Source organism: Onychomys torridus, chromosome 7 (assembly GCF_903995425.1).
Source record: "Onychomys torridus chromosome 7, mOncTor1.1, whole genome shotgun sequence".
Taxonomy (NCBI): domain Eukaryota; kingdom Metazoa; phylum Chordata; class Mammalia; order Rodentia; family Cricetidae; genus Onychomys; species Onychomys torridus.
The window spans coordinates 54,806,568-54,949,885 of record NC_050449.1 but is presented as its reverse complement, the minus strand read 5'-3'; the positions used below and the strand labels follow the sequence as shown (position 1 = coordinate 54,949,885).

At 50.2% G+C, this 143,318-nt stretch overlaps 1 protein-coding gene across 12 annotated transcripts; it reads right to left on the bottom strand.

The window, feature by feature from the left end:
- Positions 1-27,691: 27,691 nt before the first annotated feature.
- On the bottom strand, positions 27,692-73,774 carry Tle3 (TLE family member 3, transcriptional corepressor). 12 transcript variants are annotated; one of them, XM_036192380.1, is made up of 20 exons: positions 72,692-73,774; positions 72,100-72,200; positions 71,585-71,648; positions 70,560-70,604; positions 52,248-52,310; positions 50,700-50,774; positions 43,575-43,779; positions 42,210-42,226; positions 38,238-38,357; positions 37,315-37,365; positions 36,719-36,871; positions 36,223-36,364; positions 35,490-35,689; positions 33,624-33,700; positions 32,433-32,682; positions 31,843-32,090; positions 30,855-31,002; positions 30,088-30,238; positions 29,296-29,372; positions 27,692-28,374 (listed from the first exon to the last, which is right to left on the bottom strand). In XM_036192380.1, the coding sequence occupies exons 1-20, from the start codon at positions 72,713-72,715 to the stop codon at positions 28,267-28,269; spliced, it is 2,319 nt and encodes a 772-aa protein (XP_036048273.1). In that variant the 5' UTR covers positions 72,716-73,774; the 3' UTR covers positions 27,692-28,266. The 12 variants fall into 12 exon arrangements, with proteins under 12 accessions (XP_036048273.1, XP_036048276.1, XP_036048275.1 ...); XM_036192383.1 differs by having other exon boundaries at positions 35,505-35,689; XM_036192382.1 differs by having other exon boundaries at positions 36,232-36,364.
- Between the last annotated feature and the right edge of the window lie 69,544 nt (positions 73,775-143,318).

Genomic DNA, 143,318 nt, shown 5'->3' with positions numbered 1-143,318 from the left:
GGTGTGAACCACCATCCTAATGTGGACAGGTGTGAACCACCATCCTAATGTGGATAGGTGTGAACTACCATCCTAATGTCTACAGGTATGAACCACCATCCTAATGTGGATAGGTGTGAACTGCCATCCTAATGTCTATAGGTGTATATAACAACCTAATGTCTATAGGTGTATATAACCATCCTAATGTCTATAGGTGTATATAACCATCCTAATGTCTATAGGTGTATATAACATCCTAATGTCTATAGGTGTATATAACCATCCTAATGTCTATAGGTGTATATAACCATCCTAATGTCTATAGGTGTATATAATATCCTAATATCTATAGGTGTATATAACCATCCTAATGTCTATAGGTGTATATAACCATCCTAATGTCTATAGGTGTGAACCACCATCCTAATGTCTATAGGTGTATATAACATCCTAATATCTATAGGTGTATATAACCATCGTAATGTCTACAGGTGTATATAACCATCTTAATGTCCATAGGTGTGAACCACTATTCTAATGTTTACAGGTGTGAACCACCATCCTAATGTCTATAGGTGTAAACCACCATCCTAATGTCTACAGGTGTATATAACCATACTAATGTCAATAGGTGTGTACAACCATCCTAATGTCTATAGGTGTGTGCCACCATCCTAATGTCTATAAATATATATAACCATCCTAATGTCTATAGGTGTGAACCACCATCCTAATGTCTACATGTGTGTGCCACCATCCTAATGTCTATAAGTATATATAACCATCCTAATGTCTACAGGTGTGTGCCACCATGCCTTGGTTTGAGATAGATCAATTTATATCTGTCTGTCTTTTTTTCTCTTTTCTTCTTCCTTCTTTTTCTTCCTTGAGATAAGTTAGTTTCAAACTCACTACATAGCCAAAGATGACCCTGAATTCCTGACCCTTCTGCCTCCATTTCCCAAACACCGAGATTATAGGCACATACTACCATTTCTGCCTCTGATCTTTCTTTCTCCTCCCTTCCCTCCCCTAACCCTTCCCTTCCCATCTCTTCCCTTTGTTGTCCTTCCTGTCCATCCCCTTTCCAGAGGAGAGACTCAAACCCAGGGTCTTGTAGATGCTAAGTGAATGCTCTACCCCTAAGATTCGTCCTCAGCCCCTTTCACGGGCTTCCTGCAAGGACCACCCTCCACTACAACCTTAAAGTGGCCCCTACTTATATGTGTGAGAAAACTGAGACTCAGAGGGCGTAAACAGCATGGCCAACGGTCTCCCAGCTTGAGAAGAGCTGAGGGTAGGTGGCCCTGCCTCACAGGACACTAGGACGACTGCTGAGGAGCCTCGGGATATTCTCAAATGAAATGACCGTCACAGTGCCTTCAGCCTACTTTCCAAATGACCCCTCAATCTGACTGGTATTCACTGGCCACATGGCCTCCACAGGGTACATATTACTCCTACAGAGGAGGGCACCACAAAATCACCAAGAGATCCTCTGCATCCCACAGCAAGCCTGAATCCGAGGTAGGACTCTGGGACTCCCCATCTGCATGCAGCTCTGCCCTGCGGTGGTGCTGGGACTCCACCCCTTTTCCAGATGTTTGTTGTGATGGTAGGTGTGATCATGTGATGGTGTGATGCTGTAGTGGTGAATGTCTGTGTTCTTGATGGGGCCAGGTCTTTGAGGCTGGCTTAAGAAGTGTTTGGTGTCACTGAGATCTTTTGTTTGTCTGGAAGCTTCCAGGTTGGAACCCTAACAAGTTGCAGTCTAGGTTCTGATGAGAGAGAGGAATATTCCAGAAGCTTTCTCTCTGGCCCTTCTCTTTCCTGGAACACAAAGAGTTGTGTTGAAGAGCCTGGGGTATGGGATTCATTCAGCTTCCGGCGCTCCCCTTCAGGCTCCTCTCTGGGTATTTTTAGGTGCATTTAATTTGGTGGAGCTGAGCACTTTTGATTTCACAATGATTAGTTAGAGCCTGGGAGCTTGCCTGCTTTTCTTCTTCCTCCCGCCTGTCTCCCCCAAGGGGACTGGGTGTTGTTTTGACTTTTATATGCTACAATAAAAACTTTCATTGTAGCAAAATGTTTGCTCGTCAAAATTAGCTTGGTTAATTCCAAAGAATTGTTTCATCTTGGCTACACAGGCACCAGGGATCCTTTTTACAAGGCACATTGGCCACCAGCCAGCTGTCTCCCTGAGTCCTCTACAGCCCTCATCCTCCTGGAATTTACCTTTGATGGGGGAAAGACCTGTCTCCCAAGGCTTTCCAGACTGTTCCTGGTCAAGACCTCCAAGGTAGGGCAGGAGTGGCTCACAAAGTGTGTGTTTGGTTTTGCGGAGTTTTAAAAACAAAGGAATCAGAGCGATCCCGCACAGAGACACATGGAGACAGGGCGCACAAGGGCACACCAGATCCACACCCAGGGTTGCATTTACAGCACACTCAAGGCACCGCAAACCTTTATAGGGGAATAGCCACCTCAGTTTGCTGACAGCCTCTTGCATCCAGCAAGGAGGGAGCAGTAGGCGCCATCCTGATGATTATTCCAAAGCCCACACTCAAATACCCTCCCAGCATTACTGCCTAAGCAAGCCCACATTAGCTTTGTAAGTCTGCTGATGCTTAAAACAAAAAAAATCTAGTGTGCAGACCCCGGGGGTGCACGTCTTTGAGGGAAAGGCTGATGGACTAACCAGTGTGGATAACAGTAGGCTCTGAAGACTTGAATGTATTACTTCCCCAAAGGCAAAGATAAAAAGCCACTTTTGATAGTGAGTGCGCAGGAGAGTAGGTTGGTCTCTTCTGGGGACTCAACACTAGCTGAGAGGATGGGAGGCAGGCCTTGAATTCAGAAGATGAGTTCTCAAAGTAGATGAAGTGATGGTTCGGGTGTTTTGTTTTGTTTGGTTTTGTCACCTTGACACAAGCCAGGGTCATCTGGAAAGAGAGAACTTCCTCGGTGAAAATGGCCTGTAGACAAGCCTGTAGGGCATTTTCTTAATTAGTGATTGATACGAGAGGGCACACAGTGGTAACACCCTCGGGCAGGTGGTCCAGGGTTCTATAAGAAAGCCGGCTAAGGAAGCCATGAGGAGCAAGTTGGTAAGCAGCATTCCTCCATGGCCTCTGCTTCAGGTTCCTGCCTTGAGGCCTGCCTTGACATCAGTTATGGACTGTGGTCTGGACTTGTAATCTAAATAAACCCCTTCCTCCCCATTTGCTTTTGATCACAGCAATTGGAGACTAAGACAGTAAGGGAGGAGTTCCCTGCAGTGCCCTGTGAGGAGCCCACCTGTACCATTCAGTCCCCCGCCCTAGCTTCCTCGGGCTATCTTCCTCCAACTGCTCCATCGGTCCTCCTCAGCAGTGCCAGCTACCGTAGCGGGCAGCCAGGCCCTGGGTCAAGTTAAACAGCTCTACATGGCTCAGTTCAGTGCCTTGTCCATGCTCTGGGTGCAAATCCCACCCTCATGGGCTGCTGAGGAAGTCAGAAGGCTGCTAGGAAAACCCTAGCCAAGGGCCCAGGGAATGACTACCAGTAAAGGGCCCGCTGTGAGAGCAAGTGTGAGGCCCTTCTTCAGTTTGACGCCCAGCACCCAGGTGAGTGTGTTCTTTCTTCATCATTTACCAAGCGCCTACATCCTACACAGTCTGCCAAGTGCCTTGTATGCCACAGTTCATTCAGTTCTCCCAGAATGGCAGCTAGGGGCAATACCTTGGGGATTCTGTCCTGGATTTATTCTGGGCTCCCTGTCCCCTGAGAAGTCTGCACTCAAGCCCTTTGTCTCTGCTTGCCTTCCTCACCCTTGTCTACACTGCTTTGGGTGCTTTCCTGTCCCCTAAGCCTGCTGGTCAGATGTGAGCAATCCCTACGATACTCATTGGCCCAGAGCAGAGGGCACCATTTTTTAGGACCCTTGCCTAAGGTACGACTGTGGGCTGGGCCAGAATGCACTGCTCTTGGCTGTTATGGATTCATCCTCCCTAGAATGGAGAACGTGGCCTTCCTGGTCACCTCTCCTTCAAAGCTCAATGCTATTTTCCTCAGCCCCATTTCTCTTACCCACCAGTTTCTCCTAAATGGTCACATTCAGAAGGAACCAGGGAGCACTGTCCACTCCTTGCCAAGTATGGCTGCCATGGCACCAAATCCGTGGGTACAGAGCCAGGTCACATGGCAGCAGCTGTTGCAGCAGCCTCCTGGGTCTCATCCCATACAGCGAGGCCCAGGTCGGCCTGACCTAAAGTGAAGCAATGGACTTGGCCAAGCACTTGCTAGCCAAGGGCATCCTGGCAGGTAGACAGACGTTGTTGCCCAGCATGCTCTGGAGGCAGCAGGTAGGAACAGACAATGTGCAGGCCCTGGCCAGGCTCACATCTCACTCTGTGACCTTCCATCTCTGCCCTGGCTTTGCCCCTGTGATGTGGTGACATGGCAGGTCAATCTGGAGGCCACAAGGTTTAAACCCTTCCTGATGGGCCAATGGTGACAGGCTCCCAGAAGTCCCTTTGAGCTGCTCCAGCAGCCGTGGTTCTAAGAGGCAGGAGGAGTACTCATCTGGGACACAAGTGCCGGTCTCTTGAGCAGCCACGGGTCAGAGACCACTTACCACTTGTCATTTGAGACATCCTTCAAGAGAACCCGCTAGCTAACTCCACTCCAAATCCCTCCCGGGCCAGATTAAAGCACCTCTACTGAACACCGCAAGAGCCAAGGACCACTCACACAAGTGCCTCCTTTGAGAAGAACGTGTGTCTAGAGGGGATCCAAGGCTGAAGGTCAAGGCCTGGGCCAGCCTGTAGGACAAACCAACTTCCAGCAGAGACTGAGGTCTGGATCAGGGAAACTCAACGTGTGGTGGTCATACTCCAAGATAAGCCACAGTCCTGCATCCCTCCTTCAGGCAACACATAACTGTCCTCAAGATACACTTTTTTCTTTTCTTTTCTTTTTTTTCTATTCTTTTCTTTTCTTTCCTCCTCCTCCTCCTCCTCCTCCTCCTCCTCCTCCTCCTCCTCTTCCTCCTCCTCCTCCTCCTCCTCCTCCTCCTCCTCCTCCTCCTCCTCCTCCTCCTCTTCTTCTTCTTCTTCTTCTTCTTCTTCTTCTTCTTCTTCTTCTTCTTCTTCTTCCTCTTCTTCTTCTTTGAGGCAGGGTCTCATGTAGCCCAGGCTTGCAAACTCACTATGTAGTGCAGGATAATCTTGAAATTCTGATCCTCCCACCCCTACCCCCCCAATGCTGGTGTTACAGGCATATTCTACCACACTTAGTTCATGCAGTACTGGAGAGCAAACCCAGTTTGGGGCGTGTGTACTCCACCAACTGAGCTGTATCCTCGGCCCTTATAAGACTAACTTTCACCAAATTTCTTCTCAAACCTGTAACCCTGGGAGACAATTGAAGAGACTGGGGTCCAGAGAGACTCTGTCCCTGTGCCCCTCACCACACTGCCAACACATACAGGTGCTGGATTCAGAACTCTGCCACTTCAGGGTCTCCCAGACCAGGCAAAAAGCATGGCTAGAGCCCACCTCCTGGGCCACTGTGACCGTCAAGGAAACAAACCCAAGAAGCTCAATGGCTCTGGGCCATCGGTCACTTTCCACACCATAAGTGTTCAGGGCTTTCGAGGTTAGGGCAGAGCCTGTGTCCCTGGGAAAATGCTGATGTCTAGTCCTGTAGAAAGAGGCATCAAATGCAGGCCCCACCCTGCTGCACGTTCTGCTAGGAAGTCCTGGCAGGTGGCAGGGTGTGGTAAGCTCAAGGTAAGGTCAGATGAGGTACTGGGAAGAGAAGGGGGCCCTGACCTGACCTGAGGTCCCCTGTGGGAACAGCTGCCTCATCCCTCCTTCCTAAGTCCCTGGCCTGTGCTTAGAGTCCCCTTCGGATAGCATGGGACCAGTAGGCTTCATTTAGGGCAAGAAGCACAGATTGAACCTTTACCAAGCCAAGCTACCCCAGGTTTGGAGAAAACAATAGGAGCTCACCCCCACACCAGGAGAAAGGACAGGGGTGGGGAAGCATTTTGGCCACAGAAGGCTGTGGGGCAATGCTTAAAGATATCTTCAGAGCACTCACGCTAGGGTGGCCACTGTGTCATGCGTTTGTGAGGAGAGTGTCTTGGCTCCAGGACACTCTAGGGCTCCCTATGGTATGTCCTAAGAGGAGGAGCCCTACCTCTTAAGCTCATAGATCCTGCCAGTGGGGCTCAAGTAGGGAATCCAGCAGCAGACAGCAGAGTGGAGCTTGGAGCTGAACTGCAGCAAGGAGTGCTGTGAATGCGCATGTGCATGCGCATATGGACCAATGTATATATATATTCACAAGAGTGATGCACAGGGAGGCATCAGCTGTCAGCTGAAGCTCTGGGGGTCTGCCAAGAAACTGGAAATGTGGCTGTTTGGGGGACATGAGCTGTGTCTTCTAGGGACTAGCCCAGCACACAGGACCTGTGACACTGTACCTTCATGTACTTGTGGGACTCTGGGCAAGTTTTTAAATGTCTCCGTGGTTCAGGCTCCTCTTCTGGTCCTGGATTTGAGGAAGGCCTGGGAGAGCGTAAAGGGATGGGACATGTACCCCGTGTTGGCATCCCTTGTGCTCACAGAACATCCAGAACACAAAGGCTGATACCTGCCTAAGCTTCCCCAGATATCAGGAGAAGGAGCTTTTCATCTTAGAAATGGGAGGTCCATCAAAAGAGAAGGTTCAAGTCCCAGAAAATCCTAAAACCTGGGCCGTGTGCTCACAGAGAACACTTCACGATAGTAATCATTGTTTTCTGAGAAGCCAGCCTCCAAAGGGCACTTGACATGCCTTCCCAAGAGGTACTCCAGGGAACAAGCATCATGGCTTGCTGGGAGGGAGGCTCACGTCAGGCAGTCAGACTCACGAGCTCCACTCTGCTCGAATGATGAGGGCTGGAGGGGTCAGAGGCTGAGAGCTGGCTAGAACCTGGCTTTCAAAGCACAGGCTTCATGGAGCTGAGCATCTATTAGTTTGTGGGTGCAGAAGAAAAATGGAAGAAAGGGTGTAGTAGCCCAGAAGCACAGTGCCTCCTACCCTAGAGGACTCAGTGGCTGCATCTCTAAAAATAAGTATTATTTAAGTATTGTAAATAGTATTTGTTTGTAAACATCTCTATAAAAATGTTTATTTACACATTTTGGTATTAAAATTATTGTCGGGTTGGGGATTTAGCTCAGTGGTTGAGCGCTTGCCTAGCAAGTGCGAGGCCCTGGGTTCGATCCTCAGCTCCAAAAAATAAAATAAAAAATAAAAAATAAAATCCCAGAACCTGGGAAACTGAGATAGGCAGACTTCTATGAGTCTGAGGCCAATCTGGCCCACATACTGAGCTACAGGCCAACCAAGGCTACAAAGTGAGACCTTATCTTCAAAATAAAAAAAAAATTATTGTCACTTGCTAGAAAATAAAATCTATGCTACGATCTCTGTGTGTGCCTATAATCCCAGCACTTTTAGGGGCAGGGATGTGGATCAGGAGCTAAAGGTCATCTTCAACTACAAAGTGAATTCAAGGCCAGCAAGACTTGCAAGACACCATCTAAAAAAACAAGAGGAGGAGAGAGAAAGAGGAAAGGAGGAAAGAGACAGGTAAGAGCCACTATAGGGAATTGTAGAAGACATATCAGGTGACCTCTGACTTCCAAGCTCATCATTGGAGAGCAGAGCATCTGGGCTTGGAGCAAGCATGGGAAGGGGTCATGTGGATCTGGCATGTGCTCTAGTCTGCTGGCCTCCAGCTCACTGCTTCTCAAGTTAGGGTGTCAGGCTCTGGCCCACATGACCACGGCCTAGTAGAGGGGTTCATACCCTTTTTCTCCCCATTGTTCCCTGGGGGTTATTCCCACCAGTTGCAGACGACTCCTCCACCCCTGTCATCATCGAGTCTCTGGATGTATCAGGGTGGCACCAGCTGCTGGTTTAACTCATAGGAACCTGGGCAGCTTCAGAGTTGTCAAGACACCCTAAAATGATCCTCTCACCCTCCCCCACGGATGGAACAGAAAATTGTGTAGGGCCTCTACCTTAGCTTCTTTTGCCTGTGGCTTTGATTAAAAAACAAACAAACAAAACAACAACTCTAACAAGAGCAGCTTGCAACTTAAGAGGGAAAGGCATATTATTTCAGCTAACTGTTCCAGGGTGCAGTCCATCAAGGCAGAGAAGACTCAGTGGCAGGAGTATGAGGCAACTGCTCACATCGCATCCACAGTCAGGAAGCAGAGAGCAATGCATGCTGGTACTCAGCTCACTTTCCCGTTTTTTTTTATGGAGTCAGGAATCCTAGCCCATGGAATAGTGCCCCCCCACAGTGGGCAGGACTTTCCATCTCAATTAGACTAATCTCAGAATCCCTCTGATCATGCCCAGGAGCCCATCTCCCAGGTGATTCTAGATTCTGTCACGTTGTCAACTGAGACTAAGCATCACAGCTGTGCCCCAACTCAGCCAGAGGCAGCAGAGCACTGGGATGGTCATTACCCAGGGACCGCACAGGGGACATGGCTGGTCTCCTGGAAGAGGTGAATGGCTCAGGTGCTTACTCCTTGTGAATGCCGGAGTGCGTGTGTATGTGTGTGTGTGTCTGTGTGTGTGCACGTGCACCTGCATGAGCTATAGGGCTTATATGTGTGTGTGTGTGTGTGTGCGCGCGCACGCGCCAGAGCCTCCATCTTAACCTGGGGAATCCTCTTCTCTGTTGAGTGGAGGGGGCCGAGGAAGAAATGTTTAATGTCTCACAGCAAAGTCATCTGCCATTTGCGTGCTGGGCGCCCCAGCTCAAGCAGGCTCAGCAAGAGGTCGCAGCTGGGCAGCCAGCCTTCCAGCTGTGGGAACTAGGAGGGAGCCAGTGGTGCACACAGCCTCTGAGTCCTGGCTGCCAGCTCTGGAGAAGGCTCCTCCTCCAGCAGGGTGCCTGCAGGAGTTGCTGCAAGAGGTCTTATGAAGGGAAGACCCACTCAGACCTCGCTTCAGCAGTGTAGGGCAGCAGCAACTGTCATCCTTCTCACACGGGTTTTAAAAAGCATGAAAAGCCAGACTTTGATCCTAGCACTTGGGAGGCAGAGGCAGGCAGATCTCTGAGTTCGAGGCCAGCCTGGTCTACAGAGTGAGTTCCAGGACAGCCAGGTCTACACAAAGAAACCCTGTCTTGAAAAACAACAAAACAGAGAAAATTGAAGGCTGAGGCTCAGTTGAGAGTGCTTGCCTAGCACGCACAAAGGCTTGGGTTAGACCCCAGCATGGCATAAATCCAGTCTTGTGGTACATGCCTGTGATCTTGGCACCCAAGAGTTAGAGGAACAGAAGTTAGACTCATCGTGTGTTCAAGGCTAGCCTGGGCTAGAGAGTCTACCCCCTCCCCCCTTTTTTTAAGCTGTGAAGTCTGAAAGAATATTTACCAAAATGAAGAGAGCAGCAGGGTGACTGTCACCTCGGGGCTGAGATGCATTGACTTCTATGTCTATCAGAAACACAGGGGCCTCTGCCACTGTCCTTCTTTTTCTTCTGGCTTATCTATAGTTCCGAAATTCTCCACACTCTGAATTCGTTGTGATTTGAAAATGGTAATGCGGTGAAGCACAAGCAGGGCGCCCACTGAGGAGATGGCCGCCTCCATACTAGGGAAGGGAACCGAGCAGGTAACGCTGGGGACTCAAGCCTGAGGCCCGGGGGATGGGGAGGTGCTGTCCTCTCTCTGAGAAGTGCAGCCCCCTGCCTGGGCCTCCCGGCTCACTGGCTCGCTCCGGCTGTGCCTGGCTCAGACAATGTGAGCGCACAATCATTCATTATAACTCAATTACAGTGATTAAAGCTGGTGGCATGCAGAGGCAGGAGGGAGTGTTGCCAGCAAAATTTACACTCCGTGTCATCAGCAAGAGATAACAGCAGCTGACAGGCCCGCTGCCTCCCCTGCCATCTGCTCAGTGTGGCCGCCTGAGGGGCAAAAGCAGCCGCTGTGCTCATGGTGGCCCAGAGTGCTGAGATCGGCTGCCTGGGGCTGGCCTAGGACTTGAGCATGGTGCTTTGGGGTGTAGGGAAAATGGGGGTTCTAGGCCCCTCCACAAAGAGCTAGTTCTGGCATCCAAAGTGAAGAAGGGGGTTCTGAGGGGGGAGGGATTAATAGTGCTCAGCGGCTGGGTGGTGGTGGTGGTGGTAGCACATGTCTTTAATCCCAGCACTTGGAGGCAGAGCCAGGTGGATCTCTGTGAATTCGAGGCCAGCCTGGTCTATAGAGTAAGATTCAGGACAGGCACCAAAACTACACAGAGAAGCCCTGTCTTGAACCCCCTCAAAACAAAAACAAAAACGTGTTCAGAGGTTTTCATCCACTGTGGCACAGGCTGGCTTTCTGGGTCCTGGTTTCCTGTCCATATTCCAGATGAAGAAACTGAGGCACAGATACTCCAAAGACCAATCAACAGAACAGTCATCTAAGGGCAGAGTCATGACTCAGGGTGCCCCCCCCCACCTCTGGTTTTTCATGGATGGTAGACAGAGGGATGTGGGAAATTGGGACCACACTCAGCTTCAGGGAGGTGGAGCCAAGCTCAGGCCATACACCCTGGGATCCAGAATAAGTCCCCAATGATAGCAGAGGATGACATGAGGCAGGGGCTCTCAGCCCAGGCAGGGCTGTGGAGAGATAGGGACATGTGGAAGTTGCTCCAGATATGTGGAGGCTCCAGTTTTGGCTACCGGAAGGGACTGGGAGGGGAAATGGAGGCTACAGTCAGAGGTGAGGTCTATGCCACGATGCTGAGAGGTGGGAAGAATAGAACTGAACTAACTGCCTGTCTTTCTGTTTTGTTGTTGTTTGGTTTGGTTTGGTTTGGTTTGGCTTGGTTTGTTTTGGTTTTTTGAGACAGGTTTTTTTGTTTGTTTGTTTGTTTTCTGTGTAACAGCCCTGGCTGTCCCGCCCAGCAGAACTTATCTTAATACAGGGTGGCAGTGGCTAGGCTACCCAGAACTTGGGACTTGCAACTCTAAGTCTCCAGACAACAGGACTCCTGCACACTGGCCAGCAGATGCACTGGTCCCCATCTTGGAGAGACCAGTGGTAGTGACAGGGGGTAATCGCAGGAAAAGAGAGGAGCAGGTCCCTCTTCCCCTTGGTTGTTCCAGAACAATACTTCTTTGTATGTTTGCTCGACTTTATTTATTCACTTTTTTTTTTGAGACAGGGTCTCATGCAGCCCACGATGGCCTCTTGTGTAGTCCAGGTTGCCTGAGAACTTCTGATCCTCCTGCCTCCACCCCCAAGTGAAGAAGTATAGGCGGATGTCACCACACCCAGTTGTATGTGATGCTGGGATTCCAACCCAGGCCTTGTGGACGCTAAGCAAGCCCTCTGCCAATAGCGCTCCATCCCAGCCCCTGGTTGTTCCACATCACTCATTCAGTTCCTGATCCTCACAAAGCCTAAGCCACACTCACCATGCTTCTGTCTACCTGCCAGCTGCTCACTGCTGAGACACCTTGCCTCTTCCTGGCCCTGATGACTAACCCCAAACCCCACCCAGACAAGGATCCCCTTGGCTCCCCAAGGGCATGTCTGACTCCTCAAAGGTTCTTTGAACCCCTCTGTCTGTCCCTGGGAGGCAGGCTTTGCACTTGCTGCAGCTGTGCAAACCAAAGCTTATTCTCCTCTGTGTCCTTCCTCATCTACTGTCCTTCAGAGGCCAGCTCAGACCTCACTCCAGGAAGCCATCCTTACCCCAAAACTCAGAATGTGCCTTTCCAATGGGTCCCATGCCCTCATGCTAGTGTGCTGGGAACAATGATCAAGGAATATTACAGTCATCTGGGGCCAGGATCATTTGCTGTCTTCAACCCCCAACAACAGCTTGGAGGCAGAGGCTGGGTCCTCTTAGTTTTTTTCCTTTGTTACTATTTGGGACATTTTGAGCTCATGCTTGCTTTGTACTCATAGGTAGCCCAGGATGACCTTGAACTGCTGATCCTCCTGCCTCTGTCTCCTGAATGCTGGGGTTGTGGGCTTGTATTAACATGCCTGGTTTCTGACTGGGTCCTGTTAGCTTCTGAAGTCTAGGACTGAGGAGAAGTAGGTCTTAGAAAACGACATTGTGGCAAAGACACTGAAGCAGGGTGGGGAGAGCCGACAGGTGCTGCCCACAAGAAGGAGGACCAGTGTGAGGGGACAGGGGGTCCTGGGACTGCTGCCCTCCCCCATTGCACTCACACATCCACTCCTTTGCCCATCCAACTCCTTGATATCTTCCACCTCTGGCTTCCAGGCTGGTGGATGGAGCAGATGATGGCCCAGGCTGGGACTTGGAAGTGTGGCCTGCTGAGCTGCTGAGGAGTGGAGAGGGGAAGGCTATGTCCTTTTCCCCAGTACTTTGCTGATCTGGTCACCCAGAGACTGAGACCCTTGAGACCCAGACTGGAGAGCACAGCTAGCTACCCTGGAGGGCACAGTCCCTGGAATTCCCCCAACAAGAACTGAAAGAGGAAGCTAAGAAGGGTGGTGAAGGTGGGGGGGGCTGCGGTACAAAATCCAGGCACCTGGCTCTGTGTGCCCAGCTCAGCAACCCGTCTGCAAATGCACCAGGCACTGCAGACATCCAGATTTGACAGTTTCTGCTTCCAAGGAACTTCTAGTTCATTCCCTGTGTTTCCTGGGCCTCAGTTTCTCCACTTGTAACACAGAGGTCAAACCAGAGCAAGATTCCCACAACTGGTAACTTCACCAGCTCCTGATAGCCACCAGCCCACAGAGCAGGTACTAATAGTCACTTTCCTTTGGCTGTGGTAAAATACCCAGACAAAGGTAACTTAAGGAAGGAGGTAGGGAGGTAGTTCAAAGGTATCGTCCATCATGGTGGAGATGTCATAGAGTTTGGGACCACTGGTCACATGGCATTCACAGTCAGGAAGCAGAGAGAATTGAAGGCTGGTGCTCACCAGGCTCTCTCCTTTTTATCTGGTCTGGCATAGAATGGTATTACCCATAGTTCAGGTGGTCTTCCCACCTCTGTTAACCTAGTCTCAATAATACGTCACAGGCATGCTCAAAGGCCTGTCACCCAGGTGATTCCAGAACCTGCCAAGTTGGTGATTAACCACCAGGCAGGACAAGTGGGCCTGGAGCAAGCTGGGGTGTGACTGTTGAGGTCCCTGCCCCTCTATGACACTGGCTCACCTCTCTTTTCACACAGAAGGAGCTGGAAGGGCGGGAGACAGGGCACACTGGTCATTGCCAGCTCCTGAGAGAATGGGTTTTCATCTAGGATTGCCATACCAAGTTACTCTTTACACAGACCTTTGCTTTCCAAAGTAATTTAAAGATAAGCAAGCCATTGTCGGCTGGTGGGTTCTGGGCTAGAGAAAATATCATTAGGGAGCAGTTTACTGATCACCGTGACTCTTTGATGTTTGAGTCCAAGAGGCTCTGCCCATGGTAGAGGACACTAGGAGTTCTCTAAAGAGTAGCACCACAGCGGCTCTCTGAGACTTCTCCCAGTCTAGGAAGAAACTACTGAGCATTATGGTGAGTTAATCTACTCAGAGACTTAGTTTGTCTAAATCCGCTCTCCTCTCAACCAGCTCCTGCATATCCTACAACAACCAGTTCAAACACCCCCTTCTGCTCCTCCTGCGAACTGCCCAATTCCCCTGCTGAGGACCCCTACAGCGTGCTGTTCAAGCCACTGGTTGCTAATTTGAGGTGTTTGTTTTTCCTCTCAGCAGGTGCATTCTGGGAGGGCGTGGCCCTGCTGTGGTACCCCTAGTCCCCAGCGCAGGTCTGCTTTGCCTGTGTTATTGAATGAATGCATGACTGGGTGGGTAGGGAGGCTTGGCTTCATGGCCTGAGCTAATTTTCAGATTCTATTCTTTCTACTTCTCTATTTAAGGAAAGGAAACTATTCGTTGAAAGCATGGCCTTCCAGGCGTTCAGTGACTGCTGACCAGGCACCTGTGCTCCGCAGGCGCTCTGCTGGGAGCCAAGGACACAGTTGTGACCAAATCTGCATGTCTGCCCTCCAGAAAGTCACAGGTGAGTGCCAGAGACAAGGGGCAAGGGGATACAGCAAAGGAAGGATTTGACGTTCACCTTCGCTTTGATGTGACCCACTCAAAATTGAATCTGCTATGGAAAGGAGAATCGGATGCATCATGGAGTCCACATAAAATCCTGTAACTCTGTATGTCATATATCAGTAGTCCTGGGGACACACACACACATACACACACTCACTCACATATGCATACACATATGCAGACAAACACACATGAACACACAAACACACGTGCATACAGATATGCACACATTAACACACATGAAGACAAACACACATACACATACATGTACAAAATCCACCATCTCCTCTCCAGAAAGTCCTCCAAACAGTGCCCATCCCATTAGCATCCAGCTCCCCTGGCACACAGATTTGCAGATTACGGTGTCTAATTCTACTCTCACTGAAAGGACTCGGGTTTGTGATGGGGAAGGCTGCCTCCATTGGAAGCCACAGGAATGCTGTTAAGGCCGAGGGGGAAATCCTTACCAAGTCTCAGGTGTCAGGGGGCCTTCTCAATGAGGACAATCTGATAAGTGGTGAGGATAACATCTCTTGACTGAAACACACCAAATCTGTTTAAATCCATAGTATCATGATGATATTTTCAGAAAGAAATCTGCAGAGGTCAATTTTAAAAACCCCTCTCTCTCCCCCCCCCCTCTGTGTGTGTGTGTGTGTGTGTGTGTGTGTGTGTGTGTGTGTATGTATGTGTACATGACTGTAAGTCCACGTGTCACAGGTGCACACGTGGAGGTCAGCGTTGGCCCTCACACCTGGTGTGAGATAGGGTATCTTGTTCATTGCTTTGTACGGGAGGCTGGCCTGCCTCCCACCCCCACCTCACTGTAGGAGCCCTGGGGACTACAGACCAGCACTAATGTCCCTGCCCCCACCCCGGGCCCCACGGCTTTACACCAGTTCTGTGGATCTACCAACTCCCCAGACCGACTGGTCAGCTGCTGAGGATACTGATGTTATCACCAGCATCTCATACCCGTACTCACACTGTTTTTGTCACTAAGGTACCTACTATTTAAAACAAACAAACAAAAACAACAACAACAAAACTAACAACAAAACTAGAACACGCAAGCACATCAAGCATTTGTATTGTACTTCCTGTGCATACTGCTTCAAAGTAGCAAAATGGTGGAAGGGAGGGGCAGTTTGTCTTTTGCTCCAAGATTTAAAAGTCCGTTGCCTCTGTTATCTCCAGTGAAAGCACACTTGGTTCCTGGCCTCCCTAACTCCACTCTGTCCCACTCCAGCTCTCTTTTGCTCTTTACCTGTTTTTCTCTGCCGGAGTCACTCTCTGCAATTTTACCCTGGGTTCCAGGAATGACAAGATAGATCAATATCTCTGAAACAACAGCAAGTAAAGCAGGACAGATCGCCCCTGATAAGTTCACGCCTGATAAGATCACCCCCAAAGGTGACAATTATCCGTGATGGAAACTGAGGCTGCATCCCTCTTCTCATGGGAACCAGATTGCTGCCCTCACAGAATAACCGCAGTAACAACTCAGTCACATCACTGGCCTGGCTAGTTACCCATGCTTTCAACGATACACACCCTGCCCCTAGCTCCCCAACCCCTTCCATTATTTCCCTATACAATCCCAGCATCCCCTTCGGCCCCTTGAAGACAGATCTGGGTTTACTCCAGTACTGTTTGTTTTTCCGAGTGAGAACCCATCCATCAATGCTCCTCCCTCTTCTCTTTAGTGTACCAGAATGGCTTTTGACCTAAAATTACAGCGACCAACTTTGGTCAGCCAGTCAGAAGAAACAATGTCCTTTGAGCATTAGCCAAGCACAAAGGATCAGTCTCAGGTGAAGAGGGGAGACTGGCGGTCCCATACAATTGCTGGGGTTCCTTTTATTCTTGGGGCTTTTCCTGATCTCTCAATTTGGGGCTTCTTCCTACTGTTACTCAGTGAAGCAAAGAAATAAGTGTGTGGACCCACAGTACAATCTCTCAGTCCTTTGCAATAGTGCACTGGGCCTCGTGTGTGTGTGTGTGTGTGTGTGTGTGTGTGTGTGTGTGTGTGTGTCTGTGTCTATGTGTGTGTGTGAGTTGTTTTGTTTTGTTTTTCCTTTTGTTTGTCTAAACTCTAAGACTGTGGAACCAAGCCAGCTGTTTTTTGCAAGGAAATTTGAAATTATTCAAGAATAGCGGTACCAAAGAGTAGGCAGAGACACACGGTACCTTAAGAGGCACGGTGTTTGGGAAATCTCTGTTGGTCTTTGTGTAACAGGTAGTACTAAATCTGGACCATGAGGAAGGCCCTAGGAGAATGCTGTCAAGGAGAAGATGGTAGGTTATATGAAACACAGCCTGAGAAGCACTACCTGCCAAAAGACAGGTAGCCTTCATGTGGCTCATTGTGTTCTGTTTTGTTTTTTTCTTCCTTTTTTTCACAGTTTTACAGTAGGAATTATTTTGTCAGAAACCAGGAATGTGAGCGGAAATGTATGACCTATACCAACCTGAAATGGCACTGTAGACTGAAATCTTTCCACTATTACTTTTGTTTTGTTTTGTTTTTGAGACAGGGTTTCTCTGTGTAGTTTTGGTGCCTGCCCTGGATCTCACTCTGTAGACCAGGCTGGCCTTGAACTCACAGAGAGCCTCCTGGCTCTGCCTCCTGAATGCTGGGATTAATGGCATGCGCCACCACCGCCCAGCTCCACTATTACTTTTTGATTTCTAGGGTGAGAAGCTGGACCTCCTTAGTTATGACATTCCAGACCCAGGCTTCTCTGGCATAGGATTCCAGTTACACTAATTATTTAATGAATTTACATAAGGACCATCAGTAAAGGCCATCACACAAAAGGAGAAAGTCCCAAATAACTATGTGCTTCCTAAGACTCCACAAACTCTGCCTGCATCTACACAAGCTCTAGGATCTCTGGAATCCATGGCATATGCCTGACAGACCCTGGGAGATAGCTTTGGTTCCCAGTTTCAGTCCGGTGGTGGGAGGCATGGGGGTGTGGTGGTGGGAGGCGTGGGGGTGTGGTGGTGGGAGGCGTGGGGGTGTGGTGGTGGGAGGCGTGGGGGTGGGAATGGCTTGTGGCATGGCGGTGGGAAAGTTGGGCTGCTAGTCTTTCCATCTTTGCATAGGTCAGGAAGCAGAGCGCTCAGACAGGAACTGGAAGTGGGTGTCACCTATTACAGGATATCAAAACCTGTCCCTAGTGACCTAGAAATACCACAAGTCTCCAAGGTTCCACAAACTCCCAAAGCAGCAATGCCAACTGGTCAGCACGTGTTCAAACACACGAGCTCTTAGAGTGTGTCACATTCAAACATAGCAATGCTACTTAAAATTACTGTTCACTTGTTAAATGGCGGTATCCAGTTACATGTTACGATTAGATCTTACCTTTGGGATTTGGATAAAATTTTTTACTACTTCAGTGATGACATGTCTGTGGCTTCCCAGATAAAAGTTCAATGGAGGTGACTGTATCATGAGTGGATGAGCTGTGGTGGTTAGGTGCAGTTTCCTGAGATGGTAGTACTGAGGGTGGGTGGTGGCTACCTGGAGTCATTACACTGTCCCCTCAACTTTCTATGTTTGTTGTTCACAATGACAAGCTAAACAAACCTTACCCACATTGTTCCTGTGTGAGACAGCTGCTCCTCCCTGCTAACAAAATGGTTAGCATCATGAAACACCCAGGGATGACTCATGTAGCCTCCGTGTATAATGGTGGTAAGATGCAGGACTGGAGACTGTGTGGCCCAGTGAGCTCTGGAAGCTTTGTTCTTTGCCACTGAAGACATCATGCTACCCAAGGCCTTTTTAGTCATCAGAAACCATTGTAGAGCTGTTCAGATCTTCCTGGCTCTCTTTTTTATTTCTTAAATCTTTAACTCTAGAGTATTTTAAATATATATCTGAAAAACGTGACACTACCAAAGCCATGACATGACTTTCTAAACTATAAACATTTTAATGCTTTCTCAAGATATTCTCTCTCTCTCTCTCTCTCTCTCTCTCTCTCTCTCTCTCTCTCTCTCTCTCCCTCTCTCCCTCTCTCTCCCTCTCTCTTAGTGTTAGGGATCAAAGTCAGAGGCACATAAATAGAATACTAGGTAAGTACTCTACCACTGAGTACTTACCACAATAAAATGTGATAGATGAATCTGAGCTCTGCTAACTCTCATTTCTCTTCTTTCCCTCTCCTGGTGGTGTGGGGTTACTCAGGTCATTATATGTCTGTGTCTATGTCATCTGTAACTATCTATATTCTATTTTCTATCATCATCTATTTATCATCTGTATATTATCCATCCTATCTATCTATCTATCTATCTATCTATCTATCTATCTAATCTATCTCTCTCTATCTGTCAATCATCTATTTACCATCTATTTAGATGTCTATTTAATGTCTGTGCTCAAATAGTTTTTATGCGTCTCTGAGACTTACTCTTTACAAACAGCATTGTTGTTTTGAGACTTAGCCTAGTTGATACATAAACTTCTGGTTCATACCTGTAAATGCTTTTATCATATAAAAAAATGCATAGGTTTTAAAGATCCCTTTTCTCATCAAGGAACAGGTTGTTTTAGTTTTTGTTCAAATGAGGAGGCAACACTGGTCCTACCTACATTTCTTTGTAGACTTGTTGAAGAATTTCTCTAGGGTCCATTCCTAGGCACAGAGTGGCCAGGTCCTAGGGTCGTGATGCTTCTATTTGAGATTGTCAAGTTGCTCTGCAGCGTTGCTGAAATAGTTTACACTCTGACAAAGTATTTGACGAGATGACTCTTTCTCCATCCCCTAGCCGCTTCCTACTGTCAAACCTGCACACTCGCCAATGCAATGGGAGTGGATTGTCCCCTCTGTGATTTTTTTCAATTTGCATTTCCCTCAGAACGAGCAAGATGGAGACTTTCTGAGCCTTTACCAACCTCCCTGGCTCTCTCTCCAGTGGGTTCCTGCCAGTGTCTTCTACCTACCCCTTCAGCTTTTTGCATTCTGTGCTGATTCAGAAGAATCTGCATTTATTATACAGACTAGATGCCCTTGTCTTGCTGGCGGTTAGTATTGCATTCCTATCATTTTATTAGTTTCCTTATTTCTTGCTTGGTATTTCTTGTTGTAAAGTTTTAATTTTAACACCAAATTCATCTGTTTACCAGCTATTAATCCATCTATCTCTCACGATAGCTTTACTTCCTATTTTGTGTCAACAGTCCTTTTTCTCCTTAGGGTTGAGGGGTGAGTATAGGACCACACAGTCAAACATGGGGTCTTGGCTGCGAGCCAAGGAAAGTGATTGGACCCTTAGGGTGGCTTGGCCTTCATGAATGGCTCGATCTGTAGATGAGCTCAAAATCTGAGTAGACTATTGAGAGGCAGAGGAACTGTGGGAGGTGGGACCTAATGAGGAGGCAGTAGTCACTGGGATCCTGCCCTGGTTCCTCCTTCTTACTCTGCCTCTGCTTCCTGTCCATTATGAAGCGAGTAGCTTCTGCCACAGGCTCCTGCTGCCAAGATGTTTTCTTTCTCCACAAGCCAGAATCAACAGATCCAAGGACTTTGAGCATCAGCCAATGAAACTAAGCGAAGAGAATGGTAGAACACTTGCCTACCATGTGCAAAGCCCTAGGTTTGACCCCTACACCATGAGTGTGGGGAAAGGTGGTCCATTGTCCAGGAAATATTTGCCAAATAATGCTTTCCTCTGTTGAAGCTACCACCATCTGTGTTTTGGTCTCATTTCCCTCTACACAGGATTCATCTATGGATTCCATACAAACGTGTTTTGCTTGGCCTGTCTATACCGCACTGAAAGCACCCTTTCCTGTTACTTTATGATGTCTTACTATCTTATTATTATCTCCTTCCATGTTTCTCTTCAAAGTCATATTTGATATTTTGGCCCCTTGCTCTTCATACACATTTTAGTATCAGATTACACAGAAAACAGCCTGCTCAGACTTTGCTTAGTATTACATTTATAGACTGCTCGGAAAGGCAGCTTTTAAAATGAAATCGAATTTTCTCTTCACTCACTAGTTTAACTTGTGATCTATAGTGTTTTAAATCTTTGATAAAATGGTGTGGTTTTCCTCCATAAATATCTTATGTAGATTCATTCATGGATCGCTTTTATTGTTGCAAGTGCATTTTCCTTTATATTGGGTTTCCCATTGCTTTCTGCTTATGAGTAAGAGTGTTACTGATTAATGAGTATTGATCTTGGATCCCATCACTTAACTAAACTTTCTTATTTGTTTTAATTGTTGTGTATTCTCCCTATACACAGACAAGATGTCTGCAAATGATTACAACCCTGTTTCATTTCAATCACTGTGTCTGTGTTTGTCCCTTAATTTTGCTTTATTGCATTTGTTAATTTGGGGGGTAAATATCATCAAAGCACAGACACTGCAAAGCCATCACAAAACCCATTACTTTGTACAATTCATAAATGCTAATAAAAATTTTACATCATAAAAAGAATATTCTTGGGTTTTATTTCTTGCTAAAATAATACTTTTAAAACTTTATCAGAATTTAATACTTGGCTACAGGATACTGTAGCTTCCTATTTTTATACTTTAAGGAAAGTCATAGGAGCTGGAGAGATGGCTCAGCTGTTAAGAGCACTGTCTACTCTTCCAGAGGACCAGGGTTCAAACCCCATCACCCACATGATGGCTCACAACCATCCAGATCTCCAGTTCCAGAGGATCTGACATCCTTTTCTCCCCTTTATGAGCAATGCACGCAGCAGTACTCAGACATACCTGCAAACACCTGTACACATGAAATAAAAATAAAATCCTAAACACGTTTTTTAAAAGTCATGAATGAGTGTTGGCTTTTGTAAGAGCCTTTCTCTGCTAATTTCACTGGTAAGCCTGAGTCATCTGGTGCCCTTGAAAATAATGTGTGCTTTGCAGAGGTTGGCTGTGTGGTTCTGCCTCATAACCCTATCAATTATGTCGTTCAAACCTTTTCTATCCATATCCATGTTCATTCCTCTCCGTGTGGTCTGCCAGTTCCTCTTAGAGGCTTGTGAAAACCTCCATTTCTCATCATTGGATCAAGCTTTGCTTTATGTAGTTTGGGTGTGAGTCTGAGCCTGGGAACTCCTCATTCTGCCTTCTGAGTTATTTAAGAGTTCCTTTTCCTTCAGGTATGTTAGTAAAATTGATTTAGTCCAACACATTGGTTTTTTTTTTAAATGTATGTGCTATATATGTGTGTACATGGGTGAGCTCCTGTGTTTGACACGTGGAGAAGAGAGATTGGCATCTGGATATCATCCTTACCTGCTTTTCCACCTCACTCTTTGAGGCAGAGTCTCTTCTTGAACCTGGACCTCAACATTTCAACTACATTGGCTAGCCAGCAAGTCCCCCAGGATCAAATCCCCAGGGCTGCATTTAGACATTCATTCCCACTGTGCCCAACTTTTTACATGTGTGTTGGTGTTTTAGTTAGGGTTTCTCTTGCTGCGATGGAACACCATGACCAAAAAGCAAGTTGGGAAGGAAAGAATTTATTTAGCTTACACTTCTATATCATTGTTCACCATCAAAGGAAGTCAGGATGGGAACTCAAAACAGGGCAGGAACCTGGAAGCAGGAACTGATGCAGAGGCCATGGAGGGGTGTTTCTTACTGGCTTGCTCCTCATGGCAGCTCAGTCTGCTTTCTTATAGAATCCAGGACCAACCTAGGGATGGCATCACCCACAATGGCCTGAACCCTTCTCCTTCAATCACTAATTAAGAATTGCGTTTACAGGCCTGCCTCCAACTCGATCTTATGGAGGCATTTTCTTATTGAGGTTCCCTCCTCTCAAATGACTTTAGCTATGTCAAGTTGACATGAAGCTATCTAGAAGAGCTAGGGATTCAAACTCAGGCCCTCACACTTGCTGTGTAAGCAAGCCCTTTACCCTCTTAAGCTGTTCCTCAGACTCTAGTCCAGCTTATCTGTGTCCTTTCAGTTTGACATTTTATTGGAATTGGACATTTGAGTCCTGCTCTTTTCAAATCTAATAATAAATAGGTTTGAGACATAGGACCATATAGTCAAACACTGGCACAGGAAAACTTCTACTTGTGAATTCCAGGAGATGCTGTGTCTACGTTCCATAGGTCCTCCTCTTAGTACCATCACAGAAGGAATGCTCTGAGCCAGGAAGAGCATGTAGTGGAGGTCCTAACATTGGAAGAGTCTGAGCTGGCCAGAGGGACAGACTTTTGTCTCTAGGCTTTTTTCCCATCCTCATCACCCTAAGATTTCTAATCTCTTCCCTGTAGGGGATCAGTTCTGAGACTCTAAGCATGCCCTCATGAGTCAGCCAATCTACCATACATCCACATGTCCAAATTCTCAATCAATGTATCCATTTATGATCCAATCATCCATGTATCATTCATTCATCATATATACCTATCCATCCCTCCATTCACATTCATCCATATCTATCCATATGATCCATACACCCATCTATAACTATCCCTCCATTCACACATCCATCCACCCATCCATCCATCCTTTACTCACCCATACTACTTCCTTCCACCTGTCTGTCTGTCTGTCTGTCTATCTATCTGTCTATCACCTATCCATTCGCATATCCATCAGATGCCTGTCCAACCATCTAGCCATCTGCCTGTCTATCCATCTATTCAGCTAGCTTTCCGACCAATATCGATGTCATAAAAACTCTCCATCAGTGTGATGTGGACAAAAGGAACGTGTTCATAAATTTCCCTTATTAATGGGACTAGTGGGATACAGGCAAGGATTTTGTGGGACAGTTACAGACATGCAAAGGAAGCTCTGACCAAAATACATAATAAAGCACTGTAGAATATCAGCAGTGCCTTGATCACACACTCTCATCCACTTAACTAACACTTCGAAGTGCCGGGATGTGTGGCTAAGTTCTTGTGTAGATACAAGACAATGACTTTGCTCTTAGTTCACTGTCTGGCCGGCAGGTCAGGCATCAGGAATGATAGATTCATTAGTGCAAGTTAAGTAAGCAGGGGAATGATAGGCTGAAGTGATGGTGAGTGCAGTGGCCAGCTTAGAATGGTATGCTGCTCCAGGCAATGGCCAGGATGGCCTTGTCATCAGTGAGCATATCTCAGGGTCTTTTAATGTCGAGCACACTGGGAGTCCAGTGGTCTAGAGTCCCAGCATGGGCATTGACCCTTTTGCTCCTGAGCTGTATCCTTGCTCCTCCTTCTCCCTATTCACCTCCATCCCTGGGCTCAGTGGGACCTTCTTTGCCCAGAACTCCTCACCAGACTTCTCAGCCTATACTATTAGCCTGACTCTGGGCTGGGGAATACCAACAGAGAAAGGGCAGCAAGAACTGGAGCTTGAGAAAGCTGGGCTGGAGCGGGAAGGAGGAAGGTGGAGTAAGAACTAGACAAGGTTGGGTTGGGCATGGTGTTGGGATCATGCGTCTTCCCTAGATCTCAGAACATGTTGTTCCTTCTCTCTGTAACATCCCTCCCCACCTCCCTCTGGCATGCCATCTATATCCTTCAGGCATGCTTAACTCTTATTCCTCCTGGGGCCCCTTGGTGCTAAGACTCTTGCCCAGGTTAAAGCCTCTGCCATGCCACCACACAGCATAGTAACTGACTTTGTTACTATCTCAATGGCTGAGAGCTCTGTGAAGGTATCGTCTTATCGATCCTTGTATCTTAGCAACTAGAACCAAGGCCTGGCAACATCTAAGATTCTATCACATAAGCACCCATTGGATGGATGGATGGGATAGATGAACGCTAGACAGATGAGTGGGTAAAAGAGCAGATGAGAGAGTATGTTTAGAGACGGCTGGTTGATGGATGAGCAGGACAGGCAGGTGAGTTCTAGAATACTTCCATGACTGCTCATGGCCCAATCTGCTCTCCATGAGATATCTTTCACCAGTCACACTGGAGAAGGCCCAGGAAGCCTCACTCCCTGAATCAGAATCCTTCCAACAAACTGTTGAGTCCTGCCCAGTGGGCAGCTCCCTCCTCCCTTCCTGAGAGTGCCACAGATGATAGGTTGAGTTTAAATGCCGTGTGTGGGATCAAATGACTCAATGTAGATATCCCTCCAGACACCAAAGGTCATTTTGTTGTAATTTTTGTTTAGAGTTGGTGTGTGGGGTACAGTGGGGTGAGACAAGGTCTTACTCTGTAGTCCAGGCTGACCTGAACCTCATGTAGCCCAGGCTAACTTCATATTCATAGCAATCATCTTGCCTCAGCTTCTTAAGTACTGCGGTTCCAGGAGTGAGACATTATGCCAGCTGGTGTAATAGTTTTAAAATGCTTCCCAAGTATAGGGTATGTTCACTATGTAGACCAGGCTGGTCTTGAATTTACAGACATCCACTTGCCTCTTCCAAGTTCTGGGATTAAAGGCATGTGCCACCACACCTGGGCCTTTTTCTGGTTTTTGCTTTTTGAGTATAGAATATTTATTATTAGTACCAAAATAAGTGTCAGATAATTAGATGGAAGTTTAATGTTTGCCTGCTCTACTTTATGATTCAAATGTTATTTTCCAATCCCCCATTCTTAAAAAGTAAAAACTATATTCCCATCATTTTGGGAGTCAGTGGCCATTTCATAACACCCAACAGCCTTGTAAAGCACCCCTTTAAGTCCTAACATCCCGGTCCCTGAACCCCCTACTTTGAGCCCTTAAGTTAATCATCTATTTAGATGGAGGTATCTAGAAGGCAAAAATGGCAGAGGGGCTATTTTGCTGAGCAGCTGGGAGGAATGATCTAGTCAGGGGCCATCACAGATGACCTGGCTCTCCCCCCACTGAAAAGATCTTGCATTGAACAGAAGAAGAACTCCAGGCATCATTTTTTACTACTACCCAGGCTCTGGACTTGAAAAGCTAGTCCGAGCTGTTGGATGCTGAGGTTTGACCTGGGCAGCTAGACTTAGCTGCAGAGACCCACAGGCAACAAGACACAGGAAACGCAACGGCTGAATACCAAGAGCCTAGATTTTTCTTCTCCATCAGATCAAACTATTAGGGAGTGACTTCTTAAAAAGCCTAGGAAAATGGTACCAAGGCTCCTTGTCAGCCTCCATCCTCCTTAGGGGGTAGAGGTTGAAGGTGATACAGGATTGTTTACTTTGGGCACATCAGGAGGAACATTCGGTAACTCTTTCGGTAAAAGCCAATGTGTCAGGCAGAGGGTGGGGGAGGGGGAGAACCCAGGAAGCTGTTGAGCACTCAAGTGGGACAGGCTTGGTGAGCTTGTGTGAGGCTGGTGAGTGACAAAGACACTTTGCTGCCTGCAGGATTCTGGGCCAGGGACTGAATCTGGCTTCTCTCCCTGGAGCCTTGACCAGATCTTTCAGAAAAGGGAGTTAACAGTGGCCTTCTGTCCTTGCAAGATACATCTGTCACTTAGTGGGGCTTGTGTGTGCCCTCCCTGACCCCCAAGGCCCACAAGCCAACCAGCTTGAAGCTGCCACTGGCTCCTAGCTAGACCCTGGGTGGAAAAAGGGTGTGTAGAGGGCCTACTGGAGAGGACAGAGCTGTCATAGCCTACAGCCTCAGATTTAGCTCCTCCTTCCTGCAGCCAGCCCCCTATTGAGCAGAATGACCCACGAGGACAGCTGTTCTGTCTACACATAGACTGCTTCATTCTGACCCTTAATTGTTTAGAACTGTTCTCCTTGCACGAAGAGATAGCAGGCAATTGTTGGTGTGATTCACAGCGACTTTGACACAGTAACAAGCAGAGAACCATTAAAATCCTGGGTCCTGCAAGAGGCTTATTTCAGTAATGGGTGTATGAAGGCCAGAGAATTAATTTTCATATCCTCTGCCTTCCCAGCCTTCCTGGGATCACTCACCTGGCCTTGCCCTGTCTGCCTTGCTCAACATTTAAAAGCACATTTGTGATTCAGAGACTTAATGTCTCCTGTCACATCTACATTAATGAAGCTTGTAAAAAAAAAAAAAAAAAAAACCTGCAGATTTTCAGGATCCTGAAGGTCATGGCACGCTTATATTTCACTTGAAATTCCTTAATGATTTTGCCCCAATAGCTTCCTATAGACAGCCACACATGAGGTTGTTGCCATTCCACGGCCTGTCTGCTCCTTGTTCTCAGTCTACTTCTGTCTGGTGCTTAGACCAAGACAGTGATGTAGGCTCCTAATTATGGGAAGCCCAACAGTCCTGTACCATCTTTTTACGGGGTGGAAGAGACACATGGCTCTGAGGTGACATGGGTATAGGGCTGCGTAATAAGATGCTGGCCAGGCTCCAGAATGCAATCGCACCAACCACGGCCCCCGCTTTCCCAGGCATGACTGATACACTGGAAGGAAAAGGTAATTAAAACACAACAATCAAACCAACCTTTTTAAATAGTAACTTTTAAAAATATAAAAACAGCTCATTACAATGACTTTTCAATTTTCTTTTTTCTTCAGGAATAACTCTCTTCTACCCTCACCCTCCCTTCTGGCTAGAGCCTTAGCAAGTGGTGGCCAATAACCATCTGAAACCCAGAGACAGATGGACAGATTCCAGACAGGCATGACACACCTCTCAGGAAGGTGCAGGGTGCCATGACCTTTCCACATCCCAACATCCATCCTGTTGGGGGCAGCCGCTCAGCCAGAGCACTGGAGATGGGCAGGTTTCACAGACGCTCTCCTTTCTTCCTACACTGAGTCCCACATTATAAAATAATCCATAAAAATGCAATATAAAAACTCTCTTCCATATGCTACATCCATGGAGAGCCCACCAGCAGGGCTCACACGGTCTTTAGCTTTTCTTTAATAAAACAAAAGACCAAAAACGAAACAGAACAAACCTAATACCACAAACACTGGTACCCAAGGGGCGATACCTGCAGATGACAATCCATCTGCCCCAGCCTATGACAGCTACAAGATACCACAGTGTGCCAGGCTGTGGCCTCCAGCCCCCAGCCCCGCCCAGGAGTGGGAAGAGAAGCCCTCTCCTCAGACTCACAACCCTGGCGGGGTTACCGTTTCACCCCTCAGGGAGTAGAAAGGGCTGACAAGCAGGAAAGGGGAGAAGGCATCTTATGAAAGGATATCACTTCTAATTCTTTTTATTCAAATTAAAAAAAAAAAAAAGCACCCACACCAGTTGCTGTTTTTCTCTGGTTGCTCCCTGAGCTGAGTAGCTGGGTCCCCCCACCCCCCATAAGGAATCCTTTCTAGGCTGCGCTGGAGGAGTCAGAGAGGGAGTTCCCTTGAACTTCCACACCTCTTCACTATGATTGAGTGTGCACCAAAGAGAAAGATGGGGCTCAGTGGGACAGAAAGAGAGATGGATGTGAGGGCAAGGTGAGGGGCAGACAGAGTAGAGGAATCCACAGGAAATCCTCGCTGTTCCTGTGGATGCTAGCCCAGGCTGGCCCATCCCACCAGTACTGCCCGCCCATCAGTTTGTCTGTCCATCTGCCTATCACTCCATCCTGTACATGCCCTGACTGGTGCTACAACCCGTGTGGAGGTATACTTCATTCCCAGTGGGCCAGGCTGATTTGCCCATCCCCAGGAAGCTTCTCATTCCATGGCCCCACTTTCTCTTTCTGCCTACCTTCCCCCACAGAAACATCTGTTAAAAAAAATAAAATAAAATAAAATAAAAAAGAAAGAAAGAGAGAAAAGCCACCACCATGAGTGGATTACAAATACAGCAGGCAAAATACACGACGAGCATCGGTGGGAAGGGGCCTCCTCCCTCACTGGCCGGCCGGTCAGCAACCACAGTCTCTTATTTACATTGTTCATAAACCTCGTGCACTGCACCATCAGAATGAGCACCCCTCCCCGGAACAACAATACAGTCTACTCCAGTGTCCCCCACCCCAGAGTAGGGGAGGGGACAGGTCAGAAAGGGGAGGAGAGACGGAGTCCTAAGGGCGTCTGTGTGGGGGAAACGGAAGCAGAAGCCTCCAGATAAATCTATTTGAATTATCTGCCAGCACTGGTAAGGGGGAGGAGAGAAAGCCCGTCAAGTCTGTCAGACACATCAATCCACGAAGGGGCGTGCGTCCTCTCCGCCTTCTGGAGGGCAGCCCCACAATGCTGCTCCCCCATTCCTCTGCCATCCTCGGGGGGCCTGGCCAGCGTCTCTCCGTCAGGGCCGCGTGGGTGTCTCCCAGAGTTTGACAGGCCTGTTAGAGTCCTCGTTCAGTAGATGACCTCGTAAACCGTGGCCTTCTTGTCACCAGAGCCTGTTACAATATATTTGTCATCCGCTGAGATGTCACAGCTCAAGACAGATGAGGATTCTTTAGACTGGAGAAGACATGGAGAAACAGGAAGACATTTAGTGAGGGGAGAAAACAGACAGGAATTCACTCTGGGTGCTCCCTGGCACTCCAGGGCTCTGCACGAAATCATTTCCCACGCTCCAGCTCTGGCTAAGGAAAGGCCTACCTCCCCTAAGGCTGAGTGAGTCCTCTCCCGCCTGCCCGCCTCGCCACATGGGACAGCTCACGAGCTGGCTTTAGTAGGAAGGCTCAAGGCTGGCAGAGGGTTGAAGGATGATGACAGGACACTGCAGTCTCTGAGCGTCTCTGCTAAGTTTACTGAGGAGGAGCGTTTCAGAGCCACAGCAGCAGCGTCAAGAGATGGACACTCAGCGGGACCAGCTGGGAAGACTGGTACCAACCTAACTAGAAACCTCCCCAAGGGACATGCGTGGCACATGGGGGTGGGCATTTAAGCAGGAAGCTGGAAGTGGTTTGCTGTGATTGTGTGTATTTAAGAGCAAGAAAAACCTGAGAGTGAGTGATTCCGAGTTACACTGTGGAGGGCTGTGTGTGAAAATGCTTGCCCATGCTAATGCCTCTCCACGCCGATGGTTTGGGGTAGCCATCCTAACCTGAATGGGTTTCACTGAATGATATGGCTAACTCCATGGGCCCAGTGGCCCGGAGCCAGTCATGCTCACTTTATTTCATTCTCCAGGTACCATGTGACTGAGTCCCTTCACAGATGCTCTTACCCTCGGGGATTACAACAGAGGGTGTGTCTCACTCTGGTCCCCACATCCTCCTCCCTTCTGGGGTCCCCCATCTAGTAGGGGCTAGGCAGGGATGAGCCCGGTCTGCTCCTGGCTCCAGAGTCATCGTCTCCTGCCTCCTGTTGCCCTCCCCCACCACTGTGGCCACATCCTGACTCAGAAGGTGTGGAGGAGATCAGAAGCGGCTGTACCTGGAAGATGCTGGCTCCATAAGGCGTCCTCCAGGCATTGAGAAGGTTGTCTTTCCCAGTGCTCACAAACCACTTGCCTGCAAGCAAGCAGAGGCAAAGGGACCCTCAGACTGTGGCTTGCTACTGTGCACAGAGGACCCACCCCAGATGTGTCTGCCAATCAGGGAAATGCCCTCAGACATGCTGAACCCCGGCTTAGTGCTTGCTATTCCCTGTTCCTGAAAAGCAGTGACAGGCGAGAGACTCAGATACTTCAAGGCTGCCTTTCTCTGCTGTCCAGGGGGAGAGCCAGGAGGCGCCAGGACAAGAAAGATACAGTTCACTGTGTTGAGTGCTTCTCCTCGAAAGATCCCCACGCAGGTCAGCTGGTCCTTCCCAGTCTGACTGGAAGATGATGAAGAGCACCAGCAAAATCCCAACAGTACGGAGAACCAGCAGTCAGAGAGGACTCCCCTGCAGGTGAGCGCCTGGCTGTGGCTCCTAACATCCCCCAAAGCCATAGGCTCTTCCCAGCCAGTTCCTCTGGGCCTAAGAGTAGGCACCATGTGTCTACAGCTGCATAGAAACTGTAGCTATAACCTTCAGAGAAGGTCCAGGTCCTGAGAGTTCGGGGTACCAGGGTGACATCTGTGTCCAAGGGACAAGGATGGGGGACAGACAAGGATGGTATTTCTCCCTCCAGGGCATTGGAGGGGCACGGGCTCAGTTTACTCAAAAGATTGTGGATCCCACTCTCTCCCCAGCCTTTAGCAGACCAGGCGGCCCACGCCGGGCTGGGGTCCCAAGGCTTACCACAGTAGGCAAACTTGAGGGACAGCACACAGCTCTCATGCAGGTGCAGCTGATACTTGTCAGGCTTGGTATGGTGCAGGACCTCCACGTTGCTGCTCTCCATGCCCACGGCCAGCCACTCCCCAGTGGGGCAGTAGCCCAGGGAGAAGATCTGTGGGACAGACGACAGTTCAGTGTCCCTTCTGCCCACAGGGCGGGAACAGCTCCCTCGGAAAGGCTGGCCCCTCCTCACTCCACCCCCACCACTTACAAACCAAGCCCAATCACCCGCTGCCCGTTGCCTCCTCTGGGAGAAGGGGGTCACTTGTACCCCACCGAGGTAGCTGACTCTGAGTGTAGAGCAGGAGGGGGCTGTACTTGGCTGACTCTGCAAGCCGTGCCCATTCCTTAAGAAGTCAGCACCCACCACACTGCACATTAAGGTACTGAATGCTAAACTAATGAAGCCAGTCTAAAAGCAGGAAATATCAAGGATCATGGTCAAGGTTTTTAGGAGCCTTGAGTGAGGCGCTCACGCCAGAGGTGGGCAGTAGCTATGAGCCAACTGAGGAACACAGGGAACAAGCAGCTGTGGAAAAGCAGGGTGAGTCAAGTGTGTCTCTCTCTAAGGCCATGCCCACTCGACACTAGGACTCCTTCTCCCAAGAAACCTTCCCAGGCGGCTCACGCTGGTCCCTTGGCAATCACGACCCTGTGTGGTCCCTCTGTCCCCTGAGGGGTCCTGGGGCCTGAGAGAGGAGGGAGCGGAGCGCTTGGGCTACACACACCTGGGAGGTGAAATCATGTTGCTGCAGCTGACGTCCCTCACGCAGGTCCCAGGAGCGCACAGTGTTGTCCAGGCCCCCGGTCCATAGCTTAGTGCCGTCATGAGAGATGTCTATACAGCTGGCCCCATCTGTGTGGCCCTGGAACTGCCTATGAAGGCCAAGCAAGGAAGCAAGGTGAGCCCCAGGACGGCCCTGACTACTCATCATCCCAGGGAGTAGGCCAGCTCTGCAGCCAAGCTAGAGGGGAACTGGAGACCCAAAGGGCTGCATCGCAGGCCTTGAACCCTGAGACAGCATGAAGCAGCGCCAGAGACCAGGCCCCTCCCACTCTACTCAGGGGTGCTACCAATGACAGGTTTCCCAAGCAAAGGGGTTCCATATGTATCCAGGTGGGCCCCTCGGTGAGCCCACTTTGTCCCAGTGAAGGTAATGGAGAGGAAGATCCTAAACAATTCTGTACGATGTTTAGGGTAGCGGACCTTGCCTTTGGGACACACTCCTCAATCTAGTCTGCATAGTCTCTAACTAGCCTCTCCTCAGGCTACACTGTCTACAAGGCTACAGCCCCAAACATGCCCCAGGTGTCTCACACTGCGAAGTGACTGTGGGCGGACACTGCTGTCACCATCGCACAGGGTGGTATGCCTCGGGGACACTGCACCACCCCGAGGCTCACACAGAACCCAAGGGAGCTGCACGTGGTTTCTTGGAGGCAGACACAAAGCTCAGCAGCTCTGCCCCACCCAGGCCTCACTACTAAGCCATGCTGTTCTTTCTCCCACCCTCTGCTCTCTCCACACTCAAGCTGCTTTACCAGAACTACTGCCCCAAGTTCTGCCTCCCCTGCCCCATACCTTCCCCCAAGCTCTTCAAGGAGACCTCCACCAGCGGCCCCTTGCCTTTGCACCTGACTACCCCTCACACCTCAAAGAGCCAATCCATGGGCTGGGTGGGTAGAACACCCCCCCCCACCCCCCGCCAGGCTCACCTGACCAGGGTCTGGTTGTGTAGGTCCCACACTGCAATGTTCCCATCACTGCAGCAGGAGAAACACACTTTGGCATCAGGACTGATGGCCAGGGCATAGCAGGCTGGAGCTGAGGAAGTCAGCTCAGCCTTGATGCGGGGCGTGGGTGAGGCCAGGTCCCAGATGGTGAGCGTGCTGGCCTCGCCACCCACAATGAGCGTGCGCCCATCCGGGAGAAGCTTGCACGAACGGATGTAGTTATCCCTGTTCTGGAAGGAGAAGAACCGGGTTAAGTGCTACCCACTTGCTTTCTCGTGGACCAAGAAAGCCCCATTAGGTAACTTAGCATCCTTATGAGGCACCCAAGCTCCTAACAGACGACTCCATCCTCCAATCTACACCCATTCAATATCTCACGCCTTTCTCAAAAGTCTTGAGCCTAAGAGTCCTGCTGTCATCTCCACTTGCAGATGTCCCCAACTAGGGCTCAGAGTGTTAGCCAGCTTACCCAGAGCTGAGCCTGGCCGTAGACCTAGAGTCCTCCCCCACAGCTGATCTGCCCTGCTCTCCTCTGGCCCCTACATGCTACAGAAGATGCCCTGGATTCTCACCAGGCAGTCCAGCTGGGAGATGGGACTCTTGCTGCCGGGCTGGCTGATGTCCCATATCTTCACACAGCCCTTACCACCTGTGTAGACGTGTCGCGTGGGGTTGCTGATGGTCACCGCACATACCACCTCCCCGTGGCTGAGCGTGTTGATCTGCCGGGCATGCCTAGGAATTCCAGGGCCTGCCAGCGCATCATGGGGGAAGGGCACAGGCTGCATCTGCCCATCGGCACTCACATGGAAGGAGTATGCCCTGCAAGAAGGAGGTGGGTCATTCCTGCCATCCACCCCCCCCGGGGGGGGGGGGTCCCTCAGGCCCCTTCCAAGTCAATGTATAGACACACCATGATTTTCCACCCCAATTCCAAGCTCCTCTCTCCCAAATCCCTGAAATCCTGGAGCCCCTTGGTACTGGGATGGCTCCACCAGGTTAGGACCTACTTAATATTTCATTCCAATTATACATCCTTGCTCCAAATCAGCTTAGGAGCTCCATGGGTGTGTTATGGAATGCGTCCGCCCACGCGCGCGTGCGTGCGTGCGTGTGTTAGTAATACTAGGGATGGGGAACCTTTCTGTCCCTCTAACAGCAAATACTGAGCCACAGGGACCCAATTTGTTCTGCTCATGTTACTGTTAGAAGCTCCATAGGTGCTATGGAATGACCTTTCCTGTGTGTGTGTGTGTGTGTGTGTGTGTGTGTTGTGTGAGAGAGAGAGACTGGGGGGGGGGGGGGGGGAAGAGAAGGGAGGGAGCTTTTTGTTCCTCTAATGGCAAACAATGAGTCACAGGGATCCAGTTTGTTCTGCCCATGTTACTGTGGCTGCCGTCTCAATGGCCACAATGGCATGCGATTTATTAAAGTACAGGGCAAGTTTCTATGTGGTATGTATGGCTCAGCCTTCAATTTCCCAATAACCCATGGGGCAGAGAGCAGGGGAACTAGAGGCAGGGAAGGGGTCACCAGGGCCCAGAGATCCATGCACTCTGCTTATAGGTACTCTGACCTCCAAGAGCCAATATCCAGACCTCAGCATCTTGCAGTTGCCCTGGCAGAGGGAATTTTTGATTTCCTTGGGCCATGACCTTGTCTAGGGTGTTGCATCCAGCAAGACCCTGTGCTCAGGGGATGGAGGGAGGGGATTAGCCTTGTCTACCCCATGAAGCATGCAAAAAGACCAGCCTAGCACTTACGGTTTCCCTCCAGGAATGGAGGCAAGACCTGAGGTCAAGCCTGTGGCCCGCATCGGGGGGTGAGGGTCAAAACCAACCTGCAAAGAAAGAGCGGCTCTGAGTCCGTTTGCCACCACACATTCCCCACGTTCCCCGTGGCCACAGTCATCCGGGCCTGCTGCACCCTGTGACTTCGCCAGAACCAGGTGAAAGCATTGCTGAATGGGGACCACGTCAGAGAAGGCCGAGTGTCCTGCCGGGACAGTAACACAGGACGGCAATACAAACCCCATCTCCTAACCAGTATCCTCCCCGCTCTGCCCGACAGAGTGGGCCCTGCCCCATTCCTCTCCTTCCTGAGTGTGCTGGGAGCCTGTGGAGTAGGGCCACTCCTGGCCTTTATTTAAATGGTTGCTGCCTTTTAAGCCACAGCGGTCTGAATCAGCAACTGCAGCTCTGCTGCCGCCAGCAGGGTTAGGCCGCCAGGAAATCTGTTCCCTCAGGCTCCAACTCTCGCAAAACTACAAAGTGAACTTAACTAAACCTCTCTCCCTTGAAAGAACTCAAGTATCAAAGGTTAAGGTGGAATTCTGCTCTTCAGGGGCTGAATATCAAGTAGCTCACCTTCTCTCCTCGCTGGCGGCCTCCAAAAAGCCACCTCTGCCTCCTATAAACCCTTTCTCACCTGGCTCCTCCCTACCACTTCCTGTCAGCTAGTAGCTGACGCAGCCTCCTGACTGCAGGTGAATTTTATTTAATCAAACACATCTTTGCATCATTAAACAAACGTTTCTAGAGCATAAACAAAAGTAACACCCCTTGAAATAATATTCTACATTTCCCCCTTTTTGTCTAAACAAAAAATGAAAGGTTTTAGCTTTAACATAATAAGACTGTACACAATGCGAACAATTATTACCAAGTACAGATTACATTCACAATGTAATGGATTCCAGTTCATTTGTTTGGCAACTTAAAAGAAAATGCTCTATTATTTATCCTATCTTAATGAACCTGAAGTTTTATACCTAATTTACTCTCTATCATACCTAAGGAAAACTGTAATGTATCTAGCCTTCAACCCCATCAGGTACAGGAAGAGTAGAGGAAAACTGTCCTCTCTGCCAGCCTTAATCCTGTTTGCCCACAGTACTTGTCACACCAGCCCCACCTCCCAAACCCCTGCTACCTGGCCAGATGTCACTAAGCTCTTGTTGGGTCTCTGATCCCCTTTCAGGGTCTAAGCCCTGGCCTCACTAGAAAGGGCAGTTCCGGAGCTATCTTGAGTTATCTGAAACCAACAGGCAGGTGGGGTGAAGCCCTGGAGTGCCACCTAATACGGAAACTCCTTCTAAAACAGGTGCTCTCCCCAGAGAGGTGGTCAGGTGTCCACACCTGTGCTGGATAGTTTTCTGTCAACCTGACATAAGCTAGAGTCACCCGAAAGAAGAGAACCTCAACTGATAAATGCCGCCGTAAGATCCTGCTGTAAGGCCTTTTTAAATTAGTGATTGATGGGGAAGGGCCCAGCCCACTGTGGATGGTGCTATATCTGGGCTGGTGGTTCGGGGTTCTATAAGAAATCAGGCAGAGCAAGCCAGTAAGCAGCACCCTCTGTGGCCACTGTATCAGCTCCTGCCCTGCTTGAGTTCCTGCCCTCACTGCTTTTAATGATGAACTGTTATATGGAACTGTGGGCAAAATGAACCCTTTCCTCCCCAAGTTGCTTTATGTCATAGTGTTTCATTTTGCAGCAATAGAAACCCTAACTAAGGAAACCCCCAAGGGTCCCTTCAGCATGCAGGGACATGTACCACACCAACCCTGCCAGCTCCCACTCCCTACCCAGTGCCCTCCCCCACAAAAGGAGCCAAAAGGTCTACGTACAGCTCCAAAGCTCACCATTGGCGACCGGCCATAGGCAGCAGCTGCAGCGGCGGCGGCGGCGCTCATCTGGGGAGGGATGTTGTGGAGGCCGGCGTAGGCGCTCGGGCTTGTGAGGGAGCCATTCATCTCGTGGTGGCTCATCATGGCAAAGGGTGCTGCGTAGGAGCTGGTGATGGAGATGGGTGTGCGCAGGGCCGAGGCTGTGAGGAGGTGAACCGCGAGGCGGGCATCAGTGAGGAGTGGGCATGAGTGAGAGTGGGCTCCTCCTTCTGCTAGACATAGCTGGGCCACAGCCCTCCTGCATTCTGTAGCAGCCTATGATGAACCCACCTAACTGGATTCTTGACTTGAGAGCCCAAGGATGGGCTTACTTCTTCTCAGAGGGCAGTGCTTGAGACCCAGAGAAGAGGGCTTACTCAGGGCCTCACAAAACCGTTAACAGAAGTGGACACCGGTCTAGTCTAATAGCCTATCAGGTGCTCTTTCCACACTCCTGGCCTCGGAGCAGCCTCGAAGACTCTGATGGACCAGTGTCAAAGACCCTCATAAACCCTGCTAGAGCACTGTCTAAGGTCCAGGCTTATATTTCCTTAAGCCTGATGTTGCAAATCACCAGGCAGACCTTCGAAGCCCCAGCTTAAACACACTCCTATGCTCCTGATCATCTGTTTGGCTCCAGCCTGGCCAAAGACCACCCTCCCTTCCCCAACCAGATTGGGTCCATGGTGCCTACCCATTATACCTATCGGGTCCATGCCTGGAGGTTTGCCCGGCATTGACCGGAGCCCCGGGGTCGTGCTAGTGCCTGGAGTTGGGGCATCATTCCTTGGCGTTGGTGTGTTGGATTTGAGCCCAGGTGTGGAAGATTTGTCATTCTGAGAAGGGAAGACAGAGACCAAGAGACGCCGTGAGGATTCCTTTCTCCCAAGGGCTGGGCAAAATGCCTAGCCCGCCCTGGTCCCACATGAAGCCAAGCATGGCTTGAATAGAAGTCCCTACTTGGCAGGGATGGTGGTGAAGAGTCTAACTTACAGAGGCAGGGACCAAGGCTCTGATACATTCAGTAGTGAGAGGATCAGCCAGTGTGAGTTAATGACTTAGATGCCAGTCCCAATGGCCACACCCCAACTCCCACCCTCCAAGTGGCACGGCGTGAGCTCTAGCCTCTGCACACCTCCCATTTGCCCCCTTCCCCACCTCTGTAAAGTGCCAAGGTAGACCCCACATACATGACCAAGGTCTTTTGTCTTGGAGGACGGTGTGCTACTGGAAGAAGCCACTGAGGCCGGGCTGGTGGGGGCGTCTTTCTTCAGGCCACGAGTTTTGTCCAGCCCATTTTCAGGAGGGGAGTGTGCTGGGCTCACCCGAGGCGTCGCTGGGTCCTGAAAACATAAGTGTTACAGAGTTCTGAAGCTGTAAGCAGGTGTCCCTGTCCTGGCAACAGGAAGGCAGAGGACTTGGGTGGTAGGCAGGTAGCTCTGAACAACCTAGAGCCTGAGCCCTTCACCTCACAGGTGGGGTGAACAAGGGCCTGGAGACCGGAAGGAGTGACCTGCTACAGGTCACACACTAACTGGCAAGGTTGTAAGCGGCCACCTGGAAAACTATGGGAACTGAAGACCAATGCTACTTGGGGCCTTCCAGCACCCACATACGAAGCCATCACGCATCAAAGGCCCACCTTGACCTCCTGCTTCCCTGATGCTCCAAGAACAGAGGCTCCATTGCCCTGTTCAGACAGCAGGAAGAACAGACCTTACCCACAGAGAATTTATCCCAAAGCACCCCATCCAGGGGACTCCCTACAGCTGGGGCCTACCCTTACCTCGTTGGAGACGTCCACCACCAGGTCGTCACTCTTGTCACCGTCACTGTCCTGCAAGCCAAAGAGAAGCCAGGCGGCCAATCAGAGCCCATGCCAACTCCTGATCTGCTCAAGCAACCTTCACCCTAACCCCCCCCCCCCCCGCCCCACACACACACTGTCAAACCCCAGAGCCCATGCTGACTCCACTTCTGCACTCTCTGCCTTTCTGACCAGCACCCCAAGCAGGAACTGGCCTTCCTCCTGGGTCCTTCCTAGCTCAGCCTCTGGAGCTCTGGAATAAGCAGCCTCATTATCTCAGTCCGGAGCTTTCTAAGCCAGAACCTCCTTCCCAGCTGGTATTCTGGCTGCAGTCATTCGGAAGGCAAGTCTCACCTTTGCACTTCCGTCACTCCAGGGCAGGAGACTAGCTTCATTTCACAGTGCGGCTGAGCTTTGTATAACATGCTCAGAGCCACAGGGCAGCCAGGAGGGCCAAAGAGGGCTTGGTCCAAGCTCCTCTAGTCTCACATCTCACCCCTGTCCAGTCTGGCAATGGAGGACACATAGTCACACTCCCACTGGGACTTCAAAGGTCAGGGTCATGCTAGCTGGTTGTTACATTACAGTGGCTGAATGCCTGGGGTGTATCGGGAAGACTGTGAGGCTCAAACTCAGGCACACCAGGGAACTCTCTTTGAGCGTGGATGCAGCAGAAAACTGTCTACAAGAGCCTTCAGCTCTCCCCAGATCCCACGAAGGCTGGGACAATTCCCTGTCCATTTCTCTCCCAATGTCTCACCTGACCACAGGACATGTATGAGCCTCCCCCTGAGCCCCGTCCCACTGCTAGTCTCTAGACTCAGTATCCAACTACTAGAGTTGGGGGCCACAGCCCAGCACACAGCCCTCTCGGATGATGCCACTTGCCAGCCCCTACATACGTATCGGCTCAGGCTGTCCTTCTCCTCTGCTTTCCGCTTCTTGGCTTCCATGTTGTAGTCTGCAGATCCCCGGTGCTTCTCGCTGGCCCGGAGGCTTTCTGAGGGTGACACTGAATTGTTCTGGAAGAAGAGGATCTCGGGGTCAGAACTCCATGTTGAATGTAATATTGCACACAGCCTCTCTGACGCAACAAGAGCAGATGACAGAGGGCCAGTAGAAGGAAGTGGGCAGACACCCTGTGTCTGCAGATCCGGCTCACCCAGGATACTCCCAGGGCACCTTGGGTCCCTGGGGGCTTCCCCAAACTATCCTCATTTTTGGAAGCAAAGTGAAGCCTATCCAATAGCGAACCCTGCAGTGAGTGGGCTGTTTCCTGGTCTGACGCCAAGTCCCATGAGGGCAAGGGGCACCTGTCACTCAATTTACTCAAAGGAAAGATGAGTCTTAAGACCTGAGCCACAGACAGACAGTGGCAGGCATAGAACTTCCATTGTAAGTTCGGCAAGGTGCTGGGGCGGCCGACAAAGCACTACGTATAAAAGAGCAGCTCAGAGACCCTCTGCTCCTCCACAGCCAAGCCTCTGGCAAACTGAAGAGAAACCAGAGTCATGAAGACACACCGCCTTCGGGACTCTTTCCCTCGAGAAGATAGGACCCGCTCAGGGAGGGGACAAGTGTCCAAGTTAGACGACAGCAGGGGTCCTGTGTGTTGCAGACCAAGCTATAGTCTCCGGCAGAAGGGCAGCCCTAGGGACATCCAGGGGCTTCACGCTGGGCAGAGAAATGAGAGTTCTCAGCTCTTCCTCTGCTAGAGTAGGGGAGGAGAATCCCTAGGGACGAAAGGCCTGAGAAATGAGAAAATCTGAGGCAGATGCGCAGCAGGGAGGGCGGCAAATGGGGTGTCCTGGGGCTGTGTACATGGGTGGGGGGAGCCTCTGGCAAGGGCTGTTTGCAAACCTTGAAGGCCTGGTGCCCCTCCAGGACACATGCTAAGAACCCAGTGTATATACCTCCGCTGCCATCCCACCACGGGTTGAATGTGAAACGCCCCCACAGGCTGATGTGTTAGAACACTGGGTTCCAGCTGAGGGCACTGTTTGGGGAGGCCTTGGGACCTTCTGGATACATAGTCTGGCTGGCAGACACAAGGCCACAGAGGATTATAGGCAGGTTCTGATCCAGCTCAGACTCTTCCTAACTGTAGCCATGATGTAACCAGTCACCTCACGCTCCTGCTGCCCCAGGCACAAGCCGCTCCTGTAGCCATAATGGATTGTACCCTCTCAAACCGTGAACCAAATAAATAGTCCTTCCTCCATCCAGCCACTTTATCAAGTGATAAGAAAAGGAACCGATAGACCTCCCCATGCTCAGACTGACACGGATGTCAGGAGTGACGGAACGAAGAAGACGTCCCCTGTCCCCCCAGGGCGGTCTAGGGAAGAGAATGGTCACAAAAGTCTGCAGATGGAGGCAAGCTAAAGATGCATGGGAACACAGAGTAAGATCTGCTCACAGAGAAAGAAGGGCACTGAAGGCAAGTGGGGTGATCTTCACTTCTTTCCCCATTTTACCAGAGGCCAATGCTGGCCCAGGGACAGGTCTCACTGGGAGGGAACAGGGTGACCAGCAGGTGGATGGGTTTGGGGGAATGGTGCGGAAGGGAGCCAGCCACAGAACTTAATTTCCTTTCTTAAGCTGGTTTTCTGGGCAGCCCTTCCCTGCCAAGTTTCTGCCTGAAGCAAATTAAAATGGCAGAGTTATCAAGCCTTGAAGAAAAAAAAATGGAGGTTATAATGGAACTGCAGCTCAACCTTCCCCGCAGCCGGGCGAGTGGCGGCGATGCGCACACAGCCGCAATTCAATTAGTTGCTGCAAGCACAGGCAGAAAGGGGGAGGGGAAAAAAATCACCATCATTTCATTTCCTCCATGGTGGCGGCCACCCCGTGCTAAGCAGCAATGCTTCCAGCCCCTCAGGCTGGCTGCCCCTGCAAAGGCGGGTGATGGAGAGGAGGGAGGGGACAGGGTGGCTGCTCGTGTTTCTCCTTGCGACCTAGTGCGAGAACAGGGAACTCTTTCTTCTCATGCAGTCAGGCTGAAAACCCTCGCCGCTACCGGAGAGCCATGTCAGGCATTTAGCGGCATCGATCCAGCCCGCCTCTGGTTGGCAGGCAGCCAAAAAACTAAGTATTTTTTATTGCTTCAGCTAGGCAAGGAAATATGAATGAAGCTACCTCTAATTGGACTCCAGACTAACCCCTCTGGGACAGCTTCCAGCCTGTCCACCCAGCCCCCGCCCCTCTCTGACACAGCCTTGTCCTTCCTGCCGGCCTCGACTGTTGACAACCTGTTTTCCTAAGGCTGATTATTTCAATCTCCACCATCCAACACCATGGCGGTGAGGACACAGTCCCCATCCGCCCTACACACACTAGTACCCACTCTGAGCTGCCCAGCCCTAGGATGGCATGGGATTCATTCTAGTTCATTCTCCAGTCCCTGTGCTGAGTCCGCCCAGATCAGATGCCAGGGAGCATTATGGAGCAAAGGGCTGAGACCTTGGGGTCTCTCTGGGTTTGTAGCAGAAAGTTTTCAATAGGGAACAAGGCCAAAAGCGAAGAGGAGAGTGTTAGGTTTCAACCACCCACTTCCCGGAGAAGGCTGACCAAGTAGAGAGGCCTGTTATAAGAGGTCTTCCTATCAAAGCTGAGAGGCTATCTGAGCAAGGTAACTCCCATGGCATGCATAAGGTAACGGAGGCTCAGGTCAAGACACTACCCAACATCTCATAAGGCTGAGACTGGATTGGGGGTGGGGGGAGCAGACACCACACGGATGAATGCACACGTGATCCAGCCTTCTATGTAGGCAAACTGCCTCTCAAAAAAAAAAAAAAAAAAAAAAAAAAAGCCACTATTTAAGGATCAACACCAAAGCAATCAAAATGGATTTTCAGCTTTAATCATTCCTTTCTTCTGTGCCTAGCCATTCCTGAGCCCAAGGGGGAACCTGGATTTCTGAGCACGCAGGCAGGGCAAGAGACAGCTAACAAGAGGTTTAAAAACAATCTGGGTGGAGGCAGGGATGGGAAAGGAAGGCAGGTCAGGGTGAGGGAGCTTCCTGAGGAGGCTGCTGCCTGGATGGCTAGTTAACGGTCTGACATTCCAAGTCCTACTTAACATGAGGTAATAACCAAAGCCATCCTAGCAGATTAGATGGTCCCGGATATGAGCATGGCGATGAGGAATAAAATAGCTTTGCTAATCGCTGGAGGATTTTTTTTTTTTATTCAGACTCCACTGCGCTTATTCAGAGGGCTTATTCACTTGAAACAGAACCTCGGAGCCTCAGTGTGATCAGAAAGATTTACAGCAAATCTCTGAGCTGGCAGACACGCAGGCGGCCTGGCCTTAATGCCTGCTTGCTAGCACTTTCTTAAACTGAGTAAAAGTGCAGAGTAGAGAGAAACCTCAGGCATTTGAAGGAAGGAGGATTCAGGGTAATGCTGGGAAGCAAGCATCCAACCGACAGGGTAGATGAACCATGGCCTAAGAGACATGGGAACACACCAGGGTTTGGAGTCCTTGGCTCAGCCCAATGACTCCAAAAAGCCCCTTGGAAGATGCTGAGGACACCAGCTGACCACTTCTGTAAGGGGAGTTAGAGCTCACTCAGGTAAGCACCCACCACCTGGAGATCAGAGGCTTCCCTAACAGAGGGTCACTTTCAACGGAGGACAGCAACTCCTACCCCTAGCCCTGGATCTGTAATGGCGACACTGTCACCCGCACATCAGCCCTGAAGCCAGGTCTTCCAGCGTCCACTCACAGAGCAAAACGGAAACTCTGGGGTTAGCTGTGGGCAGCACAGGCTACTTGCCAGGCCTGTGGTTCTAGGAATGAGCCCCCAGGCAGGCCTACCCTCCTCCCATACCCACCCACACACCAAGATCCAGAGCACCCACACTTACCGCGCTGGACTCTCTCTCTGTGGGGCAGGAAGGTCAGGACAGGAGGAGGGTCAGGACCCCCAAGGAAAAGGAAAAAACAAACAAACAAACAAAATAAACCAGGTAAAAGGTCACTCTCAACTCAGCTAACTTGTGATTTGCTAAAGCCACCTCTCACTGGTCAGCCTGATGCTAGAACTATCACCCAAGGACCTAGCCTATGTCCCTGGGTGCCAGTTCTCAGTTTGGAAACTGGGCATCCCAATTCTAATTCCATCAGCGCCCCCGCCCCCCACGAGTTCCCAGGATGGCCTGCCAGGCCATTAGCCCTCTCCTCCCTGATGAGTCAGAGGAACCTGCTTTGTTGGTCACTGGACTTTCTGAAATTACAAGCAGAAGCCGGGAAGGTTACTGCTTAAAAAACAACAACAAATTCAATGGAATTTAGGAGTGACTTTTACTGGTTAGTTTTCTTAACACCATTCTCCATTTCTTTGCCCAAGTGCCCCCAAATGGTTAGGCCTCTGGTTACACCAGTCCAGCAAAGCAGCCGCTCCCATGGTCCTCTCCTCCTCTGCCCAAAGGGGACAAAACAGGTGGCCTCTGGTTCCTCGGATACAGCATGGACTAGGGCTAGGATCGAGACTCCTCCCCCAAAGTCCCTAGGAGTAGGGAAGACGTTGGCCATGTGACCCAGTAAATACCTAAAAGCCAAACAATAGTGCTGTTCCCTGGAGGAACCTCATCTTTCTACTCACCTCTCTGCCGGAGTATTGCTGAGACCTGCACTTTAAGGTGCTCCACTAACTAGCCTGAGACAGGGTCTCAAATACCCACGGCTGGACCTTGAACTCACTACACAGTAGAGAATTACTATAAACTTCTGCATTCTGCCTCCATCTCCCAGTGTTGGGTTTCCAGGCACGCACTTCCACCCTAGTTTATATATGGTGCCAAGCAATGAACCCAAGGCTCAGGCCCTGCTGGGCGAGTACCCTCCCTACTGAACCACACCCCTGGCAGTGCTTGAGCGCTGACTGTGGACCTCTTTTCAGGATTCTGAACTGCTAGGAACCTCACAAGACAGAGGAAGACAGCAACAAACTGCTGCTACCCTGGGGCCCCGACTCAAGCCCTTCTGGAAACAAAGGCCCCCATGCAATCGCCAAAGCATCCTGAAGGACATGCTAGGCTGGCCCTAAAGAACGGGCAGGGTGCTACTGGGAAGATGGGGGCTGTTCTGGATAAACTGAGACTGCTTTCCAGGGCGGGCATTGACTCGTCTTATCTAACTCCAGACTCGAGGGGACAGCGCCTGCCATGTCCATTCGCAGTGTCCTCCAGCCCCAGCCCACCCTGCCCACACCAGCCCACCCAGAGCCACACCTCTGTGATCCAGTTCATGGTGGTTCTTCTCATCCTTCACCGCCAAGTGGGCTTGGCTGCCCAGGGCACCAAGTGCCAGCAGCCCGGAGCTGCTTCCTGTCACTGGGGGAATCCCAGGAGGTTGGAGGCCTGACGGGTGGGGTGGCAGCTGGACCGGGGGACCATGCGTGGCATGGGAGAGGTGCTGTGCCTGGAGTTGTTGCTGCTGCAATGAAGTTGGTGGTAAGCCATGACAGGTCAGACAGGGCAGAGGATGGGTCACCTCTGCCCCTCCCTCTCGCTCCTCCGCTGATAAATGACAGGGAAACTCGCACCCCCCCCCCCCCCCCCTCAGCCCACATGCTCATCTTGCCAAACAAAATCTGTTAATGGACTGCGACGTAGAAGATTTATGTCTTCCATCGCCCTCCCCCCAGCTCCAATTTCAGGACAGTTTCCCATGCCTGTTTCCAAGCCCAAGATAAATAATGCATGCATTTAAAACCCACACGGTCACTAGGGCTTCCTTTCAATTGAGAGGAATCCATTTTTAAGCTCATAGCTCATGCATACATGCCTTTTAACATCAGCAGCCAGCGCCTCCCACCCAAAGCTGGAACCTGGGCAATGCCTCTGTGATTCTGAAGAGGCCCAAAGGCTTGGAGGGTGGGGACAGGGTAGCCAGATAGGTCAGGAGCCACGCCCCAGACAGGAGCCACGCCCCGGTTACGGTGCTTACTCTCTGCACGGCTGGGGCAGGGAATCAACTCCCTGAGACTCAAATTTCCTCATCTGCACAAGCGGGGAGGCAGCACCTACTGCAGGGGGCTACAGTAGGGTAATGGGGGCTTGGGCACGTGGCCACTGCTCCATGGGCTTCATGGCAGTCACTGGCACTTCCACAGGGTTCTCACAGGGCTCTCCCACTGTTCTAACAACCTCTGCATTCCCAGCCACACACAATAACTGCCATTTTCCCATTCCTCACCACACCTAACCCTGGGACTCTGCTGTGTGACCCCTCTTCCCACTGCCAGTATCAAGGCTCCCCATCTCATTTTGCCCCCAGGCCCAAGCTCCTAGCTCAGAGGCTTCCATGCTCCCCCTGCAGCCAAGATAGAATGCTCCCTTATTCATAAGACTATGCCAAGAACCACTGGCATTGTAGGATAGGTTATATGGTATCAAATATTTCTCATGGATGGAAATACTTCTTGGGACTGGCTAGGGCCTTGGGCATGCTTGTCCCCACCCATGCACAGATCAACCTTATTGACTAACCCAAGAGAAAGTAACTAAGGCCACCTGTATGTGCACATAAATCCCTGGGCATTATCCAAATAGATCCTGTGATTCTGACAGTCACCCAGTTGAGAAAAGGTTCTGTCCATTTTACAGACACCAAACTGATACAGGGGCACTGGAGTGGGCAGCCCAAGTCCCATGAGCCCTAAATGGGATTTGAACTCTTTATCTGTCAACCACTAACATCATCTACAGAGTGTTCCAAAGAACTTCAAAGCAAGAGGGAGGAGGTAAGGGAGATACACAGCAATGACGTAATAGGCCAAGCCATCCCCATTGACTGAGGGAGTCACTGTCACTGTGATACAGCAGCTCTCAAAGTCAGCAGGGCCCAGGGAATCCTTACAGATGTTTGGTCAAGGATTAAAAGCTTCCATGCTCCCCTCAAACTACTGACCTAGCTCTACCTCCAATTCAAGCCTGTTGTGGCAGCCTTACACTTCTGCCGGAGGCTCCATTCTTTAGCTCTATGTGTAGGATTGGGCACCCACAGACATTGCCCTGGACCCCAGAGGACCTGAGATGATCCCCACTGCTAGGCACCTGTGCAAGCATTTGGTGGCCACAGGCCTTAAGAGTGATGTGACTCCAGGTCTGCTAGCGACACAGCGGACCCTTAGGGAGCTCTTGGAACAGAACCACAAGTGTGCCAGACAGACCTCCAGTCCTCTCGGTAAGACTGAACTCCTCTCAGACAGGGGCCAAACACAGCCTCCCCCGCAAAGAAAATGAATTTTCAGGATCTTCACAAAAATAACACATACTCATTGTAAAAAAAAAAATGGCTTTTAAGATTTCAAAGTTTTGTTCTTTTTAAGTTGCCCATTCATCACGCCCTCACAAGCCACTGTCAGTTTATCTGGAATCCAGATTTTTCAGATCTAGAGTTTTCCATGTGATTCTCCACACATGAGCCCTTGCTGACCATACTGTTACATGACTTGATTTAAAGTGTTCTGAAGAAAAAATACCTTTCCTTTTGGATGACTAGCATTCCATCGTATGGCTGGACTACACAGCTTTATCGAGATAATGTTACAAAGATTCTCCACTGGGGCCCCGTTGGTTTTAAACCTCTTGTTGGAAAGTCCTGTAATTCTGCTGGTGACAAGTACTTAACAAAACCCCAGAAAGCAAGGACTTGAGTACATAATCCACAATGCACAGTGCAGAACTACTAAAACAAGATGCCCTAAAGAGACAAAAGGGGACATTGCTGGCCATAGACATGCAAGAGTGTGTGTAGATTATTAGTCGAAGACCTCGGGTCTTCCAAAGATGCATCTGAATACCTGGACTCTCCTCCTTCCCAGAAAGGTCTCTTCTCCCACTCCACTCTGCCCAGTCAAAACAGACTGTTTTCTCACTCTTCTGGTCAGAGGAAATGTCCTTTTCCAGTTTGGAGAACTCAGATCCTAGGTTCAGGCAGAGCAGCTGGAGGTGGATTTCCAGCTCCATCTATCAGCGATGAATCCCTGGACAAGCCATCTGACTTCTCTGGACCCCATTTTCTTACAAAACGGACATCAAAGTGAAGCTCACCCTTGGGTTGTGCAGAACTCAACATTATTCCACGGAAAAGCAAAGTTGGAGAACAAGCAACCTTCGCAAAGAGGAACAATCATCACCATCGTCTTTAAGTGAGTTTCAGGAAGACAGGGCCGTCGCATTATCCATCCAGCACCTCCAACAGTCCTGGCACATCCCTCTACCCACATTCTGGGCAAGTGAAGTGTTAGAGGTTAGCAGCAGAGGTAGGGAAACAGTCAGCAGAGAGCCTTATCCAAAGGTGGCTGATGCAGAATTGAAGGCCCAGCGAGAGGCAGCTGGAACAGCAGTGTCGGCGGGGCAGACCGTTTCCACAGATAATCCCCAGCAGAAACTTCCAACAAAAGATGGCAGCTCCTCAGATAAGACCATGGTATTCCTCAGTGACTCAGCAAGAAGTATCCTTTGCGACAGAGTCAAGAAGAGCAGCTGGCTCTGGACAGCCACAAACACCCCACGGTCTCCTCAGGGTGGTCTGAAGGTACCATGGGGCTGCCCCAGAAGACTGCAGACAGAGTGACGGGAGAGCCAAGCTGTTTCCACAAGGTAAGAACGGATGCACGTGGACGTCAGCGCTCTTTGGGTGAAGGGTCTGCCAGCAGTGGTCTTGGTAACAATACAGAGTGAAGCCAAGTTTTCTCCTTGATGGGGCCAGGAACAGCTGGCAAGGATCTGACTCTCAGGCAGGTAGAAGCATGGCCTGTTACTTTCCTGGGCAGGCAAGCAGGATGCAGCCACCCTCAGGCTATGTTTCTATCCTTTGTATCCTGTCCTCCAGCTTCAGAGCACAAAGTACTCAAAACATGGTGTAGTCTGAGTGAGAGGGTCACGCAGCTTTCAACAATGGTAGAGAAATGTCATCAACGATGAGGTCTGAGGCCACCTGCCTCTACTTCTTACTGTTCTTCCTAATACTGGCACTTCTCCATTGTGGGAAGAAAGGAAGTCAGTGATTCGACCTTCCGCCCTTAACCCCCAGAGGGCTGAGAAACACAGAACCAAACACACTCCTGAACATCCACTTCTCCATCCTTGACCATTCCACGACAAAAAAAACGCACATCAGAGCTCATGGCCCTGAGGTGGTTCCTGGACACTCCATCCCTGAGTGCCTAGTGTCCATGGTCTGGGATTGGCAGGTGTGGCTGGCAGCAGAGGCTGCTGGGAGATCTTGCTTGAAGAGCATGTGTAACCAGATTACACACCTCACGCTTCATGCTTCTGCTAGCTGATTAGATGCTTCGGTTCTGAGGTTCATAATTTGAGTTAAACTTAGGGAAGTTGTCTAACCGCTTCAATTCCAGAGCCAAATAGGCCAAGAGCTGCACCAGAGGAAGCAGTCAGGGTCCAGCTAACAGAGGATTCTCTCTACCCCCAAGGATGGGGAAGAGCAGGTCTTGCACCCAGCCCAGTGGGTACCCAAGGCTCCCCGCAGCATTAGAGCTGTTGGGCTTGGCGGTAGTTTTTAAAGGTCACAAAGATCTTTGCTTATCCCCACTTCAGAGACAGGGGACAGCCATGAAGGCCAACTAACTCCACTATGCAGCAGCAATCTGAGCCAAGATTCCTAACTCAGCATTCCTCTGCTTCACCTCAGCCTCTGGGTTCACAGAAGCTGATGGTAAGGCAGCCTTCCCACCATTCTGTCCCTTCTAAACTTCCACCTGACTCCTGCTCACCTCACTGTCATCTCACTGTCACCTCCTGGAGTGAAGACAGACAGGACACCCTGGGAAGGCTTCCCAGACCTTGCATAGTCTGGGACAAGCTACGACTCCAAACTCCCTCCTCCTCTTAAGAAAAATATCAAGTCAACACTTCACATACATCCCCTAAATAATTCTCTCCTACGCCTGCAAAGGCCTCTAGGGTCCACCACAGAACCTTGTATGAAGCAAGTTCTGGAAGAGACTCCATCTCTAGGCCCACCTTCCTCAAGAGGCTATGCATTCCCTAGGGACCAATGGGAGCTGAGGAAGGTTTGGCCACCACCAAAGTCCCTTCATCTGTCTGTCTTTTCTGCTCTCCACACACACGTTCTGAGTCTTGGGTGTGGCTTGTCAGAGCTTAGAGGAAGACCCCTGGGAGACTGCAACCCTGTGATATGCTTCTGGCTGCACCCATGCTCCAGATATTGCTAGAAGCCCAGCTAAATGAGGACTTCAGACTCCAGCTCCCCGTCAGGAGGCCACAATTGAACTCTCTGGCCGGAGGCATGCCCCTGCCTGGGTCCCTATCTTAGCAGGGTGGCTCCCTCCTCTCCTCTCGGAGAAAAGAAACAAGCCCCTCGCTGGAGGGCAGCCGAGCACAGCTCCCCAGTACCAGCTTGCCCCAGCTGTTGGCAATTCCTGCCTTGTGAGGCTGTGTCAGGCACGCAGCGATTAGACGGCTGCCTGCCTAATGACAGGGCGATGGCCGCATTCACTCAGAGCCCAAGAAGCAATTACCTTGAAAATGGGGGTCACAGGCCCCACTCGTGGGCTTTAATTGAATTCCAATATCTGCCTAGGGCTGCCTTGACCTAACATGTAGCTTCCTAAACGCTACTTAAAGGAACTGGAGCCAATCCAATGGTGCTGCTTCCCAATTTTACTATTTTCTTTAAAAAAAAAAAAAAGAAAAAGAAAAAAGTATTTTTGTATGTGGATTTTAATTCCAAAGAGGGAGGGAGAGGGGAGGCAGTCGACTGTAACCCCTAGGGACCTGGTGAAAAGAACACGTCCTGGGGACCCGAAGGAGAGGACTGGAAGGGAGTGAGGACAAGGAGCTGGACGACAGAGACTTCTGAAGACACCCTGGGGCTTGTCCCACCTACACTCCCTGTACCACCCCTGCAGGATCCAGGCTGCACACAGGGACGCTCGAGGCAGGCAGAAAGAGCCTGCTCTCAGGTTGGCTAGATGGCTGAATCTCTGTGAAATAACAGCACTGGACCAAGCCAGTGGTTTGCAACAAGAGGCCCTTTTGTCTATCTGGAGACATTTTGGGTGCATAAGGGTGTGTGTTTGTGTGTGTGTGTGTGTGTATGGCGGGAAAGGTTGCTGTTACACTCAGGGGGTACAGAGCAAGGCTGTTGCTGAATATCTAAAAATGCACAGGGCAACAAAGAATTCTCAGGTTCTAAATTTCAACACAGACCATTGGTTCTGTGTTCCAGTAAATTACACCCCACCCCACCTCCACATCCTTCTCAGTAAAAGGGGGACTTTTGGGAAGAAGGGGTTCAGAGGAAGTGGGAAGACACAAGTAGACAACGGGGGAGGGGCAGTGAGGTGGTTCAGCGGGTGAAAACACCTCCGGCCAAACCTGACAACTGGAGTTTGATTATGGGGTCCCACATAGTGGAAGGAGAGAACTGGCTCCTGCATATCATCCTTCGACAGCCAACACACATGCTGTGACATGTATGATCACACACGAGTTCAATAATAAATGTAAAAGAATACATTTATAGAAAGGGGTAGTGGGGTGGACAGGATCAAGCTACACTATATGTACGTGAAATTACCAGAGAACAAACTTTTTAAAGTATTTCTGACCCCCGGGCTAGACGATCACAGAAGTATCATGGCTTCTCTCCCTAGGGCGCTGTTTCCCAGCACCAAACCTCTTGGTGGCTCTTCCCACACAGCAGGCAGGGCTGACTTTCCCCTCAGCACCGCCAAGAAGCAAAGCAGGCTTAAGCCCTCCTCGTCCCCAGCAGCTCCCACAGGAACTAACACCAGGAGGAACCCACTGAACTGCCTTTGCCAAAGGACTCATCCAGGTTCCACCCAGGTGTACAGCTGATATTCAAAAGAACTTTATGAAGAGTGAGTGCTCAGCCATGCAGCCCAGCGCATGGAGCAGCAAGACCCCAACCCCAAGACTGTCACAGCACGGTGCACATAAATAAACAGCAGAGATGGTTCTGACCCCAGGAGGCCAAAGAAGGGCAGCCCAGCCTTGGGGAGGGGGAGGGGGAGGGGGAGGGGGAGGGAGCAGCCAGGCACTGATCAGTACCTTCTGCAAGTCAGAGGCACGAGATGCCAGGGGATGTGAAAGCTAATGACATTATAGGTAGACTCGAGATGTGTCTGTGATGTCTTTAGGCTGGGAACTAGGAGACGATGGTGAAGCCACTGTGGAAAGAGCCCCATGGGTCCAAGCCCTCAGCTGCCTAGGGAAGCTGTGGGCCACGGGGCTGCCATTCTTTGAGAGCACCTAAGGTCAGAGTTCATCTCTGGTCATGGTAAATGAGAGGAATAAAAGGGCTATACACACGGTGAGAGGCAGATTGGGGAGTCCACGTACCCCGATGATGGCGTTCAGCTCCGTCATGGTGACCTGCTTGGCGCGTTCCACTGCCTGCGCCACTTGCTGCTGATGCTGGGGGAAAATAAAGTCTCATCAGATGTGGCCCTCTTCAATAACCTCCATCACTGAGCACTGGGAGCCTCTAGGACCCTTTCCCAGAGAAGACAGAAAGAGACCCACTCGACAGGCCCAGGACACAAGGAGAAAGGTCTAAATGATGTCACTGTCTTCTATCAGTCTTTTCAATGAGAATGTAGGGCTTTCTAAGGAAAGCAGAGATGAGTAGCACAGATGGCCACTGGTCCACGACCTCCTCAACCTCACATACAGGGAAACCTTTATTCTATGCAATATGAACGTCAGCTGCATGTTACATATTGGAGGGATTATTTTCTAGGCATGGTACCATTACTGTAATCACACAGGACATCAAATTTCAGGACTTGCACCTATAAGTGGCTAGTGGTAACTGAACCAGAACATGGGGGATTTACATTCAAAGGCCTAAGAAGAAACGTGAATCTGATCTTTGGCTACCAAAAGGGAGAGCCAAGAGTCTAGCTAGAAAAAATGAAGTGAAAATGGCTGGAGAAACTCTAACAGGGTCTCAGGACTTCCGAAGGCAATGATGTGCTGGTGTGGACTTGAAATTCTAACCAATATCCACCCTGGTGTGAGGAGGCTATGGGAAACCTTTGTACTTTCGCTCAGTCTTGCCAAACCCAAATCTGTTCTCAAAAAACTAAAGTCTATTATTAAAAATTAAGTCCCACACATTCCCTAGAGCCCTGAGGTAGCACCAGGCACACACAATGTCGTCTCCCTTACTGGGTAACCCAAAGCACCGCCATATCTAATTCTTCTATTTATTTAGTCAGAACCTGGTCACCATCTCAGATTCAGAACTCCACCAGGGAGCTAATACAGTCCCAGCTACCAGAATGGAGGGTAGATCCTGGCCCTGCTTGTGTTGGGATCAGACAGGACAGAAACAGGGGCCAGAGAGGTCAACCCATCAGTCTTCCCCATACCTCTGGAGCCTCTTTGGACATCCTTCCCTCACAAGGCTCCAGAGCACAACCATGGCCTCCAGTGGGGGTTCTCTCAAGGGTCAAGTGACAAGATTTGCATGCCATTCCTCTGGAGAGGGTACTTTGCACCTGGGGAGCCAGCACCCCACACAGAGTCTGATCTTTGCCACCAACCAACCAGCCTTACTGGAACCAGGTACAGGAACTATTCCCAGGAAAGCAGAGGCCAGTGAGAATGTGTGGGTAGGACATTGGTCATGGTGCCCATCACTGCTGCAGATCAAGACCAAGACCCTCCTCTTCAGACTCAGGTGTGGCAGAGGGCCATTCTCCCATTGAAAAAGGAGCACATGGTCCCTGTGATGTGACCCTCGCCTCCTGATGGGCTGGAGAAGGCTTGTTAATCCTATCAGCTGGATCAGTATGATAGACAGGGCTGAGTTCAGGCTGTAGGGAGACCTGACCACACTGTGCTGCCCTGGGCAGAAGAGGAGGAAACAGATGAAGGTCTTACCTCTTGGGACAGGAAAGGCATGATCTGGGCTAAAATTGTGTTCAGTCTCTTCGCAATCTCTGTCTGCAAAGGAAACAGAGATCACAAATGAATCAAGTCACTGAAACTGAAACAGACAAGTCAAAGTGGTACGTGTCACTCACGCATGCACGCACGCCTGCCCACTGCAGCCCTTTACTATGGGCTCCATGATCACATTTCAGAACGCTCCCATTTCATAGAGGAGGTAGCCTATGCTAGGCGGGTCACAAGGGACATCCTCTATGGAGAATCCCTACTATATCAAAACAAAAACCACTCCACATTCCAGAAAACCCATGACAAAACTGAAATCTAGTGTTGAAAGAACCACTCTGTCCAACGATGCTCCAAACTGGAGAGGTCAAAGGCAAGAGAGCCCCTGGGCATCACAGGGTGAAAGGCTCTCCCAGAGCCAGCCTCACATGTAGTGGTACGTGGGCCTCCCTCATCTGCGTCCACCATCCTTCTAACCCTTGCAGAACAGTCAGAAAACACAGCAGTAAGTCTTCGGTTCTTACGGCCTAGTCTAAGAATAGAACCCAGTGGTTCCTTGTACCCTCATACGGGCCGGTCACAGAACAGCAGATTACTTCTCTGTCCCCCCAGCCTCCCAGCAAAGCCCATGTTTAGAATACCAAGCGCTTCCAGCGGGACCATGTGTGACTCAGATCTCAGATCAAGAGTGCTGCTAAATGGTTAACTGAGCCCGACAGGAAGGCCTGGGACGCTGACAGACGACTCTTGGAATTGGTTTTCTTATCTTGTCTGAATCCTGAGCAGCCAGGACTAAGGTCTCAGAGCAGCCTTCAAAGCTTTCATCAGCACGTAGCGATCTTTCAGACAAAACCATGACAACAGCCTTTTAAAATCCTGTGATCATCTGCATGTCAGATGATTCTGCATGCGAAATCTAGTGTGCCTCAGTTAAACAATGCCCTCTGAAGCCTCACCAACAGAAGCTGGCCTTGGGGAATTCCTGGGGCCAGCTCCCTTTCTACCTCTGGGCACTAAAAAAAAAAAAAAAAAAAAAGTCTCTGGTTTGTGGAGAGAACAGAACCTGACAAGAGCCTAATGGGCTTTGGCAGCCCTGTGTCCTATGACTACAAGGGCCAGACAATCCAACCCAGAGAACCTGTCCACCATAGTGCACATTCCCGGGTGGAGACAGGGCCATAATGGAACACTTGGGTCTCCTCAGGAATAGGGCCAGATGTCCCAGCAGGCACTGCTCCAGGCATTTGTAGCAGAACAATTCTTTACTGTGAAGGCCTGTCCTTCAGACTCCAGACCAACTGCATTAGTATGGTCCCCAATTTCCAAGCTTTCTTGGGTAGGGGCAAATAGCATGCCAGCTATTTGCACAATGGTGGCAGAGAGCAATAAGGACTCCACAGGCCAAGGTTTCTCAACCTTGCTGGTCATAAATTGTTCCAGTGGGCTGTTTTGTATATTGCAAGAGTCTTAACCGCAGCTTGACTCTGGCCTTTTTCCAGGGATGTCTGCCATTCACGCCACAAGGACCCTTGGAGGATCACTTTGTATAGCCTCAATTAGACTACATAAACAGGAAGACGCATACCCCCAAACCAGGGCCCTTCTCACTTGTTCTTCGTCCACAATGAGAAGAGAAGGGAGGTGAAATACAGGTGAGAGCCAGAGTTCTAAAATCAATGAGCCTGTTTCTCACTCTTAACCAACAGAGAACGAATGTGCTCATGTCATATGTGCTAGTGCAGGATGGGAGGACCTATCAAGAGCAAACACCAGCCCAGCAGCCCAGCTGCTGGCCCAAGGACCCTCGCCTCAAACACTTAGGATGGCAATGATGTGAAAACAGTATGCGCTCAATAAATCTGTGGGTCTGGAAAACAGTACGCGCTCAATAAATAACCTGGCCCAAGAACAACATCACTAGTATTTATTCTCCTTCCTGGTGTGTCTGTGTGGTACGTGCACGCTGTCTGTGCATGTGCAGGTCAGAGCCTGACAATCAGTGTCTTTCTCTTTACCTCCCATCTTAGGTTTTGAGACGGATGTCTTACTGAATGTGGAGCTCTCCACTTCAGCTAGGCTGGCAAGGAGCTCCAAGGATCCTCCTGACTGTACAAACTCTAGTACTGGGCACTAGTGACTGAGCCATCTCCACAGCCCCACTCGTGTGTGTGTGTGTGTGTGTGTGTGTGTGTGTGTGTGTGTGTGTGTGTGGAGACCTCTTGTTGTAGAGTGTCTGTGGCCAGGATTCCTGATGTGAGCAGCATCTGTGAGTGGGGCTGTGGTGGGCAAAGTGTCAACAGACCAGTGGAAGCGGGGTGGGGTGGGTAGCAGCTCAAGCTCTTTACCAACAGGGTTAAAGTATACACCTAGCCAGGCCAACCACAAGCCAGCCAGTTCACTGGGTCTCTCGTTGCCCCATCAATTCCCCACATACACAAGCAGGAAGGCAGAGGCCGACTCTGATCCCTGCCAGCCATTTGACCTACTAGAGTTCACAATGGTTTCAGAACTGACATCCTCTAAAGCAGGTTAAGGGTCAGGGTCTTGGCAGTTAGAGAAAATTAAACAGAGTTGGCCTTCCTCTTCTCCACACCTGTAGCAAGCTTGTGACCACCAGTTTCCTACAGGAAACTTCTCACACCTTGCCAGGTCCAAAGCCCAGTATATCCTGTCGTCAAGAAAAGGGATCCAGGGCTGGAGAAATGGCTCAGTGGTTAAGAATACCAGCTGCTCTTCCAGAGGACCCAGGTTCAATCCCCAGCACTCAAATGGCAGCTCACACCCGTCTGTAACTCCAGTTCCAGTAGATCCGACACCCTCACACAGACATACATGCAGGCAAAAACACCAATGCACATGAAATAAAATTTTAAAAAGCGAGGGAAGGAAATTCCCTGGGATTTTGCACAGCCATGTTCAAGTCAAGGCCTGGAATCCTGACCACCAAGTGACCAAAGCTGGATTGCTCAGGGGCCCTGTGGGTGGCTGAGACTAAGCTGTCACCCAGTGTCACCAGTCCCCCTACTCCATCCATCTTCCACAAACACTGACCAAGCACACGAGTTATAGAACAAGTCCAGAGACAAGAACCTCTAGAGGCCTGTGGTACTGACACCCAAGCTCAAGGGTGATAGAGAGGCCGCTGGCTGGCAGGAAGGATTGAGACAAGTCACCAGGAGCACTTGGGGGGCGGGGCATGCATCTGGAACACACCTGGAGAACTTTTATAACCACCAGGCTTCCCGGTCTGGGGACTTGGGCTTGCGTTTGCCTCCATTTCCTGCCCTGCCCCACGGCACAAGCAGCCAGCTAACTACACCTCTCTTTGTCTGCTCTCCACAGAGAAGCACAGACTTGGCCTTCCCCATCTTGTACCCAGGCTGCTTGGTACTCCAACGAGCCCAGAGATGGGTATAAAAGCTGTTTACCAATTTCTTGGGAGGGTCCATGTTAGAGCAGTGGTTCTCAACCTGTGGGTCATGACCCCTTTGGGGATACAAACAACCCTTTCACAGGGGTCACATATCAGATATCCTGGGTATCAGATATCCACATTATGATTCACAACAGTAGCAAAATTACACCTATCAAGTCGCAATGAAGATAATTTTATGGTTGGGGGTCACAACATGAACTGTACTAAAGGGTCACAGCGTTAGGGAGTTGAGAACCATGTGCTAGAGGAAGGGAAACGAGCTGCCCAGACAGAATCACTCTTGAGAGTAACAGGGAAACATCGACCAAGCCGACTGCCACCAGCACTCTGTGTACATGTCAACTGTCACAGCCCCGCCGGAAGGCACCTACCAACAATCTCTATTTTCCAGATGGGGAAACTGACACTCAGCAATTAAGCTACTCCACTAAATGACTTCCGGCCAGGAAGCCAAATTTCAGTAGGCTGAGACAGCTCAGAGAAATGTTTTTGAAAGAAAATCGACCGTCGAGGCTAATGATTGACAGCATTTCTGATTACTACAGCTGTCCAAACAGCATTTGATCCAACTCAAACCACCTCTAAGCACTCGCTCCAAAAAAAGGGGGACAAGAATCTAGACGTGTGATTTCAACAATGAGGGCAGGTCACACGCCACAAGCTGGAGCTAGAGTGTGTACTAGACAACTCCCAGCGCTCAGGCTCAATCTGTTACCAGTGTGGCAGCTGGGGCCCAGGGAGCCCAACCCACCCTCCCCATGTCCTGGGAACACAAGGCATCCCTCTCTGCCTGTGAGCCACATCTTCAGATGCACCTGCGAGGTGGCAGGAGGGGAGGGTGGCTTGCTTTGAACATTCTAGCAAAAAGTGTCTGGAGAGGCTGCTCTGGCCTTTCAAGGTGCTTTTTATGTAAAGTTCAAAGGTGGCAGCGCTGCCCCGGTGGAAAGACACTGTTGCGAATCTCTGAGATACAGACAGAAGCAGTCAGGGAAGGGCCTGGGTCCCTTTCAGAGTCTGCGCTGCCAACTGGGCGCTGGGGAGGAACATCTGCCCCAGTCTCTGTTGAGATTGTTAAGCAAATAAACGGCAGAAAACAAGATAGTGGGGGGCAAGTGTAATTTCCCAAAGAGCAATCTGTTCCCCCATGCCTTTGGAGCGCCTGTTTGATGCTCCTCTCCTTAGTAAAGCAAGACCTCTAGACTTCTGGCCGAAAGCTGAGGATATTTGAATACCCGTATCTGCTCCAACTTCAGACCACCCCTGACCCTTGATCTACGACACTGAGTTAAGGAGAGGAGGGAGTCAACTCTTGGTCCCCCCCCCGCCCCCCCAGCCATCGCTTGCTGCAGCGGCGAGCCCTGCAGCATCACGTCAGTCTTTGGCCCACTTGCCTTCTCACTGGCCGTGCTAGACGCTGCACAGTGTTTCTGACAGTCAGTCCACTAGACGGTCTCACTGCTAGTTAGCTTTAAACCGCCTGGTCGCCTGTACTGGCGGACTCTGAGAGCACTTTTCATTTTCCCTCAGCCAGGCAAGACACAAGGTGGGGGAGAGACCTGCCATGTTAAGGAGCACTGGAACCCCTAAAGCTGGAAGAAATGGCCCCTTGTCTACTCCCAGATGTCTCCAAGCAGTTTAGGCAAACCACTTCTCTTCTCCAGGCTTTTCATTTTACCTGGAAGAGGCAAGGGAAGACCAGGCGGCTCATTTAGGTCCCGGGGGCCAGATTCAGACTTTAGACCGCCACATGCTTCTGAATGGCCCCGACTTGCTGTGTGACCCCCAACTTCCACTTCCTCAAACAGCTCAGCGCAAACAGAGGGTCACATAAGTGCCTAAATGAAAGAGCAGTGGGGGTGTACCAAGCCACACCCTGACAGCTGGATAAGTGAGTACTGGACAGTGGACGGGCCTGCTGTGGTGCTGGCTAGGGCCGGGCCCTGGCATCCTATCTTCTCAGGAGCTTTTCACTCTGTCCAACACCTCAACTGCATACAACTGCCCTAGAGACTTACGCAAGATAAACATGATGGCCAGTATTATCAATCTGACAGGCTCTGGGATCCCCTAGGAGACAAACCTCTGCACATGCCAGTGAGAGACTCTGGATGGGATAAGGTGGTAGAATGGCTTAGCCTACATGTAGGCCGGCCCCCTGCTGCCGTGCCCCCACCCCCCACGACCAATTGTACCCTCAGTCTATGAGCCAAGATAAACCCTTCCTTCCTTCCTTCTGTAACTTGCATTCTGCGTGTGCATGGCCAGAGGTCAACTTGGAGGTGTCTCCCCTGATCATTCACCTTATTTTTTGAGACAGGGTCTCTCTCACTGAACCTTGAACTCATCAATTTGGCCATGTCGGCTGGCCAGTAAACTTTAGGGGGTCAACTCGTCTCTGTCCCTTTCCCCCAGCTAGAATCACAGAAGCACTTTAGCAGGTGTTGGGATCCGAACTCAGACATCTCCCAACCTCCTTACTAGCTTTGGTCAAGGTGTTTTGTGACACCAACAGGATACCAACTGATACAAGCAGCAATGACACACCCCTAAGGACCTCCTAGACAGATCTTGTGGTGTACAAAGAAACCCTCCTTCGTCAAAACTCATTTACTGGGAAGTAGCACCATGTCTGCTGGGTGGGCAGAGGGCTGTCCAGCACAATCAGGCTCCTGGTGATACCTCTAAAACAAGGGTGTCTTCCTCGGAGATCAGGACAGTGTCCTGGACAGTCATGATGTGAGTCTAGACACCTATTTGCAGATACATGTGAGAAAGACAAGGAACAGACGCCGGCCTACCTGAAGTTCAAGCAAAGCCACACAGAACCAATGTGTCCAGCCTGCCGATGTGATCTCTGGAAAGCCCAGTCCTGTCTCAGGACCTCTGGTTAATCCTCTAGACTCCTGAGGTGGGGTATCAGATCAGCTCTGGGATTCCCCAATTTGAATCAAGTTTTACCCAGTTCTCTGGGTAACTAAGGAGAACCTGCTTCATCTTGCATTAAACGGAGAGGAGTTTGGGGGTGAGAGCGTGTAAAGATGGAACTGACTCTGGGCCAGGCTTCATAACCACCCAGCAACCAAATATTAGAAGATTCCAGAACAAAGTGGCTGGGCAATCTTGACTTGACCTATCCCTTGTATTTCCTAGGCACTTCTAAATTAATAGCCCCTCAATTATTGACTAAGCTGGTACCCTTGGCTAGGCAGTTTCTCCACGGGTTGAGCCAGGTGGTATTTATCAACAAAGGAAGGACAATCAGGGGAGGGGGAGGGGCAAGGCAGCTAACAAAAGCCAGGGTGGTGTTCCCAGGCCCCATTCCCTCCATGCCACAGACCCTGCTGAGGAGTGAGAAAGGGATAAATGATCCACTTAGCAGCCTGGGAGATGATGCTTGCTGCTCCTGGGGCGGGGGGGGGGGGGGGGGGCAGGTTTACATCACAGATTGCTTGGTGATAGGTGAGCCTCTTTAAAGGCTCTCTTAGCGCTGACGTATTGATTAAATTATATATAACTACAACACCATTAAGTATTTATGCCCTCTGAAGAAGCCTGCTGGGGTCTTTATGCTAGGAAGACTGAGTACGAGGAAGGGCCTGTGCCTCCACGTGACCCCGAAGACCTTTGTCTTATATAGGGCCAAGTATGGTAAAGCTAGCCTGGGGTGGACGCCTCACGCACCAGCCCGTGCCCTTCGGAAGGAAGTCACAAGGGCTTCCCAGAGCCTGGGGTTTCTGAGTGGTGACATGACCCTTCTAGGCACTTCCCTGAAAGAAAGTAGCCTTCCTTGTTCTTGTAAGAAGTCTACATGCCAGGCAAGCGAGAGGGGGAGGGGCTGAGTGGGAAGGAACTGCAACCCAGTCTGGAGCCTGCGCCCTTGTGCTGGAGGGCTGGTCCTTGCACTGGGCCTGTTTCTGCAGCATGGAGGAGGTGTGGGCAGGGGTATAGCGCACTGAGAGCTCTCTGATAGGCCCAGGTGCCAAGCACAGGAGCACCCACAGGGCCACGGAGGCAATGCACATCGGAAGGCGGAACTGAGCCCAGATGACAGCCCACGTGCCCCCCCCCCCCACCCAAGACTTTCATTTCTCTGACTCTGACTTTCCATCCACCCAGCTTCCTGTTAACAAGATCCAATAATCTTTAAATATTTGTTCACTTTAATTTCTTGGTTCCCAAACACATTAAACTGCTTGCCTCCCGCCCCCTACGAAGGGGGACAGCTCTCAAAGAGCTCGCTTGTATGGACAGAACAGAGGGAGCTTTTCAGATTACACCTTCCCCCAAGCTGCCCACTCATCCTAGGAGCCCCCCTCCCCTTTCCTCTGCCTCCCCTCGGATAACCCCCTGCTCCCTCCCCCACCTTCCCAGACTCCATTGGCCAACTCCTGTGAGGAGGAAAAATTCTCAATTCATCCCTGTAGGGTTGCCATGGCAACCCCCAGCCACCTAATCCCCCCTTGGAGCATTATGCAAATCTCCCCCTTGCCCCTCAACAGGCTGTAAAAGTCACATTACCCTTGCTGAGGCAGCTCATTAAATTTTGGGGGTCTCCTCACCAGGTCAGGGCTACAAATGAAACCAACTGCTTTGACATTTTGAGGACAGGGGCTCTCTGGGAAACGGAGGTAGCATGAAGGGAAAAATCGAGGTGGTATGCAGCAGACTGAGCAGGCAGAAACAGAGCCCTATTCTATCAGACCTCACAAGCCTGGAGCACATCCCCTCCTTAAATTAAAATTCAGAGGGTCAACGGGTCTCCTCTCCTCAAGTAAGTTGAGGCATTTTACAGGCCATGGAAATTAAGTTGGGGTGTTTGTCTCACCATCTGCTCACTCTCTAACTGATCTTCTCAGACAGACAACCGCCCACTTCACAGATGAGGTATATGAGGTCTCAAGAGGGCAAGGGGTTGCTCTCCACAGATCAAGTCAGAAGTGACTGAGTCTCCCAGCTCTAAGAACCTGATTCTTCCCTTACACGAAGGGTTCTCTCAACCAAGTGCTGATTCTGGCACTTAGAGGAGACAATCATCAATCATCAGGAAACGTGTCAGGCCCAGAACAGTGCTACTGACAAGCAAGGGTGGGTTAGAGCCCAGGGGAGGCTGAAGAGACCCCAGTGCATGCATTATTACTGCAAAGACTTCTCAGCACTGGAACCAAAGCCCGAAGTGGGGAGCATGGTACGGCCCAGGTCAAATAGATGTGGTTTCCTGACCTGACTGACCCTGCCAAGGGGTCCACCCTTGAGACCACACACAAGTCATTGAGCCCCTTCAAACAGCAGTGCGCCTGCTACACGACGCTGGGGATGTTTCACATGTACTGCAGGGTTGGGATGCAGAGTGGCTAGGCGACAACATGAAATGGGCCCAAGAAAGTCTAGGGACCCTGGCCCCTTCCTCTCCTCTTCATCCTCCTTCCTCTCTGGGGTCCTGGAAATGTTGAAGTTCTAGGTGTCCCACTGTGAGAACACCCTGCTGAGACCTGTCTGTGTGCATCCTGGACATCCCTTCCCATAAACCCCATGCCTCTCCCTAAACCCGCAATGTCCAGAAAGCCATGTGCCACACAGGGGCTAGTGCAGCTAGATTTAAAAACATCATCTAAAACTCAGTTCCTCAGCCACCACGGGGCCACATTTCAATTGCTCAGCAGTCCGTGCAGCAAACAGCGACCGTGTTGGACAGTGAAGAGACACAGCACTTCCATGCTGTGGAAACTGGACAACCCTGCTCCTCTCGCAGGTAGGATTACATATGCTAGCACTCACAGAAGCTCACAGACGTCAAGCAGCTGCCCAGAGTCACGCTGGGAGGGCACAGATCAAGGGACAGAGACCCACTCTAAAGCCCCACTCTAGAGAGGGGAATTGTAGCAGGAGTTTCTCTCCGGGTCTCACCAAGCCCCCTCACTCCTGCAGCCCACTTATAAAATAACCACTCAGATGCTTATATTATTTATAACTGTATGGCCTAATGGCTCAGGCAGGCTTCTTGCTAGCTGTTCTTATATCTTAAATTACCCCATTTCTATAAATCTATACATTGCCACATGGCTCATGGCTTACTGGTACCTTACACACATGTTGCTTGTCATGGCCGCTGGCAGTGTCTCCTGACTCAGCCTTCCACTTCCCAGATGTCTCTTCTCTCTTTGTCCTGCCTATGCTTCCTGCCTGGCTACTGGCCAATCAGCTATCAATCATCCACAGCAGGGAATCCAGAGGATCCCATCCCCTACTTCCCATGCTGCCTCTAGGGGTCCCGGGCTCCGCACAAAACACTCCAAATCTACAGACATCCTCGCCAAGTCACCCATGTAAAGACAGGCTCCTCAGAAATTCTGCCCCAACCTTGTAGGCCTGGGAAATGTCCCTGGGCTTTCAATATAGGCATTCAAGGGGTCTGCAAAGAAGGGGTCTCTTGAGAAGAAGCAGGCAGGGTAAGAATTTGGTGAAACAGCAGAGAGGCAGGAAGCTAAAGGCTGCAGGATGTCCTCCCCCAACCTCCACCCCAGGGCATGACAGGAAAAACTACTGCCAAATCCACCACAGGAGGACTGTGGCAGCGAGGAGGGCAGCTGCATCTGGCTCAAGACGCTCTTCACTTCCTATGGGATAATGTGTGAGATCCCTGACAGGCAGAGGCAGGAGCTGCTATAACACCAGACTCCCCCCCCACCCCGACTTCTCCAAGGCAAAGCTAAACAGGGCTGTGGTCTTGTCCTGGAGAGAAACCAAAGGAAGGGGCTCTGCTAGGAAAAACAGCAGTGGTGCCTGAGATGAGCCAAGGTACCTACGTGACCCCAGAATATCGTTCCACCCTGCTGCCATCCAACTCTACCATGCTGGTCACCAGGCCCCACATTCCAGACCATGTGTCACCTGCATCCCACTGACCGTCCCTCTCCAGTTGGAGGCCAGCATGAAGGTGAGGACACGATGCCCACTCGAACCCAAGGCTAGGGCTGACTCTACTCCCTGCACACTGGTCCACACTCAACTACCCTCCTCTTCCACTAAGCAAGTGTGTGTTGCTTATCTGACCAGCGACCCCAGTTTTAGACCCCGAGTCATGAAAGACCTTAACGTCTTGGGGAGTGGAGGCGGCCTTGCCTTGGCCTCCCTTCTCCCTCACACGGCTGCCGGCTTGGGTGGAGTCCAAAGCCTTCAGTCAACCAGAAGGTGGTGTTCGCCCTGACCCAAGTTGTACTGCACAGTCCCTTGAGACAGGACCAAGGGGAAAACCTCTGGCTGAGTTTGTGTCTCCACCTGAGGGAGACGGAGCCTTCCAATATAAATTAAACATGCTTAGCCGCGTCAGAGTCGTTCTCAGAATTACAAGCAACCAGCCCAAACCTCAGAGAGGATGGAAAGGCCAAGCCCTAGGAGCCCTGCCACCAAAGCCACAGAAAGGCAGGCCTCACGCTTTTTCCTTCAGCCTCAGCTCCCTCTCAGCCCAGACAGAGCAGGGTCACCTGGCCCATCCTCATTCCTGACCACACCTCAGCTCTATCACCCCCTCTTCTCCTGCTCTTGACTTGGTATCGGACAGAATGAAAAACAAACGGAACATAATTTCCAATCAAGGTGCAGGGCACTAACCACCTCCTTTACAATCACAACCTTTAGACCCCCTAGGCCTTAGGGACCAGAGAACACCCTGGATGATCAGCACATGATCCGGGAGAGAGCTCGGGACTGCAGCAACATCTTCTGCCTGAGTCTCCTACAAACTGCACGGTCTCCTGATTACCAGGCAGGCCTCAAGCTCAGGCCTCAACACAAAAACGACCCTGTCCCTCACAGACCTACTGCTCCACATCCTCACCCCTCTGCACCAAAACTGAGAGGCAGCCCCCTCTCCAGACACGTATAGGTCACATCCACACCCAGATCTATAGGCATCTCATACAGGCTTGCTCCAGATGCCAACAGCCCAGCACTTCAGATGAAAACGCCTCATCTGCTCTGCAATCGAGCGCTGCAGGAGTCTGAAGTGGCTACATCACTCTCGCCCATGACATCTGAAAGATCACCAGTTTTTGTGTCCATATGCAAAGATGGAGTAGCTGTCTCAGACCTTTGGACTGTCACTCGAGAGCGGGTAAAGGAAGGGCTGGAGAGATGGCTCAGCGATTAAGGGGTTAAAAGCACTGACTGCTCTTCCAGAGGACCGGGATTCAATTCCCAGCACCCACATTGCAGTTCTCGACTGTCTGTAACTCCAGTTCCAGGGGATCTGATACCCTCACACCAATGCACATAAAATAGTTAAATTTAATTTAAAAAAAAAAAATGGGTAAAGGAAAGGGACCCAGGCTCCTACCTTTTGCCGAGAGAACTTGAATAAAGAGAAACTTGGTTATGGAGAGACGGTGAGGACCACCTACAGCTAAACTCCAGGCTTCCCCGCCTCTCTGACCTCACCCCTACCCTTACATCACTCATAGGGTGGCTGAGGTGAAGAAAAGGGGGGCAGGGGGCTCTGTGCAGTAAACTTTCTCAAGTTATCAGCGATCTCATCTGGCTTCCCTCAAGCTTGGTATAGCCTTTCAATTAAGAAGACCAGCCCCACACTACCTACAATCCTGGTTTCCAAACAGGCCCCTTAGACCCAAGAGCTCTTCCGTAGGAAGGGGCCTCCTGAAATCTGACCAGGCAGTGAGGCTTGGCTCCGACAGACTGTTCTCCATGTCCTGTCCTGGCAGTGTCTGCATTCAGCCATTGCTCAGTAGCCCGGACCCCCCAGCCTCTGGCTGTCATATAACATGCCCAGCAAACAAAAGAATTTGAAAACTCTATGCCAACCAGAACTGAGACTCCCGGCTCCCTCCTTGAGAAACTTGAGACCCTGATGTCAACAGGGGAAAGCAGACCCACAGTTTTGGGTCTGGAGCGAAAGATGCCTTAAACAAGCCCAATGGAGATACACACACACACACACACACACACACACACACACACACACACACCTCACTGCTCTCAGGGCAGGTCATTCCTCTCCCTAAGTTCTCTTAGCCCCAACTGGAGGGGAGCCTTTATTCTCAAAGGCCCGAGAAAGAGAAGGAGCCAAGAGGAGGAGAGGCGCAAGAGAAAGGAAGAAAGCATCTTGGATGTGTCTCAGAGAGCATTTGTTGAAAACAAGATATTGTCCCTTGAAGCATATAAAAACAAGGCCCTTGAGCATGCAGTTCTCACTCTGGTACACAATTACGGGTGCTTTCAGCTGTCTAGCACTACTTCAAGAGCGCTCTTAAGCCAGACTGTCAATGGCATGTTGAAAACTATTTTGCTGGCTGCTATCATTAATAGCAAAGTGGAGAGCCGGGCTGATGAGAATTAAATATGGGGGAGGGGCGGGTCATACCCAGTCATTACAGAATTACCAGTATGAGAAAGGAGGCAATGCCACTTTGGGGAATAGAGTTCAAACCAGAGCGCGATGGTGGGGAAGCAGGCAGGGGAGGCCGCAGACGCCCCAAGCACCACCCCCACCCCCACCCCATGCCAGATGGACTGGAGCCAGGCCTGGAGAGCCATATGGGGACGGAGGGAGCCACTGAGTCGTGGTGAATGTGAGGGTGGAGAGGCCTTGGGATAATGCTGTGCTGCAAAATGTCACCACCTCGCCTCACTTCTCAAGTGCGGGGCCTCGGGCCTCTGCTCTCCCCCAGGCCATTCTTCCTGACTGTGGCCTCTCAGGAGCTGTTGTCACCTGGGAGCAGCTCTGGCTGCTGGCTTCTGCCTTCAACAACTCCCCTCCCACCCTCCCTTCACGGCCCCACTCAAGTAACGGTCCCTCTGCAGGGACAGCCTCCCTGACCCGGCTCTGCTTTCCCAGGAAGAGTGAAGCAAGTGTGTCGCCGGGCGGCCGCCTTTGCACTTACCTCACCGCATCGCAATTACTTATTTAGAGGCCTGATGCCCCAGCGGAGGGAATGGTGTCTTATTTGTCTGTGTAACCAAGCACGGCCCACACCCAAGCACATCCCAGACCCCTAATAACCTTTTGGGGAAGGGATCCAACTCTCTCATTTTGCTGATGAGGAGACTGTGTGCTGAACCACAGAGCGCAGCCCGTAGACCGGCAGGCAACCCACAGTTACAACCCCCACTTCCTTCTCAGGGCTTGCTCTATGCAGAGCAGGTCCACCCACCCACCCACAACCCAAAGAAGGAAACCCCACGTGTTTACTGAGCACCTATTACACACCGAGTGTACTCGGCAAAGGGGCGTCCTCCAAAGCTCCGGAATGAGATAAGAAGGTTCCCGTTGTGTTGTGGCAGATCACAGGGGAGAGCCCCACTGAGAGTTGCTTACCACCTCCTGATGTCCCAGAATTTTATACAATGATACAGAAAAACATTTTCCTATGTGAAAGGGGAATTGATTCCTTCAACCATATGGAATCGAGGGCCTCAGGAAAGGCGACCCTTCCTGGAGAGAGGGAGGACTCCAAAGAGGACGATGAAGAGGAGGAGGAGGACGAGGAGCAGGAGGAGCTCTTGGCCCACCACCCACTCCTGCTTCAGGAAAGTTTCTGGAATAGTAGAATTGGGAGCATGGTTCCCAGCAGGCTTCTCTATCTTTATCTAGTTCTAGAGTTGGTCTCAACGGTCAAACGCACAGGAAGGAAAAGCCTGAGAAGTACCGAAATCTTCGCTCTGCACAGTTCTATCATCTCCTACAGACAAGGAGGCAGGCAGCCTTGAGGGTTAGGTCACCCTCTAGCTGGATGGGACAAAATCAAAGGAGCTTCAAGCACGGTAATTCCCAAGGTAGAGCAGGGAGGTCACACAACCCCCACGTTTCCAGGGAGGAGCCACAAGACAGCTGAGGTCACACAGAATCCAGGGCATGAATGAAAGGCGCTCCCGGTAAAGAGGTACATTTCACAGCTCAACCCAGATGCCACATAAACAGGCACTGCCCTAGGACCAGAGTGCCTGCACCCCCACCATACTGCCACCCAGGTCTGTCAACTCTTTGGCAGCATCTTTCCAGAAAACCCTGTCGCCTGATGGCTCCCTGGGCCACACAATCCTTTTAGCTGCTTTGCCTGGAGGCCTTCAGCTTTTTTCAGCCCTGTGTAGATGGCCACCTTGTGGCCGGGGTACAACAGTCACGGGTTATACTGCCCTCACCTCATCTGGGAGGCTGCCCTCTGTGTTATTACCAAACCCGCCAAAATCATTAGTTGTGCAAATAGCCGGCGAATGGAGATGGGACTCTGAACACAGAGGGTCCAGCTGACACGATTATACAACTCCAAATGGGATACCTTGGACTTTGATGGAGCCAAGTCTGCAGCCTGAACCTGGCTGGATCACAGCCTGGAACAAGCGGGGGTAATTAAAGGCACAGGGTGCTGTAAGTTACCAGCTACAGTTACTTGCTACAGAAGAGGCCAGGGTTAGGAGGAAAGGGACTGTAGGAATCTGGGCCTGTTTCCTCATCCATGACATGCAAGGTTTGCCTAGGAAGCTGAAGGGCTCCTCCAGAGCTCTGGGGCTCTGGAACTTGCTTGGGTTACTGAAAACAGTGACTGTCTAGTACTGGCATGACGCTTCCCCCAAATCAAAACGCCTCAAGTCAGCTTGCCAAACATCAGTGCTCACCAACAGAGGGTGAAAGGCCAGCCTGCCGGCTTCCCCCAGCACCACGTCTCTAAGCCACTGCATGACAGTTGCTCTGGAGTCTGTTTCTAAGCTGGCTTTGTCATTTGCTGCTGACACTGGAAAGGTGCTGCAGGAACAAGACTGGAACTGATGAGCCGGTCAGCCATCATCACCTCCCTGGCCCTCGCTGAATCATCCTTGACACCCTGCCTGGAAGCAGGAGCCTGGGGGAGGTGGTGACCTCTTCAGAGTCCCAGCCAGGCCTGTGATTCTGTAATCTTTGCTTTACCATAATTAGGGAGGGAGGCAAAAGAGTCGGAGGACCCATTTATTACTTCTCTGGGATTTGACAGCCTGAAAAAGAGAGAGGTGGGGGTGGCGGGTGGGGGGCGGACGACAGAGAGACAGCCAGGGACAGAGCCAACCTCAGTGAGTTTAACCTCTCAGTAAAATAAAAGCGGGCTGGACGTACCTCATCAGCTGCCCTCTGTCAATACTTGGGACCATCTGGCAGAACGCAAGGTTCTCAGCTAATTGGCATTTCCCATGGAGCCAGTGAAGAAGAGCTTTTGAAAAAAATATGTGGTGGTGGTGAAGTGTGTGTGTGTGTGTGTGTGTGTGTGTGTGTGTGTATGGTGTGGTGAGTGTGCAGGCTGAGGATGGCCAGACACACTTTCCCAAGGTGCTAGCTCTGTAGACCATCTATTATATAAAAGTACATACAGTCCCCACCCCCACTTGCTTAAAGATGAAGAATCCAGCCTGTTTGTTCCAGGCAGATGTAATCACACAGTCAAGTCTAGAGGGCAGGACACTGCATGAATAATTCAAGCATTTCAGTCACTTGATTGTGTGTGCAGATAAAACACCAGTCAACCGCTAAACAGGTCAGCTGATAAACTTGTTTGCTCAGGCCTAACCACCATCGCCAAATGCACCCAAGACCCACACTACAATTAGTGGCAGGGTTTTCTTCTACAGAACCCTGTAGGCCTAGGGAGTGGCCAGCGCGCCATTAGGTCAGGGTTGTGTTTCTCCTTTCTCAGTCAGGGTTTCTCCACCTCTTTGCCTCTTTGTTCCTACACAGCCACAGGGTGAGTTCACCCAACCCAGAGACGTCTTGGCATGTATTGGTGCTGGGAAGGGGCTGGAAGGCACCAGGAGCAAAGGGCCTAGCTGCAGAAGCCAGAGGCTCTGAAATGAGCCCTAGCTCTTGCCGTGCTGGCTTCCTGGATGCCTTGGTTTCCCCACCTGTAAAAAGAGGGCAAAGATCCCTATATCCACCACTGAGAGGATTAATGAAGACAATGTAGCCAGATCTCAGGCATTCTCCCATCTTAGAACCCTGTTTGGGAAATGGCCAGGAATCCCAGACGAACACAGCTGCTCTGTAGAGAAGCCCCATCACCAAGAGCATTGAGATACTTAACCCTTCTGGGTTCATGGCATCTCCAGGGCTCTGATAGTTCTGCTCTGCCAGCCAGGGTGACCTCTTGGTGCCCAACAACCATCCACTCAGACACGGGCAACACCACCCATGCAGACCTCAACATGCAAGGACATATTACACCTTAATTAGAAGCTCTTACAACAACTACTGCTATAAATTTTGAACCTGGGTGCAATTACTCGCTTTAAAACACGCCCAAGATACTATTCACAGAGGGAGGGAGGACTGGAGAAAGCGAAGAAGTAGTACTTTGCATAACACCCCAAAGTCCTTAAAACACCTGAGACCCCAGTTTCTTTTCATCATGCATTCTTCCTAAACCAGCCAGGCTTGGGCCAGTTCTACCTAGAATAAGGCAGAACTCATTTCTGGCCTGTCCTCCCCAGGAGAACCTTCTTTACATATAAAACAGTGTCTGTTTATTATTTCTGTGGACCAAGAAGTGAAAATGTGGTGGCCTCCATGTGTGCATGCCTAGGGAACCAATTCCTCAGGAAACCACAGCTGGCTTCCCACATTGCTCACTAAATGCTGGCCCCTTTCTGGCTATCCTTCACCCAACAGCAGGGCTCCCTACAGGAGGGAAAGGAAACCAGATTCAAAAGGCCCTATAGGAAGGCACTGGAGCGGGCAGGAATCTGCACGTTTGCCCTCAGGGTCACCTGCCCTTCTCACCTGCCCTGGGTCCTGCCCCCTTTAAAGAACAAAATTTAAACCTTGTAAATGACTGTTAATTTAGAGCAGAAAATCCATTCAAGTCACGGTCACCAAAGGCTAGAATGAGTCAACAGCCTTCTGAGATTTCAAGAACACCAATTGTTAAAAAGAACAACCGGCAGGCCGTTTATACGTGCCAAGTCGATGCTAATCGTCCGCCAAGCCAAATTACAGGCAGCCTCTCCTCGGAACACAAATAGACAAACAGGCCTCTCCCACAGCCTGGCCTAGCTCAGGCCTAGCTACTGATATGCACTGAGATAAAGGGTGTTTCTGTTTGCTGGGTTTGAGGTATACTGTTATTAGAAGGGTGACAATGTGAGGTAGTTTACATATCCATCAAAGGACACCACACTAGCTAAACTGGTTTGACTTCAGGATTACAAAGCTGAGCTCAACTGCCAGCCATCTCAAAAGGCCTGGCGAGGCTGGCCCCTGGGCAAGCTACTTCACCCAAGGGCTTCTTCAGCTTCCTCCTGTGAAATGGGGACATAGCTGCCTCCAAATGAAGAGTTGAGAAACTCCCCCTAAACGCAAGGCAAGAGGATTGCATTTCACTCCGGCGGCGGCTTTAAGTTGTTCTAGGCCGTTTGTGGCTTCATTCCCTTACATTTAGACAGCTCAGCCTGGCTTTTAAGGCCCTTGAAGTGTAATTTTATCAAGGCAGTACATCACTGTTTTTTGTTTTGTTTTGCAAGAAAAAGAAAGGGGGGAGGCCGCGGGCGGACACAGGACTTCGCCTGCATTTCCCTTTTGAAAATTTTACACTAAATAGATAAAAAGCAGTCCTCCAGGAGTCAGTAGCTAGCACAGATCCTGGGGTACCTACAGTCCAACTTTCTACCCAGATCCCAGACCAGGCCTAAGTTCACCAGAACAAATGCTAACAAGGCAACATAACCAAGAAACAGCAAAACCCCAGCAGCAGGAACTCACTGAACATTTACCATTAATTGCCAAGTGGGACGACCGGGCTCATTTTTAAATGAGGACCCTTGCCCCCCTCCACATATTTTAAGTTTTTTTATAGATACATATATACATTTATTAAAGAGAAAAAAGCACCTACCTGTTTGTGCATTTCAATGTTCAAGCCATAGGACATCTCATAATACTACAAATTAAAAAAATGCCATTAGCAGGCAACACAGGGACACTGCTCCTTTTTACACACACACACACACACACACCCGCCCCTCCCCCCCCCCCAGGCTCTGGCTAAACCATTCATTGGGTCCAAAGAAGCTTTAGTCCACCCACAATGACAGCCTATGGAGGTTCAAGAGCTGACAGAGGAAGTGGCCAAGCCTTCCTCTCTGCTCAAGACTACCTTACACACAATTGTTAAGAAGAGCTGGGCCTCCCCTCGCACAAGCACCCCATGTGCCATACATGCTGTTTATACAAGGTGCAGGCCTACAGGGAATGCTCTACACCCGCCTCCTCTTCTCCTCTGAGAGTTATTCAGCACTAGGTGGAAGGTCTCTTATGTGGAAAGACTGCAGCCGGCCTGCCCTTCAGTGGCTCCCATGCCCACTCCCAAAAGGCAGATGTCAACTTGAAGGAAGACACTAAGTTAAAACATGGTCTAAGAGGTAGTGGGGAGGTCCAGACTCCCAACCGAGGAAATCCTCGAGGAGGGGACACGATGTAGAGGGCTTTAAAAGGTTCCTCCAATCTGGAAAAACTCTAGGGAAGGCAGGCCCTTCTGTCCCATTCTGGCTAGATCCCAGCTGCCAAACAGAAAAGTTCCCGAACACTCCAGGAGGACTCCAGGAGGGATTTTTATACAACTCTGACACCGCTCACCCTACTCTATGTTAAGGCAACCAGCCCCCCCCCGGGGGGGGGGCTTCAAAACACAAATGAAAAGCTCTTCACAAAGGTGGCCTGGAACACGGGCTTGTTTCTCTTTCAGCCCCTACTCTCACTAGCCCTCCTCCAAGTGGCAAGAAGAGGAAGCTGAAGAAGACAGCCCTCCAAAGGGCTGTCCTGAAGCCGGGCCTGGCTCGGGCCTGTGGCGGTCCCATCTGGACCCATAGCCCGGGTGCCCTGCCCTGCCCTCCCTCCGCCCTGCTGCGGGCTGCCTCTCACCATCACATAATGGCGCTGCATCTCCGTCTTCTCGTTCGCCAGCTTGTCGTACTCCACTTTGAGGCTGTGGGGGCAGGAGGAGGCGCTCAGGCCTGGCGCCTACACTGCCCCTTCAGAGACCCGGTCCCCAGGGCCTCGGAGGGTCACTTCTCTCCACTTCCCCAGCACCCCGAGCACCCCCATTATCGAGCATCCTCTGGACCACCCGGAGCCTGGCTGTACCAACTCCAAACTTCCCTTGATCTGCGAGGGGACTCGTCGCGGCCACGCGGGGGCGGCCCCTGACGCCGGATCAAGACCCTGACCCCCCACCGGGCGGGGTTTCGGGAGCTAGGCGACCGCAGAACGCAAAGGGTTAAGGCGGCGCGCACGGAGAGGGAAAACAAAAGGCGGAGGCCCAGCCACCCCACTGCCCGGGGTCGGCGTCCCCTCTGTCCCCATGGGGGGGGGGGGGTAGCAGGAGCGTGCGCGGCCGCCCTCCTCACCAGCCCCTGTCCACCCTCTGTCCACCTTACCTGTGATACTGAGCTTGCAGGAACTGGAATTCGTCTTTGATCCTGTCACAGGACTCGGCCACAGTGAATTTAAATCCCGGCTGCCCAGGTTGATGGGGAGCCTGGAGCCCACAAGAACGACACAGGGGAGAGGAGTGGGCACATCAGACGAGCTCCACGAAGCCCCTTGCCTCCGATGGGTCCCTGGTTCCTTCCCGCCGGGCGCCACCGGCAAGGCCACCACCCCATGGCCCAGAACCTTCCTACCAAGTTTTTCTCCGCTCTCCCGACGGGGCCGGGAAGGGGGCGCCCCGACCATCCCCAAAGCCAGAAGGGTTCCCACGGCCAAGTGCCGCGGGGGTGACTTGGAAGACTTGGGAGAGGGGTCCAGGGAGAGAGCCAGAGTCCCCCTCCAAGACAGGCCGCCCCCGGCCACTCGAGCGCAATTACCCTTAGCTCTCTACGGCGCCCCCCCACCACAGCCCCTTTGTGTGAACGCACACACGCGCACGCACCATAAAGGTAGCAACAAGCAAAATGGAGGTGCTAGATAAACTGCCTCGTTCACCCTGCCATGATAGATGCTTAAATAAGCCTAGTTGCAATTACTCACCGGATGTCTGCCTTGCGGATACATGGCAGGGAGGGGTCGCGATTCCGAGAGCTTGGAAGCGCCGAGAGCCCGAGCCGGGGATGTGCGGGGGAGGGGGGAGGCGAGCCCGAGCGGGGGGCGGCCGGGGAACCGAGAGCTCGCCCCAGCCCCCCCCAGCCCGCTCTCGCAGCGAAATCCCAGAGTCGGGCGTGCGCCCCAAGTGCAGACAAAGAGCGACGGAGCAAGCGGCAAAGTCGTCGGCGGGCTCGCGCTTTGTGCGCTTAGGGCTCGGCCAGCTTCGGCCGGCCGCCTTCCCCCGGCTGCGTGGACAGTGTCAGAAGCCCGGGCTGTGCGGACATCGTCGGCTCCCTGGTGGCTCCAGTGTGGGATCCCGAGGCCGAGGAGGGGGGGATCCTCCTGCCCCCTCGCTGGTCACTCAGCACGATGAGGCTGAAAGGGGGGCGCGTCTGGGCAGCTCAGAGCATCCGGGGCGCGCGGGTCGGGTCCCAGAGGTGGCCGGGCCCGGAATTCACAGCGAGAAGAGAAAGGAGGCAGGCCACCGAGGTGACGGCTTGAGGACCGAGGGTGAGGGCTGCAGCCCAGCGAGGGCGCTCCGACGCCCCCCTTCGGAGAGGAGAGCCTGCTGTTCCTTCTGCTCCTGTCGCCGCCGCCAGCCCTTCCCAGGGCCGAGGAGGAACTCCGGGCTCAGTCGGTGCAAATCATGCGCCAAGGCATCCTAACTCCAGCGGGCATAAGAAGCCTTGGCGAAGGGGTCCTCTCTGCTCCCAAGTAGAGCGTCAGCGTCCCTGGCGTGGAGCGGTCGGCGTCCCTGCCGCCTCGGAGCGCGCAGGCTGGAGAACACGGAGGGGAAGACGTAGCCCGAGCCCGGGAGCTCTGCGGCTTCTTTGCTTCCTCCCAGCCTGGCTCTCCTCTCCGCGCCCCGACAAACCCCCCAAACACACGCACTCAACACACACACATACACGCACACACACACACACACACACAAAAAGTGCCTCGGACCTGCGGATACCACACACAGACAGGCGAAGGGGGCCGAGCACGAGGTCTGAACTGCCGCGAGAGCAGTTCCAAATAGGGACTGAAAAGTAACAAAATAATGTGGCGGCTTCGCCTAGCGTCGGCCAATGGGAGCGCGGGGCTCCCACGTGGGGCCACGGGACTCGGACTGCGACTGGGCGCCGCTGGGCGCGACGTCACAATGCCCTCTTGTGTCTAAAACTATGCATGAAAAGTAGCAATCAGGCCCTACCCGCTGGTGACTTTCGCTTGGGAGTGAAAAACAGCGCTCCTCACATCAGGAATTAACCGAAAGACATATAATAAATAGATATATATTATAGTGCTGGGCTGCTAGGTTTTTTTTCCTCTTTTTTTTTTCCCCACGATCTACTAGCAAATAATTATTTGGCGGGAGGGGAGGAAAAGAAAACGAGTAACAACAAAAGTGTGGGGGGGGGGAGGACAAGCTGTACAATCCTCAAAACCTGTGGCTGGTAGTAATGGATCAGTTGATTCTGTAAAGGCGGCGAACGATTGCCCCCCTCTAATCTCATTAGGGCTGCAAAGCAGCCCAATTAGATACTATAAAACAAACAGAATCACTTTGTCAGTTTAATGTTTTCACTTCAGAAGATTTAGGACCGATAAAATGCTGGCTCCCAAAGTTACCTCCGACCTCTAAGACTGTTCCCCAAACTGAGTTTCTCTTTCTTTTATCCGTTCCTGTCCCCTCTTCCACCCTTGGGCGCCCCTCTTTTCCTCCTTTGTTCATTCGCCCTTCTTTTCAGAAAGCCAAATAAACAGCGCCTCTGATGCGCGGCGGCTGCCGCCGAGGGGGGAAGTCTGAGAACCCTGGCTTGGCGGGCAGCGCAGATGGAAGGGCCCGGCTGTCTGTGGACAACAGGCTCAGTAATGCGGCTGGCCCCGTTTGGGGTTCTTGCCCTTTGGGGACATCTACGTCCTGGCCGCAGCCTTGTCAAAGCCGGCTCCTCAGCTGCGCTCCGGGGGCCCGAGGTGGTGAAGGACATGCACGGAGTTGGGGCTCTCCTGGCGACGACCCAGAGCTCCGACCCGGTTTCTTGGCCTGCTGGCCGGCCCGTACCACATGCATCGGCAGCCACCCGTGGAAGAGCGACTGCGAGCCTGGAGCTGCCACGGTAACCAGTCTTGACGCCCAAGGGGGCGCAGACATTCGACTCTGGGGCCCATTTGCTCGCAGGCAGAGGTCACGTCGGGCACACTGCCCACCCTGGGTCCGCGGGCCTCGGACAGCCACCACTAAGTGGGCCGCCCAGGTGTCCCCGGGTCCCTTTCTGCTTTCCCAAGCACGCACGCAAGCACGCACTCCGGGCCCGCTGCGGGCGCGCGCGAGCCGGCCGCGCGCCCCCGGAATCTATATTTTCCCCTCATTAGGAGCCCGAGGTTCGCGTTTGCATCTTAATGAGGAGTTGGGAGCGCGCGGGGACCTCCACGTGAGCGGCCGCCCCGAGATGGAGCCTCCCAGAACCCGCTCCGGCCGCCGGCCGCGACCGCGCTCTCCTCTTCATTTATTTATTCTCCTAAATAAAAACATAAATCGTGTACGGCGCGCACCGAAAAGGGGAGGGGGGCAGGGAAAAGCCCAGCTCGACAGATGCGAGCATCTGGCCGCAGCATCCATTAGTCTCAAAATGGCTCCTCTTTTGAGCTTCCCTCTCCCCTCCCCCTTCTTTGCCCTCCCCCTTACGTCACGGGTGGGCGCACCCGCTTCCTACCCAGCCCGCCCCTTTCTCGCTCCAACCCCCACGTGGGGTGCGCCGGCCACGCCCCAGAGCAAGCCTAAAGACCAATCATAGACAAGCAAAGAGTCTCTCGACTACTGATTGGTGGAGATGCCGGGAGCTGTCAGTCCTTGGCTAGAGCTGTCAGTCAAAACCACGCGGGGTGGGGGAGCGCTGACAAATGCCGAGGCTTCTGAGCCTCCCGCTTGCAAATAGTGCTTGGAATGGCTGCTTAATTAGCTTTGAATGGCTTTTCCTTCCAGCTCAAACAATCTGTCACTACCATGTGGTATAAAGGAGCCATGCATAAAAAAGTAAGCAGAGGCTAAATATCAATTTGATTTTGTGTATCAAAGGAATATTTTATTTTTCTCCCTAGTAATGAAACGTATCAATTTAAATAATAAAAGGTAAAAACACACACACAAACCCTGTTTAAAAAAAAAAAAGAACAAGAAGAAAAAGGAAAGAAAAAAGAAAGAAAAAAGAAAGAAAATCAAAACCCAAACTCCACGATGTTCCGACTCGTGCGCACGTATGAAATAGGTAATTTCTATGGACCGCATTGAGAAGGAAGTCGGAGACTCTCTCTTCATCGCCCCCCTTTAAACTTGCATTTAGTGTTTTGTTGTCCTGGTCCTAGGAGTGATGGGGGAGGGATGTCAAGGGGGAGGAGATATGGGGTTGGGGAGAAAGGAAAACTTTAAAGGGATCTCTTTGAAGCTGCTAATCAAAGTGCAGGGGTTTTAAGACCCCTTAAACTGGGGGTCCTACAGCAGGTCTTGATTTGGGAACCGAGAAGAGAGGGGGGAGATAGCGGGTGTGCTTGTCGCCCAGATTTATTAAACACAATGCCTTCAAGATGCCCGGGCCAAGGCGCCTAGCTCGGCCTCCCTCTCCTCGGTCTCCCTATGGACTGTCTCCGACTACGGCGCCCTCCGGCTGGCGGCTACCGAGGCCCTGGGCTTCCAGGTCGAGTCTACGCGGACTGTGTACAGAAAAGCATTGCAGCTCTGTCTCCTGTCTGCGTGTCTCCTGCCGGGACAGTGGTGTTCCCGAGTACCCTACGAGTCAGCGTGAGCTGGTGCAAGGCAGCCTCCACGCTGAGTTCTCCTGTGAACCCAGGCGCCAGCACCCGGCCTGCCACACGGAGGATGAGTGTGATGGATACGGTTTTGCCGAGCGCCGCCCCCACCGCAGAGTCGAACGGCAGCGGCGCGCCCCACAGTGAGGAAGGACAGCCCTTGAGCGTTTAATAGGTACAAAGCAGGCCTTGGTTACCCACTACGTCCTCATTTCACTCCCAAGGCCTGGCTGATGGCCCGTCTTACAGGGTAGAAAAGAGAGGCTGAAAACAAACACCGAAACAAAGCTTACTAATGGGCCCCGAGCTAGGCAGAGAGGTCAAAATTGGAATCCAGGACAGCCAGATCCACCGCCAAACTCAGAAACATCTTTGTGAAAGACGAATCCATATGAGCATTAGCTGAAAGATATTCACTCATTCATTCATTCTAGCCCTCTCTAGAGGTCTGGAGGTGGAGCCTCTGGCTACCGGTTCGCCCCTTCACCTTGGCTCTCAACCCTTTCTCTGTGACCAGAACCCAGAGCAGAATGCTCGTAACCAGGTTCGGGTCCCTTAAGTTCAAAGCTCGCCACTGCTCAGAACCCCACCCCCATGCCACCCCACAAATTTTGTAAGAATAAGGAAATATGCTTATTTTATGCTAGAGAAAGATGCACACAACACCCTGTCCGAAGCGCTTGACAATTATTTTTAAAAAGGAAGGGACTGAAGAAAAAGACTTCAAACAGCCCTGTCTCCAGTTCTAATTGGAAGCGTTTCAACTGTTTATGTTACAAGAAGTGTCAGGGTCATTTGCTACCGGAGAGCTGACTTTTCATTGGCTGCTTAATTGAGTACCTCGGAGTCCACCCCACGTGGGAGAGGAATTCCTGGCACATTTAAAAAAAAAAAAAAAAAAAGTCACACGGTGAGATGGAAAGACCGGGATGGATCTAAAGCAGCGCAGCCCCCTCCTCCCCACCCCACCAGCTCCTCATTTGGGATGTAGGATGACCGTGGGAACTTGGAATGGGGACAGAGATGCTTCTCTGGTTCCTTAAAAATAAATCTGAAACACCTTAGATGAGTGTTATTATGTTTTTCTCCGGAATTAAGGGAACTGCCTCTGGCCAGCCACCAGACTGTGGCCTGCCCTTTGAGGAACTGGTCTCAGGGTCTGGGATGGGGTTGGAAACAACCTCTCCTCCTGTCCTCCCCAACCCCCAACAGCTACTGGCATTGGTTTTTGGGAAAGCTCTTGTCTGAGCTGACCAAAGAGGAGAGTATTCTCCCTCATCGTCACCCACCCACCCCCTTTGGTTAATTCTATGGTTCCCTTTTTGTTTATGTTCAGGGCTAGAGCATGTCTGCCCCCACTTTCCCACCCACCCCTCTCCTGTCAGTCAGTCATTCCAGACCTCCCTCCACAAGGCAGCACCTCACCATGGCATGCTAGAAGAAGGGGATTTGTATTTGTTTAACAAACTTAAGACAGTGCTTACTCTGCACCAGATTCCATCCTAAGCGCTGGGAAAATATTAACACATTTAATCCTCGCCCAAAGAATGAGGGCAGTACCACCAATGGCACTCCCACTGAGCAGATGGGCAATTGATACCACTCTCTGGTACAATGACTTACTCAAGGTCACTGTGGTGGTTGACGGACTGGAATCCAAGAAACTCAGCTCCAGAGTCCACAGCTTAATGACGCTGGCCCTGCCAGCCAGGACTGCAAGATGAACACAGCTCCCTGCAGGAAAGAGGGCTGAGGCTCCTATTGGTGAAGGGACTTCCCACGGTCTCTTAAGCTCGCTTCCAACTCTCTAGCTGGGTCAAGTTCTGTGACTTTGGGGCACTTGTGGACTCTGTAAGCCTCCATTTCCTCATCTGTTGAGTGAAGATAACAGTCCTGTCCACCTTGGAGTATTGCTTCCGAGATCGATGGAAATCATTGAGTGGCACTTGGTATATAGGCCTGGCACATTAAGCGATCAATAACAGTTAGCTGTGGTGGCCCTGATGAGGGTATACCAACAGCTGGGGATTCAGCTTCTGTAACACTGTGTGTGTGTGTGTGTGTGTGTGTGTGTGTGTGTGTGTGTGTGTGTGTGTGTGTGTTCCAGCCAGAGGACAGCAAAGTCAAGCATGGTTCAAGCCCATCAAGGAGCAGCAAATTCCCTCTGAGCCCCCAAGAAAGTCCCAGAGCGTGCACAACCATCTCTTGACTCTGAAATTCCCATTCTTTCCCATAGTCCTTGATAACCTTGGATGAAGACAGGAAGGAAAGACTGGGAGGGAGGATTATTCGAAGCTAACCTTTGAGGGTGTGGGCATGGGTAGAGGCAGAGAGAAACCTGAGTGCCACCCACAGTCCAGATCGGTGTGAAGAGCTTTTCTGAGGACTTGTTGGGAAGGTAGGAGTTGAGCTCAGCCCATAAGGGCAGACAAAAGCTCTGGTGGGGAGCAGACCAGGAGGAGCTTTCTCTCTCCCACAGCCTTCCAAGGTAGTCTCCCTTCTTTATAGCTTCTTTTACCGCCTAACAGCGCTGGCCTCTCTAAAAAACCCTTGTTCTCATCCCACACCCACCCGAAGAGCCTTCTCATCCAATGGAGGATGTCCCGAAGGCTGCTAAGGTCAGGAGGGAGGGATCCACTCTGCAGTCTCTGTTACAGCTGTAAAATGGGGAGAATGGTGTCTGGGTGCTGACTCCTCAAGAGTTTTATGAAAGCCTGCAATATGCAAGTACTGAAATGTATGAGAAGCCCTTGCCTTTGGGTAGACACGAGGCTAAGTCTAGGCTGCACGTCATAGAGCCTCGGTGTTCAAACTGCCCAAGAAATAACACTGGCTATTGAGTTGGAGTTGACAGTACAAGTAACTGCCTGTGAAGTGCTGTGGCCTTGGTTGACTGAGAGTAGAGTTCCAGACAATAGCAAAGCAGCCCAGCTAGGACTCTCCGGAGAGCCCTGGGATATTGGATCTGCTTTGGTGTCCCCACTACCTCTGTCTAGAAAGCTAAAGCAACCAGACTACCAGGTGATGATTTACAAATAGGCTATCATGTCCACCTGGGGCTTTGTGGGGGGGCAGGTGTGCAGAGTAGACATGGAATGTGTTTGTTCACCTGTCTTTAGCAGAAGCCCTAGACTGGAAACATTCTCCTGACACCTCCTCCCAAGCTAGGCTGAATTGCATCCTGCTGTTCCCAAGGTGCACTTTGCTGACCTCTATTGACTAATGGCGCCGGGTTTCCATGCCTCATGCTGGAACTGGGTAAATATTTATCGAAGTGATTGGGCGTCCTAATTAAGAGATTTGTGCCGTTTCTCTTTCCTTTTTAAAGATTCAAAGCTGAGGCTTAGGAGATTAAGAAATAGTTTGCTGGTATTAACGCATCCATCTTAGCAAGGGTGGAGAATTACCCAGGCCAGTACGGGTGGGGGTTGGGGGAGAAGGAGGTTGCTTTGGGAAGCATCAGGCCTGGATGAAGGTTGGAGCAGAACTCTGGCCCTGTGCACATGCTCTTTGATGGTGGGACTGAGCTGGAGTTGGAAGAGAGAGAAGAAGGTATTTTGCCTGACAGCCTTTTTTGTTTTACCCTTCCAATTCTTCTCTGCCCTTCTATTAAATGGATTTACAAATGTGTGTTTGTCATGCACACACAATGATAATTTAATTGCCTATCAGGTGTGCTTACCTGCTGGTTCCTAACTGAGGGTGATTTTGACCTCTATGGGACACTAGGCAATATCCAAAGACATTTTTTGTTGTCACAACTCAATAGTAGGGGTGCACTGTTATCTGGTTTGAGATGATGATGATGATGATGATGATGATGGTGATGATGGTGATTAATTTGTTTATTCTCTCATCACTTCTGTGTTAGTGTGCATGTGGAGGTCAGAGGACAACTTTTGGGAATCAGTTCTCTCCTTCTACCTTGTGGGTCCTAGGGATCAAACTCTGGTAGTCGGACTTGGCTGCAAATGACTTAACTCAGTGAGCCATTTTGCTAGCCCACAACTGATATCTGCAGTAAGTGGAGGCTTCTAAGCACACTACAGTGCCAAGAAAAGGCACCACATTTTACACACACACACACACACACACACACACACACACACATATATATATATATATATATATATATATATATATATATCCTTATCCTAACAGTGATGAATCTGGGTAACTTGTATACTGTATTAGTTACTTTCCTGTTACCATAACAAAATACAAGACCAAAACAACGTAGGGAGGAAGGGTTTATTTTTGGCTCATAGTCCGAGGGTCTAGTCCTTCATGTGGGGGTGAACATGGTGGTGGAAGTTAGGTCCTCTGGTACTGAAACTGTTTCTTTCCATAAACCAGTCAGGGTTTCCAACAGAGTTCTGGGGGAAGTTCTGGGGCCTTCAAAAGGTAATGGGCAGGGAGAAGATGGGGAAGTAGAGACTGTGACCTCAGAGACACTCCCCACCCATGCAATCCCTGAAACCCACAGAAATAGGAGAGAATTGACTCTGTAGCATCATTGTCCTTTGACCTACAAATGTGTGTCCCTTCCCGTCATGCACAAACACACACACTTATGCTAATAATACATAAGTAAATGTATTTTAAGATCTAACAGACAATAACAAGTGTTATCGAGGCTGTGGAGAGACTCGAACCCTTGTGTGCTGTTGGTGGGACTGTGAAGTTGTGTAACTGATTTGAAGTCAGTGTGGCAGTTCCTCAGGGTGTTAAAAATAGAATTACCATGTGACAGAGAGGTCCCACTTCTTGTGTATGTACACTTGAAAACAGAGTCTGAAAGAGATAGTTGCACAACTGCGCGTGTATATTGCAGGATTGTTCACCATGACCAAGGTGGAAGTGACCTAAATGTAGGCTATAAGGCAACGGATAGATAAAGAATATTTGACACATCTATACAATGAAAGGTTACCCAGCCTTTAAAAAGAAAGAAGTCCAGTCACATGCTACAGTGTGGATGAGTCCTGAGAGGTTGACACTGAGGGAAGGTGGTCATAGACAAATGTTTTATGAATCATCACTAATGGGCTACTACAGAAGTCAGGCTCAGAGAAACAGAAAGTAGAATGCTGGTCGCCGTGATGGGGAGGGACAAGGCAGTGGTTAGGGCTACAGAGTTTCGACTTGGCAAGACCAAGACGTCTAAAAATGAGCTGTGTGACTGTGAATCATTAACACTAGCCTTTGTCCATCTAATGGTGGCAGATTTTATATACTATGGTTTTTACTACAGTTTAAAAAAAAATGGAGGCAGTCCCTTTGGCAGGTGAGTTCTGTGGCATTTTAAGTTCAATTCCTGGAGGGCCCTAGCCCTCTTTTCTATTCTAATATTATCAGTGTGGTCTGTTTCAAACAGAAGAGTGTCTGGTTTCTGGACCCGGTGCCTGGCTTGGCCTCATACAGTTCTGCTTCCTTCAGCACCTTCTTTACCAAGATACTTTCAGCCTGGCTTGGGCTATTGTGAATATGTCATCTTTCCCTAATTTTTAAATTGTTTTTTTAAGTGCATTTAATTTACTCTCTCTCTATGTGTGTGTGTGTGTGTGTGTGTGTGTGTGTGTGTGTGTGTGCTCACTCATGAATGTGCATGTGTGTACACATGCACAAATGTATGTATGAACACATACACACACACACACACACAGCATGGTACGCATATGAGAATCAGAAGACAACTTGAGGAAATCAGTTCTCTCCTCCTATGGATCCTGGGAATCAAATTCCAGTCACCAGACTTGGTGGCAAGCACCTTTACCTATGGGACCAACTTGCTGATCCTCCCTGGTATTATTGATTCATAATAGTGATTCTGGGACTGGGGAAACGCCCCCATCAGTGAAGTGCAGGTAAAGAGCTAGGTGTAGTGCATGCATTTGAATTCCCAGTGCTGGAGAGGTTGGAAACAGGTGAATATCTGAGGCTCACTGGCCAGCCAGCCTAGCCTACTCAGTGAAATCCAAGCCAATGAGAGACCCTGTCTTAAAAAGACAAGGTGAATGGTTCCGAAGGAATGATACCCAAGGTTGATCTCTGGGCTCCGAGTGTGCACACACTAAGAAAGAACACTGATACTGGTGACATGTGATCCTCAAGCTGTTCATAGACAGGTACACAGGTTGGACTCCTCCTGACTATCTTTACCTCTCTGTATCATTATTATTTTGGTTTTATTTTAACTATGTATATGTGTGGGAAGGGTATGTGCAAGTGAGTGCAGGTACCCTCAGAGGCCAGAAGAGGGTGCCACATTCCTTGGAACTAGCGCTATGGACAGTTGTAAGCCACCCAACACAGGTGCTAGGAACCAAACCTGGGTCCTCTGCAAGAGCACTTGACTTTTTGCTGTGGGGTTTTGTGCAAGACACACCTTGGGTTCCTCATCTGTAATGTGGGATGATGGCAGCACCTTCCCACAGGGTTGCTGTGAACATGGAGCAGAAGTAACACAGGTTAGTGAATGAGTGAGGACTCATCAGCTTCTTCGTCTCAATGAGCTCAGACTCCTAAGCTTCCACCTAAATCCAAACATGCCTGCTTTTCTACCTGGAATTGGAGTCTCTGCACTTGAAACTTAAATATGTCTCACAATGATGGGAGACTAGGAAGGCAGGAAGCTGGATATTTAGAGACCCAAACACTAGAAGTCAGTGATAAGCATAGGGCCCTGAGAGCCCTGGGAGAAGCCAACATGGAGTCAGGCATGGTGGTATATGTATTTAATCTTAGCACTCAGGAGGCAGAGGAAATGGATCTCTGTGAGTTCAAGACCAGCCTAGGCTACACAAAGAGACCTTGACTCAAAAATAGGCAGCTTGGGAAGCTTTTTGAGGTAGTAGAACATAGCATCCATGTGTGAAGGAATGAAAAGATGGGATCTTATCTTTGACACCTGCAGCCTCCTTCCTTATGGAGGCTACACTCAGGACTGGGAGGCAGAATCAGGCTGCCCAGTTGACATGCAGGGCTTCTGTTAACAGAAGGTCCACTGTGGCCTGGTTAGTTGGAGACATGGGATTCCTTACTCAAGGGAGCCAGGCTAGACCCTGACAGGAGAACTCTACCCAACACATCTGTGGGGCTGAGCTTCAGGGAGCTTATGAAATTGTTGGTGAAACCCAGCACTGTAGGCTGGAAAGACTGACCATGGGATCATCAATGCATAGGGACTGAGAACATGGAGCCCATAGATGAAATGCCAACATACACATTTAGGAAGGGCTCCCCAAAAGGAGCTGAGAGCCCTCAGAAACATATGCTTCAGCCCTGGTTGTCTGTTGGCTAAGCAACTTGGCCAGTATTCACAAACTACTAAAATCAATAACAACTAGGTGGGTGTCAGGATTGGACTTGGCCATGTTTGCACAGCCAGCTCACAGGGCGGTAGGCTGCAGAGGTGTTGCTTCCCAGCACCACCAGACCAGAGACCCCAAGAACAGTCTTTGATAGAAGTCAACCACCTCCCCCATGGTCATAGAAAGCCAGAGACTTGGGGCAGGATGCACCTAGACAGGCCTAGTGATCCCTCCTTGGTTAGAATAACTTTGAAAGCCTACAGAGCTCCTGGGGGGTAGGAGTGGGGGCTCTGTGTGACTTCACCAAGCTCCCCACCACACCCCCCACCCTTTCCCCATCCAGCTTTCCAAAGAGGCACACAGAACCTTTTACACTTTGCCTTGGCCAAGTTTAGCGAATCAAATTCAAGGCCTCTCCAGTTTAATCAGAATTTGTTTAAACAGCAACAGGCTGCTATTTAGCACCCGTAATATCCCAAATATTGCCTGGGACAAATTCACACTAAACAAAGAAACAAACAAAGCCATTTACCTGATTCTCAGATTTCACAAAACCTCTTGTCCTTATTTGCCTGGGCAGCCCTGCTCTACCTTGAGTCTTTTCTGGGGGGGTCTGCCCTAACCCACCCCACCCCCCCAGCAAGTGGCATCCTCATTTTAGAAAGAGAACTGAATCTCGGAGTTGTGGTTACATGCGTGACTCCGGGTGCTATGGAGGAGGGAAACAGAAGCAAGGGTTTCAGGGGTTGGGGTGGGGTGCAAAAACTCCCCAAGAATTTGTAAGGCACTACCTGTGACCCCCAGTTCTGGAGGAAAGAGCTCCAGCCCGGGTTTTCCAGCCAGCCTTCCCAGGCTGAGCTGAGCAACCCCTCAGAAGAACATTTTAATCAGCCACCTTGTCGCTGCCTCTCTTGGCCTTTGCTTTCATTGTCAGAGTCTGTGTCAATAGCTGGAAATCCAGGCACAGCCCACGGAGACATCTCCTCCCCATCCCAAGCAGAAATCCCACAAAGGGCAGGACTCCCCCCCTTTAGAGGGAAAACAAACAAGTCTGGGGGCTCCCAGGGGCTGTGGGCTGGGGGGAGGGGTGCGGGCAGCCAGCTGCCTCAGCCTGGCCCAAGCTCCCACCCTCACTAGCTTCCCACTCCTTGCTGCCTTTCTCTGAGCAGATCTGGATGTGGAGGGAAGCTGGAATCTGCAGGCTCAAGCTTCAACCTGCCTCCAGCCAGACAATCCCACTGGGCACCGCTCTCCCAGCCAGGGTGACCTCTGAGCAAACAAGACACTTCCACTTCTCTCAAAACCCTTCTCTAGCTTCCGGTAGCCATCCATCAGTCTTGTCCTTTCACGTCCCTGGCCTTTCACCTGGACTCCTTGCCTCCTCTAGGTGGGAAGGCCCCACCCCTTCCATTCCAAGACCCTTTTCTCCTGTGAACTCTTTGTGGTACCTCTTTGGTCAGAAGACTCACTTCCCAGCTGTGCTACCCAGGTGTGTTTGGTTTATATTTGATACCGTCACTCAGCTGTCCTGCCCTTCTGTGGTTGGACACCTATAAGTCCCTCCTCCAGGAAGTAACCATCAGTGAAGGTTATTATTGATCACCAGTTTAACAGGATCCAGAATCAGCAAGGCGACAAGCCTCTGGGCATATCTGTGAGGAAAGTTCTAGACTAGGTTACCCTGATGCTCATCCTGAAAGTGGGCATCACTGTTTCATGGCTGCCCACCTGAGCGGAGTAAAAAGGGGGAAGGTCAGCTGAGCGCCAGCAGTCATCTCTCTGTTTCCTGACTGTGGGTGCCACGTGACCATCTACCTCAAGTGCCTGCTACCGTCACTGGACTGCATCTTCAAGCTGTGAGCCAAATAAGCCCTTCCTTCTTGAAGTTGCTTTTGTCAGGCATTTTATCACACCAACAAGCCACCAGAGTGCCGCAAGCCTGACCTTCCAGCTGCAGTAGAAATCGGGTAGTTTCCCTTCAAGTTCGTCTGGCTTTCTTGGATAGAGACCACACTGTGGAGGCTTCCCAGGTGCCTCTACCAACAGGTGCCCAATAACTACAGCAAGAGTCCTAGTTCTCTAGACCCAGCACTGTTCCCAGCCTTTACTGGATTTAGGAATGGTTGGTGGCTACCACTTAACTCCATGGCCAACACACACCATTTCCAGAATGCTGGGAAGAGTCCCATGCTATTCCCTGACTCCACTCCCACCCACCCAGCTGCTTCCTGAACTAGAAGGCTGTATAGGTTTAGGCAAGAGTATTGCTTCTGAGTCTGCCTGCTACTGGAATGCTCCAGTGTTTGGGAGTTCAGCTTCTGGAGTGTGGAGTGGGAAGCCACCCTCCTCCACCATACAACTGACAAGAACGGTAAGTACAGCTGGATGGCATCTTGTTCAGGCAGCCCAGAAGTGGGTGAAAGGTGCTTTCCACTCTTGGGTAGCTGGTATCCCCAGCCTACCTGGAAGAGAAGTAGGCTGGAAACCCCCCATGTCCCCTGGTCACTGAGGGCACAGGGCCTAGGTTCCAGCTTCCAGGCCAAGATTAAAGTGAGTGTCAAGGAGCACCAGCGTCAGGTCTACTGGATGGCTGTGATGGCTATATCAGGCCTGTTTTTCTTCCTTACCACTAGTCTTGGTCTACTTCTCATGGAGGTTGTGGGCATCATGCCTCTCAGCTGCTCCAATCCGTGCACTGGCTTCCCAGTTCTATCTGAGAAAAGCCTAAGTCCTCATGTGGTCCAGCAGGCCCTCTGGACCTGTCCTGGTGTCCTCAGCCTCCATCACTGGCCCATTCCTCTGTGACAGACATAGCCCTCCCTACAGGCCTTCATGTTGGCTGGTCCCAATTTGTAAGGTTCTTTCCCCCGAACTCACTGAGCTAATGCACTCCCCCACTTCCGTCACATTCCCCTGGAGACCTCAGCTCTGAGCTGGTGAACTGCCCTGGTCACTCATTTAACACTAAAGTTGGCCTCACTCTGCCTCACCACTGCTGACACCTTCTTTACTCCCAGCCAACCTGATACTGGGTCATCATTTCCAAGAAAACCATGGAACCCGCTCAAGTTGGCTGTCTGTTCTCTCCCCTGGAGGATCAGCCCCACAAGGCCAGTGCCTCCACCTTGTTCACTGTTGTACCTCTAAAGCAGTCCCTCATGCAAGGGGGTACACTCAGTAAACACATGTGGGCAGAGGCAGGAACTCCAATGCAGGGCTGAGGTGATAACTCATGGCAAAGCATTAACTTGCCATGCAAGCTTGAGGACCCAAGTTTCATCCCTGCATTCATGTTAAGAGCCAGGTGTGGTGGCACACGCTTGTAAACCTAACCCTGGGGAAGCAGAGAAAAGAATGTCCCTATAGTTTGTTGGCCAGGTAGTCTACCCTAATCAGTAAGCCCCAAGTCCTACTGAAAGATCATGTCTCAGAAAGCAAGGTGAATGATCCCTAAGTAATAATACTTTAGATATTCTAGACTGACCTCTGGTCTCCACATACATGCATGCACACATACTCACACATGCATGTGAGAGTTTGTGTGTGTGTGTGTGTGAATCCATTATGGACACAGAGCCCAGTCGCGCTCTCAGAAAGTGTTCAGAGGATATTATTAGGATTAATATGTTAAAATGGATGAGCTAGGAACATGAAAGGCACAAAACATCATTCCCATAAGGTGGGGGGGGGGGGCGGCTCCTACATTCTTCCTTCATGTTCAGGCCTGAGGAGGAGACCCATTCAGTGAGTGGGCCTCATCTGACAGAGTCCTAACCTTCTACTCACCCAACTTCCTCCTCTGCCTCTGTCTACTCAAGAGAGTAGTAGAGGAAGCTCCTTGACCTAAGATTCTAGAATGTCCCCCCTTCAAGGGATTTGGAAGTATGATGGTCCAACCCCTGTGCTTAATTTTATAGGGGAGTACCCGGGCCCCATGTGGGAAGCAACTAAGGCCACAGAGGCCTTGATGGTACCCAGTCTTCTTACCCACCTCCTCTTCCTCCAGCAGCTGAATATCCAGACTTCCATCTGACAAAGGACCTTCGAATCAGCCAGGCATGGACATGTTTTAGCACGGAAGGCTTTGCCCAGCATTTTCAATCTTCACTTGCTTGTGTTTGTACTAAATCACCTTTGCTGTAAAGAACAGAATGACAGGAAATCTGAAGTGCCTTGGAAAACCTGGGATATATTTGCATCATCCATGTCAGCAGATGTTTATTAAGGACCTATTACAGATATATCTTGGAGATATAGAAGGGCAAGACACAGCCTTTGCCTCCCAAGAACTCTTCAGTGAGATTGGAAGATGATGAGGGTCATGTTACAAAGAGCATGCAGCTCAGTGTAGAGGGTTTGCCTAGAGTGTGTGAGGCCCGGGTTCCACTCTGCCCGTCACAGAAACAAAACCAGGCCACTGTGATACTCAGCAATCAGCCAAATAAGTTGAAAGCTTATATCGTCCTCGTAACCCGCACTTGGATATGCATAGCAACCGTGTTCACCTTTGCATTTTCACTTATTTATCATTTCCCAAACTGTGAAACTACCAAGATGGATGTCCTTCAAGCTGCAATTGGCTACACTGTGGTACATATAAGTCATGGGATATTGTCCAGGGGTGAAGAGGATACATGCTGCTTAGCCCTGAAAAGACAGGCAAGAAACCCAAATGCAAGTTACTGAAGGCTGCTGACAGTCTGAAAGGGCTACAGACAAAGTGATAGGAAAAGGCAAAATGGTGATTTGTTGGTTGCTGGGGTGGAGAAAGAGGAGGGATGAGGTGGGAACATATGGGATATGTTAGGGCAATAGGCCTGCCCTGTGTGAGATTGTAACAGCTGTCTCTACCATATTACCCAATGTATGTCATATACTGGTCAAATAATAGGATGTGTCATGCATTTGTCAAGTCCATAGAAAACGTGTTTCCAAATAGTCAGAATATATAACTCCCCTGTAAACCATGGGCTCAGATGATAATGGTGTGTCAGTGTTGGCTGATGGACTGCAGCATACATGCTATCTCCTTGGAGATGTTGCTAATGGGATAAGGGATGTGGGGTGTCAGGGGGCTACCCTCTGAATCTTCTACTCAGTTTTTATTTTAATTTAAAAAATAGGGGCTAGAGAGATGGCCCAGGAGTTTAGATCACTTGTTGCTCTTGCAGAAGACCTGGCTTTGAGTCCTAGCAACAACATGGTGGCTCACAACCATCCCTAATTCCAGTTTCAAAGGATCCAACACCCTCCTCTGACCTCCATAAGCACCAACCATGCCTGTGGTGGGTACACAGACATGCAGGCAAGAAACCCATCCATACACAGAAAATAAACAGGTTTTAAAATGTATTACTAATGGGTGTTTTCTTTTTTTCTTTTTTAGTGGGGTTTTTTTTTCCCCCTTGTTTTGCTAGACAGGGTTTCTCAATGTAATAGTCCTGGCTGTCCTGGAACTCACTCTGGCTGGACTTGAACTCAGAGATCTGCCTGCCTCCCGAGTGCTGGGATTAAAGGGATGCGCCTCCACCAACTGGCCTGTTTTGTTTATTTCTGAGGTAGAATTAATAGAGAGAAGCAACCCGAGGGAAGTCAGAACAGATAAACTGCACAAATCCACACTCCAGGAAGAGGGAAGATTGTAAAGACCCCCTTTTCCCTTTTCCCCTCAGTGGCCCCGGCTTTCATGGAGGATTTTCACTTGCTGCAGGCTTCTTCATTCCTGAGGCAGACCTTCCTGGGGATCTTAGCAGATTAGACGTTAAGGATCTTGCAAGGCTATTACCTGGGTTCTCTATAGCTCTAATAGTCCTGAGCTATAGAGAGGCAGTGTGCAACCTGGGTGTCACAGCAGTGTAGTGAACTTGGCTAGCCTGGGCTACATGAGACACTGAAAAGACAAAGCCACCAGCAGTCCTCATGAGGCTCTAACCCATCATCATTGGTTCTCACCTAGCTGTTTGCACCAGGAGCTCTGGGGCCGGGATATAAAGCTGTGAGGTAGTTAGCTTTAGCTGTCAACATGACAAACCTAGAACCACTTGGGAAGAACAGCTTAATGAAGAATTGTCTAGATGAGGTTGTCTGTGGGCGTGCCTGTGAGGGATTGCCAACTCTGAATGTGGGCAGTGGCACCGCACAGGCTTTAAGTTCTTGTTGACTCGACCTCTTCCATGATGGACTGTCACCTGGAATTGTGAGCCAACACACATCCTTTCCCCGCAAAGTCTTGTTTGTCAAGGCCTTTATCATAGCAACAGAGATACTGAAAACATAGCCATGGAAGAAGCAGAGGCCTGAGGCCACTGTCTACTCATGTCACCTGCTCACTAAAGCACATGTTCTCCAAAGACCTACAGGGCCCAGCCATGCCAGCAGCTCTGATGTTCTGTGCTGTGGCTCAGATTACAATACCCATTTATTTGTTTAGCCCAGTGCCACTGCCCACAGCCAAGTAATAAACTATGAGAGTGTGGTGGTATTGTGTTCCCCACAATATTGTGCACCCTAATAAATGTATCTGGGGTCAGAGAACAGACAGCCACTAGAACAGAGCCAGAAATGGTGGCTAGAAAATGGGTCAGAGCAAGCCATAGCAGCACTTGGGAGGCAGAGCTAGCCGGATCTCTGAGTTCGAGGCCACTTTAGAAACAGCTAGGCATGGAGACACATGCCTTTAATCCCAGAAATCCAAGCCTTTAGTCCCAGGGAGTGACAGCAGAAAGTAGAAATATCTATAAGGCGTGAAGACCAGAAACTAGAAGCATTTGGCTGGTTAAGCTTTCAGGCTTTTGAGTAGCAGTTCAGCTGAGAGCCATTGGGATGAGGACTCAGAAGATTGCAGTCTGAGGAAACAAGACCAGCTGAGGAATTGGCGAGGTGAGGAAACTGGCTTATTCTGCTTCTCTGATCTTCCAGCAGTCACCCCAATAACTGGCTCAGGTTTGATTTCATTAGTAAGACTATTTAAGATTCCTGCTACAGTGAGAGGATGTTTATACCACAGTCATGGGCAGAGGCCCTTACCCAGAACCCATGGGGAGCAAAAGGTAGGCTTTTGCTGGGAACACATTTTCCTCTTTTGTTCCACCTCAGCTCCACTGGGGCTTCCTTAGTACAAAAGCTGTAGTAGAGACTTGGGAGATAATGAGGACCCGAGTTCAGATCCTCAACATTCAAATTAGAAGTCTGGGTGAGGTGGTAATCATAACACTGGGTGCGCGTGGCTAGAAGGATCCTAGGGGTTTGATGACCAGTCAGTCTAGCCAGCGGATGAACCCCAGTTTCAGCAAGAGACTGTCCGGGTTAGTTTTGCATCAACGGGATGAAAGACAGAAGCATGTGGGAAGGAGGACTCTCAGTAAAGAAGATGCCTCTCTTCTACTGAGAATCAGATGTGCCTATAAGCAAGTCTATAGTAGATTTTCTTGATTAATAATTGATGTGTGCCGGGCGGTGGTGGCAGACACCTTTAATCCCAGCACTTGGGAGGCAGAGCCAAGCGGATCTCTGTGAGTTCGAGGCCAGCCTGGTCTTCAGAGTGAGATCCAGGAAAGTCACAAAGCTACACAGAGAAACTCTATCTTGAAAAACCAAAAAAAAAAAAAAAAAAGATATGTGTGAGCCCAGCTCACTTGGGCATATGGTGCCACTCCTGGGCTGCTGGTCCTGGTTGGTATAAGAAAGCAGGCTGAGCAAACCCTGAGAAGCAAGCCAGCAGCAGTCCTCAGCATAATTTCCTGCCTCCAGGTTCCTGTCCTAATTTCTTCCAATTATGGACTGTGATCTGGAAGTGTAAGGGAAACAAACTCATTCCTCTCCAGGTTTCTTTGGGTTGTGGTGTTTATCACAGCAACAGACACCTTAACCAAGACAAGAGATCCCAGGTCAAAACCAAGGTAGAGAATGACAAAGGAAGGCAACTAGCCGTGACCTCTGGCCTCCACACATGCAGGCTTGGATGTGCACACATGCTCACACAAGTACATACAACACACACTTGAGAGAGAGAGGGCAGAGACTCTGTCAGGCTGCAGGGAGACAGGAAGTGGCCTGAGGCAGGATGGGTGAGAGAAAGGAAGAAGTGGAAAGCCCTCGGGAGAACCCGTGTACAGCTTTCTGTCTGCTCTACTCAGGGCACTGCTCCTTCCTGCACCCTCCTCCCAGGGACAGACGATTGCCATTTTCCGCCCTGCTAGCTTCAGATTCTTGCCTATCTCTTAGGAGCTGCAGGCACACATCCTTCCTCCTTGTCTACAGGAATATCTTACCAGACCTCCAAGCCCAGCTTTGTGTTTTTAGCAAAGCCCCTGGAAGTTGCAACCCACATCCTTACCTCTGCCAGTCTTCCCCAAATTCTGAGCCTTCTCTTTTTCCAGAATCTTCTTTTCTCTGAGGGCCTCCACTCTGCCTTCTGATCCTCTCTTTCCTGCCAGTTGTAAATCCTGCTTCTGAACAGGGACCTGCTGCTGGTCATTTACACTTAGGTAAGAACCAGTGGCCAGCGGGCTAGAAGCAGAGGAAAGCTCCACCTTCCTCTCTTTGGGGGCTCAGCTCAGACCTTCTCCATTAGCATTTTTCTTGGAGAACTGCTTTTACTTATGATGATAAAACTTTGCCTATCATCTTTACCGTCTTGACAAGTTGTGATACTAATTTACCTTTTCCTGGCTTGTCTGCTAGACTGCTGACTCCCGGAGGGCAGGGACGCTTCTCACAGCCAGGTGTCCGCCACTTCAGTGCTTGGGACCTTTCTTCAGACTGCACAGTGATGGCTCCTCATGTGGCAATCTGCCTGCCTCCCCCTCCCAGCCATCACCATGCTCTGCCCCCCTGTACCTCCTTGTTCTCATCTGTAAATGGGGAGAGCAGTGTCCACCTGCCCTTTAGGGTTCCAAGCCTGTGGTAACGATCAGATGTGATGTCATGGACTGCTGGGGTGCTAATGTGTGTCAGTCTTCGGGACTGTCCAAATGCCATCTGCTTCCCCATGTCTTTTCTCTGTGAAGGGGCGAAAGGCATTCCAGGTAGAGGAGAACACAGAGAGTTAATGTCTGTGTAACAAAGATCACAGTCACAAGCCAAATAATAAGAAGTCAGTGCAGTCTAACAGCCTTTAGTAAGTACAGAGTCGGAAGCTACCCCAGGCTTTTTGCTCCTAGAAAAGCCTGACTGGGCTCCCATTTTACAGGGGAGAAATCAGCTTGTCCCAGCAGCAAAGATGGAGTCCAGTGTTAGGTTTTGTTGTTGTTTTAGACAGGGTCTCATTTAGCCCAGGCACTGAACCCACTATACAGCTGAGGATGACCTTGAACTTCTGATCCTCCTGTCTCTGCCTTCTGGATGCTGCGAGGCCACGCCACACCCAATTCATGCAGCTCTGTGGACAGAACCCAGTGCTTCCTTGAATGCTAGGCAGGAACCCAGCCAAATGAACTCCACGCCCAGCCCAGGTGTTAAGCTTGGAGAGGACTTTGCCAAGGACTCCTTAATCTAATAACTTTACCAGTTAATTTCAAGACTGTTGAGTTTGCATTGTATACTTTGCCCCAGTGGCTGGCACTAGAGGCCCAGAGGCAAATGAGGTTGATCCTAGAGGTACCAGTGGGGGTGGGGCAGAAGATGTAGATTCCTGTCAGGGCCCCAGCTATCCTACCTAACCTTGTACAGGGCTGCATGGTGTGTGTGTGTGTGTGCGCGTGTGTGTGCGTGTGTGTGTGTGTGTGTGGTGTGAGAGAGACAGAGAGACAGAGACAGTTTTAGGAAACTCTCTGAGTTTCCAGGAGGAGTCTTACTTGCCATTTGTGCTATTTCAGGGTAGACATAAAGTCCAGAACCCCAGAAAATTAGCACCAGAGGCATCTGCTCTGTCCTCAGATAGTCACAGGTCACTTGCGTTGGTGCCAGGCTCTGCGCTCAATGCTACGGATTTGACGGAATCCAAGTGTCTTGGTCCTCAAACTCTGCTTCTTTCTGCTCCTCCGCTTGCCTCAGGACCCCGGGGGTGCTTGGCCTCCTTCTTGCAGATATTCAGACTGTTGGGGTAGGGGTGGGTAACAGGGACCCAGGTCACACTCAGGTCATATGCAAGAGAAGGTGAAGGAGAGAGCAACCCTCCCCACCCTCACCCCTGCCCTCACCACCTCTCCTTCTACCTGATTCCAGGAGCCAGGGTCTCATTATCTCCAGTAATGTTGAAGGGTAATAGGCTACACTTGAAGCCTGCTTTTCATTTTCAAAGCCCTGGGCAGATTGTTCGTCAGCTTCCCCACCCCTACCCCACCCCCAGCATGCCCCATGAAAGAGATAAATGCTCTTGGGCTGGGAGGAGGACCCAAGGGAGACCAGGGAATTCCCTTAGAGGTGCAAGGCTGAGCAAAAGTCAGAGGGGGAAGTATGGAGCCTTAGATTCTAGAGCCTTCTCTTTATGGACACTGAGTCTCGGGGTTCCTTCTTTCCTGGGAGGAAGGAGAGATAGCTTGGGGCAAGAGGTCAGATTCCCTAGTGGGAAGATAGCTGAGGAAGGACCCAGTACCAAACATGCCCAGCTCTTTGACATGGTAACAGGATGTTGCATCTGCAAAGTTCAGGCTTTATACTGTACGGTCAACTTACAAAAGAAAAGGTATCTTTAAAAAGAACACCACAGATTTTAAGCAATTTCATGACTTGGTGTTGAGTCACATTCTTAGCTGTCCCCTGCCGCATGTGGTCATTCCACATGGGTTGGACATGCCTGCTACTTGGCCTACTGTTTCTTCTGTGAAGCAGGGATGATGTCTAAGCTCTGATCAGACCAGGGCCAAGGACATGACCAGCACAGAGTAGAACCCTTTTGAGGTGTAGGGTGGATGGGAGAAGATGGGGGACAGAGAGAGACACGTTGGGTGGGAGTGGTGAGTTCAAGAGTGAAGACAAGCTCTTGTGCTTCCCTGCCCCTCCCAGTCCCTAGCCCCAAGGCCGTTAGTTCTGCTCAGAGAGCCACCACTCTCTGAGATATTGTATGGCTGGCAGAAGGGAGCTGATGTGGTCATCTATGGTTGTGCCTGACATCCTTTGCAAACAAAATGATCCGCTTTCAGCAACACTGAGTACCATCTGCACATGGCCAAGTGAGGTCACTTCTGTCTGCCCAGCCTCTTCTATTGGAGTCAGAAAATCAAAGCAGACTGAGGTCCCAGGTCATGCTTCTGAGTCTCCTAGAAATGGGTCCCCATTTCCAACATCCCACTCACTCAGAGACAAATGAAGGCCGACATGTCTCTGAGGAGGACTGAGCAACTTTTTTTTGTGGTGGCCTGAGTTCCCAGTAGCTATTCAAGGACCTGAGACAAGGAATGTGAGATGAGTCCTCAGGTCCTTGAGGAAGGGGATGACAATATGGGGGCTGGGGGGAGAGAGGTTAGGCAATGGGGAGTGAGGCTGCTTTGCTGTTTCTGGCCAACTGTCTTAGATTGGTACAGGGACCAAAGAGGAGAGCTGAGAAATGTCTACCACCCTTGAAAGTCATTCTTTAACATTCTGGTACCTTCTACATTTCAGAGCCAGAAATTGCTTTGCACACAACTCTTACCCTACATGGGGAAGCAAGGAAGTGATTTAACAATAGCTGAAAGATCTTTTCAGATTTATCTTATTTTATGGGTATGAATGTTTTGCCTGCATGTATGTATGTACACCACCTGCATGCATGTATGTACACCACCTGCATGCCTGGTGCTTGAGGAAGTCGGAAGAGGGCTTCTGATCCCCTGGAACTGGAGTTCTAGATGGTTGTAAACCACTATGTCGGTGCTGGGAATCGAACTGGGTCCTCTGCAAGAGTAACAAGTGCTCTTAATTGCTGAGCAATCTCTCCTTAAAGATACTTTTACTCTTCCTGCTCTTTCTCCAAACCCACTAAAAATAGGAATTAAATACAATATAGGGCACACATCTGTAACCCCAGCACTCCAGAGGTGGAGGCAGGAGGATGAGAAGTTCAAGTTTATCCTTGACTACCTAGTGAGTTCATGGCCAGCCTAGGTATTTGAGGAGCACCCTCACCCCCACCCCTGGCTGCCTGGTAAATAAATAAATAGTATGGAAATAAGGTCTCTGCTCTCTCCATCTTCTTTCCCTACATCCATCTCAGTATCTCAGTCACAGTAGGAGATCGATTGGTAAGTGGTGAATGAAAAACAAAACAAAACTCCACTGGCCAGTGTGCAAGGCCACTCCCTAGGCATATTAAATGAGAATACAATCATCAATTGAATGTGCTTCCTTCAAAAGAGCCATATATCCTGGAAGCTCCGTCCCAGACGCCCAGATGGCAGGGCCTGGGAGAGTTCTGAGTTATTCCTATTGAAACTGTTTCCTCTCAAAGGTCCAGAGTTCAAAAGCAAGGCATTTGCCACAAACAATTGGGGCCAGTGTGAGAGGATGTGGCTGGCAAGGCTCCAAGGCCTCGTGAGACTTTGAGCAGTTACTAATGTAAATAGAAGGGAAAGGACTTATCCCAGGGGCACATGTGGTCACCCAGAAATGCAGCCTTTGGCTAGAGAAGGCGAAAGGGGAGGCTGTGTTCTGGAATTGTCGGGGCTTTGGAGACGTTCAGATTCAGCGGGGGTGTAGGCCTCAGCAGGGAGCTGGGTTTTAGATAAGCGTTTCTATCTCTCCTCTGTCTTAGTTTCACTTTTAAGACTTGGAGGGGAGGGTTGGCACATGCCTGTGTTAATGCATAGTCAGGCAGAGGAATCTGCACTCTCACTAACTGCTCCGTTCCCTGAGATGGCGATCTCAGAACCTGGGCACTTGGGCTTAGACAAGCTCTGGGAATCCACCTGCCTCCTCTCCTCAGTGCAGGGCTGACAAGAGGGTCACCTGGCTGTTACATGGGTACTGGGAATTTGAACTCAGGATCTCATGCTTGGACAGCAAACACTCTCATCCACCGAGCCATCTCCAAGCACTCAGAACAAGGTTTCTGCTCAATCCAATTTTGACTAATTTCCCAGAGAAATTTTCCAAGTTCAGTGTCATGTGCAGGGCAGATCAAGGAATTTTCCCAAGTACTGAATTGACTACAGAATGAAGTCTTTTTCCTCATTTGTTGAAGAGACTCCTTTAGTGAAGGTAGGTAGTATCCTTGAATGACCTTGTACTATGACATTTGCCCCCTCCCCACTGTTGACCTTGTACATGGTTCCCCCAGCTGCCCTGCCTTTGTCCAGGCCCTCCCTCCTTCCACATCACCTCTGCCCATCCACTAGGTTGAGTAGCCCTCCTTTATCTGAAGGCTTTCTCCCCTTGCCACAGTTCCTAGGGATCCAGAGAGAGTAAGAATGGAAAGAAGAGAGAAGGGCATGAGGGGGGCAGACAGAGCATTTTGGGTTACCTGGATGCTGGACCAATAAGCGTGCACCTAGCATCCATTAACAATCAACACTGACTCAGCCTAGGTGCTGTGTGGAACTTTCTCCATGTGCGCATGCCCGGTCTCTCACCCCACCAAGGATTTCATTCCTACACAATTTTAATTGTGTATGTGTGTGTGGGGGGGGGGGGGGGGGATAGTATGGATAGTATGTGCAACAGCACCTGTGTAGAGGTCAGAGAACAACTTGACAGGGTTGGCTCCCTCCTTCCACTTTTGTTATGCGGGCTCCAGAACTCGAACTGTGTCCTCAGGCTGGCCCCACAGCTCTTTCGCCACTGAGCATCTTGCAGGCTTTTATTCTTAGCTTTAAAGCCCACCTTTGCAGTAGTCATTAGTGCTCTTGCCCTACGTTTCTGGTTCTCCTAACGGGCACAGAGTAGGATTTCATTTCTTGACCTGGAAGTGCTTGGGTGGAGCCACGGGAACAGTTCCAGCCAATGTGTGTGAGAGGAAGGAGCCATCATTCTAGGGTGCCAAGCATTTCCTGTTTCTTCCAGCAGGGTGACAGTGTTTTGACCAGGTGGCTCCTTCCCCGCCTTTTTTTTTTTTTTTTTTTTTCTGAGTGCCTCCTGACCCAGGGTAGACCTGGAATACTAGCAAGAATTACAGTTTGATTGTTTACACCGTGGGAGTTTGGACTTGTTTGACCCAGCCTGAGCTGACCAAAGAATAGTTAGTGTTGATTTGACAGGATCTGGAGTTGCCTGGGAAGGCAATCTCAGTTAGGATATTGTAGATCAGATTGACCTATGGGCATGACTCAGAGGACTTTACTTAGTTGGGTTAACTGAGATGGGAGGATCCACCCTGAGTGTGGGCAGCTTCATATACTGTGGACTGAATGAGGGGGAGACAGGGAGTGGAGCCCAAGTATTCCATAACCGCTGCTTGACCATGAATGCTGTGACGAGGTCCCTCAAACTCTGGCTGCTGTGACCTCCCCCCAACCCCCACATGAAGGCTTAATAAGCCTTCCCTCCACTAAGTTGCCTTCATCAGGGTGTTTATCATAGTCACAGGAACAACAACAAAAACCCAAAGACCCTTGGGAGGATCTGGATAGCTCTAGGAACAGGTCGCACTGACTGAACACTGCTAGGGCAAGGCCTTGAGGGCTCAGGGCAGCTGGGCTCAGTGTTTGTCCTCTCTGAGGTACAAGGGACAGGTCTTACAATCAGGGGCAGCAGCAACCATGCCGGATCTCAGAAAGGCTGGATTAGAAGTTGCTTGGGTCCTTTTTAGTCCATCTGGAAAGAGCAGCCCTGAGACACAGGCCTAGCAACCTTTTGGTTAGCCTGCCCTGTGCACCCAGAGTGGCCCCTCCATGCCCTCACAGAACCAAGCAGGGCTGCTGAAGAGAGGGCTCCCTGGAGGGCTTTCTCCCTGCTGAAGGGGGCCCATGGGCTTCCTTGTCTTTTTAAATGACCATGAAACAGCATGAGGGCAAGTGCCAGCTAACAAGGTTAAAGGAGTCTTAAAAAACAAATGACGCCATTTCCCCCCCAATTCGCTACTGAGTAAAATTTGTCACTTCAGTAAGCATTTTATTGGTAATTACAGAGTTACTTTATTTGCATATTACAGAGCTGTGAGCAGCCCTGGCGAAGATGCTTAATGTCCCTGAGCATCTTGGAAGGAATTACTCAACCCAGACAGGGAGAATTCAGTAATTATTCCCTTAAAACTGGAGTTTGCTAATAACTTTGCAGTAGATCACTTTTTTTCTTTTTACTACCCAATACAGCAATTAAATAATAAGCAATTAAGTGCCAAAGTGACTGAGGCATAAGACCTGGCCCCAAATCTGGCCTCTGTTGCATTTTGAAGGGGCAGTTAAGCCTTGACTCTGGAAACACTGTGGATCAGGAACCAGTTAGAGAAGGGTGGCACCAGGTGTCCACCCTGCCCCCATCTTTAGAGCAGGGTCCAAGAAGGCTGAAGCTCCACCTGTACCTGGGCAAGGCCCCGCTGCCCAAGGCCAAGCTTGGGGCCCAGGAATCCAGCTGGCTGTGCTCCCAGATGGCTCCACACTTGTTCACGTGGCTCAGCCTGTCCTGGTCTCCATGTTTTGGTCAGTCTAGTGAGACTCCTGGAGATATCTGTGTCACCTGGGGACTGTGGTGATCGTGATGTATCTGAGTTAGGATTTAGAAGGGAGGAAGTAGTCAGTCAGCATCCAAGTCACTGTCTCTGGCCCAGAGTCTACCACACCATGAGAAAAGCTGGGGCTCTGCCAGGGAACTTCATGAAAGGAAAAGGACCGGAAGGTGATCCCTCCATTAGGTGTGGAGTGGTGGGCAGTCAGGGGGCACTTCTTCCATGGATTCTTTAGCCTTCTAGAATCTAACCTCAGCCTTGAGGAGCAAGTGCTTCAGGGAATCTGAGAACACTCACTGGGGATTATCATCATCATCATCATCATCATCACTATTAAGAGACTGAGTTTATGTGCACGCGAGTGTGTGTGTGTGTGTGTGTGTGTGTGTGTGTGTGTGTGTGTGTGTGTAGGTCAGAGTACAACTTTGGGAGTCAGTTTCTCTATTTATCATGAAGGTCCCAGGAATTGAACTCAGGTTAATAGGCTTGGCAGCAAGCTCCTTTGCCTGCTGAGCCATCTTGCCAATCCCAATGCTGGGCTTCTTAGACATAGGACAAGAAGAGTGGCCGCTAGCTGAGAGCCCAGGTTGCTTGTGTCTAAGCACACACCCCAGTTACATAGCTTCCTGTCAGACAGAGTTCTTAAAGTTATCTTTCAGTGGACATGCTCTTGCCCTTAGAAAGGAGTGCTACAATTTCAGGCTGGTTCTATCTCCATTTCTGAAGGATGCTTCCTCTGCAGTGGTTTGGAACATGTGGGCTTTCGGGCTCCCCCTCTGTTAAGTATTTAATGACTTGAAAACAAACACTGGAGGAGATGCTACCTCTGGGCCCTGAGTGTCTCTGCAGCCCTGATCTTTCAGTGGTGGCTGAGTTCACCTCTGTGTTATCTGTCTGCCAGGTCTGCTCAGCTGTGGTATAGTGATGAATAATGTAAAATGCGATTCCATGAAAGAGAGAGACCCATGCATCTTTAAAAAGACTTGCTTTCCCACCCGCCTCCATCAGGCCAGATGAGCCTGCCTCCACACCAGGCCAGATGACTCTGCTTCCACACCAGGTCAGATGACCCTGCCTCCACACCAGGCCAGATGACCCTGCCTCTACCAGACCAGGAGATCTTGTTTCCAGGGATATTTGAGAAAGAATAATCAGCAAGATATTAAAAACGAAGTCAGCCCCCTGCACAGTACAGAACTAGCACAGTATATCTAGGAAGTCTCTCTCTCTCTCTCTCTCTCTCTCTCTCTCTCTCTCTCTCTCTCTCTCTGTGTGTGTGTGTGTGTGTGTGTGTGTGTGTGTGTGTATTTGGGTGCACATGTGCAGGTGTCTGTCTTTCTCTGTCACTCTCCGCCATTTTGCCTTGAGACAGGGCCTCTCTCATTTAACTTGTCCTTTTGGCTGGACTGGCTGGCCAGTGGGCTCTTAGGATATGCCTGGCTCCTGTCCCCACTCCAGTACTGGAGTTAGAGATATGCACATCCATGCACAGCTTTTTGTGCAGCTGCTGGGGATTTGAACTCAGGTTCTCCTAATTGCAGAGCAAGTGTCATTACCCATGAAGCCATCTCCCTAGCACCTTCTATGACTTCCAGGTGTTGGTCTAATACAGTCCTCTTAGCCTCAGAATCAGAGCGGGTTGTCATGTGAGCAGTCCTTTAGGTTTCATAATGGCCTTTTCTGAGACCATGCTTTGTAAACATCTTACATCTCAGAGCCAGTGGGGAGGAGGAAGAATGGCTGCATGTTAGCATCAGAGAAGGGCATAGACGTATAGAAGGTGCCACCTTCAGGGGTAGAGTGTGCTCACCGTACATGAAGTCCTGGGTTCCATCCTCAGGACCAAATCAACACTGAAGTGCTCTGCCTTTGACAACCTCCTGAGACCTCTGAACCCTGTTAGCTACTAGGACAGGAGTAGTGAAGGGTATGTGGGTGCTGCCTCTGGTGCCAGCAACGGTCCTCTGACCAGTGTTCAGCCTTTGGATAGTCTGGCCCTTGCTTTTCCCAACTCTAGGGAATCTCTCTTTAGTGCTACACAGAAGACAGATTGCATGCTCAAGTGGGGACTCTGCCAACTTCCAAAGTCAGAGGCTCTTGGAATCAGAATATTACCAAACTGAATGAGACCTGATCCTGGGGCTTTACCTGTCAACCTACTTTGAGGATTGCCTTAGTCAGTGTTCTATTGCTGTGAAGAGACACCATCACCATGGTAACTCTTATAAAGGAAAGCATTTAATCGGCATTGACTTACAGGTTCAGAGGTTTAGTCCATTATCTTCATGGTGGCAGACATGGTGCTGGAAAAGGAGCTGAGAATACTACATCTGGATTGGAAAGCAGAAAGAGAGAGTAACACTGGGCCTGGCTTGAGCCTCTGAAACCTCAAAGTCCACCTACCATGACACACTTCCTCCAACAAGGCCACACCCCCTAACAGTGCCACTCCCTGTGGGCCTATTGGGGACATTTTCATTCAGACCACTACAGGGATGTACCTTGATTATCGGCACCGGGTCCCACTCCAGTTTATCACACACTCCCCTAAAAGTGAGGCTGACTTCCATTCCCCCATGGTAATATTGTGAAGGACCTGAAACTAACCAATGAACTCCTCCTCTGATGCCCAGCTAGAGTGCAACAGAAACCATCTCATCAAAGCTGGAGCTGTGGAGGGAGAGGACAGAGGCAGGAGACAATGGGTTCGACTGGGCAGGGGTCACAGAAGCTCTCCACAGAGGCCGAATCTCTGCAATAGCCAAGTCTCAGGGGGTTCAGCAGGAAATACATAGAAACCTGGAGAAGTATCACAAACTGGCCTGGACAGACCTTTGGGGAACAACATAACACAAAGCACGGTGTTCTCCAGAAGAGATGACCGTGGACTGGCCATTGAGCAAGTGGTCACTTCTTCCTACCCACCCCACCAAGCTATCCCTTTGCAAAGACCATCCCTGCCTCAGGGCTGGTGACATGTACAAGGTGTGTGTCAGGCCCATCCACCTGACAATTCTGAAGTGTCCTTTATTCTGTGCTGTCCCTTATTCCTGATTTAATCTGTCATCCATCTCTCTGTGGATGGCCATTTACAGCCCTGGCTATGTGTTAGACACCTTCTTAAGGGGAAGGGTCTTGCTGTGTAGATCAGGCAGACCTCCACCTCAGCTTCTGACTCCTGAATGCTGGGAATACAGGTGTGGCCCTTGCTATCTGACTTGATCTATTCTGATTTTGTTTTAAGAATCTCTTCAGTGAGATATCTCTCCTCTCCTCTCCCCTCCTCTCCCCTCCTCTCCTCTCCTCTCCCCTCCTCTCCTCTCCTGTCCTGTGTGATTGAAGGTTGAAGGCAGGTTGTATAGGCCCTGTGCCCCCCACAAGCTGGGCTGCTGTTTCTGGCTTTGCTGTAGGCAGCAAGGGCTGGAGACAGGAAAGGTCATGATGGAGGAGACCAAAGGCCAGGGGTTGAGAGCCAGGGGTACATTGCCAACCTGGAAGTCCAAAGCCAGGAGCCTGCCGAGAAAAGGAACCTGTGCGGATTAAGACACTGATCTTAGATGGCAGCTTCTTGCCCCTAGCCTGGGCTCCTTTTGTTATTGCTCTTGGAAGCTGACTGGCCTCCGCATGGCCTATCCCAGCCTTGCAGACTGCCTAACAGAAGCCAAGCCTGGACTCAGCAGCGTGCTGGTCTTGGTTCACAGATGGATGGCTTGAGGATGGCACACTTGTATTCCGACGGGTGGTGGTGCAGATTTTCAGGACACTCATCTTCTCACTGTGACTCGTGTGATACTACCCACATGATGATTCTGAACACCCCAGGTCCTTCCCAGCACCTGCCTCACAGAGAAGCAAGTCAGTCTCAACAGTGCCTTAGACACCTTCAGGAAAGTGTTGAAGCCTGAGCCTCAGCTCAGCCACGTTGTCGGGGTCCCTGGGTGTTGGTGAAGTATACTGCCCGATTCCAAGCGGCTGTCAAGCTTGAAAAGTACTGTTTAAGCTAAAAATACCAGTGCCCATTTCTACCCTCTTTGGAGCTCCTTTTTAGTTACCCTTGGCTTTACACCTGTTTATAAAGACGTTACAGGCAAAGATCCACATATGAGAATGTGTGTTTTCTGTCTTTTTGAATTTGGGTCACCTTGTTTAATGTTATACTTTCTGGTGATGAGGAAGGACATGCAAGAGGGAGTAAAATGATATATGGGACATGAGAGAAGAAGAGACGTGGACAAGGAGGGGGTACACAGGGGACCAAGGGCAGGAGCAGGTAGGGAGAGAAAGAATCACCGCAACACACTTTGTTCAAAAATGTCATGGTAGCCAATACCTTAAATGCTAATTTAAAAGTTTTAATTTAAAGAATAAGTGAAATTGAATACACAGGTGTGTATGCATGTATACACACACATAAAATAAAACATTTAAAATTGTGTTTTAAAAAAATAAGGGAGAAGCAGTCAAAAAGGACACTTAATGTTGACCTCTGGCCTCCACACAGGTGTATAAACACATGCAACGGCACCTGAACACACATAACTCTCAGCATGTACACCTGACTCTCCTATCTCCATACCCGATTCCTCTCTACCCCATTGTGCTGGAATTACAGGCTTGTACCACTGTGCCTAGTTTCTTCGGCGTGGGGATTGGAACTCAAAGTCTAGTCCTTGACCAGTACAGCATCAGTGTAGCACAAATCTTAAAAGGTCTTATTAATAAAAACAAACCTGGAGCTGGGTATTGGGGTGAATGCTGGAAGATCAGAGAAACAGAACAAGCCACAGCCACCTCACCTTGTCAGTTCCTCAGCTGATCCTGTTTCCTCAGACTGGAAGCTTCTGAGTCCTCATCCCAATAGATTTCAGCTGAACTGTTTGTTGCTCAAAAGCTGAAAAGCTTAACCAGGCTCTAGTTCCTGGTTTTCACGCCTTATATACCTTTCTACTTTCTGCCATCACTTCCTGGGATTAAAGGCATGAGTCACCATGCCTGGCTATTTTCAGTGTGGCTTTGAACTCACAGAGATCTAGATGGATCTCTGCCTCCCAAGTGATAGGATTAAAGGCATGTGCTACCACTGCTTAATCTCTATGTTTAATATTGTGGCTGTTCTGTTCTCTGACCCCCAGATAAGTTTATTGGGGTGCACAGTATATCAACCACACATCAGTTCCAAATTTTATCTTTTTTTTTTTTTTTTTTCAAGACAGGGTTTCTCTGTGTAGCTTTGTGCCTTTCCTGGAACTTGCTTTGTAGACCAGGCTGGCCTCGAACTCACAGAGATCCTCCTGGCTCTGCCTCCCGAATGCTGGGATTAAAGGCGTTCGCCATCCCCCACCCACTCCCCACCCCCACTCCAAGTTTTATCTTTTAATACAAGATGTTTAGAAGGTTCATGCTCTTTTTGGAGTGGGTGATGGAACAGACCATTTCATGTGAAGAAAAAGTCCAACAGCAGGTGTTGAGTGCATTCCAGGGCTCATCTAAACCATACTTCCCAGATCATTTTCATTCCACACACTGGCTGCATACTGACTATCAGCAAGGCTCTCTTGTGGGCCTGGGAAATAAACAAAAGGGGCACTGTCCTTTCTCGGGGCTTCTTTCCAGTGGGGAGCCAGGCAGTAAGTAAACAGACAGGGCCTGTTTGGTGATGGCGGTGGCAACACCCTGGGCCATGACCCTTCCTTTCACTCTTTCTTTATGTGAGTCATAAAAATCCATTGATAAAATGTTCTGTCTCTGGGTTTGCCTATGTGGGGTCCCTAAGAACAAAAGGAGACTTTAAAATAAAGGAGCTCTTTTTCCTTTTATCCCCTGACCCAAAGGGGGAAAAAAATGTCAAATGAAGCATTTTATTTTTATACTTTTCTGTTTTTTCCTGTCCTCTCTATTCGAGACAGGATCTCATATAGCTCAGGCTGACCTGGACGCTATGTACCTGAGGATGAAATTCTGAGGCTCCTACTTCCCTCGCCCTTAGGGCTGTGATTACAGACATGCACACCAGTCTAGTCTGCTCAGTGTATTCTGGAATTCCAATTCAGGGCTTCAGACATGTTCTACAACACTCTACCAACCAAGATACATCTTAACCACAGTGTTTATTCTTTATATATTTTTTAAGAATGTAATGCTCCAAGGATCCATGCCTTTTCAGAATGAGAGATGAAACAGACTACTGTCCATGATGGCATGCTGGGCATGCTTACTAATTGTGGAAGAGAAGGGGACGTGCCTTTTCATTGCAAATGAGCTACAAGGCCCCACGGAGCTGAGGCCACACGGAGTGGGTATGTCACTTTGATTGGAAGTAAAAATCTTTCCATTGTACCAAGGGGCCTTGCCCTAAGGCACATTTTCACCAGGCCCCAGCAGCCTGAGGCACCAGGGCAGAGAGGGTGTACTTCAAATACAAGCTTTTGGATAATATTGTTTTGTGGGTGAAGAGTCACAAAGGCTCCAATTTGAGAATCTACAGAATGGTAACACCTCATTTAGCTAGTGTCATTAGGGAATGAGGGGTTCCACGTAAGTGAGTTTTCCAGATAATTGAACTTTATTCCCCTAAGAGCCAAAGCTTAAAAGACATTAACCACGTTGACAGAAGGCTCTCTAAAGCATGTGGCTCTGCCTCCAGACCCTGGGCACCCAGACAGTGGTTTGGCAGCTTCTCAGCAACTTGGGTTGGACCCTCCACATCTGTTTCTGGGTTGGGTTGAGTTAATGGCTTCAAGGAGGGTGGTTCTCAGCCTCAGCTGCACATTCAAATCATCTTGAGAGCCCCGAAGACTCCCAATGCCCATGCTAACCTCAGGCTATTGAAGCCGGAGTCTCTGGGTGGTTTACTGAGGCCTGAGGGCTTACCACGGTTCCCCCGATGATGCCCATATGTAGGCAGGTTGGAGGAGTAGCATTTTTTTTCTTCCAGTAATCAAAAGCAGCATCTAGGGCCCTGGTAGTGGTGGCTTAGTCAGCACAGTGCTTGCCTCAGATATATGAGGACCTGAGTCTGAGCTTCAGAACACATACCAAAAGGCAAGGTGTTAGGGACTGGAGAGCTCTCTCAGTGCCTACCTGCTGTTTCTGCAAAGGACCAGAGTTCGTTTCCTAGCACCTGTGTTGAATGGCTACCTGTCACTCCAGCTTCAGGGGATGTGAAGCCCTCTTCTGGCTTCTGGCCTCTGCAAGCACCCCTCCCATCCCCCATCCCCGCCTCCACAGGCAGGATTGGTGGCACATGTCTTCAATCCCAGCTCTCTTATGGAGACAAATGGATTCTTGGAGCTTGCTGGCTGGCCAGCCTAGCCTCCTGGGTGGTCTCCGGGCCAATGGGGGATCTTGTCTGAAAAAAAACAAGGTAGATCCGACTGAGCATGCACCTGCACACACACACACACCATCCAGCACAGCTCATTGGCCCAGGTGCCCTGTATCCTTAATCTCTCCTGTTTTCTGGTAATCTTAGACCTAGTTTTCAGATGGGGAAAGTGAGCCTCAGCTTAGTAGGGACTTGCTCATTCTCTTTGAACTAGGCAGCAACCCGGCTGAGACGTTCAGCTGTCTCATCCTCAAGCTCCTCTGTATGACAGCCCATCTCCACCAGCTCCATCCCAACCATGGTCTCTCTTTGCTTTGGGTAATTGTGCTTCCTCCCTCACTGGGATTCGCAGCCCTATCTCCCCTTGCTGACTGTGTACCTGCCTCTATCCCATCTCACTATCCTGGCTAGGGGTGCACATGCCCATGGGTCCTGCTTTTTCACTAGGCCTTATCCCTTTGAGTCCGGGACTCTAACTGAACCTGGAGCTAGGCTAGCAGCCAACAAGCCCCAGGCATCACCCTGACTCTGCCACCCCTCCTGCTGGGGTTACAGCCACTCAGGTGGCCATACTATGTGGGTGCTAGGGATTGAAACTTGGGTCCTCCTGCTTGCTCAGCTAGTATTCTTACTCAGAGAGCCATCTCCCTATCCTCCCATGTCTTACATTCTGAACCAGAGATTCTGGTCTGCCGGTGGCTCAGTGGCTGGGGAGTCCAGGGTTTTCAGCTAGACTGGCTGGCCAGTGCGCCCCAGGGTCCCACCTGCCTCTGCCTCTCCAGTTCTGGGATTACAAATGTGTCACCACACCTTTTTCTTTTCTCTTCTTTTCTTCTCTTTTCTTTCCTTTTCTTTTCTTTTCCTTTCTTTCTTTCTCTCTTTCTTTCTTTCTTTCTTTCTTTCTTTCTTTCTTTCTTTCTTTCTTTCTTTTTCTTTTTTTGGAGCTGAGGATCAAACCCAGGGTCTTGTACTTGCTAGGCAAACGCTCTACCACTGAGCTAAATCCCCAACCCCTCTTTCTTTCTTTCTTTCTTTCTTTCTTTCTTTCTTTCTTTCTTTTTTTTTTTTTTTTTTATGTGGGGTATGGAAATCAAACTCAGGTCTTCGTGCTCATGTGACAAGTACTTTATTGACTGGGTCATCACCCTCCCAGCTCCGAAAGGGTTCCCTTTCTGGAGAGAAGGTGCATCAGTTTGAGGCAGAAGCTCTGGAAAGCTTGTGATTTTACACGGTGTGCTGGATGGGGTTTGTCAACTTGATACAAACCTAGACATATCCTGGAAGAGGGAATCTTAATTGAGAAAATGCCACTATAAGACTGTCCTGTAGGCAAGTCTGTGGGATATTTTCTTGATTAATGATTGATTCATGATTAATGGCCATTGTGGGTGGTGCCATCTCTGGGCAGGTGGTCCTGAGTTGTATGAGCACTCAGGCTGAGCTCTGGTGACACACAGGACCAGTGGGAGGTCCTTCCACGGTCTTCTCTTGGGCAGCTCTGTCACCTCCCTAGCCTTCCCTACTTCTTGTCTGGCCAAACCAGGCCCTGAACTTGCCCCCAGCATACTTATGTCTCTTTGATGCCTTTGTGCTGGGCTCTCTGGAGACTCAGATCCTTCATCATTAGGCTCTTCCCTAATGCCTCTTCATCTAAGGCTGCTCACCGAGTGGGCCCTGAACAGGACAGAAGAGCCCATTAGGCCTTTCCTCACCATGGTCCAGGTCCTTGAACTCACTGATATCCTCCTGCTTCTGCCTCCCAAGTGCTGGGATTAAAGACAAGTGCCACCGCTGCCCAGCTGTTCTCCATCAGGTTTGTCTGTGGCCTTGGCTGGCCCTGCCCACCTCAGGAGACTTAGAATACATAGGGTTATAAAGTTCCTGGTGCAGATGGCATCCAGATTGTGCCCCATCCTTCTAGGGAAGCAGATCAAACCTCCCCAAATCCTGCTGGAGGAGCCCTGCCACCCCATCAGGCCCTGCTTGTTCTCCGTGTGAGCTACCCCCATGCTCCTGGCTCACTTCATACCCTTGTGCATCGGGTTCTCCACAGCTAAGCCTGGACTCTTGAGTGGGGATCCTCTTCAGTTTAGGTGGCTCACACAGGCTCAGTCAGGGAGCAGAGGGTGGTATGTCCCAGCTAGGACCTAAATGTGTCCTTACTCAGCACCTCCAGCCTCCTGGAACACTGGAACATGGGCCTTGAGAGACCTGAGCACCAACAAGTTTCCAAGAGCAAACAAGGGGTGAAGTATTTCAAAACCTGGTCTTTCACCAGGAATGGCCCTTCAGAGGGGCCCAAAACACACAGCCCAGTGTTTGCACTTCAAAGAGAGGGAGGCCCAGCCAGGCTCTGCGGGTAGCCAGGTCTTCCCTGTGTCAACAAGTGAAAGAAAAACAGCCCAGCTGTCTGGCCAACCTGACAAGGGGGTTTTCCAACCAACTGGGGCTGGAGGAGGGAGCTGAGAGAAGGAGCTGCCAGCTCTCCCTGTGCAGTCCTGCAGACTCTGGAGACCTCGGGGCTTTCTTGGTGCTCCTAGGAATCTTTGGGGAATTCCCCAAGAACAGCAATGTCTGCGGCTCCCGACTGCGCCTGGGATGCGCTAAGCTCCTCTCTCTAATCTGGATAAAATCAGTCATGCCACTGTCCCCATTTAGTGGATGGGAAGACTGAGACTCAGAGAAGCTTGAGTGACATATTGATAAGAGATAGAACTGGCTTTCAGCACAGCCGAGCCCTCGGGGATGGGGTGGTGGTGGTGGTGGTGGTGGTGGTGGTGGTGGTGGTGGTGGTGGTAGTGGGTTTGGACAACACCTGGGCAGGAACAGTTTTAAGTCCAACATGAACTTGTAAACTTACTCTTAAAATAGGAATTTGGAGCCACCACCTCCACCCCCACCCCCCCCACCCCCCGCCTTAATTCTTTTGTTTGTTTCTTGTGGCACAATTGTGTGGTTCTGGGACATGAACTTTATAGATGACAACGTGGTTTATCAGCATCAAAGGCTGAGCATTCCTAGTTACAGCTTGCCTTGGGACCTTCCTAAGCTATGTCCTTTCTTCACGGTCCTCATGTCAGCACAGCTGGGGTCCAGCCGGAGCTGCAGAGGGCTAGGACACAGCCTCTGCCTTCAAGGAGCTGTGAGCTAAGGGGAAGATGGGTCTGTGGACCAGCGGTTTCCAGGCGAGACACAAGGGCTCTGAATCCCAGGATAGGACATGGAAGCATTCCCTACTACAGAGCTGTGCCTAGAAGACTCAGCATGTGCCAAGTAAGGAGAGGGCACAGCAGCCTGGCACCAGACAGGCCCTTCCAGCTGTTTGTTGTGAACTTGAGGTAGGAATGGGCTGCAGGCAGAGAACCACTTACTCTCAAGCCTGAGGTTGGATAGAGTGGTGGGTGGTAACTCTGGGGAACTCAAGGGACTTTGGGAAGCCTAGGGTGCTGTGACCCCTGAGTGCTAGGGTCATGTGCACTAGAAAAGCTCTACCATGACCTCTCTGGCACAACCCTCACCAGAGAACTGCAGTGGCCATTTTTCAAGGCCAGAAGCAGGCAGTGGGTGGTAATCCCACAGTCCCTGCAAACCCCAGTGGACCCAAGTCTTGCCAGACACCTTTCTGTGCCCAAACCATGGGGCACTCTGTGTGTGACGGGAGAAGGGACTGCCTTGTGGTATGAGCTGGAGGAGAACTTCCACTTCCCTCTTGGCACATCTTGAGGTAGGCAGGGAGGTCTATGAATTCCTGGGTGGAGATGAAGGTGTCCGTGATCGGTTCATTTCAGTACTATAAAATGGAGATAATTACCCCTCTCCTGGCTCCATGTTGGGGTTACCCTGAACATCAAATGAAGTAGCAAGCATGGAGATGTCCTTTAAACTGCCGAGTACAGGAGAACGTTGAATCACCCTACCGCTTCAAGGACCTCGGGGACCATTTAACCCAGTTCACTCCTAGTCCAGGAGAGAAAACAAGTTAGGAGTGGCTTCAGCTTGCCTGAGTCCAAGTTAGAAGTGCCTTCTCTCCCCCTCACTGCCCTGTTGCTCCTGTGATTCAGAGGCCTTGCCACATTTTGTCATCAAAAAAAAAAAAAAAAAAAAAATTCAACCACCGCCCAGCTGACCTTTGGCACAGCACATCTCCTTGCCTTCAAAGGAAAAGAGGAAATTAAAAAAGGCCAAATGCCACCAACCGCAGGGCAGTTGATCCCAGGAACAACCAGCCACACTCCGCCACCAGGAACCCACCCTGACGGAAACTGGCATCCCTGCTTTCCACCGACCAAACGTGGTCTGTTCTTGGTGGCTTGGTGGTCACAGTCTCCCTGTCACCAAGCTCCTCTAAATCACCTGGGAGGTTGTTTTGACATTTGATGAGCCACAGCGAGTTACTTGGGAGTGCTTGAGTGCGCCAGCTCTTTGCAATCACTGCGCTGAGTGCTTTTGCCTGTTAGAGATAGGGCTCTATCGGCAGGGAAAGTGATGGTGGGCAGGCCTCCAAGAGGGAAGATAAGTGGGCTGTTGGGAGAAATTAATACGAAGAAAGGAAGTGGCGAGTGAAGTCAAATGAAAGCCAGGTCTGACGATATCCGTGACTCATAAATTTCGTTGATACTGGGGATGTGACATCCCTGCTCCCCCTTAGCTGGTAAACCCCATGTCCTCAGGACGACCCTGGGGGAGGAGTAGGGACGGGACAGACACTGGAAAGCCCATATAACTTTTAGGCAGAGCTTACAGGAAGCGTCCTACAAAACGTAAATTGTAGGTTAGACCCAGGCCAGAAGACTGACCCTGGAGGAAGGCAGGGGGTGGCAATGTTGGGGTGAGGCAGATGTTGCATGGGCTCAAGGCAACGGAATCTGAATTTTTTAGTGAGGCTGCTCTGGTTAACCTGGTCTCAGCTCTTTATCACAGGCACTCCCTCTTTTGAGAACAAGCCTCATGCATTCCAGTCTGGCCTCTAACTCCCTATGTAGCCGAGGATGACTTTGAACTCCCAACCTTTCTACCTCTACCTCTCAAGGACTGGGATTGCAGATGTGCACCAATAGGCCTGGCCTTATGCAGTGCTAGGGATTGAACTTTCATCATAGTCTACCCACTGAGGCACACCCCAGCCCCACTTCATCGTTCTTAACCAGCCTGAATGCCCTGGTAAAATAAATTGAGCTGGCCGTGTGGATTGGGTTCCACCTACATCTCAGCCGGTGGAGTCCAGCGTGCCTTCCATAGAATCTAAGTTTAGGCCCACATGTGATTCTGAGCAGGGCTTTTGAAATGTTGGCAGTCACTCAGGGGCCCCACACTTTCTGCAAACTCAAGGCAGCTTGGCAGCTGCTGATCCAATGCTACCATGCCTAGCACCAAGTGTCCCAGACCTGATACCGTGTTGGGGAGAGGATGTTTCAGGGTAGAGGAGGATAGTGGAGGAAAGAGAAGAGGCCACACTGAGAAACTAGGCATGCATGTGGCCCCAGGACACAAGGGTGAGGGAAATGGGCTGAGTGTCACATCAAAGGACTTCTAGGAGCCTCAGGTTTGCTAATACTGCCTGTCATCACTGTAAGGCCCTGCTTCAGTCAGACTATATGTATAGAAAGGTTACCCCCTTTAAGCTAAGGGAAGGCCTTGTTTAGAGATGGACCCACTTCAGATCCTCAGGTGTGTACCCCAAATAAGGCCAACTTCAGAACACCAAAACAGACTGGAAGGCCCACAGGAGTCTGGAAAACAAGCCTTTCACAGAATACAGAGGCAGAACCTGTCATGCCCCAAATCAGCTCCAAGCCTGGGTGACATCCTGCAGCCATCTCAACCCCAGGTCTACAGTGAGACCACAGAGCTGACTCCTGGGCTGATAGAGCCGGTCATTTTCTGGTTTATGGTGACTTGTTCAGCACTGCACACTGGGCACCGAGTCTAGGCTTGTCTGACTTTGCTAAGGCTGGAAGTAGCCGCATCATATTCCGTGGATGGTCCCCTGGTGCACTTCAGTTTCTGTACCTTTCTTCCCGATAAGATGTGAGCACTTAGAAGGTGGAACAGTGTCATTGGGTGTTTGGATGACTCCATTTACACACGTATGGGATTGGAGAGAGAGTGCAGTCAGGCCAATGCTTGTGTAGTGGGCACGAAGGCCTGTATTCCATCCCCATCACTGATTAAACCAGGTGTGCTGATGCCTGTCCGTGATCCCAGTACTGTAGATAGGCGGATCAGGAGTTCAAGGTCATCCTTGGTTACTCAGCTCCCTCAAGGCCAGCATAGGATACTTGAGACTTTGGGTTCTGTGCAAAACAAGACAGATTTTGTGATGTGGCATCAGTCCTCAAGACTTTCAAAATGGTGACCCAGTGAGTTAAGGCAAATGCCAAATACAGAGCCTGCTGAGTGCACCCTGTCCAGCAGGCTGACACCAGAGGAGTAGACATGCAGACACATCATGACCTGACCTAATTGTAGGTCCCCCAAGAACAGGGAGAGCAATGCCACACTGGCGTGCAGAGGAAGGCACAGAGCCCAATCAGATTCAAGAGGCCTACACGAGACCCTTGAAGATTCTTAGCATGCCCAGAAAAGCATCTTGGGACATCTGATCTCACAGTGACAGCACCAGAGTGACATGGATGTCATAGACCAGACCATCTGTGCCGCAAGCTGGGTGTTTTCTGAGCAGTTCTGAATATTAAGCACTTAGCTCTTTACAGCCTTGTGATGTAGCCCCCCTTGTGGTGTCTAGTTCACAGGTTCGTGACTTGGGAAAGGCACAATTGCAACTTCAGATCAGTTCCAGAAGTCTCTCTACTGCAGTGCCAGTGCCTTTGACACAGGAAACCTTGGAAAATCAACTTTAGAAAGGTCAGGGTTCTCTTGAAATTTCTGGGGTCTGCCATGTGTGAGAATGAGCTAATGAAGTTGTGGCTGGGACTCAGGCAGGGGTACCGCATGGAAAAGAGGGGTGAGGCCAAGGATGGTTCAGATAGACACACTGCAACTTTCCTGTTTTTAAAGGGGAAAACATTGAAAAACAGTATTAGAAGGAACACAGGACAGACAAACCTCCATTGCCTCAATATCCCAATGCTACTGATCTTAGTATTTCAAGTATTCCTTGCTACTCTTGGGGGATGTGGGGAAAGTGTACTCTCTCATGTAGCAGAGGAAACGCAAAGAGACACAATACTGTTAGAAGCACCCTGGAAACAGCTCCTAAAATAAAAATTAAAAAAATAAAATGAAGTGCACACCCCCTTTGGCCTAGCAATCTCACCCCTGGGAATCTGACCTGGGGAGATAAAAACTCCATCAAGTGTAGACGTAAGTAAAGGATGTTTATAGCAGAATGCCCAAACACATACACACAGAGACACACACACAGAGACACACAGACACAGACACAGACACAGACACAGACACAGACACACACACACACACACACACACACACACACACACACACACACACAGAGAGAGAGACAGACAGAGAGAGAGACAGAGAGAGAGAGAGACAGACAGACAGACAGACAGAGAGAAATACAGTGCCAACCCCCCGTTAAGAGAATGTTGAATACATGATAGTACATAAACCATTGGCACTTATAAATCCATTAAAAAGAATCAGAACCACTAACTGGGGATGGAGGGATAATGTTGACAGAAAAAAAGCAAGATGCAGGAAAATGTGTGCAACATGATCATACTTTGGATAACACTATGACTTGCTTTTGTGTAAAGTCTATTTAGGATTGGCCCACTTGTATAGGAACACCGAAGAATGCATACTAAATTCACTTGGTGGTCTAGTTAGCTCTAATTGTTGACTTGAGATAGCCAGACTAGAGTCATCTGAGAGGAAAGGTTAAGGAATTGCTTAGATCAGAAATCCCTGTGGGGGGTTGGTTGTCTTGATGTTAATTGATGTAGGAGGCCCCAGCCCACTGTGGGTGGCGCCATCCCTAGGTATGGCAGCCTGGGCTGTGTAAGGAAGATAGCTCAGCTCAAGTCTACAAACAAGCAGGGTCCCTCCATGGTTTCTGCTCCTAGTTTCTACTTGAGTCCCTGCTCTGACTTCCCTCGGTGATGGACTGTGAACTGGAAGTGGAAGCCAAATAGACCCTTTCCTCCCCCAAGTTGCTTTTGGTCAGTGTTTTACCACAGTAAGAGAAAGAATATGGCAGATGGTTACCTAAGATGGGGAAGTGGTATGAAGGGAATCTGGGCACGAGAGGACATGGTCACAGGGATGACAGTATGAAAACTGGAGAAGGACACAGGATTCTTAGAAGAAAAAAAGAGAAAAACAAACTTCTTCTCCACCAGTCTCTCTGCACTCTGTAATCTCCCTGCAGCCAGGTCCTAGCTTGCTTCCTAGGCCCAGGTAGCCTAGTGGTTAATACAGGGACACAGTTGTACAGCTCACAGGAAGCCCCCAGGGCAGGCTCCACGGATCTGCAGGCCCATGTTTCAAGTTCTTTCCGGGGCTGTGTCTGTCCAGCGGCCATGTACTATCTGCCATTTGGGGACTCTTTCCAAAGTGGCCACTGCCTGCCAAGCCCAGTGGCACCCTCCAATGTGGTGGTATTGTGTTCCCCGAAATAAACTTATCTGGGGTCAGAGAACAGGACGGCCACAATATTAAACATAGAGGTTAGGCAGTGGTAGCACACGCCTTTAATCCCAGCACTCGGGAGGCAGAGCCAGGCAGATCCCTGTGAGTTCACGGCCACATTGGAAACAGCCAGGCATGGTGACTCACACCTTTAATCCCAGAAATCGAGCCTTTAATCCCAAGGAGTGGGGGCAGAAAGAGAAAGATATATAATGCGTGAAGACCAGAAACTAGAAGCAGTTGGCTGGTTAAGCGTTTAGGCTTCTGAGCAAACAGTTCAGCTGAGATTCATTTTGGATGAGGACTCAGAAGTTTGCAGTCTGAGGATACAAGACCAGCTGAGGAACTGGCAAGGTGAGGAAGCTGTGGCTTGTTCTGTTTCTCTGATCTTCCAGCGATCACCCCAATAACTGGCCTCAGGTTTGTTCTTATTAATAAGACCTATTAAGATTCCTGCTACACTCCAATAACTGCAGCTGAGACGAGCACTCTCCCCAAAACAAGGCATGGCCTCTCGAAGCCATGGAAATGGCCAGAGCTACATGCAAGGCCTGCACACCCAATCTGCCCTGATTTCTCCCTCCTAGGGCTCCTGGGCTTCACGGAACAGGAAGTTAGGCTAAGTCAGACAAGAAGGAACTTAGGGGAAGAATCTGGAGAAGTATTGGCCCCTGAGTGTCCCTGGGGCAGCGACTGTCCTACAGGACAAGAGTAAGGAGGCTTACTCTTGGGGAAAGGAGGCCAGCCTCACCCTCCAAGCCTCTGCTTAAGAGTCTGTTGGTCCTGAACCCAGTGGTGGGGTGGTAGTGGTGCATGCTTTTAATCCCATAACTCAAGAGGCAGAGGCAGGCGGATCTCTGAATTCAAGGATCTCTGAATTCAAGGCCAGTCTGGTCTACAGAGTGAGGTCCAGAACAGCCAGGGCTACAGAGAGAAATCTTGTCTCGAAAAACCAAAAGTGAGTCTATCAGTCCTATGCTGCGTCCCTGGCTGTAGCAGGGCAGCGGGAGGGCAGTCCCAAGTGAGTGGGAGTGAGCCTCTGCTAACCTCTCACCCTAGTGAGCCACAGCCCTCCCATGTTTACAGCAGCTCAGAAAGAATTGGTGGTGCTGGGAGAGTGGAATGGGTTACCGGAGCCTCAGAGACATACTGTCTATTTATCACTGCCTCATCCGGGCCAAGGCTAGGGAGATGGTCTGAGTTGGTTTTCATTTAAGATTCTTAAGGTCATAAGTGACAGACACTAATTCAAGTCAACTTTATCATGAAAGGTGCTTTGGCCTAAGGAAACACAAACTCGTGGAATTCAAGGCTCTGAGAAGGGCCATTAGTAACCAGCTCCTCCCTTGGCTTGTCTACTTAACACCACATCTCCAGCTGGCTTTCCACCGATTGTCTAAGACTCTTCTTCCTGCTGTCTCTCCAGATGACTGTTGGACTGTCTGCCCTTCATGCCCATATACCTGGAACTCATCCAGCCCACAATGCCTTCATTTACATTTCCAGTGTTTGAGAAAGCAGCCCAGCTGTCGGACTCTCAAACTCAATTACAGATTTCCCAGAGAGAGCAATTGAATTGGCTGGGCTTGGGTGGAGCACTCATCTTTGCTCCAATCAGCAGTGAGCTGATAGGCGGGGGCAGTGTAAATAGGGCAGTCAAGGAGCCGGGGGCTGGGTGAGAAGCCCTCACCCTGGGCAATGGGAACCCAGGAGAGAAGAGAGAGAGAAAACCAAGATTGAAGTGCTGACTCAGACCAAGAGTATCTCTGAAACCACAGAACATCAGAGACCAAAAATATGGACACTCTGTAGGGGATCAGAGTGAGGAACAGGAAAGTGAAAGAATCAGGTTGGGAGCAAACAGGAAGCCACAGCCCTACTCAGGAACTCAGTAGAGTACTGAGTCTTGCTGCTTGCACTTAGCAGTTCCATTGGGGTATAATGTGGCTCCAGAAACCACACAGGGAGCTGACATTTACGACCGAGTTGGAGGAAATTGGAAATTAATTCTTACATTTCTCCAAGTAATATAAATAAATCTAAACATTTGCTTTGTATGCAAATGAGCTGTCCCCTGCCCCAGAGTGCACACACCTCCATTACTCTCCAAGGAAACCAGTTTCACATGCCTTAGCTACTGTGTCTCTCATTTATCCAATTCTTTGTTTTACATTTATTTTATTTTATCTCGTGTGTGTGTGTGTGTGTGTGTGTGTGTGTGTGTGTGTGTGTGTGGTGTGTGTGTGTGTGTGTGTGTGTGTGTGCGTGCAATGCAGCACTTGTGTTGAGGTCAGAGGACAATTTGCATGGGTTCCAGGCATGGAACTCAGTCACCAGGTCTGGCAGCAAACAACTTTACCTACTGAGCCAGTTTGCAGGCCAGATTTCCCTACTTATTAAAAGGTAGACTGGGAGCTTAACTGGGAGCGGAGGTGACATAGCCCCTTAATCCCAGCACTCTGGAGGCAGAGGCAGGTAGATCTCTGAGTTTGAGGGCTAGCCTGGTATACAGAATGAGTTCCAGGACAGCCAAGGCTACACAAAGAAACCCATCTCAAAAAGAAAAAGAAAAAGAAAAAGAGAAAGGAAGGAAGGAAGGAAGGAAGGAAGGAAGGAAGAAGAAAGGAAGGAAGGAAGAAGAAAGGAAGGAAGGAAGAAGAAAGGAAGGAAGGAAGGAAGGAAGAAGAAAGGAAGGAAGGAAGAAGAAAGGAAGGAAGGAAGGAAGGAAGGGAAGAAGGAAGGAAGGAAGGAAGGAAGGAAGAAAGGAAGGGAAGAAGGAAGGAAGGAAGGAAGGAAGGAAGGAAGGAAGGAAGAAGAAAGGAAGGAAGACAGAAGAGAGAGAAACAATAAAAAATAAAAGGTTTATTGGATCTGGAGGGAATAACCAGTCAGTAAACCATTTGCTTTATGTCATGAGGGCCTGAGTTTGATCCCAGCCCCCTATTTATCTTCATATGTTTCTAAATGCCTTACTCTGGGGCTGCCCACATGACCTATTGACTTCTGGCTTTGGTCACTGAGGATTTAGCTGCTGTGCCTGCTCAGGGGCTCGCTCTCTCTCTGCCCTCCCGTTGTCCGTTGGATCACGGTTTACATCACCATGGCTGTAGCACCATCCCCGCCACTAAGATCGCATTCCTCTTCTGGTACGTTGCTTTGGTTTTTCTTGGTATTACATCTCTTTGCCTTTATCAGTTGCTCACTTTTCTCTGTTCTGAGAAGCACTACTGAATGCCTATCCATAGTGCTTTCTAAAAGTCTGAAACAGCACCCTGGGTAATATTTAAGTTTTACCTCCATGCCTCTCTCATCTCCCTGCCTCCGTTGCACTTCTGTGACTATTACTGATAATCAGGGTGTGGGCCGGGGTGTTTCCAGGTTCTTGGCCTTTTAATTAAGGAGGTGAAGTGAAGTGAAGGCTCACACAGATTGCACACGTAGCAAAGACGTTTGACTCAAAGCAAAACTACAGAAAGGGTCAGAATGTCCTGCAAGGGAGCAGCAAGCCACAGAGGAAGGACGTTCCCCAGCGCTCCAATCCCTGAGTGGGCCTCTGCTCGATGGGGCTGAAGAGGAGGTGTCTTGTTATGAGGGGTGGGATGAGGGTGGTTTTATATTTTGATTGATAGATTCGGTCGTATAAGTTTTTCTACTGGGCATATTCCTTCCCATAATGCATCTGATTTTAATCATCTTCACACCTAATTATATATGAGCATAAGATGGCAAATAGGGGATTCTCCCTTAAAAGTTCACTGGAGGACATAATTTTACCTTATTAGGCATGTGCCCCAAACCAGTTCAGACTAGATTGGTCTTCCTACTCTTAGAGCAGGATTTACCAGAGAAATAGACACTGTCCAATGTTAATGGTTGTTCGGAGGGGGTCGTAGCTGATGTAGGTGGGGTTCTGAGGTCCTAGGAGTAGTGTTTGAAGAGGAGTGTGTGTGTGTGTGTGCACAGTGAGCTAGGCTGCTAGTACTTTATTGGAAGAGGGAATGGTCATAGCCCAGACCAAGCAGAATGCCAGGTTGCCAAGGTATCCTAGATACTTGCCTGCCTCAAGACAGCTCCCTGGATTCTCAAATGCTTAGGCCCCCTCCATCCTAGTCTTCTGAAATGCTGCCTGAGTGAGATCTTCTGCCTCCCATGACCTACATGTTCCCATTTCCTCGTCTACTCTGTTGCTTGTCTGAAGCACATCATCCTATGGGAGCTTCCTACGAGGAGGTGCGTGGGGGGATTCGATATCTATTCCATAGTCATGCTTGGTTTATGATTAGGCTAAGTACAGATTTCTGTTGGAAATGACATTTCTGTCATGGGTTGAAAGCTCGATGCCCTTGTTTTCTACGTCTGTAGTTGCAAATGAAGTCAGACACCATGGCACGGCTGCTGTGGAGGTGGGAGGGAGGAGAGGGCAACTGCCCCATCTGGGGACTTTTAATCATCTTCAACTGTGCACATCACTGTGGAGCTTTGCAGGGTCGATGCTCTGAAGCTAAGAGTCTCTCGAGAATTCCCTAAGACAGCTCTGTGTTTCCCCCGGGATCCCCGGGAGGGCTGTGGTTTGTATCTCTCACCACTCTGCTGTGCCAATGACCGCTCACCTGTCTGCTTTCCAGAGCCCAGGTAGTTGTTGAAGTCTCTCATCCCCTGATGTGACAAACCACTTCAGACTTCAGATTTCAGTCCTCGTCTTCCTTTATTGTCAGTTTAATGAAACGTTGCTAGTGAGAGAAGGTCAAGGTATATTTAATCGACTGTGTTTAACCAGATTGCAACCATGGTTTACTTTTCCTGCTGCTAAAACATCTATTTTTTCCTGCAGCTGTGAACTTTATAAACTTCTTTCTATATTGTGATATCATATTTTATATCTCATCAAGAAAACGTGGGATGGTTACTTAACCAGATAGTCCCATATTGCTCAGCGTGTATTTGACCTTACTTTTCCCCGCCAGCCTGTGTGCTCCTACATGTCACATCCTTGCCTAAGGATGGCTACAAGGAATATGAACTGTTGTAAAGCCCTGGCACATTGTCAGGCTGCCATCTGAGAGCTCTTACACCTGTGGGCAAGAGAGAGAAACAGTCTTGAGAAACTACCCGGCTTGGTTTTGGATGTATGTGGTGTCCTGTTTAAAAATCTGGTCGCCTGTGATCTGCCCTGGAACCCTGTGCTGGGCAGTCTGGGCAAGTGACAAAAGCATCCATTCTTTCTGAGAAATGTCTGTATGCTTGCCTCAACCAATTAGGAAAAAAATACTGAAGGAAGAAGAGAATGTGGCCCCTCTAATCTCCACTCTCCTCTCCTCTCCTCTCCTTTCCTGATCTATCCCCTTCCACTCACTTGTGTCCACTCAACTGGAACAGATTCTTACTCTGTAGCCCAGGCTAGCCTGGAACTTGCAATCCTCCTGCTTCAGCCTCCTAAATGGCTTTAATAACTAGGGGCTACAGGTATGCACCATGGCAACCCCCTCCTCCCAGGCAGTACTAGGTGTCAGACCTAGGGCCTGGAATATGCTAGGAAAGCTTTCTACTGCTTGGTGACATCCTGGGACCTACCCCATCCTTTGTTTTTGCCTTTAATGTGGTGTTTGAATCTCATTAAATTGCCTAGACTGGCCTTGAGTTCACTACCTTCCTGTCTCAGCCTCCTGAGTACCTATAATACAAGTCAGGCTTGTATGATCATGCCTGACTTTAGCTTCCTTCTTTACAAGGTTCCATTTTGCAGATGGGAAGACAGGACCCAGAGAGAGAAAAAGGAGCCAGTGCTGAACCAGGGCCACAGAAAAGCCTGTGTTGGGAAAGGCTTTCCTGGTTGGGAAAGAGCCCAGGGTGCTGGCGCTACCTACCTGAGGAAATCTGAGTCAGGCAGGTCTGGAGCATGACTGGTATTTAAAGCGTCTTGCTTATGACAAACAGCATCTCTGTGGCAGTACAAGGTGGGCTGTGGCTAACCTCCAGCACAGTGCTCTGGAGGAATCAATACTGCACTTAGCAGGAAGCTCTGCTGGATGAGTTGTAAATTGGGGCTCCTGGTGCCTGTGGCTGTCAGAGCTCTTCCTGTGATAAGAGCTGATGTGAGGCTGACTGGGCACTGACACTTAGAGTGTGGGTCCCAGCATCCCCAAGTGCCTGATGGCTTGAATGCTATGCAGACCATTGGGTGCCCCTCCCCAAGTATAAAGCATTGCTTTGATTCTTACAAAGTCTTTCTAGACTCCTAACTGACCGTGGCTCTGTGGTGCCAAGAGGTTTAAGCTGGGGATGGATGGACACGTGGAAGCAGAACTTCTGTATCACTCTTTGCCTCTAGAGCCTGGGGCTTCTTGCAGACCTATGGGCTTCCTGAAGACCTCTGTGCTCCACAGACTGGAGGGACAGGCTTTAATGCTACCTGCCTGGAGCCCTCTTGACTCCACCATTCACCTCAAATCTTGAGCATATCAGGCTGAGCCCCAGGGGCCTTCTCAGTACAGTAGAAGGTATTATGAGTGAGAACATGTGGAATTGTGGACAATTTTTCCTCCCCAGTACTTGAAATTAGACCTAGGCCCCACATAGTGAAGTGCTCTACCATTGAGCCACAATTATATCTCAAGCCCTTTTTTAGTTTTCAATTTGAGACAGGGTTTTAAAAAGTTGCCCAGTCTGGCTGTGATCTTTCTCTCTCTCTCTCTCTCTCTCTCTCTCTCTCTCTCTCTCTCTCTCTCTCTCTCTCTCTCTCTCTCTCTGAACTAGGCAGGCCTTGAACTTACTGAACTTAGATTCTTCCTGACTCTTCCATCCTCCCTAGTAGCTGGGATAATAGGCCTATGCCATCAGGACATTGATTGATTGGTTGGTTGGTTGGTTGGTTGATTGAGACAAGGTCTCATGCACTCTAAGCTGGCCTCAAAATCACTATGTAGCTGAGGATGACCTTGAACTTCTGCTTCCCCTACTCTCACCTCCCAAGTATTGGGATTGCAGGCTTATGGTTTATGTGGTACTGGGGAGGGGACCCAGGATCTCATGTATGCCAGGCAAGCTCTCCACCAACTGAGCCACGTCTCCAGCTCCTTTATAGTCTTCTTTGAAAATAGAAACAGATCTCCTAATGCCACCCGCCTTTGAACACCATGAGTCGAGAACAGAGTCCTCCACACTAAATGCTGAACACGTGTCTGAAATGAGGTAACCAGTGACATCAGGGCCATCTTCTAAATCCAGGGCTTAAGTGAGGAGGAGAACAGATCAGTGATCATAAAAGGTTGATTTGAAGCTGGTATTCGTTCATAGCCTCTCATCCGATCAGCTTTGCCAGAGAACATTGGCTGGCTCTCCGTTTCCCAGGCCAGGGCACTAAGGCACAGAGAAGTTAAGTAGATTGTTCCAGGCCACACAGGTGATCAAGCTGGGACCAGAATCCAGAGTCTAACTCTGGAGCCCAAAGGCTCAGCCTGAAGCACTTTGCACTTCCTGAGTCCCACTGCAGCCTCCACCGGGCCCAAACCAAATGGAAAATGACACACTGTCAAATTAATGTCCCCAGACCATGAGACCTGGGTGTTCAGGATGCAGTGGTCTTCCCTCATTTCTAAAATTCAGAATGTAAGCAAGGCTATTCTGAGTTATCCCCTATAAATGAATACATCTCTGGGGTATGTTGTTTGGTGTGGATTCACAATATAATAAGAACCATCAGATTGTGTTGTGGGAAAAAACTTGTCTCCATTTTACGAAAGAAACTGAGGCTCAGAGTGATTATGGGACCTATCCAAGGTCATTCCTCAGGAGACAGAACAGCTAGATCCACCCCCAAGCACTCAAGGCTCTAAAACCTGTGCTTCGTCCATGCCAGGGGGAACTGTCTTCAGTCCCGTGAAAGGGGACTGCTCTATCCTCTTCCTATGGCTGGTTGCTGGGATCTTTTCTCCATTCCAAAGACAAGGAGGATGCTCTCTCACTCTGCCCACCCTGTGTGTGCTCTGCCTGCAGTGGGAACCCAAGAATCATCTGTCCCTGGATCACCCTGCACCACCCCTTCCCCCAGCACACGCATGCCACAGTCCTGGGGGGAGGTAGAGGCCCTCCTTGCTCAAAATAGCTCTGTGCTATTAGCTGCATTTAATTGAAGGTGTTTCGAGGGCAGCCTCCAACGGGCCCAAACCAAATGGAAAATGACACACTGTCAAATTAATGTCCCCAGACCATGATAAATGGCTGGGCTTTGTGAGTAATGGTTCCATTTCTTGTTTTAAAGGGGAAGGATGCAGCCAGGCTCCCGCATCTGTCCCTGTTGGGGAAAGGTCAGGGCCGTCCTCAGGATAAATAGCAGTCCTGCTAGCCCGCCGCCCGCTTGGGCTGGGCTTCAGGCTTCTGCTGTGCTCTGAGTCCTCTCTCTTCCTGTCTCTTGAGGCTTTGAGATTTTGAACAGCTTGTGAACCTCCAGGCCAACGTCCAGGGAGGAAGGAGCTGGAGATAAAGCTAATCCTTCGCCAGAGCCCGCACTTTTACCTTGCAGAGAGCTGTCACTCTGTTATCTGTGTGATTAGCTGCACCCCCATGCCATTGGTTTCAGCTGCGCAATCCCACAGACCTGCCTTGCATGCTGCAACCTCTTGGGCAGATGAGGCTACAGCTGCTAGTCTGCTCTGTGCCAGGCTTAACCCCTGTTCTGGGGGACACAGACAGCCCTGGACAACGGGAGCTGGCCAGGTCCTTTCAACTGGCTTCAGGATCTCCTGGAAATAAGCAGGGTTCTAGAATAGGACAGTCAGACAAGGCCAAGAACAAGACGCAGATAAGACTGCTCAGTGATGTCTGAACTCAGACAATAATCAAGAATGTCATTTCATAGGGATCGCCACATAGTCCCCACGGCAGCTCACAACTGTCTGTAACTCCAGTTCCGGGGGTCCAACACCCTCACACAGACATACATGCAGACAAAACACCAATGTACATAAATAAAAGATTTAAAAAAAAAAATCCTCCCCTTGTGTGATGCTAGTGGGGTAGGAGGAATGCTTAGTTCTTCTACCTCTCATTGAGACACCCCACTATTTCCTACCTCACATGTGCTTTTTTGTAAGGCAGGTAGCCTCCCATCTTTGTTGAGCCACAGGTCTGCTCGTGGTGGTGTTACTGCCAGCCTTGGCCAAAGAGCCGGGCAGAATGTCGGAAGCCGCAGCTCAGAAATCATGCTACTAGAGCAAGGGTGTTGGACCTGCTTCCTCTGCTTGGGGGACGCTGTCTGGGGAAGGATGGTGTGAGCTGATGGCCAGAACAGGGGCAAAACAAGCAGGCAAGCTATAGAAAAAAGAAATGCATCATGGATGTTCCAGGTAACCGGAACCTGAGCAAAAGCCCTGCAGGAGGGGGGAGGGTGAGCAGGGCTGAGTCTGTGGCGGTCCTCGCCAAGTCTACCTGGAAGGGCTGTCAAGGATGCTGGGAAGGGAGACGCAGGCTAGGAGGTGGCAGTGCCCCCAGGTCACATGGCCTGTAAAGGGCCTGCCTGGTGGAGGGAGAGGAAGTTCAAATCTAGCTCCATCTATCTTCCCATCTGTCCACCTATCTGCTCCTCTGGGCTTAGCCTCCCCTCTCTCCCCCCTTCCCCCCCCCCCCCCCCGTGACTGCCTGAGACAATATTGAGGGCACACAGTAGCTCTCCCAGCTCCATTATCGCCAACTCCTTTGCCGCCAGGGAACGGACCATCAGTCCCTGATGGTACATCGCAGAAAATTGGTTGTCAGGCCAATAAATGTATCCGATTGGATTTTTGACATTGAGCTAACCCATCCGCAAGGCATTTGATTAAAGTGCTAAGAGGCAGTAGCTGGGCAGAGCCTGCCCCGAGTCTAGCCTAAATAGGTACTGTCTCCTCTCCAGGAGAGAAGCCCTTCCCTGCCTGGCTGCTGCTCATCCCTTCCTCTCTCATTTCCATCCTTCATTGCTCTGAAAGGGCCCAGCTTAATCAGGGTTCCCTGAGGGGAAAGGGACAGCCACCTCAGCTGGAGCGGGATCACCTTGCTTCCTTACTGCTGGAGTGGTTCTGGGGCTCATGTGCCTTGTCTAGAACCCCATCTGGGCCATCCTTCCTCCCAGGTCTGGGCTGTCAATAGCCACCAGTCACCAAGGCCATTCCTTGTCCTGGGGAGTGGAGTAAAAGGAGGCCCTGTTATTGCCCAGGCTGTTTGCAAAGCTAATCAGGCCTCTCTCCCGAGCTAAGGGACCCTTGCTTGAGTCTGAGATCCATTTCCCCACCTACAAAGATAGGGCCAAAAACCCAGGTGGAGCAACCCCTCCCCCTATAACACACACACACACACACACACACACACACACACACACACACCTCTTCATAACTTGAATTGGAAATGATGGGGCTGATTAATTGGGAAGCATGGGACCTATTACTGAGTTGCCATTGAGGATGATGTAATCACGGTGGGTGATGACGTAATATAGCCTCTGTGTGGAGAAACATGCTGTTCCATTCTTTTGAGTTTGGGCTCTGAGACATTTTAATTACTGGAATTACCACGGAGAAAACCTTATTGCGAATCCATCTCCGTTAGTCCATTTTCTTCCTTCTGTAAGCTCTCTGTTTCCTATTGCAATTATTCCTCTGTAACTTTTCTTTTTCTTCATCCTAAAAAAAAAAAAAAAAAAAAAAAAGTGAACTGCTGTATCTTTCGGAAAACCAGCCATTCACCTAGTTGTGCTGAGGGTTGGGAAGACACGAGGTGGTGAGTGGAAGGGATTACAATCTGCAGTGTCTGACTGTATGCACACACTGCACACTCTTGCCTGTCTAACATGTTCTAACACGTGCTGACCTGTCACTAGGGCTCCTATGACAGCCCAACGCTGGGCTCATCTTAACCCACTACTTTAAAGAACTAAGAGGATACTTGAGGGACCCTTCCCCTCCATGGGATGAGCCCCAGAAGGGTAGACCCCAACCTCAGCCCAAATAGTGCAGGTGGTCAGAGAGACAGGACCCTGGGCTCTGGTCTCCCATCTGAGTTCTCCCTCTATAACCTACTCTCTGTCTCCCTGACTCCCAAGGCCTTCCCCTGACCTTGACTTCTGACGAAAGGCTGGATTCCTGTATCTTCGAATGTGCATCTCCCTTCTATGTACTTGAGTCACTTAACCCCTCTGAACTCTGCCCAAGGCCTCTGGCTCCCAGAGAGATACAGGTACCAGGAGAACACACCACACCCCGGTCTTGGCTTCTGAACTTCCCTGCTCAGGGCGGAGGGCCTCTCTGGAGGGCTGGAGCAGACGAAGGTACAGTAAGCAAACAAGAAAAGACGGTTGTCTTGTCTGTCAACATGCAGTTCACAGGCCTCTCCATTCTCTCTCATCTGTAAATGGTAGAGTGAAAGGACACAGGGACCCTAGCCTGTGAGCCAGGGGCTAAAGCACTGTGTCTGAGAGGGTCTTCAAGGCCTCTTAAACCCTCAGCCCTCCTGGGGTTGGAAGAAGTTGACTCAAACATGCCAAGGAGGGAAGGAAGAAAAGTTTAGTTAGCCACACAAGTGGGATAGGGGTCCTACCCCAAATGCTCTCCCAGCCCTGATTTTCCTTATCTGTGGGGTCTTAAGTACTGTCTTTGAGCTGAATAAATGCAAAAATAGAGGTGCAGCTTGGACCACAAAGGACGAGCATCTCAAGAGCCCCGGTGTGTGTGGCTGTCTTTCCACTACTTCATGAGTTGATTGTAGGCTTGAACAGAGCCCAGGGCCTGATTTACAGTAGACAATAAATGTCCATTGTCCTCAGTGGTCTCCTGGAGCCAGGGCTGACTCACTCAAGCAGCCTGCAAGGTTCAGGGGAAGGTTGGAGCTGAACATCACAGGAATGAAGGAGACGCTGTGGTCAGACCAGAGTCTCCAGGGTCCTCATCTCAGAGGGAGTGACATGTTTTCATGAATCAGCATGAAGTGAAAGGAAGGCGGGATTTTGGGTTAAAGTTCTAGCATTGCCATCCACAGGCTGGGTGATCCTGGGCAAGTTACATATTCTCTGAGGGGTAGTGTTCTCCCCTGTAAAACATGGAAGAGCAAGGCAGTCTCTGCAGTTTTCTAGGAGAATTATATAAAAGATATGTCTAAGACAGCTAGTGTGGAGAGGCTGTTCAAGACACCTAATGACTCTCTTATGCTGTCCTGCTTCTGGGCACACAAAATTGAGACTAAGGAACCATTGGCAGGTTGGCTGACTCCCTGGGGGAAGAAAGCTCTGTCAGGCTCAGAAGAGGCCAGGAGAATCTGAGGGCTGGACCATGAAGTTCTTCTCTCCTGCAGAGGGTATCTCCCTGTCGGTGTAGAACAGGACAGACTGCTACCTCACCAGGCTGCCTCTAAAAATACCCTCCCATCTTGGCTCAGTATTGGCATATGCTCAGGGCTTCCTCCTGGCACCATCCTTGCCCTGGCTTGGTTTTGCTCCGACTCTGTGGGGCTTCTCCAAGCAGCACAAGACCTGCAGATCCCAGCAAGGCAGGGTGGGGCTGGCTCAGCAGTGAGCTCTGGGCCTTGGAGGACAGAGGTTGAGGCCAAACTTGACCAAGCCCCCGGGGTCCTCTGTTCCTCATTTTCATCTCACACCTAACGTTGGAGAGAATGGAAGGAAGGATTCCCCATCAGCTCTTCTGTCTAACGCTGTCCATCCCAGGAGGCTCGCTGGAGGGGGCACCACAGGGGACTGGAGGCGAGGAGCCCTTAAGAGCCCTGTGCCTTTCATAAGCCCTTTTCTAGCCATAATCTCACTCAGCCTTCACACATCTTCATTACCTGAGTCAGAGTGTCCATCCATCCTGTGCTAGCTGGGACAGAGCTGGTTCTAAATCAGGCCCAGTTCTCACTAGCCATGCAGCCTTTAACTCAGGGAAAGAGGCAGATGATCCGGCAGGGGTGGGGGTAGGGCTCCCAAAAGGGCTTCAAAATTAGACAAACAGGATGACTCTGTCTCTCTCTGTCTCTCTGTCTCTGTCTGTCTCTCTTTCTCTCTCTCCCCTCACATAACTTAGGGTGGCTTCCAAGTCACTGTGTAACCAGGAATGAGTTTGAACATCTAATCCTCCTTCCTTTACCTCCAGAGTCCTGGTATTACAGACATGCATCGCCATATCTAGTTTATGGACTATTGGGGACCAAACTCAGAGCTTTGGGCACGCTATGTAGCATTCTACATCTCCAAAGCTACATCCCCAGACCTCCTCCCTTTTTAAACAGAGTCCTGCCCCTGTATTGTCCAGGTTTGTCTTGAATACCCTTGAACTAAGAGTGCCCTCACCTCTTAGAACTGCATTGTCTTTATTCATAAGCATGGACATAATCTTGGTTTCTATTTCTGGACATATTCCTTTCTATATGGGTCTCTACAAAGGCCCACTGAGGAGGCCGTGGGGTGGCCTATCCCTAAGCAGAGAGGGAGTGAACACACACAAATGTTAGCTGCTGTCCCCTAGATCTGCAGGGTGGGCCCACTTCTCTTCAAGGATTAGTCTCCAAAGCTGGACATCAGGGACAGTTTCAGAGCGGTGAATTGATCCTGGACCCAAGAGCTTTGCCTGAACCACTCTGGGTGGAGAAGGGGATAGCTGGAAGAAGTGTAAGGAAGGCAGTGGAATGGAGGAGGGGCCAGCATGGTCAGTGGGGCCTGCACAAGGAGAGAAGCATCAGGCTGAGAGAAAGGTCTCTGGCTACAGGCCTGACTACCCATGTCCCAAGAAGCCCCCAAATGCCTGGGATTTGGGAAGTGGAAGGGGAAGCTACAGGAAGGTTCTTTGGTGGATAGGGAGGTCCCATGGAAGCAGTGTAACGGCTGCTGTCTGGGCACAAGATCCCTGCTCTGCTCCTGAGGCCTTTGCTTCCCTCATATCAGGCAGAGTACTATATGCTGAGGGACTAGCTCAGGGCTCAGCAGGATCTGGGTTTCCACCAGCCTCCCAAGTGGGGAAATCACTTTCCCTCTGGGGATGGATTATAAATCTGAGGGTTGGAACTGTTGTGAGGGCGGGGGACCCCTGAGAGCCTTCTTGGGGTGGCAGATGTGAACAATAGGAGGTGAGTCTACTACAGAAGGCTTCTAGTAAGGTCACCAATGGTCAGCAGCACCAATTGTCCCAGGATGGTGAGAGGCAGGTGAATCACAGCAGGCATGTGATGAGCTCCAGGAAGCACCCACATTGTTCATTCACACCACCTTGGTTGAGAATCACAGATGCAGCCCCATGTGGCACCGACGGAGTTCTGCCCTGCTGAACAGACTCCCAGGCAGCTGCCCCAAGGACAGTGTGCCTTCCCCGCAGGCAGGCTCAACCCTGGCGTCCCAATCCTAGCCTTGCCCTGACACTCGGCCCTGTTCTGTGGGCTGGATCCTGAGCCCCAGATGAGAGAGTTGGAAACATTCAAAAAGGGAAAGGAAAAAGTGAAGCTGGTAATTAGCTGCAGAGGATCCTGGGAAACTCTCTTCCCAGCTCCTCTTGGGGCTCCAGCTGATGGGGAAGCAACCCCCAGGGGGGGCGCTGGCTTTGGCTCACTCTCTCCTTTCATTACTGTGGTTTTCCACCCTGGAGTTTCCATGCGGGGCTCTCTGGCTTCCTCGGGGAGATGCCAGGTGGTGTGGTAGAAACAGCCAAGGCTCTGAAGTCAGAGGGTCTGCGTTCAAATCCCAGCTTGGACATCTACTAAGTGTGCCTTTTTGAGAAGGTGACTTAACCTCTTGGGGCCCTGGCTCCAGGGTGACAAGGCGTGCCTTCCAGGGTTGCTGCATTGATTAAAGAGAGAAATGCTTATACTGAACCAGACGCTCAGCCTGCGTGCAGTGGGTCTTTTTGCCTGGTGTGGTCTCAACCCCACAGAGAAAGAAAAGAGAGGGGCCGGGCCGTAGTGATTGTAGTGTTAATTATCAACTTGACAGACTCTGGAATTACCTGGGAGATGGGCCTCTGGACATGCCTGGTGGAGGGGGTGTTCTTCGTTACTAACTGAAGTTGGGGGAGACTGGCCCGCTGTGGGTGGGACCATTCCCTGGGCAGGAAATGCTCATCTGTTTAAATAGATGCGGGCAGCTAAGATGCTGGGCGCATTTGTTTCTGCCTGTGGCTGTAGATGCAATATGACTCAAGCTCCTGCCGTGCTTACTTTCCCGCCAAGAAGAAACCCTTAACGAACCTGTAAGGAGCCTTTTTAGGGGTATTTCACCCCAGTACAAGGAAGGCAACTGAGCTGTCCTCATAGAGATGTTACAGGTGGGGGCAGGGCTGGGGAAGCAGGAACAACAGACCGAGGAGAGAGGTGGAGTGAGCTTATCTAAGAGAACAGGGGGTCCCTGGACTCTGTTCTCCCGAGGGACCCTGGATCCTCCTCCCTATGGGTTTCCCAGAATGGAACTAGCTTTTGAGGCCAGGCTTCAGGAGGATCCGAGTCATTAAACACTAAATGAAAAGAAAGGACCGACAGGCTTGAAGGCCAAACCCTAGACTAGGGATTGGGAAGCTGACTCAGTTCTTTCTTTGGGTTTAATTTCTTAATCTGAGAAAAATCGATCCAGTGGCAACTTTTCCCCCAGGGCTGTCATAAGTATGCATATGGCATAACAACTCCTGGGGAGCTGGTGCCCGGATGTTCTGCCTAGCTCCTAGCTTCTGGTGCCCATATACTCTGTGTGAGTGTAAGAAGAACCCTTTCTAGGTAAATGACATGGATTGTCCAGGAGCCTGGAAACTTCCAGGAAGAGATGTAGTGAACATTCAGTGGCAGGCACTGTGCTAGGCTATGTGTATACACACACACACACACATACACACACACACACACACACACACACACACATATATATATACATACACATATATATGTATATATATGTATATATATAGATATATAGATATAGATATGTATACATACACACACACACATACTCAATGATGTAAGCATTCTATGACCACCGTCCACTGGGCTACAAAAACAGTAAATGCTGAGAGCGATTGGCTCTAGAAACAGCCCTGTTTCCTCTCCTCCATAGAGTCATTTATGAAATACACCAGTAATATTCAGAGCATGGCTTTGGTAGGAGATGGTGTATCAGCCAGCGTTGCTGTGGAACAAAACCCAAGGGGCTTGCTTCTTACAATTTTGTCAACTGGACAGGCAGTGCTATTCATTTCACGGGGCTCCCGCTAAAGCGCCATTCCTTCAAGTAGGAATGCCCACCAAAGGTCTGCCATCGGCCGTCCTCTTAGCGCCTTGTGCCTTCTCCAGGTGTCTTCAGATCACAGATGGGCAACCCTGGGGTGGAATTCTAAAGGGGCTAAAGCAGAAATCCTGCAGCCTTTTGGGGTTCTGGCTGAAAAACATTCACAACAGCCTTCCCATCATGTGCCTAGAGTCACAGTGGGTCCAGGTAGCAGGTGAGTAGAGGGAGGGCACATGTAATCTCTCACTAGATGCCCAGGCTCAATTCCAGTAGGGATACTAAGTCGTGAATATGGGCTTTTAACCGCCTCTGTCTGAGCTTCGGTTTCTTCTGCAAGATGGACACTGTTGATCTCTGCTTGTCAGGGCCTCTGATGACCAAAAAGAGGTTGTACAGATGGCTGTGTTAGCACCTGACAGCCGAATGTCTCATGCTGGCATAATTAACAGCTTCTGTCCACACTAGCTCATGAGCCCTGAGCTGGCGAGGCTTTTGGGGAAACAGGCTGAAGGCCTTTGGCCAGCTCACCACCCAGCCTTCAGATGTCAGTGCTCTTTCTCTGGTGCACGCTGCTCTTCAGACTAAAGACAAGAAGACAGATGCTCCAGTGCATGACTGGCACATCCATCTCCTCACATTCAGTGATCCTGACTGACCGAGGCTGGCTGCCCAGGAGCCTACACTAGCTAAGCTACAAAGACTGGTCATAGTTCAGCCAGGCTTGATCACTGGAGTTGGCCCTGGTACAGGATCAGAGAACAGGGGACATATGTCACGTATTGCCACCCCAGCTCTGTCCTTAGCTTTGACCTCCCCTCTCATGCTGCTCCTTTCCTCTCCTGTCTCAGAAGACACAAGGGACAGAGTGCACAGTGGGGTTCAGGGGCTAGTATGAATGGAGCTGCTGATTATGGCAGCACTGGGCACAGGAGTCAGGTGCTCTACACACAGCCCCAAAGTCAATCGCCTGCACCAACACAGACAGATGAGCCTAGTGGAGTCAGGATTCCTGGAGCTTGCTGGCCAGCTAGTCTAGACAAATGGCAAGCCCTAGGTCCAGGGAAGGACCCCATCTCAAAAGCAATATGGAAGGTTCCTGTAGAGTGACATCCAAATATTAACATCTGATTTACACACACATGGATATGTGGACACACATAGGGAAGTGTGGAAAAAGAAGGCTGTACACTTATCCTGGACTCTGGCCTTAGTTCCTGCCAAGCATCCCAGTCTTGTTCCCAGAGCAGAGGCACAGGCTGGCCACCCCTCAGGTGCCCTTGGGCAGGAACTCAGCTGTAGATTTGCGTCCTGTGGAGCCTGAAGGGCTTTTGGGATCAGTGGGCTAAGACCCCTGTTTATTAAATTAGGTGATGGCTTAGGAGGGGTCCAGACTTGTCTGTATCTGAGCCCTGCCTCCTCCCTTCCACCCCCACCCTGTCTTCATGTGACCCGAAGGCACCCCGCCCTCCTTTCCTGTGGAATGCAAACTGTGGGAAATCTGTGGGCCCAGACAGGACCAATGCCAGCTTGAAAGTTACCTTTGGGTGATTCCTGGAAAAACCAAACCAAACCAAAACAAAAACCCTCTCTTCCCTGGTAAAATAGGGTTTACACAGTAGGCCAAACAGATTGTAACAATTCTGTCCCCATTTGACCCCAAACCTGAGTGCCTTGTATGGTGCACAACCTACCTAGCCTTCTCCGGAGCCCTGGGCCATGCCCGGTATTGGAGACCCACATTAGCATTGGCCTCCATGAGCTGCCCATGAGCTACAATTTGCCAGAGTTAACACCAGGGCCATCTGTGGATGTCAGCTCCGTCAGCTCCAGGCCAACACTGCTCTGTAGGAATATTCCCTCAGTTCGACAGGAAATCTGGATTTTCATGTGAATCCTGCAGTTTGCAAAGGTTGGCAAGGAACTCTTTTTTTTTTTTTTTTTTCTTAACACCGTGCTGGCCAATCTTCCTCAGACCACAGACCACACGGGAAAAATCTGTGGGCTGACAGATCTTACTGTCTGACTTACCCCAAATCCTCCCCAATACAGATGTGAGATGACAGGGTAGTGACGTGTTCAAGATGACACTGGGAGCCAGTGACAGCCTGTCCCCACAGCATTCTCTGGTGCCTGTGACCCATGCTGTGCCTGCATTTCACAAGTCAGCATGGATTGTGCACACACCTCCTGCCTGGCCCTGGCCCCAGCTGATATTTTTACCAAATGTCACAGCAGTTTGCAGGAAGGCCCAGGGTCTAGCTTGAGCCAGTGAGTTACGATTGCTTGCCAGAGGGCTGTAAACACGATTCTGATTAATGAATTTCTTAATGGCTGAGCCCTGGATGCAGACCTTGCCTGAATGTCACCCCCAGCAGATACATCAGGAGGAGTTGGCCTAGCACTGGGAAGATTTGTGTCTCGCCTCTGCCTCTGAAAGGGTGCTCCAAGCCTGCTGGCTCCAGAAGCTGAGCAATCAGCCCTCCCTTGCTGTAGATCCCTCTGGCTCTGTCTGTGAGCACCAGCCACCCTGTGCCTGAGACCAGGGACAGCCTTGATTGATCTTTGGGTGGAAATAGCCCTGGCTGGCTGCCACCTTGATCTCAAGGAGCTTGAAAATGCCCTTATCTGAATCCAAACAGAGAGAGAGGAGGCTTCCTCTTTGTACTGGTTTGAGGACGCCCTGCCTGAGACCTGAGCCAGAGCAGAAAGCCCTGGAATCCTGAGCTGGAGTTGGAAACCACAGTAAAAGCTGAGTTTGAACCTGTCCAGGCTCCCCCAAGTTTCCGAACACAGAAACACGGGAAAACCACCAACCATGGAATGGTCTCAACTGTGTGACTTCCGGCTCCTCTCTTGACTGCTCTGTTCCTGTGTCTCCTCTGGCAGAAAAGGAAAGGTCTTTGGCGGACCTTGTCCCTTCTGTACTATGTGAATAGGAGAGGTGAGGTCAAAGTTAAAGGCAGAGCTGGGGTGGCAAATAATTGACACAAGGCCCAGTGATCGGTCCTGGAGGAGCTGGGACCAGTCCTTATAGCTCCTTAGCACAGGTCCCAGGGCAGCCAGCTCCTATCACCCATGATTATACAGCAAGCAGCTGATGACTGAGCCATCTCCCCAGCCCCACCCACACTCTCAACTCCCAGGGGTGCCCTTAGGGTACATCCTACACAGGGACAAGACACCCACCAAGCTCAGGTGAGGCTCTGGGGTGCTGACCCTTCCGTTCTACACTGCACTGCGTGTTTGGAAGTTTACCCAGTTCCCCACAATTCCCAATCTGCTCTGGGGTATGGAGGAGAAAGCAACTGTGTTCCTTTTCTTCAGCAGTGAGGTGACCAGCTTAGGAGAGGCCTTTTAGAGGAACAGACAGTGGAAGCTGTCTGGGAGAAGGGCTGTACTCTAGGTCAGGTAGGCAGTCATCAGGGATCTGAGCCCTGAAGCCCTCACCCCTTTTCTCAGGATCCCATGTGCTGAGTGCCTCTGACTTTCCCTAGGGGGCAGGCTTGTCTCCCCACACTGTACCCCTCACCCTGTCTTTCCTTCTGGCCCTGGCGTTCCTGAAGCTGGGCGTTGACTGTTGGCTCCCCATCGATCAGCCTGTTTGTATACTTTCACAGGGACAGCAGCACGCCCTGAACACATACTACAAGCACTGAGTAGCTGTGACAGAGACACCATCAGTGTCCTGCAGATTCACTCTCTGCCCTTTCCAGAATGAGTTTGTTGACCACTGCCTTACACCAGAGCCTGTGAAGATGGAGTTCTGAAAAAATTATCCCCCCAGTTTCCTTGTTTTACAGAGAGAAGTAGATTACAGAGATGCTTAGCAAGCGTCTAGCCAATCAATGAGCTCTAGATTCAGTGAGAAGCCCTGTCTCAGAAGATAAGGCAGAAATCAATCAGTGGAAGACATGCAAAGCTAACATTATACATACAAGGGTACATCCACCTCCTAACACACACACACACACACACACACACACACACACACACACACACACATACATCACATTTGAATAATCGCTAAGGCATATTGCTCAGGCAAACTCATTAAAACGTAGTGATCTTTAAAAATGTACACAAAATATTTTATATAAGACTGTGGAACCATTTTTACCACGAGTCTTGGGGGGTGGAGGTGGGGGTGGGGTGCTACTCCCGCTCAGATCAAAGAGGTTTCTACAACAACAAGTTTGTAGGTTGTGTTCTATACGGTGTGTTTTGTCGCAGCTCATAAATTCCGGCTCTCTTGCCTTGAACAATAGGAAACCTGGCTGAAGAAAGAAAAGGTGGAGAATGTTGACACCACCTCACCAAGTCAACCTTTCAAATCAGAATCCAACGCCTGAATAGAAGCTGCAACCTTTCCTGGAAGCGCCCCTTCCTGAGCTGATGACTAAAGACATGCCCATAAGCCAACAGGCCAGTGGGAACACACCACTCTTTGAGAACAATCATTTGGGTTTACTCACCCAACCAAACAGCTTTATGCCATTGACAATGTATTTAATTACTGTCCAATAGCAAGCTCAGTGCCGGGAAGGCCCTGAAATATAAAAAACAAACCTGTAACTCGGTAGGTCATTTTGGATCTCCCTACTCTCTGTTCTTACGGCTTTCGAATGGGGACCACATTTACTTTCATGGTGCTTGGTGTATGTGCTGAGCATTGTGGGTGGTACAACCCTACTTCACAGCTGACGAAACTGAGGGCCAGGAAGGCAGATGCCTTCACAACCACAGTCCTCTTCCCCCAGCTCAATCACACAGGAGCTCTTTGAATGTGCTCAGACTTTGCTCTTCACTTCGTCGCTGCTATGATGAATTCTGAGGGCTTCCTCCAAGGAAGCCCACAGGGAGGATCTTGCAAGCAGAGCCATTGACCATGTGGTTGGTCTCGAGCCCCATGGCAGGATATTGGTGCAGAAAGGCCCTTCTCTGGGACCCGAGAAGGGACAAGGAAAGAGGCTTGCTTGGTTAGGGAGCTATCATGAAGGCTGATCGGTTGGTTCATCAAGGCTTGGAAGTACATGAGCTTCCTCGGTGCCTCAGTTCTTCACCTGCAGATGAATACACAGTGCCTGCCCCATCACTCCCTGGGGAATGACAATGAACATAGGGTTTTGGTGCACAGGAAGCCATTCCAGGTGGCAGTTATCATTTAGGGTGGTTCATTTGACTCCCTGCTCTGAGACCAGAGCCACACACCAGCTGTATACCTAGGGTTTCGCTTAATGATTGAAATTTGTTCTTGAAATTCTGTTGCTGAGTGAAAAAAAAAAAACCATTCCAAGCCTGGCATGGTGGCTCATGTCTGTCATCCCACCACTTAGGCAGCTGAGGCAGGTGAAATAGCCTTGAGTTCCAGGCCAGTCTGGGCTATATAGTAAGACCTTGACCCAAAAGAGGAGAAAGAAAGCGAGAGGTGGAGGGAGAGGGAGAGAGAAAATGAAGGAAAGGGAGGGATGAAGGGAGGGAGGGAGAGAGGGAAGGTGGGTATGGAGAATGAGGAGATGGTCCCAGCAGTAAAGTGCTTGCTGGTGCAAGCCCGAGGACCTGAGTTCACACCTTGGCACCCGTGTGAAAAGATGGGTGCTCTGGTGCACACAGGTAAACCCAGGGCTGAGGAGGCAGACCGGCGACTCCTGGGGCTTGGGGGCAGCTAGTCAAGCTGATCTGTGAGCTTCGGTTCAGTGAGAGACCCTGTCCCTCTGGCCCCAAAGTAAGGTGGAGGGCAATTGAGCGCATGTGCGCAGGCACACACACACACACACACACACACACACACACACACACACACACACAGGGGCAGGAGGTGGGGAGCAAGAGAGAGAAATCAACTTTATTCCATACATTTTATTAGGAGAAGTCGTGATACCGTTTACCCATCTCCATGTGTTAGTCCAGGCTGCTCCCCATGGTCTCTGGTCAGGGAATGTGTGTGTCTGTGAAATCCACAGGTGAGTTGCATGCAGTCTCAGGCCTGAGAACTCCCAGGACTTTCCTTTTTCCTTTGAGGACACCCAAACCTCTCCTCCCCCGGAGATTAGCAAGCGCACCCGTTGGCCTGTTGGCCCCGTTGAGAAGCCGAGCTGCAGACTAGCTCGGAGCCGCTCAGAGGAGCAAGGGCAGCACTCTGAGCCAATGGCAGGCGGGGGGTTCGGCAAGGGGGCCCTGCTTGGGGGGTTCGGCAAGGGGGGCCCTGCTTGGAAGAGGAGTGGCTTTGCTCCTCCATGCTTTCCTGAAATCAAGCCTGGGGGTCTCAGATAACCAGCCACCAAGGGACTGAAGGCTCCTGGAAGGCATCTGCCTGGCCGCTGCAGCAGCTCTCGCTAGGAGTCTCCGCTGGTTACCAGCAGCTCACAGTTCCCCTGAGCACCCCCAGTTAATAAATCCCAGGCCCTCTCAGTGTGAACGGGAAAAGATTACTAGCCCAGGCACTTGGCTGGCGCTGCAGGGTCTCTACACACCTCATATATCACATCTAATACATCGGGGAGGTGTAGGCTGGCTTGGAGTGTTGTGGGGGGCACTCTAGAAGCGGCATCCCCTCCACCCCTGTGCCCCCTTCCCATCCTCCTCTGCTTCCACCTGGACTCCAGAGGCAGTGGGCCCTTAGAATACTGTTGGGAGACAGTGCCTTCCAGCTCTCATGGAGCACAGGGCTCTCTGTCTCTGTCTCTCTCTGTCTGTCTCTCTGTCTCTGTCTCTCTGTCTCTGTCTCTGTCTCTCTCTCACTCTGTGTGTGTGTGTGTGTGTGTGTGTGTGTGTGTGTGTGTGTGTATGCGTTGTAAAGATGGAGGTACCTGCATGTCCATAGGGCTTGCAGAGAGACCAATGTACTGTAGTGTTCGTGCATGCTTGTTTATGCACGGATGTGCTAGGAGCCAAGTTGGGAGCTGGGAGATGGGCAGGGGGGCAGTGAGAGGATGGACGAGGGGGGGGGCGAAGAAGAGGGCCAGAGCATGTAGGTTCCATGGAGCCAGAGGCCTCTAATGTCTTCATTCTCTACCTGTCTCCTTTAGTCAGAGTAGGGTCAAGACTAGTCCCCCTGACCTAAGGCCACAGGCCGGCACAATCTCATGATAGGACAACATACTGGAGCCAGGTGGGCCAGTCACAGACTTGGAATGGGACAGCTGGCCAGTCCTGCACAAAGGTCTCAGCCTCCACACAGCTCCAGCTCACTCTTGCCACAGGGAACAAGAATATTCCATTGCCAGATTTTCTAATTTCCCTTCTGGATTTCTGTAAAAATTTCCAAATTTTAAAGAAGCCTTATTTGGGCCAAACAACACATCCCGGAGGCCAGATTCTGCCTTCTCAGCCCTGGGCTTGGTCTCTGCAGAAGAGGGGACAGTTGGAGACATGTTTGCCAGGCTCCTGCCACTTTCTGCCTGTGGGGTCCTGAGCCCAGGAGTTAATCTCTGAGCCTCTGTTCCCTTATCTGCAAGATGTGGGTAGGAGTGGCTGTCTTGTGAGGCTATGGTGGCCTGAAGATAACACCCCCAAGAGTTCTCCTGCAAGGGCCCGCAGCTGGCATGCAGCAGAGACCGTCGAAGGCTAGACCCTTTGAACTGTAGCTCTTCTCAGGCAATGGGTTGGAAATCCCCCTTTCAGACCTCTTTCTTCCTGTAAACTACCTTCCTAGGTTTACTCTAGAGATGTGGATATCCTACCCAGCTTGGTGGCGCTGGTCCGTCATCCTGGATACCTGAGAGGCTGAGGCAGGAGGGTAATGTTCAAGGACAGCCTGGACAATTTAGTGAAATCTTGGCTCAAGAAGAGACAAGAACTAGTGTCGGGAGACCCGGGCAGACAGCGCAGTGGGAAGGGTGCTTGCTGCTTAAACCTGAGGGCCTGACTTGGGATTCTCAGCCCCCACGGAAAAGTTGGGCATGGTGACAAGCAGCTTTCTTGACCTCCAGCACTTAGGGGAGACAGGTAGATACCTAGAACTCAGATTAGCCAATAATAAACTCCAGGTTTAGTAAAAGACTACCAAAAAAAAAAAATAGAGAGCAATTAAAAAAAAAAAAAAAAGACACTTGCCAGGTAGTGATGGTACACATCTATAATCCCAGCACTCAGGAGGCAGAGGGAGGTGGACCTCTGTGAGTTCAAAGCCAGCCTGGTCTACACAGTGAGTTCCAGGATAGCCAGAGCTGTTAGACAGAAAAACTCTGTCTCAAAAAAACCAAAATAATAATAATAATAAAATAAAAGATGAAAAAAAGACACTTGATGTTGACCTCTGACCTCCACACACAGGAGGATTGGGGACGGTGCTCAGGGGTAGAGCACTTCCCTTGCAAACCCTGTAGACGTCCCTGGGTTCAACACAGCCAAACAAACAAATCTTGTGGACAGTCTACTACTTTAAATCTAGGACTGGCTGTGCTGCAGCTTGTCAGCTGGGAGCTCTCTGTACCCCTCCCCCAACTGTGAGTCTTCTCTAGAACTAGTGGGGGTGGGGCTCAGGGTAGGCCTAGCTTGTCCCCCAGAAGCCTCATCTGGGTGAACATGGAGCAAGGGTCGGCACATTCTCATGTCAGCTCTCCCAAGCCTTGGAGTCTTGAGATGGGTGCAAGAACCGACCAGCCAGGCCTGGCCTCAGCCACTGTTTCCCTGGGCTCCCAGCCATGCTCTGCACCATGCCCTTTCCAGGCACACTGGGTCCCTCTACCTCCTTGGCAGGTATGTCCATTAGTTCATGGTGAGGACTCTTTCTTAATTGCCTCGGGACTTCCCCTGACTAACCAGGGGAAGAAGAGCTGGCATCCTGTCTATCAAGCCAGCAAAACCAATCTGAGAACAGGAGCACTGAGTGCTGGCAGGACACAGGAGAAGCTGGCACACTTAGTTGGAATGGTTATGTCTTTTAAAAAGGCAGTTGTGCAATCTATAAAGTATGCAGTAGGGACTCTGGTGCCTTTGGCGTCTGCTTCTGGGACATGCAAACTGCGTATTTTCCTCTACCGTTCTCTCCCATGACTCTGCCTACTATATGAATAACCCTTTTTACATTTTTTTTCTTGCTCTTGACCATTGATTTCTGGAATCACTCGATGTTCTTGTCCAAGCTGCTTTTAAAGGAAGATTAACCCACAGGCAGGGTTAATCTTCACTTTGAGGCCTGTGGATGTAGCTTTGTGGGTAGAATGCTTGAGCAGCATGCACAAAGCTCTGGGTTCCATTCCCAGCACTCCATAAACAGGGTATGGTGAGGGACTCCTATAATCCTAGTAAGTAGGAGGTAGAGGCAGGAGGATAAGAAGTTCAGGGTCATCATCAGTTTGAGACCAGCCTAGGATACTGAGACCCTGTCTCCAAAGGGGGTGGGGGCATACACTTTTGATTTTTAAGCATGCTTACAGCAGGCACACATACAGTTGTAGCCTAGATCAGAGGCCAAGGCATGCCAGCAGGGCTATTTCCCCATCCCAGGATGCACTGCATTTGGGTAGGAGAAGCCCCTGTCTCTTAGCTACCCTCCTGCCTCCACCTTCTAGCCCTCCCTCTATCCAGGCTCCTGCCTATCTCTTAGCAGTTGGAAACCTGCAGGGTCTCCAGTGAGGAGGATGGGCGATGTTTCCTCTCCTTGGAAAATCCACCCATGGTGTTGAGCTCTGGGGAGGGAGACTTGGAACTCATGCCCAGTGTCAGGGACAGGGACAAGGCAGATGTATAGGCAAAGGATAGGACGTACTTCTCTCTCTCTCTCTCTCTCTCTCTCTCTCTCTCTCTCTCTCTCTCTCTCTGCATGTGTGTGCCTGTGTGCATATGTGTGGAGGTCAGAGGTTGGCAGTGGAAATCTTCCTCTATCTCTTTCCTAATTATTTTATTTCATTTTATTTTATTTTTTAGATAGAGTCCCTCACTGGGCCTAGTGCTCACTGATTTGGATAGGCTGGCTGGCCATTGAGTCCCAAGGGTCCTCCTCTATCCACTTCCTAGTGATGGGATTAGACATTAGGTCATTTTCACTGGGGCTCTGGGTTCAAGTTTGTTTTTCATTTTTCTGGTGAGCTGTCTACCCTTTCCTGGGATTCCTACTGTCTGCTGCTGAGTCTGTGTCTACCACTTCTCTTTATCTTTCCTGTGTTCAGGTCATCTACATTCCTGTCTCACAAACACCTGTGCAGTGGGCATGTATGTGCATGCACCCATGTGAGTCCCTCATTCAGGTGTAAGAAAGCGGGTGTCTACTCCCAAGTGTTTCCCTATAGCCATGAGTTGTAATGGGAGAGCTTGGTGGATGGTTTCTGTCCACCTGGTTGGATTTCCACTGGATGATTCTGAGTCTCCAAGATGGTAAGTGACTGCCCCTAATATTCCATAGAATTACCTACAAAACCAGAATTACAACCTTGGTCTGCCTGCCCAGGACCCCACCACTGAGTTTGAAAAATGACAGGCAGCACCTAGATGATGGCGGTGAATCCAGGAAGGTGTGCACAAATTCAGGGCAGGGCAGGGCAGGGCAGAGTGTCAGTGAGAACACACACACACACACACACACACACACACACACACACACACACACAGGAGGTGGGGGGAAACTCACTCCATGCCTTCTCCTGGGAAAGTAGTGGAACTAGTGGAGACACTTCCTGGAGCAGGGCACACACCTGGAGCAGGACACATACCTGGAGCAGGGCACACACCTGGAGCAGGACACACACCTGGAGCAGGACACACACCTGGAGCAGGGCACACGCCTGAAGCAGGGCACATGCCTGGAGCAGGGTACAGGGGAACCATGGAGGAGCCACCAGTGAAGCCTGTGTCCTCTGAGCTGCATGGTGATTTCTGATCCACAGGCATGATCGATTGTGCATGAGTGACAGCTCAGAAGGGGTTCTCCTAGATACTTGTATGTCCCCAGGAGGTGTCTAGTAAAATAACACAAGCCACAGCGGACTTCAGTCTTGTCAAAGTGCCTTATCTGTCACCATGTGATTTTGGTTCTGTCCTAGGTGTAATCTTACACACTTCAAAAAACAAGGACAGGGGCTGGAGCGATGGCGCAGCAGCTGAGAGCATTTACTGTTCTGTCAGAGGGCCAGAGTTCAGCTCTCAGCACCCACAATGGGTGCCTCACAAATGCCTGTAACTCTAAGGGGTCTCATAGCCCCTTCTGGCCATCATGGGCATATGCTCACATAAATAAAAACAAAACCTTTAAAAAAAAAACAATAAAATACTATCTTTACATTGTTAAAAATCAGAGACACACACAGTTGCAGTGTTACTTAAAAATCTCCTTGTTGGAGGAAGTGTGTCACTACGGGGGTGGGTTTTGAGGTCTCAGATGCTCAAACCTGAGGATCCTGATGGAGAACTAACCCTCAAGCTAATTGCCATTGTTTACTTGAAACAGGGTCTCTCATTAAGCCTGGAGCTCATCAATTCAGCTGGATTGGCTGGGCTGCAGGACTCAGGGATCCTCTACCTCCCCAATATTAGACTTACAGCCGTATGCTACCATTTCCTGCCTTGCCTGGCTTTTTATATGAGCATTGAAGATCCAAACTGAGGTCTTCACCCTTATTCAGCCATCACTGGGTACAGTGATGCATCGCTTCCAGTCCTTTCTTTGGGGTTCTTAAAAACAACACTGAATCACTTTCTAGTACTTGAAGGAGTTGGTGAACACTTACCTGTATCTATATAGAGTAATGTCAGTTTCAAAGGTTTTGTTAATTTAGTTGTTAAAGCATGATTTTAAATTTATCTGTGGGGGCTGGAAAGATGGCTCAGTGGTTTAGAACACACTTCTTGCAGAAGACCTGAGTTTGGTT

What these genes read in the sequence shown, in the direction of transcription:
- Tle3 (XM_036192374.1), bottom strand. Translation starts at nt 72,715, where the DNA reads ATGTATCCGCAAGGCAGACATCCG. An exon ending in TGCAGCGCCATTATGTGATG is followed by an intron (nt 70,605 to 71,584) that starts GTGAGAGGCAGC and finishes TTTAATTTGTAG; the next exon opens with TATTATGAGATGTCCTATGG. An exon ending in TCCATTCCTGGAGGGAAACC is followed by an intron (nt 32,683 to 33,623) that starts GTAAGTGCTAGG and finishes TCCTTCTTGCAG; the next exon opens with GGCATACTCCTTCCATGTGA.